Source organism: Scleropages formosus, chromosome 4 (assembly GCF_900964775.1).
Source record: "Scleropages formosus chromosome 4, fSclFor1.1, whole genome shotgun sequence".
In the NCBI taxonomy this organism is placed as follows: Eukaryota; Metazoa; Chordata; class Actinopteri; order Osteoglossiformes; family Osteoglossidae; genus Scleropages; species Scleropages formosus.
The window spans coordinates 32,055,408-32,197,936 of NC_041809.1; the positions used below are offsets into that span (position 1 = coordinate 32,055,408).

The window sequence follows — 142,529 nt, forward strand, 5'->3', positions numbered from 1 at the left end:
AAATTCTGAAGAATATAAGGTGCTACTTTTATTTCATTAGTATTTTTATTCTTGTGTCTTTCACCTTCTGATGCATCTAGATAAACACTATATGCTGTCTTGATATTTTACATACTTGGTTTTTAATATTAAAATACAATGAGAAATATTCATTTTAAAGAGCGAATATCTGGAGATCATACATTTATGAAGAAATGTGAACGAAACTAAAATTTTTTTATTGCATTCTGGCATATTACAGCTGTTCCATGATTTAATGTAACTGTAAAATATATGGATAAATAACATTGCTAAAACAAGTTAAAATATAATATTGCCATCTTTATTGCACAACATTCCCACAAAATTGGGAAAATGAAGGAAAAATGCAAATTAAAAGACCGTATGTACAAAGGGAGAAAAAAAAAAAAAAACAAAACATACAACTGACAAATCGTTACACATCATACTTAATTTAAATGTGACTATAAATATAAATATTACCTTAGTACATACGTAGTAATATATACTTAAGAAAAACAAATCGGACATTTTACAAAAAGGCATAATTCCTGCAATTGTTAAGAATTGTCGAGCTGTATCCTTTCAGCCAGCAATACTCCTTTTTTAGTAATATTCTTTCATGCCTCATGTCAATTAAGACTCAAGACACACGACACTACTTTCAGACAACAGTGAAATTCAAAGAATGTATTTATGCAACAGTAGAAAGAGCTGTAAATATCTGTAAAAATAAATCTCATTTAAAACTGCCCTTTACTGTGTTTCATTGTCATAAACTGAAAAAAAATGTGCTTCAAATTAATGAAAATCACAGATTTTTTTTTTTTTTTTTTAAATTTCCCCTTGAAGCTGGAACAAAGAAATAACAATGTTATTGTTAGCTGGTATATTCAATAGTTTCCTTAAAAGCATGCATCCAAACAGTAAACATAGTGTAAGTGACAATGTAATAAGTTCAGAAATCATCGTCTGAAAAATTTTACAAACATTATCCGTCGTCGACCTGAAATTACGTACCGTTCAGACTCACAACAGGTGAGAGAGAGAAAGTAGCTTTTTCAGCAGAGAACAACACTGCGTTTTATTTGTTCCTTATGAACATGAGTGTGTTTTATGAATGAGAAACAAGTTCCCTTTGAAGCAGGCAAACACAGCTAATAACGAAGGGGACGAACTTCAGCTGGAGGTATGAGGTAGATTGTACCTGTGACAATGGTGCACATGAATGGTGTCAAAGTGATCACTGGCACTACGTTTTCCTTTCTCCCTATTTCATCAGAACTTGTTATATACACAACACTTTCCTGGACTGCGTCATAAGTTTGAATTGAACACAAACAGGATTTCTCAAAGTGGCAAGTATTTCCTTTCTTTCCTATACGTGTGCTCTTTGCGTGGTAAGAAAAGTATGGTTTGCATTTCCTGCCTGGCGTATCAGTCTTAACGAAAAAAGAAGATAGACGAATTTTATATAGGAGAGTAAAAGTATGCTTTGTATGCAAGGTAAAACTGAGAAAAAAGAAACAAAAAACATGGACAACAGTCTCCTCCTTTGGGAAAGTATTTCCACTGATCTCCAGTCTCTGCAGATTTAGACAGCGAGCGACAACCACGGCGTCCTTCTTTCGGGCCACTTCCTCTCCCTTGGCGTGCTTATTCGTCCTGCCTCGCTTTGGCCACCGTCAAGGCTGCCAGTCCGGGGCCGGCCCAGGGGTCCAACAAGTGCGGCGAGGACCGCGGGACTCCCTACGGCCTTACGGCGCCGAGTCGGGCCGGGCCGGACGTGCCTAGTCTGCACCAGCGCTGCGTTCTCGCCAGTCCTCTGGTTCCAGACTCGATTGTGCCGACGGCTCGCGGCCGTCTAGAGCAGGATCTGCGCCACGTACGGCGAGTGGGTGCTCGCGACCGCTGCCAACAGCGGCAGGTCGCTGGATTCGATCCTGGGGAAGTTGAAGAAACACACATCCTCTCAATACGTCTCCTAACAGCAGAGACGAACGTATTTTTCAACGCAACACAAACTAAACATTTACATTAAACCAGGACGGCAAACTGCTGGTTCAAAACACGAGCAGTTTGAGACTTTTAATTGAGTTCAAGTTCGGTTTTTTGGAAAGGAGCAAAAAAAAAAAAAAAAAAAAAAAAAGCTACATTTACTATCCATGCACGTAAGATGCTTTTTGTGCCCACAAATACTTGCTACATCTGTACTGATTAAATTGTGAAAACAACCAATTAATTTTCATTCAAAACTAAAACAGAGGAGCCAGCGGCTTAGCAAAGGAAAGTGTTCCGGACCATTCTTACCCCAAAACCATCCCCAGCTCCTTGACATGAACTCTGGTTTGACCCTTCAAGTACTCTGCCAGCATTTTACTCTTGAAATAGAGCTCTTGCAGCCGGTCCTCAAGGTGCATTATGCACTGCGGAGAGAGAGCACGCACACTTTTTACATTTTTACATTTATTTATTTAGCAGACGCTTTTCTCCAAAGTGACTTCCAATGAACTCTATGTAGTGTTATTAACCCACGGGCTAATAACACTACACAGAGTTCATTGGAAGTGACTTCTTTTGAAGTTGCGCGTTCGAAGCCAACAGGGAGGTCCGACAAACTCCAACTTGAGAACTCCAGCGGCACCTTACAGTTAAACAGTAGGGGGCGACACACACCACGGCTCACTTGAGGGGCGCCCTTGTACCGTATTTTAGTTCAGTGCGTGTGCGTTACATTTTACAGACACCCCTCGACTTACACAAATAGACCGCTCTTCAACCACTTAGGCAAGTCAAAAGTTACGTGTCGGATTCCCCCTCGTCCCCCACCGTTCAACATCACCACATGCTCCTTTATACCTGCAGCATCTTTCTTTCCCCCAAATTCAGCAAAATTTAAACTAATGTGCATATTAATCCGGATTAATAACCCAGGTATTCAAAGTCCTCCCCATCCCGGGTCCGTCGCGGTGAACTTACGAAGTTTGGGGAAACGTTCAGCTTATACAGCTGGTGGGTGGAATGAAGCAGGTTGGACACCAAGTTGGACACGAGGACCTCCTTGCCCAGCTTATTGTCCATGGCGCGCCTCTGGCTGCTGGCCACCTGCACAGTCCACTTGTCTGTGTCCGCTATAATGCAGACCGCCTCGGCGATGGGCTCATCCAGCACTGGATGCTGTGGAAAGGTGGATTTTTTAAAATAAAAAATAAAAATTTAAAACACAGCCTTTGACCTATAAATAAAAAAAGGAAGGAAGAACACAGAGACGTATCTCACGGGTACCTGTACGGCATGAGCCAAGTCTGTCACGAGGCACTGCTTGAGCCTCTCGTCGTTCGGCATCCCGTGCAGAACGAAGTCGGGGACGTACGTCGGACAGTAGCCTCCGAACAGGGACCTCCCAAAGTTGGCGATGCTGGGCTTGGAGAAATTCTCCACCAGCTTTGACCTGAAGGCACAGAGACGCAAGTGAATAAAGTGAGTTTGTGGCTCAAATGGAAATTCTACACGTTGCTCAGTTTTCGCACCAAACTCGCTGGTACTGTCACTTCATAGCTCAGTTTTTGCTTTATCCAACGTGACTTTTTACTCATTTCTATGGTTAAACACGGTATATTTATGGAGTAGCACAGATTCAGTACCTATTAAGGGGGGATGTGAACCAGCAACCTTAAGGTTACAAGTCTGTCTTTGTTCTCCTCATGCCACCGCACATTACAATACATTACTGTACATTATCAACATGCGAGCCGCTCGAACCCACCCTGGGAAGGGCACTTCCACCTCGTCCATCCATTCCTCCTGCTCCTCCCCGTAGTACGCGCCCTCGTGGCGGTGGAGCTCCTGCGCGGCTTCTTCGCTCTCACTGTCCCCCAAGGCGCTATCGGAGCTCTCGTTCCGCGGGATCTCCCACTCGTTCGGGGGGCTCGCTTTCTTCAGGTGCCCCTGGTCCCCTTGGGGGACAGTGACAGAGATCACAATCGCTCTGCCCAGCTCGGCGGAACAGCTCGTGCAGCGGCTCTCGGCGGCCGCGACCCGTCCAGCGTCCTCGCGCCGCGGCGCCGCCTCCGTCGCCTTCTCCTTCGCTCTGTTCGTGCCGCGCGGCCGCTGCGCTTCCGGCACGTCATCGATTGTCCTGGTCTCCACGGGGTTTTCGTCACTAAAGTACTCATCAAACAGGTCCATGCACTCCTCCTGGGAGGATCCCCACTGCAGCGCTTTGCTGGACACATGCAAGAGCGGCATCTTACCCTCGCCGGTGCTGCTTTGGTCCTCTGATGCCTTCTTGGGCTCGCAGTGTTGCACGGTGCAGCCCTGCTGCTGCTGCTGCTGCTGCTTTTCCTTCAGATGCCTCCTGTGCTTCCGTATTTGATCGTCCACCTTTCGCCTCCGGCTCTCGGTGTCCGAGTCCGGCGACATGGAATCCCCGATGAGGAAGGTCACTTTGCCGCCGGCGAGCCCCTCGACCGGGGTCTTGTCGGGGGGCTTCTTCTCCAGGGGTATTCCAGAGGAGCGGAACATTTTCACCGGCAGCTTCTCTGCGCTCAGGTCTTCCTCATCAACGGCATCTTCCATGCCCACGCCGGGCGCCACCACCAGCTCGCGCGGCGACGCAGACCCGACGCCCACCACAGTCTCCAGCCTCGTCTCCGGGCAGAGGCCGACTTTCTCCCTGCAGAGCGGGGCGTCATCTCCGCTGTCCTCATCCTGGCAGCAGGCAGGTGGCGTGGGCTCATCCTCTGGCTCAGCAGGGGGCGGCGGCGGTGGCGGCGGCGGGGGGGGCGGGTAGTCGCCGTGAGGCTGGTGCACGGTGACCAGCACGTACTCGGACTCCTCCACCTCGCCCCGGCGCAGAGAGGTGGTGATGAGCGAGCCCGGCATAACGATGGCCTCGTCCTCGGCGCTCTCCAGCAGGTGCGTCTCCAGCAGCTCCGAGCAGCGAAGGAAGTAGGTGAGGAAGTAGAGCAGACGCTGCACCAGCTCCTGTCGCCGGCCCACCACCACGGTTCTGGAGAGGCGCACGGGGGAGCCGATCGCACCGTACAGATCGCCTGCAACGTTACGCACCACCGTCACCTCACACTGGCGCAAACTGCGACAAGGCTTTTCACCTTTACCATCATCGTCATCATCATCACCACCACATGACAACACAATTTGGGAGGATTTTAACTGTTTTCAAACGCGCCACAATCCGCCAATGTCGCAATACGTAGCCCTACAAACACACACTTCTTCACAGCTGCAGAGTTCAAGCTGCTGCAGTTGTGCTCATCATTCCTATACTTAATCATCACTTCCTAGCATCTAATCTTTGTCATACTATATAACGTGACAATTCTGCTGCACATTGAAATGAATATACATCTTTATGTAGAGATGTAGGGCCTCTCCTTTTCCTGCTCACTCACCACTGTCATGTGGTACTTAGGTGTGGCCACAAAGAGAAGCGCGTTCATCCAGCTGCATCTCGTATTTCTTACACCGAGTGCACGTATTTGAGATTTAAACGGACCGATGGGAAGCGTACTGTTCGAAACACATTAAGAAAAAAAGTGAAAACGGGTTAGGCCGGTTGTCACTTTAATGGACTTCTGAACTTATCATAATCAAGGGGAAAGGTTAAAAAACCTGGTTATCGTCCTGATTTCAGAATAAAAAAAAATTGCAAAAAACTTATGCTACGAATTATAGGGGAGAAAGTCAGGTTGTGATGCTTTGTGTTCCGTAGATGTCAGATGAACTTCAAGATAGGTATTTACTTTACATTTACATTAGGGAATCTAGCTGATGCTTTTCTCCAAAGCAACTTAGTCTTAAGCTACTTACAATTATTTACCTATTTATACAGCTGTTTTTTTCCCCTCTTTTTTTAAACTGGAGCAAATTTTTTAGGCTGAGTACCTTCCTCAATGATACTACAGCTGGAAGCAAGACTCAAACCTGCAACCTTTGAATCCAACGGCAGCAGCTCTAACCACTATGCTACCAGCTGTCCCATTATATCAGCTACTGAAACACTATGGAAAAGGGCTAAGAAGCAGTATCTCCAGTACCAAGTTGTGCCCACAAAGGATTGTAGGGGTGTGTCTTGGCCAACATGTCCACGCTCTTGGATGAGTGCTTCTCCAGGAAGATCTTGATGGGCGGCTGTCCATTGGGCATCACTGTGGGGACCCATGCCAGATGATTGGTGAGGACAGCAGTGAGGAGGGCTGGAAGGAACCTGGACACAGTGAAACCACAGTCTTACACTCTCCGGGGGTAACCTGTAGGCTAGTGCTACTAAGCAACTCAACATAACAGAAAAAAAGAGAAATGACATGTCTAGCCTGTTATGGAAATCTCCACTCAGATGACATTTTCAAACACGAAGAAGCTGATAAAATGATTCCGACCGCAGTCAGACTGTGAAACTGACCCCGCCGAGCATTACAATGAACCCTTTTTCCTCCCTCCCTTAAAGGAGTTTCCTCACTGATTCACTCAACTGGTTCTTTGAGGCCTGCTCTACGAGGAGGAAGAACTCCTTCATGAACCGACAACAGAGCTGGTTCTTCTCCGGCGTCCCGGACATCATGGTCAGCCACACGGGCTCGCTGATGCGTGGCATGGTGTAAAGGTTGCAGATGGTCGTCCTGCAGTCGGAGGGGAACAACACCAGTCTTGTTTCTTGGCGAACAAGAAGGGCAAAGTTCTACAGATGTTCAAAGAGAACGTGGGGGACCGAAAGGGTAACAATGACATTTCAGGGTCTCGCGATCCCTCCCCACTCCTACAGCAGGCACATTTGCAGCTCTTCGCGCCGATGAGGAGCGCAGTAGACGGAAACCTCAGAACCTGCCAACACAAGCTAGGCACAGGGTGGACCGTTCACCGAAATCTCAAGCGACCGTTAAAAGTTGTAGAAATCATGCTTCAGGACTCAAGTCCGAACCCATCAGGTCAGTAATAAGTGAGTTAATGACATTAATCATCTCTGTCATTCAGACACTTCCTTGGAACCCAGGGGATCCTCGTGACGCTACCAAAACAAGAACCCCTGTTGGAAACTTGAGTCACATGCAAAGGGTTTTCCCATTTACATTTATAATTACTGCTAGAAATGTGAACTAGTTGCTTTGACAACAAACACGGGCACTGAAGTTGACCAGGACAATATGCCTCAGCTATCTGCACGATTGAGGTCTCATAAAGAAAGCGGCTGTTTAAAAAAAAAAAAACCCCATGGCGCGAAGATCTAACTCACTCTTGACTGTGTTTGGACCATATTATCACATCCACAAAATGCAGGGTGACATCATTCTGCGATCCGGGAGGATGTGCATACCCAAATGAGTCACGCTGAACCAACGAAGCACCGGCTGCTTAGGGGGGTGCTGCCAAAAGAGACGACGGGGAAGGTGACAAGAGGCAGGGATTCGTACCAGGACTCGATGGTTGTGCCATCGCGTCATGGATATAAAACACACACACACACACACACACACACACACACACACACCGCATCTACTGTCTCGATGTGATGATCAACCGCTGAGGTCACGAGCTTTTCTTTCAAAGCCAACATCTTGTTTGCACGCAAGAACGTAGGTAGCTTATGTACGAAGTAAAATTTGTTGCGCAACTCTGGAGAGGCCTTCATAACAATTGCAAAGTACTTGTACGCTAAACACTGAGACAGAGCTCACCGATGTAACACTTGGATCTCTTTACTGAGATGACACGTTTCTCTAATGCGACCAGCAATTTCATGTTTGTACACTAAGCCACTCAATTTTTTTTTTCTTAACTGCACCAATTCAGGGCGAGGACCTTCATCAAGGGTCCAGCAGTGAGAGTGAGGAGTCGCTCCTGGGCCCCTCAGTGACAAGGCACTGGCTCTAACCGCCACGCCACCTGCTTCAGTTAACATGGTGGTTTCCTGCTTTCTTTACGCACGCAATCTCAGCGCTCCGTTTTGCGTGGCTCCAGGGCCGACTCGGGTAGGGCGACGATCGCATCCTCCGAGCAGCTCTTTACCCCATCTGCTGAGCAGCACGCTCGGCGCGTTCATGTTAAGAACGTTGCTTGAAGCCCCTCCTGGGAGGACTCTACTGACTGACCACCTGGCGATCGAGACACAGGCATCTAAAAGCAAAAATCTCTGGAAATGACTCTCGGAAGACAACCTTTTCACTCGATCGCTGCCCTATAAAAAGCTCCCTGAGCCACGGGCTGCCGGTGTCACGCGAGACGCCCGCAACGGGACGGACGCTGAGGACGAGCCAGAACGCCGTCTAGACTTACACTTTGTGAGCAGCTGTTCAGGTGAACTTTATACTGGAGTCTACGAAATCACCTCCCGAGAAGGAGACTCTTTCTTTCCTTAAGTGCTCGCAAACAAATACATACTCTCTCTCTCTCTCTCTCTCTCACACGTGCACACTTTGGCGGCATCCGACAAAATGATCCTCCTACTCATTCCAGCACATTCCGCCATCCAAAAAGGCTACTGGCTAACAAATTATGTGGCAATTATATTTAGCCAAAGGTAAGATGTAAAAGAATACATGTTTGTCCTATGTAATCACATTCTCGCTGATGGCACTGAAATATTATTTACTATTCTGGTAGGCCTGACACTGTCTGCGAGAGATAGTGTTCCCTTCGGAGGGGAGTCGAGTTGCCGTGGCAGCCAGCCAACGGACACATGACTGCAGCGATGGGAAGCCTCCGCCGCACGCATGTGGCCCGTGGTGCTGGGAAATGCGGCACCCCGCACGCACTCTGCCACAAGGCTCCCAGCATGCGCAGCTCCCAAGGGGCAGATGCCAAGGACAGGTGGCGGCATCTCTACTGTTGTTACAGTGGGCCTGCCCAATGCCGGAACCCCCCTCCAGGCCTTTGATAGCGTGGAAAGAAATGAACTTCCATGCCCGGAACGGCTCACAACAAGGCTGCTGATGACGTGCGATGGGGCTCAACGATGCCCATCCTGTAATCAATTTACCTATTTGCTCAAATGCTTGAATTTGTGAATGGAAACAACTCTCCGATGTTTGACATGAAAGGGCACAACATGGAGGGGAGGATTTGCGTTCCTTAATGAAACAATTATGAGTAAACGAGGAGGTGCACACGAGCTTACCTGAATTCGCTGAGCCCGTCTAAAATTCGGTTGTAAGCCAATGCCCTCTGGCTCGCGTCGGCTGATCTCCGGCTCATTTTCATGGCCTTGCGACCGAACAAAGGCACACGGAGTGAGAGCTTCTCGCACACACAAATCTCATACACCTCACGGACTGACTCGACGTAATTAAGCAGGTAATTCCCGTTTGAGCCGAGAAAGCGCACACACCTGTTCGATGGCGCTCTTCAATTTGTTCATGTGGCTCTCAAAGAGCGGAAAGTGGGAGAAGAAGAAGTCCTGGAACCTGCCGCTTTCCTCCTCGTCCTGCGAGAGCTGGAAGATGACGCCGATGGCAATCTTCTTCTTCCTGGCGACCCCCAGGCCGGGCCCACCGCTGTCGTCGGACATGTTGAAGCTCTCCTCCATCAACCTGCGTGTGGATGAGCGCGAGCGGTGAGCGGCTCGGTCGCGCCGCGGCCGGGCCGTTTCTCAGCCCGCTGACAGAGCCAGCGACTACGCCCTACGTCGCTTCTTCGCTTTCTGAAAAACTAAGCACTCTGCGATTATTGAAATGGTGTCATGAAGGAGAAAACAATGCCAGTCAGGCTCATGGAGCAGCTCAGTCTGGGCTGGAAACATAGAAACCAGCTTCATTGGGACATTTGGATAAACTGAGATATACATAGGTAAGATAGACAAACACTTTATTGATCCCAGGAGGGGGGGGAATTTAGTATTTATTCAGGATAAATTCAATTCTCCAGTTTGCTCCATAACTACAGTATATTCGAATCAGTTAAAGGGGAAAGTAAAAGTTTGAAAGGCAAAAAAAAATGGGGAAAAAAAAAAAAAACCATCCTGGATGGTACAAGACCCTGTGGATGGAAAAGGGGGCGGAGACAGTAACAGGGATGCATTGTTTCAATGCGCACCATCTCGGGAAGACCCCGTTCTCCAGGCTGGTGGTCTGGCTGCGCAGCCAGCGACGCTGGTAACTGCTGGCACAGCTGCTGGTGAGGGAGGAGCCAGGCGACGGGAACGGGGTGATCAGCAGGCTGCTGAGAGACGCTGCCGAGACAGAGGGGGAGAGAGTGCGTCTTAGCACGGAAGAACTGGGAGGGACCGGGAGAAAGGGGTCGGGGGGTGCGGATGATGGCATTAAAGAGCCGCAGATCGGTGAAGCGAACGAATTACACCCAGATGTGTAGAAAGAGAGGAGGCATAAGGAAGTGAGTCAGGGCAGAGAGGGAGACGGAGAAAGAGGAGCGAGGAGGAGGACAGCGGAGGGGTGGGAGACCGCGCACGAATCGGGACCGTTACTCAGTTCAGGGTGACAAACTGACCACGTACACACCCACCAACCGCTAACTCCGCTCTCCGCTCCAAGGATATTTAACAGCAGTCCTTCCGCCCCGCGCTTTTTTATAAGGGGGCCGACCTGCCCATCGAGGCACGCCGTACCATCGGCTTGCTGCGCATAAAGGGAGCCTTTATTAAAGACGTTCGCATGCGCCGCTGAGGACTGATGAAGGGGGAAGAGGCGGAGACCGAATTAGAACTTCGCTTTGGGCTGCCATGGTGGCCAGGGAGCTTCTATATTTAAGCGGCCGCATGTGATGCGTTAGATTGAAAACGAGATTCCTGTCATGCCTCCGATACCAGGAGGGCAGCTTCCATTGCACAACATTTTCCAGGAGGCGGTATAAGTGGCGTACAGTGCGCCTTATCACGTCCTCAAGTAGCTACCGAAATGCCAAATGGTCCAGTTATGATCATTATTATTATTACTACTACTGCAACCCATTTACGTTGCCTCTCGGATGCAGGGACACTTCCTTCGACCCCCCCCCCAAGGAGGACCGTGACCTACGAGGGAAATGTTTCCGTCCTTTTTTCGTTAAGCCGTTTAGCGTCCACAGGTTCACGGCAAATCCAAATCCTTCATGACTTAAGTGGGTTAACTCCTAGGCTTCCTTAATCCAAGCGCTCGTACAGCCACCGTTCCGAATAACCAGCGACATGGAGAAATTTAGGTGAACCTCATGCGAACTGGAAAGCGGCTGCCGGTCACAAAAGTCAAAGGTCGGTTCACAATAACTATGTTAATGACAATTATCATTATTAATTTGTTGCCTTGCTGATGCTCTCGTCCAAACCAGCTTACTGTATTTGACCCGTTTACGGAACAGGGCATTTTTACTGTGGCAAATGTGGATAAGTACCTTGCTCATAGGGACTACAGCAGTAGCAGGGAATGGGGCACAAACCAGCAACGTTCAATTCGTAAATCTATGTCCTTAACCGCTACACCACCTGCTGTCCAACAGAAGGGTTACAACAGGGAAGAGAGCTTAGTGAAAAGACATTTCCCAAAAGGAATGAAGAGAGACAGAAGTCATTACGCTTTTTTTAAAAAAAAAAAAAAAAAAAAAAAAAAAAAGGCCAAGGTTTACCTGATCTGGCGATTCTGCTGTCCCTCTCGTCATAGAGTCCCCTGCCAGGCATGTCCATAGGATTGCTGGGCCCTGAGATGGAGGGAACGCAGCGTCAGAGAAAGACACCGTGCTCCATCGCCACTGGGTGGGTGGGTGCACGCACGCACACACACACACACACACACACCGCAAGCAGAGGTGGCTCACAGGGCTCCCAGCACACCCATCTCTGTGGGGTACACACACCCATGGTCATTTCCTACGGTGCGCTGCAACCCCAGAGACAAAAGCCTAAGCAGAAACAGCTGATTGCAGTGTGGTACAGTGAACTTCCTCTGGACTTCAGAGAGGTCACTTCAGCACTTGCTTACATATTAATTTATGTACTGATTTACATTTATTCACTTATCTGACGCTTCTCTCCAAAGCGACTTGCGATGTTAAGCTACTTGCAATAATTTACCCATTTATACAGCTGGGTAATTTTACTGGAGCAATTTAGGGTAAGTACCTTGCTCAAGGGTACTAAAGCTAGGGGTGGAATTTGAACCTGTAACCTTTGGGTGAAAAAGGCAACAGCTCTAACCCTTCCCCCACCAGCTATACGTAAGTGGGAAATGGGACATGAACAAAAAGTTTTGAAAGAGTTATAACGTTTGATTTATAGAAAGCATGCAAAGCCCATAACCAAGTTTTGAGCCGCAGCGCCGCAATATTACTGCGGCCTGTTGAAATGAGTTACGACCAAATCAACACAAGCTTTGCTGTAATATATCTGTGCTGGCTGGTGGCGGCATGCGAGTTACCGACGTTCCGCTATTACATAACTGGAGAGCTGCATAATCTGCCAGCCCACGGGGGGCGAAGGAGTCTATGCAGGCTATTTTTAAGGAAATCACCACCCGGATCACAAACCGTATCGGAGGGGAAGGTTTCGCTGCCGCTCGGGGTGGGGAGGGAGGTGGGCGAGGGGCGACAACGTGAGAGCAAGGGGAGGGGCCACAGCCGATCATGCGGGGGTTGTGGGTGGGGGGGGTGTTCCAAAAACCGCGCATGCATCGGCACGTCCTCTCTAGCATCACAAAAGACACAGTGGCACACAGAGCACACGGCAAACCTGAAAAGAAAGAGGCGCTCTTGATCATACGGAGAGGGCCCTGCTCAGAGAAAGCCCGCCGGGGGCTGCAGAGCTGAGAGAGACCTGCACAGCGGGACGCAACAAAACAAGGAGAAGAAACAAAAAAAAAAAAAAAAAAAAACAGAACACACGGAGCGGGTTAGTGAAGCGGGACGTCTCTGCGCCCGATGAGCTCCCAACACAGGAGACCGAGGGAACACGGAGACAGAAACGTAACAAATTCACTGGGCTTTACCATGGTCTTCGCTCCACAAACTGCGATCCCTCGAGCGAGACACGGTGCACGAGATTGCCTCCTCGTTTCGCAAAATACCATCCCGGTATGGAAATTTAACAAAAATAAGTAAGTGCTGCACTCGATACATCTTACCGAGGGATATAGTTTCCCCAAAAGAAGTCAAAACGGAGGGGATTTCTTTGCCGAGTCTTTCGTAAGGACAAAAATTTGGTGCACGATTAACAGTTGTGCATTTTGAAGGGGGGGGGGGGGGAAAAAAAAAAAAAAAAAGTGCGCACGTTTGCGTGCAAATTGAAAACACTCGGCAAATAAAATCTGCTGTGTTTTGACACCTCGAAATGGATGTTAGAAGACAAGAGAAACACCACGGATACGCACACGGACTAGGGATATCATTTACACGTACATTCGAGATTTCCACGCAGACACAATGCAAACAGACTAAAAGTGGTAACGGCGACATATGAAAAGATACGCCACTAAAACTGTTGTGCACCTGACAGTAAACAAATATTTAAACGAACAAAGACAATATCGACATCCTCTTGCTCTAGAGACATTTTCGATAATTCGTGGTTAAGACGAAACGATTCGAAGGAAACGGTTTCTTTGCATCTTTGACAAAGTCCGCGCTTCACGGCAGGAGCGGGATTCGGAGGCTACGCGATACTAAAGTACGTGCAGGACGCACGCCAGCCCGCGCTTTCGCACGCGTACGCTCCCGCTTACCGATGTTCTCGAGGAAGCAGTTCACCACAGTGTTTTGATCTGGTTTAAGCGTAGTGTCTTGATTGATGAACTCGAGGCTGTCTTGCAACCTGTGGAAAAAGTCAAAGTTAGAAGATAAAGCAGAGCCGCTAGCGTCCCGTCGAACCCGAGCAGAGCGCTGAATGCGCAGATTAAGGAAAACTGGGTGGGTCTAGTGCCAAAAAAAAAAAAAAAAAAAAAAAAAAAAAAAAAAACTGGGGCGGCAAACAGATTCTGCAAGTGGACAGCTGGTGGCGTAGTGGTTAGACCTGCTGCCTTTGGACCCAAAGGTTGCAGGTTTGAATCCCACCTCCAGCTGTAGTGCCCTTGAGCAAGGTACTTGCCCTAAATTGCTCCAGTAAATGTATACATGGGTAAATAACTGTAAATACCTTAACTTTGTAAGCTGCTTTGGAGAGAGGGGTCAAAAGAATGAATATGAATGCAAATTATGTGAGTCATCTGAAAAACCAAAGTGTGTGACATGCAAACGCTGCCGTCGAATGCCGAAGAATGCCTCGTTTGGGTGCGATGAAGATGAGCGCGAACGGGGGATGACGGAACTCACGTGTTTAGGCTGCCGTAAACGCTGCTTCCTGTGCGGGCCGTGAACACTTTGCTCAGCATCAGCTGGGGCGGAGACCTGCGCACACAGACACAATAAGCAACACGTGCTACTGCTGGCGCGCGCAGCGGCCGTGTCGACGCAGCTCCGGAGCCTTTCAAGGTCGGGGCATCGCAGCGGGAACGCTCGCTTTTACTCGTCATCGTACGCCCTCACCGAATCTGATGGATTTTCAGCGTGGAGCCCTTGTAGCTCATGGCCACCGAGCCAAACATCATCTCCCCCAGCATGTTGGCGTCCGAAGAGCAGCGGGAGCCCTGGGAGAGACGGCGAAGACTGTCAGAGCGGATTTAATACGATGCGTCTGCGTGCAAAAGGAACGGATCAAAAGTTTGGGTACGGAAGCAAAGCGTCTCTCTGCTGCGTCTATGGAACCGCTGCAGAGCTGGGAATGCGGATGTGGCAGCTCTCGTCTTCATCAAACTTGTTAACTTTGACTGTTAATTTCCGGCGTATTTCTCAGACTTGTCACTTGTACTACGTGCACGTGCGTGACATCAGACAAGGGGAAAGAGGGCAGCAAGTCAGGTACAACTGTGTCTTTGGGTCTGTATCCCTGGGAGAAAGGCTGGCGAGACTGGCACTTTGCGTGTGCATGTGTGCGAGACAGAGAGAGCGCCTCCTCACCTGGAAACGCGGCCCCTGTTCCCGTGGCTCCGAGGCGGATGACGACGAACTGTCCAGGGAGCTGGAGCTGCCCCCTGTGGGCTTCAGCCGGCAGCAGCGCCCGAACGCCCTGGCCTGCACCTCGCCGCACTGCTTCTGTACAGAGCACAGCTGTCAGCAGGGCCCCCGTCCCCGACCTCTTCCCTGTGTCACCAAGCTCTCGAACCCCCAGCACGCCACGTCACGCAGCGCACTCCTCCAAGGGACCCTCTCCTCACCTTCAACACCACACTAGACACATTGGGACGTTGCACTAACAGCCCAAGTGTAGTATTTTGTCTGAAAGTAACACAGAGCATGCTGTGTCACACACACACACACACACACACACACACACACACACACACACACAGCACTGCGCAACATCACATTTCCACATCATTACACTACATTAATTTCTCAACCCCATCCAGGGTGCGTTCCCCCCCCCTCCCCCGCGTTGCATCCTGTGTTGCCAGGTTAGGCTCCGGTTCGCTGCAACCCCTCTTGGGACCAGCGGTTTCTGACAGCGTGTGTGTGTGTGTGTGTGTGTGTGTGTGTGTGTGTAATGTCTCAACTTCCTGTTTGCCTTTGCTTAAGGAGGTTCCCCCTGACACAGACCAGTATTTGAATCATTACTCCGTTTTCAATTTTACACACATTGTACACAGCACGTGTACAATGCGCATTTTATACGTATCGATATATTCTTCATCGGCGGCCTGTTATACGTGATGATACTTCGGAGACAAAACGTTCCAAGATGTTACGTTTTGCTTAAACGTTCGGACATGACAGGATTTACTGTGCACTTCGTTTGGGTTATTAAAAAGTGCGTAGGGAAGGACGCTGTGCACGTGTTCCCTAGTGGGCCCTCTCTCTCTCACACACACACACACACACACACACACACACACGAACCCGCCAGTGTCTGCGTGCGTTTCTTCGGTTTGGTAATGGCTCGCATCAGGGAGGGAGGGGGAAAAGTCTAGCCGTACCCTGACAGAGTACACAAAGGCTAAAGCATGTGAACTCTTGTCATATGACTTCCTGAGGAACTCGTGAGCTGGAACTGCGCGAGCGCACACACACACACACACACACACACTCTACCCCTCCCTCCCTCGCTCGCTCCCTCCCTCCCTTTGACGGGACAAACATTATCCGCGGCCAAAACCCGTCATGTGATGCAGCCAGATAGACCCCACGGGCCACAGCCGATCGCGTTATTCTACAGGACGCAACCGAGGGGCTCTTGTGGAGCGTGACGAATAATCGGCTGCGTTTTCTACGTTCCTCCACAAGGAATTTATTTTATGACGAGACCTTCGGGTCGAGTCGCAAACAAACGTCCGATTAACTGAACAGAACCGAAGACTTCGTCATTGTACTGCCGTGCAATAGAGCGAAATGAGAGCGGTGCTCCCCGAGTTTAGACAACAATATAAAACACGACACTTAAGTATAAAAGTAGAAAAATAAACAAACAGTTTAAACAGAACACAGTAAATAAATAGATGATACAGTAAAATACAGTAAAAGCCAGGCAGCATTGAACTGTTTCGCAGCTCTGGGGAAGAAGAGATGGTGTGCAGGGCGAGCGGAGTCCCCGATAACTTTTGAGGTTCCGGATTAAGAACGTGTAACCCATTTTACCGCGTTTTACAGACGGAACGGACGCACTAAGGGCACCTGGCACCGAGACTCTCCGCAGCCCCGCGCACTTGGGTGCGTATTATGACAACGCGGAGATAAGCCCGCAGGAGACGTGAGAAAGCGACTCGTGTCATGTGAGTGTGAAGGAATGCTTACACACCAAGCATCAGCTGATTCTATTATTACAGGAGATAAGGGCCTCCGGCTAAAACCGGTCGGCCCTCCGGCGCGCCGCAATCCCGGGAGCTTCGGGACGCGGGGTCTCTGGTCAGGGGACGCGAGGACCGCTCACCGTGGCCGGACCTTCCTCCGCGCTCCTCCTCTTGTTGCTGGAGTCGAAGAGGACATTCCTCCCTCGCCGCTCGCAGTCTTGGTACACGATGAGCCTGATCTGGCTCGGCTCCAGCTCGGGGGACGGCCAGCTGAAAGAAAAGCAGCCGCACGCACGTACGCGGAGTCAGGAGTGGCCCGGACACGCTCCCATTTACACATTTTCACGTGATTCCGACATCCACGAGCAACAGTCGCGCCGCACGCCAACCAGTATTCGTCCTTCGCCGTGCTGCACTGCGAGATTTTGAAAGTTGGCGTTTGGGGTGCAGGCGGTTTCATTTTCACCGCGCTCACGTTTACTCGCTCAGCTGATGCTTTTCTCCCAAAAAAAAGACAGTAGTGATTACGCTGCTTACCACGATTTACGCATTTGTGGAGCTGAGTAGTTTTTTCTTAAACCAGGGAAATTCACAGCGAGCGCTTTGCCCAAGGACGTTACAGCAGGTGGTGGGATTTGAACCCGTCTCCTGTGGTTCCAAAGGCAGCGGCTCGACCCAATACGCTACCGCTCGGCAATATCAAAGGTGGACTCTCCGGCGAGGACCCGCCGCACAGAGCCGCAGGGCCCCGCGAAGCGCCCTCCCCCGGCCCCTTCCCCGGAATGAGAGCCGTGGTCCGAGAGCAGGAGAGAAGGGGGCTGACGAGCGGCCCGAGAGCCTGGGGTTTCTCTGACACGTGCGGGCCGGAGCCAGGGTGCGTGTGTGTGTGTGTGTGTGTGTGTGTGTGTGTGTGGGGGGGAGGGAGGGAGAGAGGTCTATTTATAGTGATTTATAGCAGCGAGGTCGGGCACCGTGCATCTCTTGGGTCCCCTGTTTACGTGGGGGGGGGGGGATGGAGATTAGGGCACGGGCAGAGAGAGGGAACAGTTAAGTCCCATTCCGTGAGTCACTCCAGCTCTCCGTGTCGCCCGGGTGGGTATTTTGAGCAGACGCTGGGCACCTGGGCTCATGGGGCTGTTGTGAAAATACATGGCACGACAGATGAGGGTCCGGCCCTGCCGCTAAACCCTGAGTCAGCTGTTGAGGCTGGAAGAAGGTTATACCGACCAACAGAGAGCTCAGTTCCCACTGCCATTGCGGATTATTAAAAGCAAATCGCACTTCTTTCCTCCCCGCATGCGTCGCTGCGAATTTTCCTGCTCCGGGTTTCTGCTCATATTCAACATTTACATGTCTGACACTGTCCTCCAAAGTGACTTATAGCATTAAGTTACTTGCGCTCATTTACCCATTTACACAGCCGGGTAATTTTACTGGAGCAATTTAGGATTAAGTACCTTGCTCAAGGGTACTACAGCGGGAGGTGGGATCCGAACCTGCGACCTTCGGGTTCAACGGCAGCGGCTGTAGCCGCTACTCATAAAATCATGGTATTGCTGGGGTGCAGCAGTGTATCCACAATGTAGTATTTTTCACACCAGTTGCATCTCACCAATTCCAACACTGGAAAGGCACCGAGAGAGACGGGAGCGGAGAGATCCGGGCCCGCGCGAGGAGCGCGAGGAGTGCGGCCAGCAGGCAGGAAGGCCACAGAAAGCACTGGCGCTGCTTGGCTTAGCACGGTTTTCACCTCGCTCTCGGGGAGAACCTCTCCAATTACACCTCAGAGGACAAAAAGGCGGAGCGGCGCTTCGGAAGACGAAACGGCGCGGCCATTCTTTTCGACCGCAGGCGACGTGCGACGCGCGTGTCCGCCGGCTGCCCGCCGACGGGTCGCGTACGTACGACACGTCCGTCTGCGCGCTTTGTCCGGACGGCCCGGGAGGAAAAGAAGCGTGAGCAAAGGGGGGAAGAAAAATATCGCAGATTGTATCGCAAAGATAAAGGTCACGTCGCAAAGATCTTACGAGCAGGTATGGCTAAAAGTGTGCGTGTGTGTGTTTGCAAGGAAAGCCAAAGGATGGGCTAATCATTGACCCCGAAGAATGGAAAACTGGAGTAAATGGGGAGTCCTGTTTTCGTGGCACCTCTCTGCGTACAGAACTGTTGCGATGGACCGGATAGCACGTCCACGGTGGGGAGGCAACCAAAAAACAAAAAAGAGAAAAAGGGAACCTAAACGACACGCAGCAAGACTTCAGAGCTTCTCTGCCAAGCTCAGGTTTCCACTTACTGGAAGAGCCCAAACCAGCGCGTTCCTCCAGCGCCGTTAACCGCGCGCTCGCCACGGACGCTGCAGAAACCCGGCTGCTCCGCTTCACGCTCCCGCACGATCTCCATTTCGCTCTACCTACAAACTTACGGTGCCAGTCAAAAGTTTGAGCACGCTCGCTGCTTTTTCGCATGACGTGTACAGCTGATGTCCTCACAACCTTCCGCAGCAGTTCACGTTTATCTGACGCTTTCCTCCAAAGAGCTACTTATTTATTTAACTACCCATTTATACAACTGGGTAATTTTTACTGGAGATATTAAGGGTAAGTACCTTGCACAAGGGTACCGGAGCTGGGATTCGAACCTACGACCTTTGGGTCCAAAGGAAGCCGGTCTAACCGCTACGCTACCAACCGCCCCACAAAAGCAGGACATTTGTGAGATGCTTTGCTTCCACTCTTCCATCCACTTTGTCCCACGCAGGTAGTGCCCAGGTTGCACCCAGGTTGCTCAGCTATATTTACACTTTTCATTGAAACATACATTTGTTTCATCAATCCAAACACACACTTTCCCCCCTCCAAAGCCATTCCTCAACTGCCTGACTTAACGTCCGTGCATCAGAAGCAACACCGTTGACAGTTAACACAGTAACACACCCGAAAGCTGTAACACACATCAGATTCGGTGGAAACACTTTGTACGATGTGCCAAAAAGCCCTTATGGGACGTGACCCTATGGAAGAACACAGGCTTTCCAGTGTGGAAAGCACATGCACTTGCACAGTATGTATATGTGTATATATACATATATACACACACACACACACACACACACACACCAGCTGCGATGGTACAGGTACCTGGGCATCATTGTTCATGTCTCTCCTGGTTCTCCCGTGCCCTCTTCTCCCCGTCACGGGCACTGCCTAAGAATAGCGCTGAACTAAATTCGCACGACATGAGACTGTCAGGTGACCTCCAGGCAGCACCGCGCCGCGCCGGACCCCGCTCGGACGAAGCCGCGTCTCCATGTGGTTGCCGAGCGGGACCCGTTTCCTCTCTTTCTCGACCTCCCGCCCCACCCCTCCCTCCCCGACGGCCGGGAAGCCACGGCCGGGGCAACCGAGGGGAAGCTTTTTGGCGGGGCATATCTACCATCGCGGCCAACCCGCCCGCCCTCGGCCCCCAGCCGCTCTTTGTTCGCTGGCGGACCCGTGACGTCCGCAGGCCGCATCCGAGGGTTTATTTTAAAATGTGACGGCAGGTATTTTTCCAGCCCTGGCATTCCTGGGTCGCGAACTGGCCCCGACGTCTAATTCTTATATGAAAGCTAAACCCCGCTAGGTGGCGGGACACCAGAATAGCCTAATCACGCTTCCTTGCGGGTGAAAGCCGACACCTGCCCGCTCTTCGCGCGCGCTCCATACCCCCTCGGCTCCGCGCGAACGGAGCCGTGAAGACAAACGTCTACGCGGCACGCCGGGACCCCAGAGCTGCGCCATATTCACGTTTCACATTTCACTTTTACTTTTACTCGCTTCACCATCACGCCTGTCCACGCAGGTTTCGTGTGCCAACATACTTGCAGTAAGTTACCCATTTACATAGCCGAGTGTTTCTACTATTGATTCGGGCGTAGTACCTTGCGCGCGGGTACTACAGGAATGTGAATTTGAACCCGGCTTCTTCGCTTACACTTACATTTATTCATTTAGCGAACGCTTTTCTCCGAAGCGACGTACAGTACTGTGCAAGAGTCTTAGGCACTTAGATGTTTCACAATAATATTTGTTTTAGACGGTTACTTAATGTCTTCTACATTAGTGTCAATGGGAAAGAGCATATTTTACATTTCCAAACATTACTTTTGCAGTAAGGGTTTTGCATGTCATTAAAAAGGAAAGCAAACACACACACAGTCCGAAATCACTTATCCCAAGCAGGGTCACGGTGGACTGGAGCCTAACCTGGCAACACAGGGTGCAAGGCTGGAGGGTACGGGACACACCCAGGACGGGGCGCCAGTCCATCGCAAGGCACCCCAAGCAGGACTCGAACCCCAGAATTTTTTATTAAATTACACTAGCAAAGTCAATGCTTCTACCGTTACACTACCTGACATCCCACATTCTTCCAGTAAAATCAAAGGTGAGCTTGAAAGGACTCCCTGCCCATCACGAGGGAAGCAGCAGGGTGTCGATGCAGCTAAAGGGCATACTTGCATGGGGGTAGGGCATGATGACTCTCCCTAACCCTCCCCACACTTCGAAGCATTCGCGTTCGCTCCGACACCACCCGACGTCCTCCGCAAACGCTCCCAAATCTCACACTCCCGCAAACCCAACAGTTCACATCTACTAAGCATTTCTACCGACAAGGTCTGTAGGGCTTCCCATCTTTCCTGACTTAAACTTTAAAAACCACGGTAAATGGCAGCACGGCGCTCCTGATCCGTGGCAGCCGACAGTACCCGCTCTCGCCATAATGTCAACGTATTTAGCAAATCACTTTCCTATTTCTCTTTTTCTCTTATTTGCATAACAATTTGAGAAGGATAACGCTTGACCGCGTCTTAAAGGTCAACACCGAAAAGCTAAGTTTTGTGTGTCCAGTTAGATAATCCATCAAATATTTACAGAGTCCAGCAGCACAGAGTATAACCTGACACGGGAGAGGAGGACACCTCAACCGTCAGGCCATTTAACCGTTTCGCTTCGAAAACGACAGCCCGACGGATTTCCCTAATCCGCCGGGACTGAAACGCCGCCCCTCCGAAGGAATCCTCCGGCCTTAAAGCCACAAGCAGGATGACGTCTTTCCTGAGCACGCCGTTTCCTTGGTTTCGGGCCGCGACTCACGCATTCCGCGCTCACATGATCAACGGCCGCAACGTTCATCACATGTAGGAATGTCCCAAACCCAAAGACGGCGCGTCCCCTCCTTGGAAACGGTTCGAGACTGCGTGTGAAACTCGCGCGTCAGCAAAAGACTCTGTCAAGTCCGCGAGAAGGACGTGAGGCTGAGGGTGGATTTAACAGCCGGGGCGATGAGGAGGAACAGAACCTTGTTGCATTGCGAAGGGGGGGGGAGGCTTAAATAAGAGGCACTAACAGTATCTTCTGTTTCACCAGCAGCAGATGCACAATGGCAGTTCCTAATGATCTTAAAGGCCTGGCAGGTTTTAACCTGCCCCGTGGAAGCCATTCGGGTCCATAAACAAATCTGAGCCTTTCACTCTCCCGAGGCTCAGCGGAGGAGAGCACGGCCGACTCGCAACACATGCAACACCAGCAGCCCAAGCTCTTTGGCAGGAAAACAGCACATAGCTCTCCCTGATGTTCTCCCAACTCAAATAACTGGTGCCTGGTCACGGCAGCAGCAAAGAGACCCTCCTTAACCACTGCGTGTACCACAAATATTACCAAGGCGCATTGAAATAAAAGACCTACGAGACTCTGCCTTTCCGTGCTCGTAGCGGAGGCGTTTAAAATGCTGTCAAACCTCCAGAAGCTAATGGGAATCGTTAACAAATTACATAAAGGAATGTAAAGTTCAGATTGTTAGATACCACAAAAAAGATTTAAAGGATCTGCTTAGGAAAAGTAAAGGCCACTTTGTCACAGGGCTCAGATGATCAAACTGAAACACAGGCAACATTGACTCCTTTTTTTTTTTTTTTTTTCCCCTCTTTATTTAAAAAGAAGTCCATCTTCATTAAGATTCATTTTGAGGTCATGAGGCAAAGAAGCACCTTCCTCTAACGTTAAGCTGCAGAACATTTGCGCCACAGCAGCTCCACCAAAACCAAGCTCTTTGTCTTACCAACCCTGGCCTCGCTCAAGAATCGCAGCTCGGGCTTCGGTAGGCCTTCGCGTGAAGCCCTTCCCCGGAGTACTCAGCCTACGGTGCACTTCCTTCCGTTTCCATCAGCAGGCTTTACCACAAGCGTACTATCGGGACGTGAACGTGAGTTGTAGATGCTGCACACCTCTGTGATGCCACTATCAGGAATGAAGAAGAGGAAACCAGACTCTGCCTTCAGCATACAAGACTGTTAATGGCTCACCACCCTGATACCTAAACGACATGATCACACCCTTTTAACCCCAAACAGACTGCTACGCTCCTCTACCTCTGGCCGCTCGGAGAGCCCGCTCACGAGGGATCCAAACTCAAAACCGCACAGGTTCTCAGTTTTGACCCCAATGTGGTGGAATGAGCTCCCCCTCTCCTCAAAACTGCTGAATCCCTTATAGAATTGAAGAAGTGTCATCGCATGTCTTTGTGACTCACATTCTCCCTGATCTCATAACAGTTACATAGCTTTGCATAAATTTGCACACCATCTGCTGTGATAATCTGTATTTGCCATCTGACTATCATCTCTATAGGTAACTACTTTGAGAACAGGGGTACTAGAGAAAGTCTTTTGATGCCTCTCTCCGTATCTGACACTCTACATCTGTTGCGAAACGCACTTCTCTTGACCTGGAATTTGTACGATAGAGAAAAATTCCTGCTGCCTGAATATGCTGAGTGCATAAATTACAAGAAGTCTGTTTATAAGTCAATAAATCCAATTACCACATCACTATCAATATAAACTTCATAAGATATGGCCCTCAATTTATTCACAAGCTAGGCTCTAAAAGTTTCAGATAAAGCTGCGATGAATTAAAAATTCACCGTAAACAATTTCTTTGTTCCATTTCTCTCAACCCCCCCCCCCCATCCTATGCAAGGTTAATATATTCTAGAACTTTCCCAAAAGCACAATGTGGGGGGGGGGAGAGTACACTGTGGGTGGGACGCAGGACAAATTTATCATCGTCATGTTAATTAGTAATAATTAAACCGAGTCTCCTTTAATAGTAATAAAGATAATTAGAAATCATCTCCACAAAATCCGATCCGATGGCAACCAATACATCAGATAAGGATGTAAAATGTTCCGTCAGCATCTGGCTACTTTCAGTTTACCTTTTCATCAAAATCAAAAGTATAATAGAGGAACACCTCGATTTAACTGTTGGCTAGGTTATGTCAAAGTGTTGGATAGAGCTAAAATAAACAAAAATATGCTGCAAGACTTAATATTTGTACTAATTTCCAGCTATATTACAGTTTACATTTGTCTTAACACTTTTCTCCAAAGTGACTTACAATGTTACTACTAAAAACTACTTACATTTATCTACCCTTTCATAGAGCTGGGTAATTTCACTGGAATAATTGAGGGTAAGTACCTTTCTCAAGGGTATTACGGCCAGTGGTGGGATTTGAACCTATGGCCTTTTGGGTCCAAAGGCAGCAGTTCTAATCACTACGCTACAAGCTGCCCAGTTAAAACTAGGAATACGACGTCCCCGAAAATTTCAACACAGCGCCGAACGCTGCCCATAAATACGCGCAGCATTCAACATGTCGTTACTGATCCGACATCTAACAACGCGAGACACAAACTGCCTTGCAGTGGAAATGGATCCAGTCCCATATTTCAGTTGTTTGGTTGCACTGCTTGCTAACCTGTGTTTGCAGAAACAGACAAATTTTAAAAAGCAGATACATGAAGAAAAGGGGAACAAGTCAAAATCGTTCAGATCTTTGAGAATTTGTCATCCACACACTCCTAACACAAAGACCCTGTGCAAAAGCACACGTAGAGAAATTGGTGACTGGAACACAGGCCGCGTAACATTTGTTACAAGTCACAGAAACACGTCAGACTGTTGATTCGGGTGGCACGGAGGCGCAGCGAGTAGCGCTGCTCACTCACAGTACCTGGGTGGTGCGAGAGGATGTGGGTTCAATCCCTGCTCAGTCTGCGTGGAGTTTGCATGTTCTGCCTGTGTGGGTTTCCTCCAAGTGCTCTGGTTTCCTCCCACAGTCCAAAGATAAGCTGTTCAGCTTCACCCATAGTGTATGAGTGACAGAGAGAGTGTGTGCGTGTTCCACTGATGTATGGATGAGGGACCCATTGTAAGTAGTGTATCTAGCAGTGTAAGTCACCGCGGTGAATAAGGTGTGTGGGTTGACAACGCCACGTAGAATTCACTGGAAGTCGATTTGGAGAAAAGTGTCCGCTAAATAAATAAATGTAAATTTCACATACCGTAGAGCCAGGCTTTATGTGACGGGAAAATCTGGTAAATGTAAATGAAGTGCACGACAGCATAGAAAAAGAAAAAAAAGTACACACCCAGAGGCGTCCAAGAACATCGCACAAAGTGGAACTTGTAGCCTCTCCCAAAGTCAAACCACACGCTAGCAGAGGCCAAGCCTGGCACCACGTCAGATGGGACGCTGCTAAAGTTCATTTAGGGATATCTAATTTAGTCCCGTGTACAGGCATGGATGAAATCCAACGTCACTGATACCACAACCTACATTCCAGACAGTGGAAAGTACCAATCCAAGACGCTACGACTACATAATCTTGCAAACGCTTCGCGTGTCCGTGATGCAATTTCAGAAGAACCCGTACTGTACCGTTTTCGGGCGACCCCAGATGTCGGAGCCCGACTGAGGCCGCAGACCTAGAACGCGTTCGACGGCCGAGGCTATCGGAGAGAACCCCACGGACGTTTTCTCAATGATACCAAAGTATAAGGCGACAAGGACCGTCGTGTCCTACGTCACCATGATATCGATAGCTGGCGGTTCAATTTACACCGTTTGCTGGCGAGCAGGAAACCCAGGAAGAAGACGGGGCAGCCTGCAAAGCCCACCTTCGCACAAATATACCTTTACCATGACCCTGCACTTCTGAGAAGCCTACAAGACACTCAAAATAGCAATGGTAGAAACTTGATGACGAGCTGCCTTAGGGGACTGCGAAGCCACACCGTTTCGCCTGCGTCTGAAGCCAGAAGGGACCGATGCGGCACCCCCGCCCCCCGAACCCCCGTCAACGCACCCTAGCGCACCCTTACCTTCAAGGCAGGCCAGGGAACGGTTCGCATTATCAGTTCTCTCCCTGAAACGTGCTCCGGGTGATCCTCGACTCGCGACAACGGCCGTCCCAAACAACCTTCCTGCATTCTTTTCCCGATCCAAAGTATGACGTTTGCTCACAACGTCCAACAACACCCGCCGCATCCGAGTACGGCAACAGGGGTATCAGCTGGGCGAGCTTCCGCCGGGGACCCGTATTTCCTACCGTTCGGCTCCGTCGGCATCCGTCTAGGCGTGTAGCAGCCCACTTGTGCTTACAAAAATTTTCTAAACGATTCCCTTCTATTTACTTTTTTTTTAAAAAAATGCGTAGCGAGCGAAAAAGCGAGCATTCGCTATTTATTCATGAGCAATTCAACTGGAATTGCTATTTTGTCCAACATCCCCAGCAAAAACCTATCTACATTTCTATTTATTGAAAATAACGTAGCGCTGAACTTTCTCCCAGAGTGTTTTTAGTTTTCCACCTTATTACTGCAAAATTTCGCAGTATTGATAGCATATGTTGTTCACATGATGGTCCAGAAGAAATGCTATTTCACTCCTATGTCTATCCTAAACATGTTGTGGGAATGACAACGTTAACTTTGATTTATTTAGGAATACTGTACAGTCTTAACTACAGTATTCATAAATCATCTGTACTGTACTTCACTGATTAATTACTGTAATGTGCTCATAGTTTTATTCTCCCAGTGTTGATGAACCAATTTCTTTCTTAAAAACCCAAAGGAGAAACAGCCAAACTGATACATTTACGTAGGCCTATAAAAGTAATCGCGTGTGGTAAATTACTCCCATCGAACACATTATACCTGGTGTATGAAATTAATCAAGCGGAACAAGATAACAGGAGGGGACTGATCTCCCGACTCCCGGAAACAGGGTGTTATGCGCAACAGGGCACCATGGGTAACCTGCCGCCGTACAAATGAGTGCTACTACAATTCAGATCATTAGTTCTTTCCTTGTCTTATGACAGGAAGGTCAAGCAGTATCACTCTGGACACGAGCATTTTGCGCTTACAACTTCGGTTCGTATCTCCGGAATTGTTATGCTTCTAGAAGTTTCCTTAGCATTTGTCCATCTGCATCGACTGTCCTCGGCCGCAGGTTACACCTACGAAACGTACCGTCAGAACACTATTCAATCGCGAGGCTTAGAAAGAAGACGTTTCACAAGACGAAAAACCACATTATACTACAGAAAACTACAGTCCCCGCAATAACGTCTTCTAAATAGAGGAACTTCTTTTCAAGTCATCCATCTAATTTACAGAATAAGAGAACAGCAGAAATCCCTATTACAGAAAAGGAAATGAGTTGCGTATCCAAAATAACGGCCTGACTGCAAAAAGAAGCAACTTTTCCGATAAAATGACAGTTTTAAAATATGGGACTGCCCCTTTTCGCAAACCTCCCATTCATAGTTTACCGTTCCAGTCAGTTCTGCCAGCTAACAAAAAAAAAAAAAAAAAAAAAAAAAAAAAAAAAAAAAAAACTTGACGTTACAGAAAGAAATAATGACGGAACACCACTTTTTTTTTTTTTTTTGTACTGAAGATTTTCCAAGTCGCAACTTTAAGAAACGGTCTACAGAGCACAACCCCTAAAAATACTGAGGCCGAAAGATTTGCACGGTCATAATCAATCAGTTACCTCGAAGCAAAACTGCACTTATAACGTCAAGAAACTAAACCGTACTTACAACATAAAGAAGGCGACAGAGTTAATTACTGAACGGAGATGCCGAACGGAAACTTCTTCCTACAACGTGCTGAAACAACGCGACCATCCTGCCGAGGAAACGTGCCGACACGGTAGCCGGGAAAGTGACGAAGCCATCCAACGTGGAACTCGTCGCGTATATTTAGCATCGAGAGGTCTCCATCGCAAAGAATCGGCGGTCGACGGCATCCGAAAGGCGAGCGACGCCGATGATGTCCGAGCTCCGCGCGGACCGGAGAACGAAACCGTCGAACCGAGAGGTCACTTTTCTCGGTGAACGATGAGGAAGCGCCCCCGCCGGAGCAGGTCTTTCGTACCGTGCGTCTGCGGACCAGCAAAGTTCTGAAAGTACAGCAATGAGCGACCACCTCAACAGCAAGGAACTGCAAAGAAGCATGGGGAGTGGCATCTCAAGACCGGGAACTATAACCACAAATTTAAAGGACCAAAAAAAAAAAAAAAAAAAGACGAGAGCACACAGCAGCATAACCGGGAAGATTCCGGAAGATCAAAACACCTTCGCCAAATCCCAAATCAACGTAACGGTCGACTTCCAGCTCCAAACGGGACGGATCTCTCTCGATCCCTGACGGATACAAAAGGAACGATCAACGGAACGGTGGGCTGCATGGGTTCTTCTTTAATCGTAGTGTATAAACGGGTGGCACGGTGAGGCAACCGACACAAACTACCATCAATAAAGTCTGCAAACATCAAGCAACATCATTGATTCATCAGCAACCAAAAAGCCATCATCAAACAACATCAAGAAATTAACCTCCAATGGATGGCAAGTCTTTCAGAGAAGCACTTCAGAACCTCTCTCGTGTATCTAAGATATCCTAATATAATTTTAAACAAAATGGGGCAAAGGCTGAAAACAGAATTAATTCGAAATTGTTTCTAAATCGGACAAAACTAAGAAAAATGACGAATCGCTTTACTGGGTCCATTAGAACAAACTAAAACTGGGTGTTTGGGGTCTTGTTCCAACCGCTATCTGAAATATTCATTTTTACACATTTAATCCATTCTTTTAGACACTATGATTTACCCATACATTTTACACCGCATTTTTACCACATCAAGGTAATGAATAACGCTAAATACTCTGATTCAGGGAGCCTACAGCAGGAACGGCCACTCGAACTCAGGCTGTAACCACTGCGGCCCATTTGTGTGTGTGGTGTAGATGAGCGCGCGCGCGCAATTACAAACGCGCTTCAAATTGTTTCATTTATTTATTAATTTTACAACCACTGACTAATCGCCTATCCGGCCAAGCGGGCGTTCGAAACCGTCTCTCACAGTTGTATCCACCACAGTGTAAAAATGCGACGTACACGAACGCACATGATGATGAAAACAAGAAAATGACACAGCAGCAGAGCAGCGAAAACGACAGAACCGCATCCTCCTCGGCCGCTCGTCGCCGCGAGCCCGTCACGTGCCGGCGAACCGTCCGACAGCACACGGCGTCCTCGACCAGCGCGTGAACGGTGCGCGAAGCACGCAGACAGACGCGCGGCGTTCGCCGTGCTCACGCACCGTATAGAACCCAAATGAAAAGAGTGTTCGCGGGCGCAGTTTACCCCGGGTACTATGTCACGTCACATGTGGGGCACGCGCCGCATGTACTGTACTTAGCTCGCTAGCAACGCAGCCATCTGCCGTTTTTTTTTTTTTTTTTAAAACTGAACACTCGATCTCGAGCTCACACGCCGCCACATAACCTTACTAATACACGTGAACTTGCAACTACATCTTTAGCGACAGCGCAGCAAGATATGCTGCCTCCATTTTTACAAAGCGGCAAACATAAAGCTGGAGGAATAACAAAGTTAAATTTGAACTCTTTTTTTTTTTTTTTTTTTTTCTTTTTTTTTCCACGCAGCCGCGAGGCGAGGAAAATGCTGAACCGGAGCCACATACATACATACCTGAACGAGTGCTCTTCTTTTATGCACTTCGGTGTTGATGGAAAAGCATGTTTTTTATTGAAAAGTTTCTGGAAGAGCGTCGGAGGCATTTTGTGCCACGCACTCAGGTACAAAAAAATTCTCTTTCTTATCAATCCACAAGCACACCTAGTTCCTTGAAACTAACTCCATTTGTGTCAGAGTCATATGACAGGCATTAGTCACACAACTGCATAGAAACACGCGTCCTTTTTCTGATTGGACGGCCACCCCGTTCCCGTCGCCTCTTCCGAATTCTTTCATTGGCTGTTATTTTCGGCGAAGTCCCACGTGTTCAAAAGAATTGGTGTGTTGATGTTTTGAGGAGCCGCGTACGCACGACACGCACGTTTCACTCCAAGAAAAACGTAGGTATTTTAGTGAAACCGTGGATAATCAAAATTTGGCAATTCAGTGTGTGCTTCAGCCAAGCTGTTGGATTCTTCATAGTAAAACGCCCCCCGGGACTCGAACTGATTCATTAATATTCCTCCATTGGCACAGTGTGTGCAATCAGCGTGTATATTAGATGGATTTTAATAAATTACACCACTTCGTTTTTTTTTTTTTCCTTTTTAAATATGGCCCCCCCCTCTTCTGGATATTTCCTCTAGTTGCAAAGGTCTGGTGTATTAGACTATACATTCCAGAAATGCCAAGGAATAAAGCAGAGTACAAATTGCAGTGTAAGATGTGTTTTGTTCCACCTATTGCGAAATATTAGCACACATTTCAACATAAAGGCAACTGATTTAAAACTATCATACAGTTTTTAATATTTAATATTAATTTTTTAGTAAGTTTAATATTGTTTGAACTTCCCATAGTCTTCATAGAAGGCACCTGAAAAAGTAATGAAGACAGATTTTACAAGTATTAAATGAGTACCCCTAAATTACCATTGCTTATTTTCTATCTTTGCTCATCTTAATGCAGCCCTGACCCAGAAAGTAGTAAGCATTGTGTACCGGAGACAAAAAGTTTTTGCTATTCTGCAAGATGACTTATGCGACAAACATTCACGAGACACACACTTCAGCTATTCACTGTTGTAGCATGTGACATTGGTCTCACCCTCATCTGTGACAATCCTTTTAAACCGCGAGCTGCTGAAGAATGCCTTTCCGACGTGGAGTAGCTGCATCCAGCACACCTCATATAGCTTCTCGGGATCATGCATTTCTGAGCCCTTGAACTGCCACAAATGAAATTTATCAAGAACAAACATTCAGGAGAACGATTAACACTACCCACAGCCAGTATAAATTCAAACAGACATTAAAATACTGTATATTGAGAACATAAGCATCTTTTCATGGCCCTCTACTGGACAGTGGTCACAATGACTAGTACTTTGATTAGGGTTAAGAGGATTTCAATCCATTTTGAAAGCATTTTTGTAGAAAGGGTGACAGGTCATACATGTTGATACTTTCATTTCTAACCTTTAGAAACACTGGGGTAATTTCCTCTGATGGCATATTCTTCAAACTGAGCTGTAAAAGGAAGCAAAATTAAAGTTTGAACCCATTTTTCTTCTATACAATGATCCCCCTATTATTACACATCTTATGCAACTGGTATTTTTATAAAAAAAAAATCAGAGTCAAGATAATTTTTTAGATATGTACAACTTCAGCCTACTCCTCCCCCTTTAACCAGTTTGGTCACAACCAATAAATGTTGTTGAGCAGCTTTCTTACTGGTTGAGATGGGAACAAAGAGGGGTGTTTTCCTTCCTTTCTCTGAAGGACAGACTTCTTCTCTACTTCATCTGCAAAAATGAAGAGCCTAGCCTTGTTTTGGGGTTCATGTCTCTTTAGGGACTTGGGGTCCCCTGCAGGTATGTTTTCACTTTCATTCTTCTCCAGCTGTACTTTACAAAGTTTGTTCTTCAGGTCTTCCTTGGACTGAACCTCAGAGTTCAACTCTTCAAGAGTGCTCAGAGGTTCACACACAGGCTGTGTAGTCAGCTCTGTTTCACAAGATGCCTTCACTCCCTCCCCTTGTGCTGCCGTAACTACTGGCTGTAACAATTTTTTTTGGCATTTCACAGGTCTAAATTTCTGTGAGGAAGAAAGGTTTTTTTTTTTTTTTTTTAAATAACATTTTGCCCACTCGGGATACGCTCCTGATATTTGGCTGAAGATGAGGAAAGTAAGATACTTACCTTTGGAAGCTGACTTAATGGGATGAAATCTTTTCCAGTCTGACACTTTCTTTCTGAAAAACTTCTTAAAGTTGTTTTTTCTATAATATCACATTTTACTTGTTTTGTAAATGCAACAAAAGTGTTCCTTACATACAAACACTGCATAGTGATCAGAAAACATGGCAAATACCTGATTTTGGGGTTTTACACACAGTGAAGGAATTGCTTACATTTCCCATGCTGCAACAAATCAAAAGGAGAAATGTTCTGGGTCAACACTGGCTACGCTTCTCCATTATATTCATACATGTCATCACCCGATATGCAGCACAATTTGTTAAAAACGCACACCTTTTCACCATTTGTATCATTAACAGAAAATATACTGGTACACAGGACTAAATACACTTGAACAAAGTGATTTTAAAGCAGTTTTGTGCAAGTATAAAAGGAAAGCTCCCAAGTGTTTTAAAGAAGCAAAATTAATCTACATTTTTTCAGGGTCCTTCTCCACAGGCTTTCTTGAAGTCCCTGCAGGGAGATTATACAGCATTTATTCACAATTTAAATACAAAGTAAGCACAGATTCCCATTAATCTAAATTACACATGCTTTATGTGCACCAGCATCTCTTCAAGTATTCCCCAATATTGACAATTATTTAAAATCAACTATGGCTGATCTACAGAAGTAAAAAGTCTGAAGATGTTATGTATTAGACAGACAAATATAACTTCATGATATACATAATAAAAACATGGTTTCTTTTGTCATTGTACATGAGTTATGAAAGATGGTAATGTTGAAATTACCCAGGATTGCAGAGAGATTGGGTGGCTGTCTCATATTGATGTCAACTGCATGACTAACATCAAGGAGAGTTGAGTTTTTCACTTGCAAATCTTCTTCGAAAGAAAAATCCATTGCTTCCTCTTCGTCAAGACAAGAAAAATGTCAATTGACAGTTTTTAAAATTTGGCCATATTAAGTTATTATGGTATGAAATACTACTTTTACACACACCTACTGTAAGCATGAAAAACCTTGAAGGGAAAACAAACAAAAGTAGGTCAATGTGACATTAAATATAGCCTCTTGTAGGCTAAATCTGATTTTTGATCATTCTGACCTGAATTTGTTCATTTTCATTTCTTCATCATTCATTCTTTTTTGTCAAAATTTCTAAGCAAGTACCCTTAATCATTCCATACATCCTACACACCATCCACACACTGCAACAGATACAACTGAATGCGTGTCGGAAACGCTGTACACTTCTTTGATGTGAGGAACGGAAAAGAGAAAATTCGATTGATGTGCAGAACTCCACGTTCAAGATCAGGAACTTCAAAAGAAAAAAAGATTCTGGTTTTATCATAAAAGACTGAAGGAAGACCTGTGAGCTGTCTGAAAGGTCTGATCACACACATACTTAACCCCAGCGAGACAGCTACCATCCTCTGTCCACTTGGTTGTTGCACTCACGAGAGGTACAAAATCAGGAATCCACAGGTTTCAGTTTTTGCTCCAATGTGGTTGAATAAGCTCCCCCAGGACAACTGAATCCCTTTCAATAGTCAAGAAGGGTCAGAAACCCAATCTCTTTTGCACAAACTTCTCTGTTGACCTCCAAGCAACCTTATGAATTTCCATCATACCATCTATCAATCACTTGCATATTTCTTTTGCAACTCAACTCTGTGGGCAGCTACTGGAGCACTATGCACCAGTTTTTAATAAAAAAAAAAAAAAAAAAAAAGGTATGAGACAACCTGAACACCTCTGCAGCCAGCAAATAAGCCCATATTAAAAATGCTGTCACCATACAGCAGCCTAGCTGCTCATGTCAAACTTCCATACCCATGCCCAGTGCACATTGGGACTATAGTCCTTTACTTGCTGTATTAAAATTGGAGTTTTTTTTAATCCCTTTAACACGTAAAAGGTCAGTGTGCATTAGACACCGTTCCACTGTAACATTTAATCATTGTGAAGTACACACACCATATGCATCTGCAGTTCGAAACACTTCCGGTGAGGGGTAGTTACTGCTTGGGGCCTCGCAAGAATCAGTCTGTGAACTGGAATCCATGCAGTCAATGAGGAAGGAAGAAACACCAGATGGCATAATGTCATCTGCAGTGGAGAGAAAGGGTAGCTCATTAAAAATTAAAATTTAAGATAAATGGCAAATTATATGAAGCATAAGCTGTCCTGGTAATACCTGATGCACTTTCATTACTTGCAGAGTCTCTGGCAAGGCTACTGGGTTCCTAAAATATATTCAAAACATTTGTTAGAACTGCCCATTTAAAATGTTGGTTATTCTTAGTTTATTTTAAAAAATAAAAAAAATAAAAAGTGATGTGAAGGGAACATACTTCTTGATGAGGATGGGGTGTCAGATCAGGTAATCTCTCCTTCGTGACAATTCTGTGTGGTAATAAGGCTTAATCAGGTAATATCACATTTCTCTGAAACAGCTTGTATCTAATGACATGGAAAATATTGTGCAGTCAGTCTTTGGTGGGCACATTTTAAGAAAAACCCAACACATGAAAAGTTTAATTTTCCTCCTCTTTACAGGATTTGAGTTAAAACTGCATCTTAACTTTGTGTGAAAACTTGCAATCAAAACAATCGTATATCCCAGACACCAAATCCAGTACATTTACCCATACGCAGTATTTAGTATGGAACTGTGTCGCCGGGTGAGGCTCTGGCTTGCCGCGACCTTGTTGACAATGGATGAATGGACAGACGAACAATGGTAACCACCATGGGTAAGAGAGGGCAAGGACAGCTGGTTTTCCCCACACAAAATCTTTTATTAAGGAAATAATCAATTATGGACACAGCAACACAAAAGACACACCCAACAAAGTATAAATCACCAACAGAAACTGGGCAAAAGAAACGAAAATCACCAAGAACAAAGACCCTTCCTACTCTTTCCAGCACTCACACACAAGTCTCCAAGAATCTTCCCATAAGTCACTATTACTCTGGTAGGGCGGGGCTCGGAAGTGGGGAGCTGTCAGTCACCTTTAACCCCGCCCCACGATATGGCGGCACCGCCCACCAGCTCATTACAGATCTATCCCATGTCTTTAACGCATAATTATCGATACTTCCGTATCGTACACGGAATACAACACAAAGCAGGCCGTTATCATACCCTAAAGATGTTTTAAAGAACTTAGACCAGAACTAGTGTGCTGTGTGTCGAGTGTAAAGGGTACAGGACTCACAGGCAGCGCTCGGCAGTCGGAGACTCCTTTATGGGAGAGAGATGAGGGCCTCCGCGGCGCTCGTTCACATGGGCCGTCTGGAAAATCCTCCTCCGACCTGTAGGTGGCAGCAGCCACCGCCGGACAAACACTCGTCTTCAAAAGTTCGTGTGAGAACCGCAAAATGTCTATCATTTTCAGCAGCAAAATATTTATTATAACTGGCTACTAAGCATTTCTAAGATGTGGGTTTGTCAGGGCCTATTTCAGTTTAAAAAAAAAAAAAAAAAAAAAAAAAAAAAAAAAAAGTGTTTAACTGTATATCCAATTCAGATGGCGTGAACAATTCTAATTAAAGAGCAATATTCTTACTGTTTCTCGAACGGGCCGGCGTGGCCTGACGGACATTACGTGAGGAAATTCTCCCGAAAAGAGTTCTTTTTCGCTTTTGCATACAGCTCCGCTTAATCACCCTTGTACCATTAAGAGCCATTATAATTAAGAGCAACACACCACACACTCGAATGTGCGCTTCTACTCCCAGATTCTCTCACGAACTGAACATGGTTTCACTGGTAAATTTAGATAGTCAAGCGAGTCCTGCTTTTTTGGCCTAGGTGTAACGTGTGTATCAACAGGATTTAAGCTATTTCTCGGTTAAGTCAGTTATAAACTCTTGTGGGGGGTTTCTTCTTAGCTTTTTATTCCATTAAACGTGGACGTCTGAGGGAGGGAAAACTCCTTTTCCCGCCTACGCACCAACGCTCGAGCTCTCGCGCGGCATGACGTGGCGCTCGCGACGACTCAAAAGGGCTCCGCCTCGCTTCACTAATTGGCTACGATCTCATCTCGTTTAGTAATTAAAAACATTAAATTTACCGTTGCAGTCTAAAAATATGAGCTGATTTGGGTCTAACGGAACCTCGATAAGGACACATAAGAGGCAAACCTTTTACTTTACATCAGTGAATAATTTAAGAAAATGACGTACAAAAAATAAATAACACAGAAATGTGAACGTAAGTAGTTTTATTCCCCTCATGCAATTTGCCTCGTTAAACTATATAAAACATATTTACTCTGTATGATAGCACGTCGTCTTTGTTAACATTTTCGCATATTATATAAAATATATCATTTAACTCTTCATGGCATGCTTGCGTTCTTTCCGCGTACACATTCATCGTTTATTTTTGTTCAAATATGTTTATTCCCAAACCACGCTTTGTCATCCCGTAGCAGCTGTTTAAGGCTATGTTTTAAGTTATTTTAACATGCAAAAAGTGTATCTGTCAGATCCCTCCCGTCAATATTCGGCCACAGAGAGAGAGAGCAATACAGAAGTGCTGGCAACGTCCAAGTACAGTACAATAATAGACACGGACACGCGCACGCACAGGCGCTCGCGCGCGCGCACAAGCACGCAAGGGGCTCACTGTGTCCGGCGCCAGCTGCTGCCTCTCTGTGCACGTGCAGTAGTACCTCACACGACATCATGGAGGACAGTTGAGGCAATTTCTCCCGCAACCGCGGCGATGTTCGCAGAGTCATTTTTTGCATCACGTCATACCGGGTCTCAGAAACAAAACTCACAACCTACTAGGAGCCCCGTTGTCTTTCAGAATATTGAGCAAAAAAGTCCCCATATTTCCTTGTACAGAAGATATCCGTAGAGTAACCGTATTGATTGAAGTGACTCATAGCTATGTATTAAAATTAAATCCTAAACTGCATCGTTACTGAAATATATACACATACATCACACACATCTAGTCTCAGTCATATTATTAAAAACTGTACACGTTTTACCTTCAAGTGAACACACTGAATGTTTTAGTCTACATAGCAAAAATCAAGATTATGGGATTAAAACCCGTCAGGTGTAGAACTGGTACTATTTAAAAGTACTTTACACGCTGTTAGCAAAAAAAAACCTGCTTCTTTAAAGGTGTTTAAAGGTTCAATATTCACACAAGTCAAGACTTTAGAAGAATATACACGAGCTCAGTGTCTGAAACAGGGTATTACCTCCTAGCTCTGCAGCACAATACTGTATACTGTACAGGTCATGTTGATCTCTTAACAAAATATGACTGTAAAACAGTGGTCCTTCCAAGTAAACACATTTGATAAATGGCATGAATTTTAGGAGCATCTTACAGTGGTTACACCTCATTTCAGTACAGTACTTGACATAGGAAAAGGTGGAAAAACATGCAAAGAATAAATTAAAATGTTATTTCAGGATTTCTTTTTATTTGTGTGTCCCATTTCCACCAACCCTGATTCTGTAAAACTATGCTAGACTAAGGTATTCTCACTATATCTTTTCACTCCAACGTTAACACACACACACACATACGTACACACACACTCACGCGGACGTATTTACATCTATTCTCCCTCGATAAGTACAGTTAAAGTGTAATACTTTGGGTTGAAATGAACTCAAAAGCCGTCACAATGGTCTACCCTAATCCAGTTTTTTGTTTTTTTTATTTTTATTTTTAAAAATGGATGCTGGCTTCGTTTCAGTTATTGTAGCTCATCGGAGCTTGTACAGAGCTGGAGTGCAGGAGAACACCTTCATACATTTCTGTCCACTCTGTGGGGTTTGTGTGTATGCATGTGTACGGATGTGTGTTGATGCGTGTGGATGCATCTGAAAACTCAAGACAATAAAATCCCAGCTCTGCTGAGGTCACAGCATGCATTGCTCGTAGTCAAAAAGCTTTTTTTTTTTTCTGAGTCTACATTTAGGACAAAAGGAAAAAAAAAAAAAAAAAACATGTATCTGAGAATAAATATTTTCATCGTTTGGTGACGTCTTTGTTTAGTTTCAGGTCTTCACCTGAAAAGGAGACGTAAACAGGCTGGTTTCACCTGCTGCTCTCTGTGTAGACATGTAATTTGGTTTAAATCTCTCCTCTCCTGACATACGCAACCGAAGCTGTACCATACCTAAAAACACATTTCAACAGGACTCCATGCATTTTTTGTGATCCCTTTTGTGATTCTCCTTCTTTCATCTGTTTGAGCTTCGAAGAGGAGTTAAGGGCAAATGGTTCATGTCGAGCAATATTGCTAAAGGTCCGAGAAACCAAGGTGTTTGTTTGATGGGATTACATGGAGATGTTGCTGTACAGCTCCTCGATCTTCTCCTTGAAAAACTCCTTCAGCTCTGGTCTCTTTGCTTTTAATGTGGGCGTCAACAGACCGTTGGCTATGGAAAACATCTCAGAATGAAGGTATATCTCTTTGACCTAATGAAAATAGGTATTACATTAGCCCAGAAAATATTCATGATCAATGTATCAGTTCTCAGTCATGCTAAGTCCATCTGCATTGCTATAAATACTGACTAATAACCAGTACATACAATGACATTATGACCCAATTTGTATAAGTATGATCCCATATTGTTTCTAGGGACTTACAATATGTTGAAATATATGTGAAGTAAGTCTAATAGAGGTGCATATTATAAATAATAACTTTTGTAAACTGTAAACTGATTCACATGTAAACTGATATGTGCATGAGAAAGACATATTTCACCTGCTCAAATGAGTGGAGTCCACTGGCTTTGCCAAGCTGCACCATGTCATCCATGATGGCTTTCTTCAGCTCCTTCAAAAAAAATCTTTGTTAAGGCCACCGTGTTTTTCACTTAAAGCCTAAGTGGCTGGCAGCAGTCACCATTAAAAATAGCTTTTTGCCAATTTTTACAAAATATCACACAATGCAGATGCAATAAAAACTAAAGAAGGTGAGTGAATCTGATGAAATATACATACCACATTTTTACATAAATCTCCAAAGCATCCTTCAAAGCCCCTTTTCTTTGCCCAGGCAGGCAAAACCTCCGCATCTGGAACCACGATCCCTACCAGACAGGACTGCAGGAGGACACAGAAACCAACTGTAAATCATAAAGATAAACTCATCTTCCATTAGGGTTGAAAAATACTGTAAGTGGATGACTCAAGTAAAACAACTTTTCTAAGACATTCATTTTTTTGGTAACACTTGAGAAGTGAGAAACGACACCGATGCACCAGTCATTGCAAGGTTTCTTTTGTATTGAGAATCTTCATTTGTCATGGGAGGGTTCCAGAAAAGTATAACAGACAAGAAACTATCAGATCTTGAGGATGAGAGAACAAAAACTTGACCTCTGAGCCAAACTTTCATTGTTACTAGTGAGAACCTATAAATGAAGTAGAATGAAAAGTAATGCCTTAGGATCAGAATGATCAGGTCAAAATGTCTAGCATCTAAACTGTGGTATTGATGATGTCAGGAAATGCAATCACAACTATGACAGGTTTGAAGTGCTTCTACTATGCATGAATTAAGAATTGTGCACGAATCCTCCCTTGATATTTATGATATGGCACTTTGGCACAGCAAGAGCATGTGAAGGACGTCACCTGTAGGCTGTCACCGTGGACATACAGCTGAGCTATGGGCTCACTGCGGATGTATATGTTCTCTATCTTCTCTGGAGAGATATATTCTCCCTGGGCCAACTTGAAAATGTGCTTCTTCCTATCGATGATCTTCAATGTGCCATTCTGTTTGGGCGATGAGTAAGAGTGAAGCAAACTTTTTAAGGAAAAAAACAACTGTTGTATAATTAATGCAAATGCTCTGGATTTACTCATCCAGTTACAAATAGCACAAAGAGAAAAGAGCACGCACAGGCAGCCATTTCCCAATGTCTCCTGTATGGAGCCATCCATCTGGATCCAATGCTTCAGCTGTCTTCTCAGGATCTTTGAGGTAGCCCTTAAACACGTTGGGTCCTTTCACACACACCTGCGTGGTAAAAAGCATAAGATTTCTGAAACAAAGCTCAGGGGTGTCCTAGTGATCTACTGTGTTTCAGTTCCTCTTTGTATGGTAAAGCACACAGCTCTTCAAGGTGTAACTTCTCCATTGAGTTTTCACATGTGGTGTCAGGAATCAGGTTTGAGACAAGGTGCTACACTGCAAAGGGAACCTGAGCTCTAGGTGGAGTTATGGGTTTATTGACTGCTTTGTCAATTTTTCCATTTAATTCACTACTGGTCCTACAGTTCTGATATTTGTGCTAAAAAGTGCGACACTGATCTGGCCAAACACACGTTGCACATTCGCAAGCTTTTTAAGCAGAACAAGTTGATTCAGACTCAAACGAATGCTTCTTACCTCTCCCTCTCCCTTTGAGGCGAAATAGTTCTTCTCTGGCACATCCACCAGCTTGATTAAGTTACAGGGAATGGGAGCACCAACGTGGCCTGCAAAGAAGTGTCACATCAAAGAAACATATAAAATATGTCTTTGACCTCATGTTACAGGGTATTTGTCAAAAACATTAACATTTTGCTATGTGTGTTTGGTTTGTAATTTATTTAATCTCTAAGCAGTAAAAGTGTTGTATAACTGCTATATAAGAATACGAGGTTACGTGAAATTCCACTTATAGTGACTTCTGTGCTCAGAGCTTCATCTTCCCAGAAGAGGGGTTGCAGTTTAACCACTATCTGTGGTACAGAGGTTTTCCCAAAACAATGTTTGAGAAGCACCTGACTGGCATTTTATTAGTATTTACACAACGCATGTAAATGTACATTGTACTGCAAGACATGACAACAGCTAAAATGATCTAAAGTGGTATCACGAAACCTTGAGATATTCACATTTTGATCACGAATTTGCTCCATTGGATGGGAGTGGCAAACGGTTCTTTAAACAAAGACTAGAGATCTGTAGGTGTCTGTGAAATTCAGATCATGTATTTTATGGTCATGTAATCCAAGTGGGCATTGTGCACAAACTGACCATAAAACAGTAAACATTCTATTGTATGTCAGACAGTTTTATGAAGATGATGGAAGGAAATCTTATGATGGAAGATCGGAAGTACACATTAATGTGTGTAACATATGGGGTGTGAGGCTTACTTGCGATTTTACGAGTAAAGCAATTTATTGAAACCAATACAAAAATCATCAGTTTCAGTGTCTATTTTCTTAATGCTTTGTTTATAATATCTAACATCCTCCAAGGTGGTCGGGTATAAATAGCCATTGCGTTTTGTCTGTTTCCTGTCTACATGTTTAGCGTGTGTGCCACGCATGTGTTAACGCCTCGACGCAGTTCCTGCTTAGCAACCGCACAAGCGAACCGTATCCCCCAAGCGATGCGGCATCACCTTCCACAGTGACTGACTAAGTAAAACCAGGCTTTCTACCACATGGATTAAAGTGTCTGAAATTGAAGCAAACTGAAATGGCGTTGTGTTCAGCGGTCCGGGTCAGCTCAATTTACAGCGGCCGGGGATAGCGCTGCTCTCGCTGGGTCTCCCACGCTGCATGCAGAATGTGGTTCAATAAGAAGGATGAGGTAGAGGGCGGCTGACTTGCTAAATTTGTAACTGCAGCATGTAGAAAAGGTGAGAAACTTCTCTAGCATATGTAGACAAGTCTCTTTATATGACTGAAAACAAGATCTTCAGTTTGTGCCACTACACAGAGATGCCACTGGCGAGAGCTGTCACCTAAAATTATAATTATCTGAAAGAATAAGAAACTTAAAACCTTTCATTCTTAAATACAGATTAGTCCTGAATTTCAAATTTTTCTTGAGCCTTATCATTCTGTAGAAAAATCTTTAACGTACATAGAGCATCCTACAACTAGCAGTTAAAGATGCTTTTTTATTTGTAATTAAATATTAACAAGAGAATGTCACGAGGCCATAGCTCAGCTATTGGAACATACCCACCCCATACTATATTCACCTGTATTATAATTATAGCCAACATGAACTGCTTATAGGTTTTGAGGCCTGTTTTTGTGCAAATATTTCTGACGTATTACATGTTACCACAATGACATCACACACGCATTGACTGAAGCCGCTTGTCCCGAACAGGGTCGCGGTGAGCTGGAGCCTAACTCAGCAATGCAGGGCGCAGGGCTGGAGGGGGAGGGGACACACCCAGGACGGGACGCCAGTCTGCCTCAAGGCACCCCAAGCGGGACTCGAACCCCAGGCCCACCAGAGAGCAGGCACAGGCCAAACCCGCCGCAACACCGCACCCCTGTCACAAGTACAACTTATTGCCAATACTACACTTGCAACATTTCCTTACTATAGCACAGAAGCTGAAAGATGCTTTGTGTAAAGTCAGATGGCTACAGAAATGATGACGATGTGGCCGATCTACTCAGTGCGTACTCTGCTGTGCACCCCAGGCTTCCCAGAACTGGCTCTGAGTCACTGGTATTAATAGAATTTATTTGCAATGCATAGAAAGGATTAATGACAGGCAAGTGGCAGGACAACACACCTGATGTCCAGTCACCAGGTGTGGTGAAAGTACATCCTGCTGTGCACTCTGTCTGACCGTAGGCCTCATACACCTGGTATAACAAAAAAGGGGCAGAGTGTGAAATCGGGAGCATTGCTATTTAGTCCTAAGACAGAATGGAGTTCCCGCACGGGCCAGACTCACCTGACAGCCAAGAGCAGCCCTGAGGAACCCCAGCACAGCTGGGGAGGTGGGGGCGGCGCCCGTCACGATCATCCGCAGCCGCCCACCCAGACTGGCCTGTCATGGGAATGGTAAAAGAATCTCTTACAAAACATCACTCGGCTGGCGGTCCTATTTCTCTCAGATCACGCTGTAGCTGAGGCCCACCTGTATCTTGCTGAAGAAGATCTTGTCCCACACGCTGTCGCTGCGGATGACCCCGCTCTGAACTTCTGCAGCTTTTCGCTTGGCTGCAAAGTTCAGCAGCCAGCGCTTGACGGGATTTTTGGCCTGGCTGAAGATCTGTGAGATACGAGACTCGAGACAATGGCGTGAGACGTCCTGCTTACGTCGAGTAACCTAACTGAGAATTTAAAATAGAGTTGCTTTCCGAAAAAAAAAAACGTATTAATTAGATATTTACCTAAATTCCGGTAAAGTACGTCCCAAGATCATAGTACCTGGACTGGCAGCCTTCTGGCCACAAGTCCTGCTCCTGAACTGCAACTCTACCTTCTCTCTCAGTCCTGCGGTGGGCTTAGGGCATCCTCACCTTGTCATACATGCGATTAAGGAGCCGGGGCACCACAGGGAAGATGGTAGGCCGCAGGGCTTTCATGTCTTCAGCGAGAAGCCGGATGTCTCCTTGGAAAAAGCCAATCCTCCCGCCATGGCAGTAGACGACTGACTAAACATAAACCCAGCCAGGTGGCTTGATCAAGTAAATATACATAACCAAAGTGAAAATTCTAAATTGCAACATTCTCCTTACACCGAGACGACATCCCTGAGTCTAAACTTTAAACCAAAAAGTCATTCGCTCTATCCAAAAACACAGCACAGAAATCACTTCTGTATTTTCTTGAGTCCACAAAAGTATTAACTTGATTTTTACTAGAAACACATATAGTACATGTACTTCCAGATTGTCTTGCATAACTTTCATATATTATAATGTAAACAACTTCTTTCAAAATAGAAAAATATGCAAGCACAGGCCAGTTCATTATGTTTTGCATACATACACATATATATATATACCTATATACATACATGAAAGTCAACGCATCGTGATACATACTCAAGAGGATGCACTTGATTCCTCATCTCTTAGACTTGCTCAAAGGCAAAGACAGCAGGTTTTACCACAGCCAACAGAAATGACTGAGTATCCTGCCCTTAGGAAATGGTTGCTGTTAACGCCCTAAGTCTGGTGTTGCTTTGACTACGCTATGTTTAGAAATTGCTCTATTACTCTGGGGGAAAAGATGACTTCCTGCAAGTAAAGTAGATTTTAGATCGAACGACTGATTGGCTTTAAATGAGAGACATCTGATCTGTCCAGAAAGAGATGCATGTAAACCTAAAGCAAAGGACACTGCTGTTCACACGATGTGAAAACACAAACAGATTGACACCTGACGAAAGAGCTTTCCTCTGATGGTTTGTTGAAGGCAGAAGAGAGAGGAGACACATCAGCGGCGTGCCCCCATGGTGACAGTTAAATATGGGACACCTCCGCCCACGGTCCCACCCATAGGACCGACGTTTGACTTGTGACAGTATTACTCACGCAGTCCGCAATAAAGCCCCCGACTTCCTGTCGCCACACAGACGGCCCTCCCACCACCTTTTGTTTTATTCACTTTTCCGTATAGACTTTTTCATATTGGTGCTGCTCTTGCTCACTGCACATTTTCTGCGACACCAACAGATTTGTGACTCATGCCATTCCCTTATTGCTGTTGCGATTAAGTAGGCGCCGTCACCGCAACCGGCGGGGACCTTTGCCTCTTCCACAGGGCGGAAAACTGATACAGCTGTCATGGTGGTGGATGGGGTGGCTTTTATTGCCTATCATTGGCATTTCATATATTTATGAAAAACAAGCTCTCAGCAGGGGGGCACGGTGGTGGAGCGGGCTTGGCCAGGTCCTGTACTCTGGCGGGTCTGGGGTTTTGAGTCCCACTTGGGGTGCCTTGCAATGGATTGGCGTCCTGTCCTGGGTGTGTCCCCTTGTTGCCGTGACCCCGCTTGGGACAAGAGGCTTCAGCCAATGTGTGTGAGCTCTCATTACAGAACTGTTGCAAAGCTAACACTCTCCATAACAGCATTTTATAAGTAGCCGTATTCACGCTGCTGTACATTTTATCAGAGACACGTTGGCTAAACAGCTGAGGCCCCCCTGGGACATGAGTCCACAACATTTAGATTTCAAGGGGTGCCCTTAACCACTGTTCAGCAAGCTACCCCCCATGGTGTGTTGTCCTGACCTTTTACCTGACCATATTAGAAGGGAAATATTAGAAATTATACCGTAAGTTAGTTAAAATCTGCTAGAGTGCTGTTCTACTTCTGAGATTTTATACACACTATAATAAGTGCACACACACACACACACACATGTGTGTGTGTGTGTATAATAAGTGTTACTATTCACTCATTCATCTGGATGCTAAGATCATTAGTTAGCTAAGCATCTGAGGAATTTTCTGTTATATCCAGTCAAGGTTCTGCAGGGGAAACCAGGTCTTCTGGCTCCTAAGTGATAGCTCAAACTATGACATTGCCTCCGGTCCATGATATAACGGCCACAAAGCACAGATTCCTTGCATAACAGAGGTCTTACTTAGCCTGGAGGGTCAGTTTGTGCACTGAAGCACAGAAGTCTAACTTGGCACACAGCTCTCACCTGTATGAGCCTCTCAAACATATGGGCAAGAGGCAGGAAGGAGATGAGGACATCATCTTGGCATGGAAAGATGACCTTCTGCAGGGCAGCCAAAAAGAGCAAGGCCAAGCAAGAGGGGAGACCCAAGGAAAGGAGAGAGAAAATGGCAAGGAAATAGAACAAGAACAAAAAAAAAAAAAACATATGGCAAAAAATTTGATCAGGTACAGTTTCAGGAATCAAGACAAAATGATAAATTAATGGACACAGTCCTGAACAGTGAATAAAAAAATAACGTGAGATATCCGGCTTATGTTTATGAATGAGCCGAATGGTTAGTTTCAATAACTCGATGTATTTCTTTTTTCGCAGACATTAATGGCTTTATAATCATAACGCACCGATACTGCGGCTGACTAATGAAGTTTATTCAATTTCGAAAGAAAGAATGCGTTTTTACTAACATCAGTCACTTTCAGGAAGCCGGAGAAGTCCGCTACGACGTTCCCGTGGGTCAGCATTACTCCTTTCGGGTTCCCTGAGGAGCACAAACATTCCAGCACTTAGAGAAAAATTGAGGACTGCACACTGATGGCTGTATACTCGTATCGTTGTGTTAACAGCTGTTTCATATCATAGCAAAGAAGATCCTTACGGCATGTTTAAACATCATTGTCAGCAGCCTCAGAGCAGTCTTTAGTGCAATATGTTCAGGATTAACAGATGAACACACTCAACCAGCTCTCTTGAAGGTAAAACAGTGCCAGGCGATGGCAGTCCTACACACACACACATCAGCCACTGGGGCGGCCTCGCTCCGAATCTACCCTGAAACGTAGTACTTCGGCAGTACAGAGTATTGATAGCAACAATGATTCTTCTTTAGTGCTTTTAAAGGAAATGGCTGCAAGAGCTCCACTTTGTTTACTGATGGCCAACATCAACAATTACCGTGGGACAATGGAGTACGGAGAGGCATATTTTTAGTTCTTAAGAATGACTAATGAGAAGTTTCCTGACCCTGCCTGTGCTGTAACACAAGTGCACTGGTAAAGGATTATTGAAGAAGGAAAGGTCTGTTGAGGAAACAATTTTACACTTAGCAGACATGTTTCTTTAAATTTTAATATTTCAAATTAAAAAAATTGTTAAAATGATCAGTTTAGAGCAATACAAACAGAATGAAGAAATTTGAGATTGTGATACACACACACACACACACACACATTTTCAGAACCGCTTGTCCCTTACGGGGTCACGGGGAACCGGAGCCTACCCGGCAACACAGGGCGTAAGGCTGGAGGGGGAGGGGACAAACCCAGGACGGGACGCCAGTCCATCACAAGGCACCCCAAGCAGGATTCGAACCCCAGACCCACCGGAGAGCAGGACTGCGGTCCAACCCACTGCGCCACCGCACCCCCAGATTGTGATGCATTTACATGATATTTATTCATTTAGCTGATGCTTTTCTCTGAAATGACTTACAGTGCTGAGGTTATAATTATTCATCCATTTATATAGCTGGGTAATTTTACTGGAGCAATTTAGGGTAGGTACCTTGCTCAAGGGTACTACAGCTAGAGGTGAGGCTCAACCTGCAACCTTTGGGACCAAAGGCAGTAGCTCTAACCACTACGCTACCAGCTGTCTGGCTAATAAAGACACAAAAGAGCATTAAAAAAAGAAATAAAAGCTGCCATTTGTCATTCAAAATATGTTTACGCCAGAATTAATGTCTCTACAAGTGTAACAATTTGGATGATTCATTACACTGGCAAGGTTTCTTCTCTCTCTTGCTCTCTCTCTCTCTCTAATTTTCTTCAGGAGGTATATTTTAGCATATCATAAAACTTCAGCAGAGCACAGGAGGACCTTTCACATGTATCGCGTACTACGTTTACACCATCAGTTGAAATTCAGGGCAGCTACAGTCAACTCTACTGTAAAAGCTGCCCAGAGCGGCTCTTGTTTTCATATATTCATTGTAATTGGCCTTCATAAAATCATAAAACTTTTATTGACACCGTATTCCTACGAAACTGCTTTCACTGTTTAAGGTTTTCATGAGGTACGACACGTAGGAACACACACCTGTGGTGCCACTGGTGAAGCAGACAATGGACAGGTCATCTGGCTGAGGAGGCTGCAGGAGGAACAAACTCAGCTGTGGTAAAACTATCTTCTCCAAAGCTGGACATACTTGTTGGAAAAACATTAACTTTATTGGACAATAAACTACCAAAGGCCTTGTACTTCATTGTGTGAACTCCTTAGTAGGAAAACGTTATCATATGATAAACAACCCTGTGATATAGTACACAGTATGAAATGTTCCTGCAATATGACGAACTTGAAGACCTCAGTAAAAATGTAAACAATTAATCCAAATATAATATAATATAAAATAATATAATGTAATATAATACACACACATACACACTGTCTGAAACTGCTTGTCCCAATAATATAATATAATATAATATAATATAATTACTTGCTTAGCTTATCTACTATTATTTTACCCACCATAAATTGCACATTTAAAACAATGTGTAACTTAGGAAATATATTGAATTTTTATATATTGTTAATTTTCTCACGTTAAGGTGAAGCATTGCTGCCAGGTTTTTATAATGCATTGGGAAAAATGTTCATGCTTTAATAAGCATAAGTCACAGAAAGAAACTTTTTTAAAGAAAACATTCATAATTTAATAGTACAACAGTCTAAAATGAATGTAATGTAAAATGGAACCAAATCAGCACAAATTGGGATTATATTTACATGCACTGATATTCAATAATATGAATTCACATAAGACAAGAAAATAATATTTTGCACTTAAATTTACATTTATTTATTTAGCTTTTCTCCAAAGCAACATCCAATGAACTCTATGTAGTGTGGGGGAACCATACTACTAAAGGTTTTCAATGCTGGCTAGTTAAATAAACTTTTATCATCCTTTCTGTAGTCAATTCCAAATGCATAAACTCTTGAAATCAGTTAAAAACATTTCAAAATACCGCTTCGGATCATGCAAATCATAAAAAGCTATTTAAATATCATCACCAGCTGTGCTTTTTTTTCTTTCAGATATCCAGGGACCTGCTCTGAGAGTGTGAAATATGTGACCAGACAAAAAAAAAAAAAAACATTAATTACATCACTGTTTGCCTTTAAGCTCATTTTTTATGGAATGTACCATTAGTCGAGGTGGGGGTACACGATTCCTGGCTTTAACTATTTACTGGGTTTTTGGGATTCCTTCATACCACGGTTCACAACCATTTGACTTCTGTAAACATGGTGTCATCACAGCTGTCACTGCTGGGCCAAAGTGACTGGCACCACACTTTTAAACTGTTAAAGTGTGCAGGAAACCAGTCTTTGAGGAATGAGCGGAATGGTGCAGCCCTTGTCGAACCCGCACAGTACTTACCATGGCCTTTCTGTGGTGTTCCCTGCCCAGGGCCTGCAGGAGAGAAACACATGCCAAAAGGATATCCTGTGTTACATTATGCTTCAACAACATAAATCACAAGCTCTGTTAAACCAAATAAAAACATTCAAGCGGTAAAATGTGAACGTGTAATTTTTCATTGCTCTGTGCTGTGCTTTTGTTTTTTTTTTTTTGATGCGATGGTGCAGCGGGTTCAGCTGGTGCCTGCTGTGTAGTGGGTCTCGGGTTCGAGTCCTGCTTGGGCTGCCCTGCAGTGGACTGGCGTCCCGCCCAGGGTTTGTCCCCTTGGGCCCTGCGTTGCCGGGTAGGCTCCGGCTTGCCGCGACCCCGCTCGGCACAAGCGGTTGTGGATGTTGGTTGGTTATTTTTCATCAGTAACAGGTTTTTCCCATTCCAGGACTGCGGTGGTCAGGAGCCTATCCTTGAAGTACGTTCACTGATCTTGTTCACAAGTGTGGATAAGTTATCTACGGTAGTAAGTACCACATAAATCTGCGCACAGACTATCTCGCTCTGTCTGTCTTTCACACACACACACACACACACACACACACACACACACACACACACACTGTTGTAGTATAATGTTACTAATGCACACACTGATAAACTATGCTGACATTGACCAGATATATGAAATCTGAGAAGAAAAAACACATAAAATATAAATAGTTATGGTGTGTTCCTACTATATTGCTACACATAGGTTTTGACACACTTAGATGTCAGTGAAGCAATATTTTCATACAGTTTATATTTCACTTGGCTGAAAAGCTGCCACTTATGCAAGAGGACTCTATATGTGGTCTTTGGAAGTAGCACTGATGCCTCATAGCTTCTGAGCTCTGGGTTCGTATGTGGGATTGAACCCAGCCCAGCCTGTGCGGAGCTTGCACGGTCTCTACATGTGTTGCGTTCGTCCGGTGTTTCCCCCCACAGTCCAAAGACATATGTTTTGGGTGAACTGGTGAATCTAAACAGCCCAAAGTGTGAATGTGTGTACGACTGCGATGAACTGGTGTCCTTTCCCTGCCTTGTGCCTTATGCTTAAGGGTTAGGCTCAAGAGCACCACGATCCTGCATCACACAAATGGTTACTGAGAATAGATGGATTAATTAACAAACGTATTTCCTTTTTCACACTATCACAAAATGTACAAAAGGCTGAAACACCCATACCGGGCTTTTCCTTGCCTTACTGAGAAACACAACATCCCCAATAAATTCCTGTTGTTACCACTGCCGTAACAAAAGGGCTGTTAGGCATACTTCGCATTCAAAAATATACCTGAGAAACTCAACAAACTGATAACAATATTCCAAAGTTTTGTTTGAAAAACAAAGGGATATGTTAGAGTCTCGGGGCAGGAAATCTACAAGGCTATGGGCAATGCCTGTCTCTAAGATCATGTACTGTATTTCATTATCGTCCTGTTAATTTGCACCCAATAGTAGAGTACAGGTCATTTGAAGGACCTTGCTAAAATGAGCCGCAACAACCCCCTCATACCCGAGCTACTAATTTTCAATTTTAAAACATTTGTGTTTAACTGCAAAATACATGATTGCTTGCAAAAAGGGTTTCTTCGCATCTTACATTTACATTTACATTTATTTACTTAGATGTTTTTCTCCAAAGCGGCTTCCAATGAACTCTATGTAGTGTTATCAGCCCACACACCTTATTCACCGCGGTGACTTACACTGCTAGATACACTACTTATACTGGGTCACTCATCCATACGTCAGTGGAACACACTCTCTCCGTCACTCACACAATCTTAAACCAAGAAAAGTGCTTCCCATGTCAAACCACTTAAAAACAGTATGTGTTGCAGACAAGAAGGTTTCACAATTCGTAGCTTCTGTTTTTACGCTGAACCCCTCAGGTTTGTGTCACAAAGCTCTCGGACTTCATGCATGTCCCACACACAAATTTTCGAGTCTAAATTCATGAACAAATGAGCGCCTGGTCATTTTGCTCCCTTGTGACCATTGATGTAACAGGCTTCAAATCTTGTTTCCGCTTTCATTGCTGTGTAGGGGAAGGAAGTTCATAAAGATGTCTTTGTAATAACTGTACACCGGCTGTTATCCAAAAGGAGTACTTTTGGTTCACCTCTGGGTTTCACCTCTTTTATCACCCAGTTTAGTCGTAGCCAACTATCCTACCCAGGTTCATTCCAAAGCATGAAACCCAAACCACCTCAGAAGGGGTAAACAGATGAGGCGCACACCCCCTGCAACGCACATGCTGGGAGCTCGCTTTACTGACTGCACTTTTCATCCCTGCAGGCACCTGACTGACCACAGGTTTCACCGTGGTCAACGGGGTGAGAGGATCTATGCTCTCGCACACCCAGGAAAACTAAGGCCAGTTTGTGTTCCTTGGACCTTCTCTCCGTGGACAGGTAGCGTGGAGCAGCAGGAACTGAAAGGCAGATCTCTAACATGGGGCAAAGTTCAGTTTATGTATGTAGGCAGTCTTTTGTTTTCACTCAGTAAGTACATGAAACATTTGGGTCTTGGTGAGTACATCATATGAAATAATAAGCCATGCTGAAGATTCATCTTTCACATATACAATTATAAATGGAAATTTCAGCAATAAGCCGGCTAGAAAGGGCAACAGATTGAAATAATGGTTTCATCCATCCATCCATCCATCCATCCATCCATCATCTGAACCGCTTGTCCCAGATGGGGTCGCGGGGAGCCGGAGCCTAACCCGGCAACACAGGGCGCAAGGCTGGAGGGGGAGGGGACACACCCAGGACGGGATGCCAGTCCATCACAAGGCACCCCAAGCAGGACTCGAACACCAGACCCACCAGAGAGCAGGACCCGTACAAACCAGCTGCGCCACTGTGCCCCCTCTTTAATCCCTCTTTGACAGTGGAAAATTACCTCAACCTCTTTCATCGACTGGATATGGACCCCGCACTTGGCCCCTCGCTCCAAAAGAAGGGGCTCAAATGGATCCATGAGAATGACCTTCTTCAATCCTGGGGTCTCCTGTCTCTCCACATTACCCAGCAGCACCTGGGCTTTTTCTGGTTTGTCACATATTACTATGGAGATCTCAGCTGAGGAACAACACACAACAGCAGGAAATGTCTGTAAATGGTTAACGATTCCGTTTTCAACCACACGTTGAAGCAAGAAAACGTTTTGACAATTTATCGTGTTGTTACAAATTCGGCGAGATAAAATACTGCAAAGTCTACGACAGACAAAACATAGTGAAAAGCAAAGTAAACTCTAGCACTCAAGGCTGCCCAACATCCCTGAAAAAGTGACTTACTGGCCAAAGCATGTGCGCATATGCGCATTGTTCTCTCTGCAGCTATTATACAGGAATTATATCGAGCTGCAGCTATTATGTTCACATCTGCCATGCAGTCCAAGAGAAGATGCGTCAAAATATCACTTCTTACCAGTGTTGATGATGTAGCGAATGGCATCTTGTCCCAGGGTGTCGTAAAGTGGCACCACCACCATGGAGTAGGTGTAACAGGCTAACTCTGCAATTATCCACTACCGAGGCAAGAAGGGAAAGGTCAGAGCCTCACCAGAGCAAGACTGTGAAGGGAAGGCACTGTCAGCTGTACAATGGCCACGACCACAATGTGTTTTGTTACACCGGCTGCCCTCACCTCCGGCCTGTTCTGTGCAAACACGCCGATGAACTGGTCCGGGGCTGGCCTGCAGCCCAGATGCAGTAGTCCTGATCCGAGGTGTTCGGCACGGAGAGTAACCTGACAGTGAAGAACGGAGAATGAACCACGGGCATCTCTCACTATGGGAAGCCTGCCACCGTGAGAGGAGAAACTGCACAGGAAAATGCATATACCTGTTTAGAAGCGGAGCTCACTGGTGCCACCTAATCTAGATTGTTGCTCATAGCAACCATCAGCATGGCAACAATGAACTCATATAAAGGATCCTTACATGTAACACAACTGGCACTGGAATTAAATTCGCCTGCATCAATTAAGCGATGTTCTCAATCAACACCTTCGGAAGACGTCACAAGGAATTTTATAAACAGTAGACAATTATAAAAATGCATTTTTGAGGGAACTAGGCTGAAGTGCAGTAAAATTGTGCATAGGTGGCAGTACATAGGGTCAAGTGAGAGTGCAGTTAAAAATCTGAAGCGTTACAAAGCAGAAGTTCCAGTACTGTGTACCAGTGTACTGTGCCGACCCAATTCGAAGGCCTTACCGTTACAGTCTTTGCTATATAGTTCACACCTGGGTGCCACCAGGGCACCTATTTTATGCCAGTGTGCCCACTGTGCCATCAGCATTTTGGCTCGCTACCTATACAGTTTATATAAGGGAAAAGTCTAGCAGTGTTAGGGATGTTTAGGTCAGTGCAACTACTTTTCATGAGCATACAAAAAAATTTCATAATATTGGACTAAACAGAGTAAGCAAGGTGGTGCAACAAGTAGCGCTGTTGCTCCACAGTGCCTGAGCTGTTAGGGCACAGATTTGAATCTGACTGAGTCCGTGCGGCATTTGCATGTTCTACCTCTGTCTGCCTTTGTTTCCTGCGGGTGTTCCTGTCTCTTCCCACCTTCCGAAGACTTGCAGTTCAGGTGGGTTGGTAATGCTACGTTACCTGTACCGTGTGGACGGGTTAGTGAGTGTGGGTGTGTGGCAACCCTGCGATGGACTGGCGTCCCATCCAGGGTGTACCCCATCTCAGCCCCAACCCAGTACTTCTGGGATAGGCTCCAAACCTCTGCAACTCTGACCAGGACACGGAGTGAATGAAAATGGATGGACTACATGGGTTTGAATGGGTTCAACCCCAAGCTTAATCGGGTCTGATCAAAATGTGTGCATAACTTCCTTTAGCTCTACTGCTAATTATTTTTGGACTCCTCAGTACGCAATAAGATGTTATGTCCCAGGTTGGAACTGAAGAGTAAAACTGACTTTTCATGTGAGCCCTTAGGTTTACCTCTTTGTAGGACAACCATTTGTAGGGCTGATTGGGCTCTCGGGAACCTAAGCAAGGACCATCACCTGCGTAATACAAAAAATTTGTTAGCGTCGTATGATGCACATATGCTTAAATCTGAAGTGAAATCGTTTTATAGTTAGCATAATAAATGTAGATGATAGTATGATTTTACTTTTGTTCTTTTTTCGTTAATTTCTTTTTTGATTTGACTCACAAGTTTAAGTGCGGGAGCCCTTGCCGTAGTTCAAAGGGGTTGTCTGACTGTTTCACCCAGCATTCAGTGCTCGCCGCACTCACCGGTTATGTGGAGGCCTCTTCGAAAAACCTCATACATGGTCTTGGCATCCTCGTGATAGTGAGTCAGCAATTTGGGACCGTCCCCCAGCATGGAGCGCCGGGCCCCGTCCTCGTGCTGGAAGAGAAACCAAGCGCGCACACAAGGCAAGTGGAAGCGGGTTCGAGTGAAAAAAACACGCATTGGCAAACAAATGAACGCTCAACCAATCCCTTTGAGAACACCTGGCGAGTCTGTAACCATGAGGCCATGGCCAAGACACCAAGGTCAAACAAGGGCACATGACTGCTCTCTGAAGGAAGCTTGTGAAAACCAGCTGGGTGGATTCAGCAGTTAAAGAAGAAAGAAGTGAAAGCGCTACACCTCTTCACATATGGCGCCAACAAAATAATGACCTTACTGACCTGGCCTCCGATGTTTTTGTGATGATTCTCATTTATTGCTGCCCATGTTCTAAACACATGATTTATGAAAAGGGCCAACCATAGTCAAAGAGGTTAGCTGTGATGCAGTACAGTTTTTCTAAACTTTCTTGAATGATCTTGTGCTAACCGTAAATCATACACAATGAATTCACCCTGATGAAGGGAGTTTAATTGAATTTAACAGTCCCCTAATAAAGAAAATCATCTAAATACACAAGAAGAACTCGCTGAAATTTAATGCAAGCCTCCAGATGTTTAGTTTTATGTTACTGTAACTATTACATTCTGCTCGACGTTTCACCTGTGAGACTCCTGTGCTTTAAAATGTAAGCTTAAAGACAGTGCAAAGCAGATTCTGAAAGGGACACGATAAAAGGATCTTTTTGCAGTACCGAAGGCCACATAGCGACCGAGGAATCAGCTACATGATGAAAAAATGCTGGTGCAAGTCTCAGAAGGGGAACATCAGTGGTAAAATACACTTCTTAGGCAACTTTACACTAAGACAAGTGCCATTTAAATAAACAGTGTTAACTGTTCTGTGGGTCAATGTTTGATGAGCATGGAATCACAGTAAAACAATCATTACTTCTCTATTAATCTGTCCTGGACAACTGTAGATGTGCTGCACACTTTAACAGTGGATTTATTTACATTACTGAAAGACAGTACAAAGGTAGTAGTTTTTTTTTTTTACTTAAAGTAAAGCAAATTGAAATACTTGAAACATCTGAATATGATGCTTGCTGCTTCTTTTTTATGCAAACAGGGGATGTTTGGGGGACATGCTGGCATTCGGCACTTTGAAACTAATGAGGGACAATGAACTTCTGAAATCAAACCTAGTGATTTAACAAAAAAACATTTTAGACAGACATTGCAAGAGTCTGCCAAAACAGTACAGGGAATTGTTTCAAACGAACCATCGCAAAACAGAGTATCTATAATTTTACAGCGCAAACAAATTTTGACAACTCCCTACTCCTCATAAGAATATTATGTACAACTTGACAGAAATCTTAAGAGAATGGCCATAAAAAATATAACTGCTCCATACATTCATAGGAGGAGCAGACATAATGGAAGCCAATATGGAAAATCGGTAATCCTATTAATCGACGCTATATTCATACTGCAAAAAGATAACTGCGGAAGGACAGACATAAACAAGTGCAAATTCAGGATAAGGTAATGCTGGAGGTGACATGGAGCTTGGGAAGTGTGTTATACCAGCAGTGGAAGCGTCTTGGGACCCACCTCCACTTGCTCTGACTGGTGTTGGAGGTCACAGGGAGGAATGATGGGCCGCGGCCGCGTTGCCAACCAGTAACCCAGAACAGCAGCAAGGGCCCCGATGCCCACCAGGGTGGAGGTGGGCAATGAGTGGAAGAACTGGCTCAAATCATCCAGCTCTGGCAGTCGGAGGCTGCGTAGCAACTCCTGGGCCTGAACCTTCTCCATGAGGGTGGTGCTGAGCTCTGAGCAGGACGTGCCAGCGGTGGAGCGGAGGGGAGGCCAGAAACATCAGTGTGAGTATGCAGAAGCTCACAAGCCACTGTAAAAAGCCACTGGGAAAAAGGTGAGAAGCCTGCGGTCGGAAGTCGGAGACAAAACATTAATGCTTGCGAGAAAGACAACCTGTGACACCAACACAACTCCATGACTGAAACCAAATGACCGCAACGGCTACTCGATTTGATGATCCGTCAAGAAGGAACTTCCCTAAGGCTCACGCATTTTTCAGTTCATTTATTTTTAATTGCATTAATTGTTTCACTTGAGGTGGGGGGTGCGGTGGCGCAGTGGGTTGGACCACAGTCCTGCTCTCCAGTGGGTCTGGGGTTCAAGTCCCGCTTGGGGTGCCTTGCGACGGACTGGCGTCCCGTCCTGGGTGTGTCCCCTCCCCCTCCAGCCTTATGCCCTGTGTTGCCGGGTAGGCTCCGGTTCCCCGTGACCCCATATGGGACAAGCGGTTCTGAAAATGTGTGTGTGTGTTTCGCCTGATAATTTTCCAAAATTTCTGCCCTTTGCGATGCAAACTCTACAAAACTTACCCAAGCAGAATAGGAGTGTCAGACAAACAATTCAACTCACTTCCACAGTTTTCACAACTCGCGTTGCGTGTCTTACTGAATGTTTTTTATGTGTCATACCTACGTTCAGGATCTTTACTGAACATAACCTGTAGAAAACTGAGAGGTGTCTGGATTACTAAGCCTTTATTTATTCATTGTGACTTAGTAGCAAAATTTACTTTGGAATACGTACAAAAAAAGAAACGAACGCACTTCTTGTCCCAATTGCGTTCGTAACCTGAGGGACGGGTGTATTTACTTCATTAGTGGAAAAGCACTTCAGTTCACCTGATGAATGGATTTATGGCCTAAGCAGTACATAGTCAGACAAACTTGTTATATGAGTAAAGTCCAGAACAAGGAACTGAAATTCATCATCCCACCCATGCTACAAAAAAGGAAGGGGTTGCCAAGGCTGCATACCTCCTTAGCTCACACTCTCGCAAAACTGCTGAGTTTCTTTTTCTTTTGCCCGCCTCCATCTAGTGAAGACTGACTCACACTCTGTTATGAGGGCTGATTATTCAGACATTGACCTCCGCACAGTTCTCCACATATGGCATTGACACCGGCAAGTAGCTCCCACATATATGACATCCTCTACCTTCATTCATTGGGAGGCGGCTATTTGCTCAAAATACAAGACGCTTATTAATTATGCGATATGTTAGATCCTCTATTATGGCAAGGAAAGGTTTGCCTAGCAATACCTGCAGCTACACTCAGGCGTACTTAGAGGTTTATTGCTTTGTCATTCGTGGTTTTGGGTCTGATGGGTCCAGGTACTGGCCTCCCCCTAGTAAACCTCTTTTAGACATTCTTGATTTTCGCCTCTCCAAATCATCATTGCTGCCTTCTGTGATAGGGTGCATTTTGTGTTTATTTACAGTAGCTGCAAAAAAGCTAATGAAAAGGGTCTTTAGCCGCTCTTGAAACTTACTGAAAAAGGAACTGGTCTCACATTAAAAAAAAGAAAAAAATCATTCAGAATTATGTGGGATATTATAAGTAACAAAAGTCCAATTTGTGAGTTTAATTAAAAATTCTGAAAAAATAGACAAGTTACTTGAAACACACTTGTAATTCCCAGTAATTTACATTTAAATGCGTAATTTACATACACATTGTAAGTACGAACAAGTACATTTATAACATTGTATTTATTCATTCATTATCAAAAACTGTTTGTCTAATGCAGGGCTGAAGCAGTCTGAAGTCTGTTCAAATAAACTTTGGGTATAAGGCAGGGCACCCCTTGGACAGGATGCTGGTTCTCCATCTAACGGTAGTCACACACACACAAAAGGTATATTAAATTCACCACACACACACAATATATACAACCACTTGACCCACATGAGGTCACAGCAAGCCATAGCCTAACCCAGCAACAGAGGGTGTAAGGCTGAACAAACACACTCCGGAGAATCCACCGCAAGGCACCTCAAGCGGGACTCAAACCTAGACCCGCCACAGAGGAGGCCCCGGCCAAACCCACTGCACCACTGCACCCCCCACTTAGACTCACCAATTCAGTTAAAACCATGGTCTTTGGGAGGAGACTAAAGATCCCAGCGGACACCTGTGTAGATATAGGAAGAACATGCAAACTCCATATGGACTGAACTGGATTCAGTTCTAAACCCAAAAGCACAGCCCAGAGTTGTGTTGCACCAGTTCTGCCCTGCTGCATCACTCTGCGGCCCAATTTGTGTATTTAGGGTCGCATAAATAGTGACCTAAAAGCACATTCTGTATATTTATTAGGCAACATTTCCTGAAAAACACATAACATGTTTACCATATGCAACTGTAAATTATGAACATATTAGATTAGGACCTGTTTGTCTAGCATCTGTTGAAATACAACAGACTATACAGAATATCTGATGAACTTTACAAATTACTCTTGAGCCGAAGTGAACACAATGGCATAAAGCTCTTCTCGGAGCACACCTTGAGAACATCAGTGAATATCTCCTTCTACGAAGATCTCCCAGGCATATGTTTAGACGTGAACCGGAAAATGTTGAAACTCCCAGCCCTATTTCCTGATCATTTCTCAAGGCTTTTAATAAACCCGGTGAATTCCACCTGCTGTAAGCTCTGACAGAGAGGCTCTGCTCACATCACTGACATGATGTCTCTTTCAACAGCCCTGAAGCATGTCTGCAGAAGCCACATCCTCATATTTCTGGATCTCTAGCGATCAGCAAACACCGGTCACAATAACCAGAAGTGAAAGTCACAGCTGGCTGAGTGTTCTCCAATGAGCTTTCCATAAAAGGTGTTTTCTTTTTCAGCCTGATGCTAAAATTATGTAAAAAAAAAAAACGGTTATTAATCTACCAACCTATCAACCACTGCCTATTTTATTGTTTAATGACAATAAATTCTTTAAAAGGTACGTAGATTTGTTGTACAGTATGAATAAAACCGGAGCAGTTGACAGTGGCTGACTGGCACTGGCATTAAAATGATGAATTATAGGGTTAAGCCTTTTAACTCCAGAGATAAAAATACTATTGAGACACTTTCGCCCTAAAGAGCAATGGAATTGTTTCTGCGCCGGATAAAAATAGCCTAATAACCTGCTCATACTGCTGCTCGAACTAAAGAAGAACAAAAAAGATGAATGCATTATGCAAACTGATCTGATTCCTAGGTTGCATTTGCTATTAAAATCTATAAAAAAGACCACTCAGCCGTGTAACAGTTATAACTCCTGCTGTGGTGATTGTGCTTGTTTTCAAGACTGTGTCTCTCTATGTTAAAATCTATTCCAAATTATGTTTTTTTGCTGAAAATGGTTCAAAATAAGGGGGGCTTGGGGGGTTTAGCTGGTGCTCGCTGTGTGGCGGGTCTGGGGTTCGAGTCCTGCTTGGGGTGCCTTGTGACGGACTGGCGTCCCATCCTGGGTGTGTCCCCTCTCCTCCAGACTTGCGCCCTGTGTTGCCGGGTTAGGCTCCGGTTCACCACGACCCCACTCTGGACAAACGGTTGTTGACATTGGTTGGTTGGTTCAAAATAAAAGATAAAGGTATGGTCTTCCAAGCTGCTGTTAAATTAAAGATTTTCACATATGCAGCAAATCTGTATCATAAATTTTTTTTTCAAGCACCGTGTCTTGTTCCTGTTGATAAATAATGCATTGTAATGACACGAGACCTGCTGACTCCATAAATTCTCAGTATTGATTTTATAGAATGGACAACCGGAGCGCCAACTTGAAAAGCCTTCAAAGTCTCCTGACCTCAGTCTTGAACGCGCTTAGTAAATTGCTTAAAAGGTCTTCTTCGCAAAGATGCTTATTATACAGCTCTGCAGACGAACACTGATTTTATTCTTCGAACCCCAACCAAAAGGTAAGTGACTAAATGGAGGAGCACAGTTCCCAATACCAGGTAATAAATACTAGAAGCTGGGGTTTCACAAACCCATGCAAAACCTGACCTGTTGCAAAGATCCAGTCCCATATGTTTCTTCTCATGAGACTCAGCAGTGTGTTTTGGTCCGAGGCCACGGTACCAATTCAATAATATGAATTCACATAAGACAAGAAAATAATATTTTACATTTAAATTTATTAATTTAGCAGATGCTTTTCTCCAAAGCGACTTCCAATTAACTCTATGTAGTGTTATCAGCCCACACACCTTATCCATCATGGTGACTTACCCTGCTAGATACACTACTTACACTGGGTCACTCATCCGTACATCAGTGGAACACACACACTCTCTCTGTCACTCACGCACAATGGGTGAAACTAAACAGCATGTCTGTGGAGTGTGGGAGGCAACCAGAGTACCCAGACAGACATGAGGAAAACATGTAAACTCCACACAGACTGAGCGGGGATCGAACCCATGTCCTCTCACACCACCCAGGCGCTGTGAGACAGCAGTGCCACTCGCTGTGCCACCGTGCTGCCCACCTACTCATAAAACCAACAGCATTCAGCTGGTTTGTTATGCATAAGACAGAGGCATTGTGGACATACATGGGAAGGTTATTAATCATACAGAAATAGTGCAAACATGAAATGATCGCAAAAGTCCTTTCGAGATGCTGGCCAGTGTGCCTCCAGTATGGAGCACATGTCCATATCAAGGTGCGTGTGCTGATGACACTACATAGAGTTTAGCCATTTAACCGTGGTACTCATGCACGCTGGTACCTGAGGTAGCATGACTGACGGCAGCCACCTCCATGAGCTCGCTGAGGATGCTCACACGTGGCGACCTAACCGGTTCACCCCGGGAGAGGTTTATCCTGACCGAGCGGTGCATGGGGGGGGGGGGCTGCCTGCCTCAGACATTAATGGCTGCAATCTGGTGTGACAGCATGAATTCAGGCTGAATTCCTAGGCCACCAAATTAGTGCCCAGTTATGTTATAAAGCCATACTTGCAAAGGGGAAACCGTGTGCTCTGCTTTGTCTCAGGGTTATCGATATTTGAACAACTTTGCAAGAACTTTCATCAGAAGCATCTACCTTTAGGAAATCATCACTGGCTGTGAAAAATGACACAAGCGAGTCTCTGCCTTTGCGGTAGCGGACTTGCGTGATTCCGCAAGCTGATACGCGTGATCTGACGAACACCGAGGCCGAAAAACGAACCAGCAGTTAACATCCCCCTGGCAATGTCACAAATTGGCGCTATGAATCCTCCTGACCTATCGGTTACCCATTGTTACCAGGCTTGTCATGGAAACTAAGCAGGCCTCACGTCCTAAGATGTGCTTAGGACATTAGTGAATGGGAGGGACCGGCTGCCCGCGACCTCTGGAGCTTAAGAGTGTCAAGGAAAAGGTGGCACCTGGCTCTGTGCCCATCTCCTCCGCCCATCTGCAAAACGTCACTAGCAATTAGGCTTCACTGCCGTGGGATTACCGCCTATTAGCACAAAAAAAAACGGATGTACGAAAGTAACCCCGAAGCGCCTTTCCCGTGTTAAAGTCGCCACGTCCTGCCGTCTCCTACACAAAACCCGAAACCCCAGCGGAGAGATTTCCTTTGCGAAGCGCGTGAAGAAGCCTGAGGAAACACCACTTCACATTTCACGCTCGCATCCTACACAAGCAGCTCATCGGCTTATGGGATCGAGGCTGAAATGAAACGCGTCTGGACGAAAACAATCTCGTCGCACCGACAGAAGCGGTGCCATTTGCGCGCATGAACACGATCGCTAGCCTCCTCACTGTGCCAGCTCAGCACGCAGCAGCCTCTCTCCTGCGCAGACAACCGCAATGAACGAAATGCCTCGCTGCACCACGCCCTCCTCCCCCCCCGCAGGCCTTCCCATCGCCCTCTGTGGAATCATGATTTCCCCCCTTCTTCTGGGTTGTGGGGGATTACGGCGATGCGCGTCGAGCGGCGAGGAAGAGAGCGCTGACCTAGTTTGTTCACAGCCGGCCTCCGTATCACACCACCCTCGGCAGACGCCCGCACCCCCCCCCCCATTCTCCCTCCTCCACCCCTAACCCCACTTCCCTCCACCCCCTCCTTGCCCTTAACCCAGAGTGCTTCTTTCCCTGGAGCATTTGACACACAGAAGCAACCTTCTGCTGGCTCATGCAGCGAATGCAAGTTCTCAGATTACACACACACACACACACACACACACACACACACACACTCATACACACACAGCAAACAAATACAAACACATACAGTACGTACAGAGGTTATCAAACAATCGTGTCAACGCATTCATTCGACACTTACCTGGGAAAAGATGATGCTAAAAACTGCAATGTTTAAAAAAAATTCTTGCAATCCACCATCCAAGCCAGTCCTCGTGTTCCAAACCAAACACACACATTCTGCTAAAGTACGGCGAGCGTGCACGAGTGTAGCTGCTGCACCAGTTTCGGCCGGTGAATGTAAACGAGGGGAATTTGAATCGGCAAATAGCAGAGGAACCCATCTGCGCTCGTTCCTCCAGGTTTGCATGTTGCTCCTGGGGCACCTGGCCTATTGTTAGAACACACCCAGCGCCACTGGCACCACCTGGACAGGTTGCGGCCTCAGCTGCCACAACGTCTTTGTCTCTTTCACCCATACAAAGAGCTCATTCCAAACGCTAGCCCTAACCCTAACCATCCATGATATCCTGGCTTTTCTTTAGTCTACTGTATAGCATCTAGTTTTCACACACACACACACATTTTCGGAACCGCTCGTCCCATACGGGGTTGCGGGGAACCGGAGCCTACCCGGCAACACAGGGCGTAGGGCCGGAGGGGGAGGGGACACACCCAGGACGGGACGCCAGTCCATCACAAGGCACCCCAAGCGGGACTCGAACCCCAGACCCACCGGAGAGCAGGACCCGGTCCAATCCACTGCGCCACCACGCCCCCTCATCTAGTTTTCACTCTAGTTCAATTGTGCTCCACCTGTCCAGTCTAGTTCAACTGTGCCCCATCTGTCCAGTCTAGTTCAACTGTGCACTACCCATACAGTCTAGTTCAACTATGCCCCACTTGTCCAGTCTAGTTTAACTGTGCCCCATCTGTCCAGTCTAGTTCAACTGTGCCCCACCTGTCCAGTCTAGTTCAACTGTGCACTACCCATACAGTCAAGTTCAACTATGCCCCACCTGTCCAGTCTAGTTCAACTGTGCCCCACCTGTCCAGTCTAGTTTAACTGTGCCCCATCTGTCCAGTCTAGTTCAACTGTGCACTACCCATACAGTCTAGTCCAACTATGCCCCACCTGTCCAGTCTAGTTCAACTGTGCGCCACCCGTACAGTCTACTTCAACTGTGGCCCACCTGTCCAGTCTAGTTCAACTGTGCCCCACCTGTCCAGTCTAGTTCAACTGTGCACTACCCATACAGTCAAGTTCAACTATGCCCCACCTGTCCAGTCTAGTTCAACTGTGCCCCACCTGTCCAGTCTAGTTTAACTGTGCCCCATCTGTCCAGTCTAGTTCAACTGTGCACTACCCATACAGTCTAGTCCAACTATGCCCCACCTGTCCAGTCTAGTTCAACTGTGCGCCACCCGTACAGTCTACTTCAACTGTGGCCCACCTGTCCAGTCTAGTTCAACTGTGCCCCACCTGTCCAGTCTAGTTCAACTGTGCACTACCCATACAGTCAAGTTCAACTGTGCCCCACCTGTCCAGTCTAGTTTAACTGTGCCCCATCTGTCCAGTCTAGTTCAACTGTGCACTACCCATACAGTCTAGTCCAACTATGCCCCACCTGTCCAGTCTAGTTCAACTGTGCGCCACCCGTACAGTCTACTTCAACTGTGGCCCACCTGTCCAGTCTAGTTCAACTGTGCCCCACCTGTCCAGTCTAGTTCAACTGTGTATCATCTGTCCAGTATAGTTCAACTGTGCCCCATCTGTCCAGTCTAGTTCAACTGTGCCCTACCTGTCCAGTCTAGTTCAACTATGCCCCACCTGTCCAGTCTAGTTCAACTGTGCATCATCTGTCCAGTCTAGTTCAACTGTGCCCCACCTGTCCAGTGTAGTTCAACTGTGCGCCACCCGTACAGTCTACTTCAACTGTGCCCCACCTATCCAGTGACAACTCGTATCTGATCACCTGCTTTTACTCCTCCATGTATTTAAAGGGGTCTCCTTCACAGGAACACCGTTACACCGCCATCACCGCACTACCTCGGCGGGTCCAAGCAGCTTAATTATTCACACGGAGAGAAGAATACATTTACCTCGCTGACTCGTTAAGTAATTTACACGCTGAATTATAGATGCCCTTGAGTGACTTTGCGTGAGGGGCACACGAGGTGGTGGCAAACGCCACGAAGCGAAATAAAGGCAGACGAGCCAGTACATCTCCCGTCACTCGTTTTAATAACTTTAATACCTTTAAATGTCCCCCCTTTGGCGGACGTCTTAATGTAAGAGGCACCGTCGTCGCCCTTGTTAATCGGGCCGCGCTGATACCTGAGAGGAAGCGAGTCGCATCGCGCCGAATCGAATTTCCTCGTCGCCTGTTCCCGTCTCGAGGTTTCAGAACCTCTTTCCCGTGGACAGCGCCCTCCAATCAGGGAGCGAGGCCGCCCGCGCGTGCGGGGCGCACGTCACGCGAGCCGCCGCGACGCGGGCTCGCGGCCGCTGTGGGGGGCTACCCGCTCCTCCAGGTACACGACATATCGTCATGTGTAAGAGTAGTATAAACGCAAAATGAACAGAAATATCGTTACAACATCGTTTGAATTAAAGCTTCGGCCACCGCCGGTACCGTACAGTACTTGCTGCTCCCCACGTTACATTTCTAGGGGAATAAATATAAATAAAAATAAAATTATGCATATGATCGAGCCACATTCTGACTCGGGCAAAAGTCGCGGGCTGAACTCATAAATTCATCGCTCTCCTTCAGTTATATTACACTCATGTAACTTCCAGTCCCTTAGAAAAGAGCCGATGTGTAAATGCAGTGCACACAAAATGCGGTCTTTAGAATCTAGCTAAAATCGTCCGCATAATCACACTAATATCAACTGCATACAACATATTATAGCGACGGAGCACACTGTAGAAGCACAGCAAAAAAATAAAATCCGACAAGGCGTAATTAATTTCTGATGAAATGGGATAATTACAGCAATACGTCAACGCATGCCAAATACTGAAAATAAATGCAGGTGTAAAACGTATAGCTGGATGAAAGGATAGGTACAGATGTATGATGTATGTATGTAAATATAATATATATATGTATATATGTGTATATTATTATGTGTATATCTGTGTACTGTGTATATACATCATCATGCAGCTCTGGACCCGTGCTGATCATAAAGGAGAGTCACAGTCAGCGCAGAGCCGGCGACCGTGTGGGCATTTTAAAAAGTAATATGTCTCCCCGGCTAAAGGTGACGGTGAATTTGGAGTATGAGCTGTGTCCGACACGCGCGCGTTCTCAAGGATGGAAATGACACGAAACTCACCTAAAAGGATCCAAAGAGAGCCAGAAACGAGGAGGAAGGCGAGCATGTCTCTCTCATTGAGTCTGCTGTCGCAGCACACGGCGCGCTGGAGTGAGGAGCTTAAAACTGCAGCGTGGACGGAGTGCCGCAGCTCGGCGGCTCGGCGACAATCTGAGGGATTAGGGGGGAATCACTGAGCGCTACTACACACACAGCGCGCACAGGGCAGCGCGCACACGCAGCGGACGCACGGAACGGCACGGCACAGCGCAGAGGCAACACGCAGGCAGACGCGGTGCTGCCGGAATCGCCGCGACCGGCTGCTGCTGCCCGACGTGCGGGCGACGACGTGATGCGAGACCGCGGTCGCGTTCCGCCTGCATGCTGGGCTGCGGGACACGAGTCAATCAATCAATGTCCTGCAATCTAACGTGGTTAACCACATGTGAATATTCAGAGGGGAGCCATTCTTGTGTTTTTTTTTATTTTTAATTATTTTTTATTCCATGCATACCGTGCGGTCCATGGCATGTTAGACGTCATGTCGCCTTTATTTAATTATATAATATATTTAGTTACGCATTAATTGCAGCCGTCTTGGGTACTAAGCTTCACACATCGGTGGTAGAATTAAATTTTTTTAATTAATTCTTTTGGTGGTCTGGAAGCCATAAGCGTTTATACTTTAAAATTAATTATTTTACGGTGGTTGTCAGACTCTGTTCGTGTGGCTGGGGAGGGGGGAGGGGGGGGGTTGAGTAGATGCTGGAGCGCGCACGCGCTAGGATGTTTAAAGGGGCCCGGATCCTGCTGATTCACAATTCCCCGCGGAAAAAAGAGGGGGGGCGGGGTGGTGTTACGTTGGATCACGTGGTGCAGGACGTCCACCACTCCCCGAATCTGCTTAACCTTGAATATCCCCCTGCCAGAGCCAAGTGTCGTGGGTTTCAACCCCCAACGCGCCCCTGTACGGAACGTAGCTGCGATTAAAAGCATCTTCTCCTGTGTATTATATGTGTATCCGGTAACACAGCAACAGAGAAAAACGAACAAAGAAAAAAAAAAAAAAACAGCAAAGCACCGGCGTTTCATTCGCTGGAAGAAGCGACCATTTCCTATTTATCATTTGACTTTCAATAAGCTTTACTTGGCATGAACATGAAACGATGAAAATACACAGGGCGTCTTCTCTTCGGCTTTACTTTATAGAGCTGCTCTGCAGGCACGCGACTGACCTCGAGCCGGTCATGACGAGGAACCTCCGTCTGCCACTTCCGGTCGTGGCACCAGCGCGCGCGCGTCGCGGAGGAGGCGCAGGCCCGTTGTGCGAGGTGGCGCTGGGTGACATCCCAGTGTCCCTCTGCGGAGCAGGACGGGAGACGCGCTGGGGTCCCTGTATTGTGTCCCGAATTGTTCCGATGGGGGTCGGGGTGAGAGAAGAGCACAACTACGTGGGTCTTTTACAACTCGTAATTAAGTTATGAGCGCTGCCTTTGGACCCGGAGGTTGTGGGTTCGAATCCCACCCCCGGCTGTTGCACCCTTGAGCAAGGTACTTAACCTGCATTGCTCTAGTAAAATTACCCAGCTGTATAAATGGGTAAATAATTGCAAGTGGCTCTGGAAAAAAGCATCAAATAAATGAGTGAATTGTAGTAATTTTCTGTGATCCACTCGCAGGGATCACTTAGCCACTTCACTTAGCCTCGAACCCTGTGCTTCTGGGATAGGCTCCAGGCTAACACAACCCAGGCTTGAACAAGTGCTTATGGAAAGTGAATGAGAGTGATTGAATAAATTAACATTCTGCCATTATTCCAACACAAAACACTAATGGGCTTCCTGTTTCAGAGCTAATATCTTTTATTAGGGCACTGAAATAAAACTAAGTGAAATGTGATACACGTGTGAACGCATTAAAAACACCTCAGCACAATCCAGTTCATTAAATTCAGAGTTGAAGTTTATTATTTTTTCACAGTATATTTTTTTGCCATAATAAAAGTGAATTAAAAGGCATTTCTTCCTCCTTTATTTTAAGAGCCGTCAGAAACTGGGTTTTCATGGACCTGTCATTGTAATCTGAATATGGATGGACACACTGATTTTGTCCTGTGCTATCGGGGCCCTGTGTCTCGTAGACCTGGACAACCCCGTGCCATCAGCGAACCTGGGCTCAGCTTTGCTGGTGTGTGTCGTCACAGATGGATGACTCATGGCGCCAAACAGAACGAGGAAGCAGGGGACGGGGGGAGGAACTGAAAGGAAAGCAAAAGCTGTGTGCAGCAGAGGTGTCCAAGAGTCCTCGTGGAAGCGTAACAGCAGCTTTGACTTGTTCCAATGTCACCGGACTGTAAAGACAGATGGCCCAGCAGAGATTTGGTTTGTACTTCTTGCATGCGTGCGGGCACACACACACACACACACACACACACACACACACACACACACACCCGGGTTTTGTCCTCCCAGGAGGCAAGATTTACGTTCAGAAAGGAACTTTCTCCATAGCCAGTCCTCGTTGGTTATTTTAGATTCTTTTCCGTCACGGGTCCAGATATTTTTTTGCGCCAGAGGTATCCTGTAATGCAGAACTAAAAAGAAAGATGTTTTGAGCGAGATGCAGCTGCTTGTAAATCTAGATGTGAATGTTTCTATTTCCAGTGACAAACTCTGCATGTTCAGCTCATCGTCAAAATGCACTCGTATGGTTTTACAGCTGACATTGCATCGCTGGCAACTGGGAGATTTAAGTACAGTTTCAACGATCTGAATTACTGTGTTTCCAACTAATGACACTAATTTCTTGGGACTTACTTGACAAGTAAATGTAAATAGATGCTAAACATTTAAATATAAAACACAAAATGAGCAATATTCATATGACAGTGTAATGCACAAATGTATTGATATAACACACACACACACACCATCTGAAACTGCTTGTCCCATACAGGGTTACGGGGAGCCGGAGCCTAATCTGGCAACACAGGGCATAAGGCTGGGGACACACACACACACACACACACACGCGCGCACACACATTTTCTGAACCGCTTGTCCCATACGGGGTCGCAGGGAACCGGAGCCTAACCCGGCAACACGGCATAAGGCCGGAGGGGGAGGGGACACACCCAGGACGGGACGCCAGTCCGTCGCAAGGCACCCCAAGCGGGACTCGAACCCTGGACCCACTGGAGAGCAGGACCCGGCCCAACCCACTACGCCACCGCGCCCTCCTACACCCTGTTGATATAATACATAAATTGTATTTCTATGAGATGTACATCGCTCTGAAGAAAAGCATCTGCTAAATTAATAAATGTAAATATAAAATGTCATCATCATATTTTCGAATATTGTGTCCGCTTGCATTTTACAATGAGTACGATGCATTATACACTATGAGTTTCTGGATTCGTTATCCTAATATATGATTCTTTGGAGCATTAACTTATTATAACAGCAAACAAAGCTTTTGGATTTTGCATGTTGAGTAACAACTTTACAGTGGCTCTGTGTTTAAACGCTTTAAACTCTGCTGTATTGAGGAAGACTGAGTCAGATTTTCTTTTAGCAAGATGTACTCTTTCATTTGACCGAATCAGTGTGAGCTGAGTCAGGGACGGAAATTATTTCTTTTCTTTCCACGACACACATCATCCCAATGAACTTTTTTAGTACCGGACTCGAGCGCAGTAAAAGGGCATCGAAACAAACGTGACAGCTGAACCATGAAGGGTCTTTTTTACGTTATTTCATTTTACAGATCAGTTTTTAAGTCAATGAAAAATGCAAATCCCATTTCTGCTTTTAAAGTTTGCATTGTATCTATACGGTAGATTACCTGATGCACTGTGAAATACGCAGTCAAACTGCTCTTGTGCTGCTGAGGTACGTGGTCGTTTCCACAAGTGGCGAGGAGGACACGATATGAATGTCTTGTGAGGTCCAAAGGCGAGTGATGCTCTCGAATTTATTCGCTAGTCCTTTCTCTCAAAATACGAGTAACTGGAAGTACTCATCCGTGATCCATCACAAGGGTGTCTTTAATTTTTCAGATGGGTGATAATATACAGGAACATTTTACAAGGGCTTTGTTTTTAAATTACTGCTCACCTGGCCGATTCATCCGAAGCAACTCGCATGTCTGTATGGTTGTGTTTCGCTAGCGGAATCAGATTCTATAGGTTATATGTTTGTTTCCTTAACCGTCCTGTTACTTGCTTTCCAGTGATGCAATTTATATAATTTGCCTAGATATGAATTAATGAAATACATAGATATATTCTTCTATATATATCTATAAATATATATATATGTCTTCCTTTTGATTATTTTTTCCACATGATGCTGATGACATCATAGTTCCAATTCAGCACTGGGGCAACAAAAGCACTGATACCAGTCCTGTCTGTCTGCACTGTAACTGTACCATCGCTGTACCGTTTTGCTAAATTTGGCCTCTCAGGTATTTTTGCTAGACATTTTTGGTGCATCCCATGGTTGAAAGCATTGAAGTTTTTTTGTTTGTGTCACATACATGGATGTTTCTCAAATAAATGCACTGAAATCCTTTGTTTTAGAAAAAGATTTTCACACTCCAGTGACTTCGTCAGCTGTAACTGGCCTCTAATTACACTACCGCTCTTCACTGCGGTATTTCCACCTACCGTCTATAAAGATTTAAACATTTTACTTCGAACAACCAAGCATAACAGCTGACAGAAATAATGCTTGTAGTTGTGTGGTGCTTAAAGACCTAGTCTTTTTGGCTTTTAAAAAATTTTCAATGTTCACTTGTATGCACTAAATGACCCCCCCAAGCATTCCTGTGCAATAGCCAATAAAAGTAGAATTATATGAACAAGAATGACACTCATTCAGTAAAGGATCCTTCACGCTCCCTATCCCATCTTTTCATATTTGAACGGAGCTGCATTGTTAAACCTTGCTGAGGAGGGTGCAGGAAAGAGGATGTCCATTGAATGCAGCCAATGTTTTAATGATAAATTATGAGGAGGTGTCCAACGTTGAACAATGACCTTTTTGGCAAACCTGCCAGCAAGATTTTTTTCAGGTCCATTCCTTAATGGGAATTTGGAAAATTCCTTAAGCAGATGCAGTTTCAAAGTTCTGGTCTTGAAACCAAAATATTACATTAAATTAAATAAATTCACTTCAATACAATTCAACAAAGATCTTAATTTCTACAATTGACAAAGGCTTTTATTATTGTTGAGTCGGGGGTGCGGTGGCGCAGTGGGTTGGACAGGGTCCTGCTCTTCAGTGGGTCTGGGGTTCGAGTCCCGCTTGGGGTGCCTTGCGACGGACTGGCATCCTGTCCCGGGTGTGTCCCCTCCCCCTCCGGCCTTACGCCCTGTGTTACCGGGTAGGCTCCGTGACCCCGTATGGGACAAGCGGTTCTGAAAGTGTGTGTGTGTGTGTGTGTGTGTGTGTGTTGTTGAGTCAGTTCTTTTTACTGCATAAAGACATAAAACACTTTGAAAGCAACTGATAAATAAAAATTACAATACAAGGACTTTTATCTGTTATACTACGGGCTTAGAGGGGGGTGCGGTAGCGCAGTGGGTTGGACCACAGTCCTGCTCTCCAGTGGGTCTGGGGTTCGAGTCCTGCTTGGGGTGCCTTGCGACGGACTGGCGTCCCGTCCTGGGTGTGTCCCCTCCCCCTCCGGCCTTACGCCCTGTGTTGCCGGGTAGGCTCCAGTTCCCCGCGACCCCGTATGGGACAAGTGGTTCTGAAAATGTGTGTGTGTGTGTGTGTGTGTGTGTGTGTGTGTGTGTGTACTACTGGCTTACACTGAAAGGTGTACCATAGTAAAAGCTTTGGTGCCATTTAGGATGGACTTTCCTTCACCTCAACTGGTACAGTTCCTTAGCAAGTGATATGATTAGGCTGTGGAGCTAACAACCCCGGTCTACAGCTAAGTAATTCGTCTCCTTCCTTGCACACAGGGAGTAACATCGCTGTCGTCACTGAACGGCTCAAACAGGGTCGGTGACCTCTAGTGCACCCTCCTGCTCTGTATCCGTGCAGTAATCTCAGAGAACCACTGGAGGTAAATCTCAAGTACCCATTTCACAGCCACCAATTTACCTGCTTTTGATCTGTCTAAGATTGAGTCTGACCCCTCAACACCCAGAACCTGGACTATTAGCGAGCAACAGAATACAATTAGCTCAAGACCTTAATCCTGAGCTCGGAGTAGCAGGCGAACCCTCTGCTTTGCTCTTAATTGGTTCCTGCTGTAAATGTTATTAACTATCACTGCAGCAATTCAGATTGGTAGAATAAGTGGAATAAATAATTGTCTCGCGCGGATAAAAATAGGTCCACCTCAAGGGCTGGACTGGGCGTCCTGCAGGTTGCATGATCCAGTCCTTATGCACTACAGTACCTGCCACCTTTAAGAGTTGATAACCTGTCTTGCTCAGAAAGGACTCACATAGAGCCACACATCAGAATAACACCGAGACCCCAGCATTTGGAACAGAAGGTGAAAGCTGAAAAACGAGTCTTTCCTCAATCACTTCAGTGCATTTAATACTGTGCATGTAAGTTTTTCGAATATATGGATTTTTTTTCCAATATTTGAACATTTTTTGATCCACACATGGCTTTATTTTAGGGATTACACACTACTTACTGATTTCATCTTGTGACACTTGAATTGGATTCACTAAAAAAAATCAAAGACTGAGGCCTGTCATCATTGTTTTCTGTGTTTTGAAAAAACAAAATTCAAGCAGAATTCATACACAGTAATGTAGCCACTCAAAAAATGGTCAGAACAATGACAGTTTATTGAGACAATTCAAAATCATACAGTACTGTGCAAGAGTTTTAGGCACTTGGTTGGGGAAAAAAGCTGTAAAGTGAGAAGGCTTCTAAAAATAATGCTCTTTATTAATAAACTTCCTACAAAGCTTAGTAACCGTCCATTGTCAACAACCATTTGTCCCAAGCGGGGTCATGGGAGGGCTTGTCCAGGTCCCGCCCTTTGGTGGGTCTGGGGTTCGAGTCCTGTTTGGGGTGCCTTGTGATGGACTGGCGTCCCGTCCTGGGTGTGTCCCCTCCCCCTCCAGCCTTGTGCCCTGTGTTGCCGGGTTAGACTCGGGTTCGCCGCGACCCTGCTTGGGACAAGCGGTCTCAGACAGTGTGTGTGTGTGTGTGTGTGTGTGTGTGTGTGTGTGTGTGCGTACTTTCTTTCTTTAACAACATACAAAACCCTTGCTGTAATACTGTAACTTTTTGCAAAAGTAATGTTTGGAAATCTAAAATATGCTCTTTCCCACTGACACTAATGCAGAAGACATTAAATAACCGTCTAAAACAAATATTATTGGGAAACATCTAAGTGCCTAAGACTTTTGCACAGTACCGTAAACAAAACAGCAACGCAACAAAACACACACACACACACACACACACACTCTCTGAAATCACTCGTCCCAAATGGGGTCGCAGCGAACAAGAGCCTAACCCAAGGAACACAGAGCGCAAGGCTGAAGGCGACACACTCCGGCCGGGATGCCAGTCCGTTGCAAGGCACCCCAAGCAGGACTTGAACCTCAGACCCACCAGAGAGCAGGATCCGGCCAAACCCGCTGCGCCACCGCGCCCCCCACCCAAGTAATAAAATTCAAACTGAAAAAGTAAACATATTTTCTCAAGAGCATTGATAAAGTATTCAGATAAGGTTTCAGCCACAGATATTCAAGTATATATTCACTTTAAAGTCACCTTACTATTCAAAGTGAATTACTTGGATTACGTTACATTACGTGAATTACTCTTAAAACACAGGCAGCGCTCATCAGCAATTCCACGTTCATTCCTCGTGTGGTTTTTTTGCAGGCGGCATGATCTTACAACATCTGGGTGGCGTGAGAGGACACGGTTCAATCCCGGCTCAGTCTGCGTGGAGTTTGTATGTTTTCCCCGTGTCTGGGTGTGTCTCCTCCAGGTGCTCTGGTTTCCTGCCACAATTCAAAGACATGCTGTTCAGGTGAATTGATGACTCTAAATTACAACCAGAAAAATGTGTTTCATTGGTGTATGGATGAGTGACCCATTGTAAGCAGTGAATTTAGCAGTGTAAATCACCTTAGGTGGGCTGATAACACTACATAGAGTTCACTGCAAGTCGCTTTGAGAAATAGCATCTAGGCATCTGCTAATGAGTAAACGAGGGGGTGTGTGAGCATGGCAGCAGAACCCAGACTCACCTAACCACGGTTTGTCTTTTAAGACCAACATGAATTTGGCTCAGAGTCATTTACATAATTTGTCTTTTTGATGCAAGCAAGGTCTATGTTTCTCTCCAGGCAAAGCCAATACTTAGGCAATACTTGCGGGTTTAGCCCAGTCTGTAATCAACCAAGGACACACCAGAGAGAGAGATTGCAGGACAGTTGAAACATTCAAAGAGATTGCTTATTACCTAGTTCTTTTCTGTATTTTTACATTAAAGTATTATATATTAAAAAAAAATTTAATGTCAACAATATATATTTTTGTATATATTTTTACATTTTATAAATATATATTTAAATATTCTCTAAAAAAATATAGAATAATATAATATTAATATTTTAAATTCATTTAAATATTTAAACAACAAATATATAATAGTATAGAAATTAAATATTTAAATTAAACTTAATTTAAATATTAAATTAATATAACATATAAATTATATTATATTTTACTTATACACTTGCTTTGCCCAAGCATTGCTTTGAACTGAAAAATATATACCAGACGCTTATCCCCACACATTCATCCGAGACACGAGTGTGAGTAACTGATAAGAGGGGAACTAGTCCGCGTACGCATGCGCATCTCAGCTTCCTGCTTCAAACGGCACGTGAAAGCGCGCGAAGGGAAGCGTTAGTCACGTATCACTGCAAGGGGGGGGGGTCACCCCACTACTACACGTCCTGGGAGCCGCCTCGCGGGGCGAGACCTCGCGGGGAACCACGGGATTTTCCCGGCAGGCTCTCCGTCTGGCAGTGGGAGGAGGCGCGCTCGTGGAAGAGCAGCCGCGCCCTCTGTCGGTACTTGGAAGCTCCTGTATCGTTTCCGAGAAACGCCAGGAATGCGGGGCGCGCGCAGTAGGCGCGTTGTAACGCCCAAGTGGGGTTTCACCTTCAAACCGTAACCCTCGGCCGGCCTCAGGGACTAACAGGGTGGCCCAAACTTTTGAAAACAACTGCCAGCCCGATCATAATGCAAATGGAGGAACATCATTATATCTTCAACAGGGGGAAAGTACATTGAAAATAGCAATGCTACTCAAAAAACTTGAAATGTTTGGACGTGGCCCAGTTCCCACGCTCACGTACACTAAATTTGGTCATGGCTGCGCGCTGCTGCGTTGTTTTTAATGCGCTACTTCCTCTTCGACGGCGGCGCGTTGCAAACAAAGGCATGATTTCTCGGAAATCAGGCGGCCTGCGCCTGCAGTCCGGCTGTGCTCTAGCGACGGCTGCGCATGCGCAGAGGCAGCGCGTGGAGCCGCTTATTTGTCAACGGAGAGAATTCGCGAGCAGTCAGTTGACAGCCGCGGGGACGCGCTTTGGACTGAGCGCATCGCCGGAGGCGGACGGGGTCGTCCGCGTTGTACACGGTTCCGATTCAGTGCTGGAGATCCTGCAGCCGAAATTGGACACCCAATGTAAGCGTGCAGGACTCATTGTTTAACTTAAAAAATATGCATCTAATACATGCCGCAGCTTTTGGGACTGAAGTCGCGCTTTCTTGTTGTTGCAATGAATGTGAATCATGTTTCTCAAAGTTTTTTTTTTTTTAACAGAGTAGAATCGTAATGTGTTGAGTTTAGTGGTGTAGTGATTAACCTTATTTCAGTTTTTTTCTTAATATCCAATTGAATGCATGCCAAGAAATAAGCATATTTTTATGCATATCATCATGTGTTTAACTTGGGAGCGGAGCGCGTTCGCAGTCACACGTTCAATTGCGGAAATATTTATTATTTGTATGTAGAAATGCGCTTAGCTCTATTGAGAGATATACAAATGCAAACATGAAACATTTTAATTTCTATACTGTGTGTATGACGCTTCTGTCGCTTTTTTTATTGCCATTTTATTTCTAGTTCTACTGCTTTTGCTCATCATGATGATCATCATTCACGGCGGCGCGTGTCGTGTGTGTTTTTCGGAACCCCAACGTCGCCAAATGCGAGTTGTTTATGCGCGATCGTGTGTTTTTTTTTTTTTTTTTTTTCTCTCTTTTGGGAATTCTGTGCTGTGAAATTAAGAGAGAATTTGGCGAACTTGAGATTATGTAACAACCGACATCATCAATCAAACATCTTCTGTACTCCCCTGTACTGTACTGCGCTGCGAGGCAGGAGAATTAAGGGGAAAAACTGCATTATTTTCTAGAAGTTTTCCCCCTATTCAAATATTTACAGTGTCAATCATCTTGATCTTCCCTTACTCACCCATTGTTATTTTAAACGTGCATTGCTTTGGGTAGGTAGTTTGTGTGTGAGGGGGCTTAGAAGATCTACAGAGAAACCACAAAGTGTAAAGGCATATAAACACACTAATACTGAATTTCTGCTGTCCTCTTATCTATTGCTATGTTTGAACTGCTCCTTTTTTAAAAAAAAAAACGAAAAAAAAGGTGGTCCTAGGAAATAAAAGTTAACGACTGTAACATCCTTTGTTACTGCATAAACATCTGCATTTTACTTTTCTTCTTTTTTAAAAACATTTAACTTTTTATTTGACTTTGTCCACAGAAGCCATGCCGTCCTCCAGAACACGATTGCGGCCTTGGCTGGAGCAGAAGATTGAGTCCAAGTCAATCCCTGGACTGACATGGGTGGATAAGGTATGGCTCACCTGCACTACTGTCTCACTGTGCACAAACACCATTGTAGGTCAGCGCAAAACTTTTCGTTGAGCAATGCAGTGGCACGTGTGTCTAACCGTCCTCGTTTTCGGTTGTTTTAAGGGAAATAAAATGTTTGCCATTCCCTGGAAGCATGCCGCTCGCCATGGCTGGGAGATGGATACAGATGCACGCATCTTCATGCAGTGGGCTGTCCATACAGGTGGGCAAGTGAAGCAGACATTAGGGCAGATTCGTCACTTTTTAAAATATACCGTATTATGACTAAGCTAAACGTCCTACTTTGGATGAGATGTTATCGTCTTTTCGGTGGAACTTTTGTCAAAGTTTCCTTACCTGTACTCTCTTTCATAATCCCACAATCCTGAAATCTCAGCCTTTCACTCTGTAGAACTCCTTAACCATGAAGCCTCTAAGTTGCTCAAAGCACGTTTTGAAATGGATCTTGTTCTCCAGGAAAATTCAAACCGGGAGTGACTGAACCAGACCCTAAAACATGGAAGGCCAATTTCCGCAGCGCCCTTAATTCCCTTCCGGACATTAAACAAGTGAAAGACAAAAGTATCAACAAGGGCTCTCAGGCGATACGCGTCTACAGAATGCTGGAAGAAGTTCCTAAGAAAAAAGGTACGCAACCGTGTCTGTGTAGCTCATTCTAAAAGTAGTTTGCCTTAGAACACTACATGTGGCTAAAAACATGGTACCACTGTATTGCGTTGTGGTCAGAACCCCTTCCTCTGAACTCACACGTTCCAGGTTCAAATTGTCCCTTGTGCTGTAATGCCCTTGAGCAAGGTCCCTACCCTATGCTGCCCACCTGTGCAAATGGGGATCTTAAAGCTGTAAGTTGCTTTGGAGAAAATCACCTAAATGAATAAATGTAGAAATATATCAAATGTGTTTACGCCAATCTTGTTATGAAATGTGTTACATTTAGCTGGTGCTTTTCTCCCAAGCAACTTACTCTGTTAAGGTTGCAATTATTTACCTGTTTGTATAACTGGAGCAATTGAGGGTAAATACCTTGCTCAAGGGGACTACAGCTGGAGGTGAGATTCAGACCTGCAGCCTTTTTGGATCCAAAGGCAGGAGCTGTAACCACTTACCTACCAGCTGCCCCCTGTGTTAAAACCACAACTTGTCCATCCGCAGATAAGAAGCCCAAGACAACTCACAAGCGAAAGATAAAGGCACGTATTGCTTTGTGTATTTTATTTTTCCCCTTTAAATTAACTTTTATCATGGACTTAACCTGTTCCACTGCACCTGTCAGTTGAAGATATCTTTCAAAATGTATGTTAGCAATACTTGGTTAATATATTTAAAATGTTATTTTTTTTTAAGTATACCTCAGTGACGCAACATTTATTATTTTAAGAATGCTGAATGGGACACAAACCCAGAGCAGGATTGCAAAGATCAATTAAATCATTCTGGAGCTCAAAGTACAGACACGAGTAACGAATCCACGCAAGAGACGACAGTGGACAGCACAGGTGGACTTGGTAGGAGCATTATCTCTTTTTTTTTTTTTTAAAAACCTCTTCTTGCCAGTAATTTAGTTGTATATTATTGGCTTTAAAAAAATTCAGCAATGAAGTTTAAACACAGAATATTTCAGATACTGTGAAATAGCTTCAGCTTCCATAGTCGAGATTTTGTCAGTTGGACCCGTGGATCCCAGAGTGACAGAGAGAGATTTATTTTCTGTGCAAGTACAATAAAACTGACGTTCTCATCTTTCCTCTTTCTTCAGGTCTTTCAGTCCACCACTTTGGGGATGAAGGAGAGGCTGTAGAGTGCTCTACCACCGTGGAGGTCATTGCTGACAGCACAAATGAATTCTATGGATTATTCCAGGTGTCACCCATTCACACAACAGGTGCGGATCTCTTCGGCGCCGGATGTTAAATACACTTCATTAAGCTCTAGTTCGGCAGATCATAACATTGTTTTACAGCGACCGTCTTTGTAGACTTTTATATTTATCTAGATTACAAAGAAAGTTTACACATGACCTGCACCACGTTTAACAGGGATGTTAATATGTTAAGACATGTTTTGCGTCAGAGTGCAGTGGTTCGGAGCCGATGGAACAAGTCACACAAATACGATTTACATTTAAGGCAAAGTCAGTGAATGTGCTCTTTTCATAATTTGCCGTAAAACTTTTTTCAACTCATGTTTCAGATTTTGAAGATGATGAGGCAGCCATCATTGAGGTGGGTTTGGTGCATCGTCTCTGTCTCATTCACTATCTTCTAACTGCAGTGCTGAAAGTGTGTTAACCCTATCAGGATGGTCATTCTTGTATAAAGTATTAAAATAAACATAAAATCGAAATCTTAACATTAACTTATCAATGGATAAAAAAGTACGATTTACACAACTGATCCTACTTTTACCTACTTGCTTTAATCAATGCAACTTGAGGTTCACTTATTTTTGCACCTGCACTACTTCAGTGTTTCTACTACACACATGATCTCCTCTAAACCAGCATGTGAAATTGGTCATTACATACCTATCATGACTGATTCTTTTTAAATAACCAGTTTGTGGTATAACTCAGGGACACAGGGGGTCCACATACTTTCAAGCGGCATTGTATATATTTGCCTTTTGATGTCAAAATGATAACGTCTGTGATTTGGTGATTAAAAAATATGTACGTATTTGCATTTCTTTAGTTTAAAAGGGGGGGGGGGGGGCGCGTAGTGGCGCAGTGGGCTTGGCCGGGTCCTGCTCTCTGGCGGGTCTGGGGTTGGAGTCCCATTTGGGGTGCCCTGCGATGGACTGGCATCCTGTCCTGGGTGTGTCCCCTCCCCCTTTGGCCTTGCGCCCTGTGTTGCCGGGTTACGCGCCGGTGTGTGTGTGCGCGCGCGTGCGCTTTAAAAAGAAAAAAAACCCAGAAAGAAGCTGAAGTTTGGTTGAGTCCCATTTTGTCTTATCGTACCATTTCAGATGGCACAAGCTTTGGAGGTGGAGCAGTTGCAGTGGCAGCAAACAAATGCAAACGGTAAGAAGCTGACGGATTGGATCGATTCGTATCGTCACAAAGTGTACCGGCAATGCTACTGTTGCATGACAAAAAAATGTAACGCCCCTAAGTCCCCCTTCAAATATCCTAGAAGCGATACTGCAGAGTAGAGTAAAATAATGTAGAAATGTACAAATAAGAAATATTAGCACTGAATGTGAGACAAGACCTCCCTTACTGTTTGCCCCAGTCGGGGTCGTGGCAATCCAGAGCCTAGCCCAGAAGACAGGGCACTAGGCAAGTTAAGGCTACACCCTGGAAGGGATGCCTCACTCACTCACTCACTCTCACTCATCCTTGGACTCTGGAAGGAAAACACATGCAAACCTGGGAAAAATCCTGAAAATGCCACACAAGCAGAGCAGGATTCAAACCTGCACCTGAACAGCTCAGGCACTTGGGAGCTGCACTAACCTCTGCACCACCCCACACAACCCTCTATTTTTCTCAACTAATTGTCTCTGGAATGAAATGCAATGAAATCAAGTATGTAGAATATATTACAAGATGTGTACATTTTTCAATTAGAATTCTAAATTTCAGGCAGAGGGATCAGAAAGTTTTTCAAAACTGCACAGATGGGTTACAATTTATGTTTACTGACACTCATTAAAAAAAAAATTGGATAAATGAAAATGTGGGGCTGGATAATGTAGATTCTTCTTGTGTGTCCACAAATAGGTAAATGTTAGCAATCATTTTTGTATTAGTGTTTTTACAATGTTTACCCTTTCTCTTTTTAGCGCCAGAAATGGACATGAAATATTGCAAAGAACTGAAAGGACTTTCTGGAAACATGGAAGACAGTAGCAATTGTGAAAACAGTGAAACGCAGATAATTCTTTTTTCTGCCCAACTGCCGCTGTGCAGTTCTACCTGAGTCTTGGCAGTACTGTTCTTGCAACCAAAATGTATATTTTCCATATACTCCATTGGGGATTTTATGTAGTCTGTGCACCACTTTATTCCCTCCGTCGTTGATGAATGTGTTGGTGTCTCTTTTGCACTTTATACTAAGACATTTAAACATTATCCTTTAAAACATTGCCATTAGGTCATATAGCCTTAAAGTGAATTTTACCATAAAGCTGTTTAATACCAGGCAAAGGAAACTCACAATTATAGGGCTAAATGAATTTATTATATGTGATTTGGTGTAGCATTTAAAAAGCAAATGGTCTTAGAGGAATGGAGTAGTGTATTGGTCTGGTTTGGAAATGTACTGATCTAGTTAAATAAAGGGAATCATGTTGCTCTGGGAAGAAAAACTTTAAACTGGCTAAATTTTACCAAAATTTTCCCACAGAGAAACTCAAAAATGCTTTGTACTCCATGCATTTAACAAAACAGTGTTTTATCTGTGTGACTTTTGCAGCATCACTTGTTCTTTATTATTAACAGTGCCTGTCTTAACACTGAAAGAGACTCAGTTGTTTAGGTTTTGACTAATTACCGGGTATTTCCAGGGTTGTCAGATTGTGGATCATTCATGGCAACGTTTGGGTTGGACGATTGTGTGAGAAAGTTGTTTGTCATAATGTACATATTGTAGATTGTATATCTGTAAATCTATTTTTCAAATAAATACAATAATGCTCTTTGGTATGTTTGATTTGAAAAGTTTTTTTTTTTGAGGTTGGAGATTGCTTATATATTATACTGTATATTTGTATTTGGAAACAGGGACATGTACTACAGCATGATATAATGCATCATACATACATGGGTACGAACAGGCTCTGTTAAGTAGCTGCTGAAAACATCAATGGAAAGACAATAGATTTCGGAATAAAACATGGGGGGGGGAAATATTAATATTGCAATGACACAACTCATAAGAAAACAACCCTGAAGGATATAAATCTCTGATAAATACCTTTATAGCTTAGAGAGGGGTTTTTCTAATGTAAGACAAATACTGCTGATGAGAAAATGGTCACAAGGGGAGTTGGAGTGTAAAAAGTGAGCTTTGACTAATGCTCGTGTTCAGTCTGAGAACATAAACAAACTGGGAAAATGATCTCACAGGAGGTAAGACGAGTATGTTAACAGCGCCACAACTCACTGCTCCTGTGCACATGAGAATCTGAGCGAATGACCCAAAGCTTGGAGCACTGCTAGGATGTACAACACAACCTTGACCGTAAATCACTGCTTATGAAATCACTATCTGGAAAAAGCCTGAAGCTGATATGGGTATGCGGTAAAAACAAAAGCTGTTTCGGAAACTTTTAAACATAATTAATAACTTAAGCGTGAAAAAAAATTGAGCTCAATCAATTGAACAGATCAAATCTGCAACAATGTCTTGGAAACACCTACAAATATAATGAGAGGCTGTTTTAATTTAGTTAAACGCATGTATTACAGCGAGGAAAAATACAACGCGAGTGATACGTTCATTATTTTCTCCAAAAGCAAGAGTAGCTACTCGATCTGTTGTGAGAATATTTTGGTAGACCAGTCAAAACGTTTACATTAGTTCAATCCTCTTAATTTAAAAATGATATATGAAAACATAGACATGTAAAAACATCTGTATACTAATTTGCATTAACAACATTCATGAGTAGCTATTAGATTATAAATTAGCTATAAGTTTGACTATATGACATCACAAACTGATGTATTTTTGCTGAATTTTATGTTTGCAATCAATGATCAAACCAAGCTGGTTATTTTGTCTTTGATGCATGATTTGGAGCGGCAGATTAAATTCTCTGAGAGCAAGGAACGGATACTGATATGCTTTTCTTTCCTTACTATGACAACAAAACAATTTTCTGTTTCGAAGATTTGGACAGAGGTCACTCTGACAGCGGATGAATTGTTGTCCAAGCAGCTGAAAGGTTTCAAAGGAACAAATACTCTCACATTCGTAACACAAGAACATTTTTCAAACTTCTTAGTTATGTCGATTTTTGTGTTGATTATGACTAGTTAAAGTTTACTTGATGACAAAAATAAGTCGCTCTTCTAGAGTGTCAGCTTTAGTTTTGTACTTTATGGCCACTGGAAGGTTCTAGAAGACACCAGAACATTCTAGAAAGCACAAAAACATTCCAGCAAGCATCAGATCCTAAAAGATACTGGAATATCTGGTGTTTGGACCCCGGGGCCAAAATTCCCTAGTTTGCTTATTTCAAGAATGCAGAATATTTTTATAAAAACGGTCATATAGTACAAACTAATGCCAAAGGTATGTTTAATCCAACAGAACTAAATGGAACACTGAGGTATACTTGCTCTTAGTTCAGCCTGCAACAGCACATGTAAAGACACACATTTAGTAAAATAGGTACGTTAGTAAAATATTATGTGTCAAAGGGTTAGTAGAGCATTAAAGTGAAGGGCGCAGGGTTTTCATTCACCGTTGCTCTCGTCACTTAGCCTGCAATAGTGTCATTTACCCCCCCCAAAAAAAACACAACTAAATGTCAACAGAGCATACAAAGAAATCTGAAAGAAACGTACTTATAGAAAATGTATAAACTATGTATTTAATGTTTCAAGCAAGAGTTTGGCTTTTGAGACACAATGTTTCTACAATTAATTCATTTAATGTATTCAGTGTATGGTGTATTAGGTATAATGTACTGGGTGTATTAAGTAATACTTAATGATAATTTACTTATGTATTACTTAATCTATTAATTTACTTCATGTTTATCTCACACACACACACACACACACACACACACACACACACACACACACACACACACACCTTAAAAAAATACTAGGAAGGTGATCAGGAATCGTTGCTATTCTGGTAAAGTTTTATGCAGCTACTCGTGTGATGAACGTTGGTTCATATGGTGGAAAGAAAAACTGCACTTTAGAATCACACATCTGCATCTAAGTCTCTCTTTCTCCTAATGTAATGAACACATTGAATTTTCTACAAGATATACGTCGCTTTGGAGAAAAGCGTCCGCTAAATGAATAAATGTAAACGTATTATATCTATAGTTTGAAGGATGCCCTGTGTACATTGCACATGTGACTGGAGTACACTGGGGGGCTCACACCTGCAGCTGATCTAGGTTGTTGAACCCTTGTTTGGGGACCATATGGGGAAGTGATGGGTTTGTAGAAAGCAGCACATGCAGGGTGTGGAAGTGAACTGGAGTTTTTATGTGTTGTGCATGACTGACAGCTTCCTGTGACCGGTGGTTTGGACTGTCTCTCACACACACACACACACACACACACACACACACACACCATCTGAACCACTTGTCCCATATGTGGGTCACAGGGAGCCAGAGCTTAACCCAGCAACACAGGGCACCAGGGGGAGGGGACACACCCAGGACAGGACGCCAGTCCATCACAAGGCACTCCAAGCAGGACTCGAACCCCAGACCCATTGGAGAGCAGGACCTGGTCCAGCCTACTGCACCACCGCACCACCCTGTCTTTAAACCAAGTCCAGATTCCTTTTAATAATGATAGTACACCTTCAGTTGTAAGAATTGTTTGAAGCGTTTGGAATGAACTATGAATTGACCTTAAATATGAGGCAAAAAACCAAATCAAAAATTGAGGTGTGAAGAATTTTTTTTTAAAATTTATTTTGCTAAAAAAGCTCTTTAAATTAGTTAAATAAATGCTTAAATCTGAATTAAATTTGCCAACATCTGAGCGTGTCTGCCTTGCAGTCACCTCACTGCAGGGAAACGTCCACTTTTCTGGGAAAACTGGGATGACAGTTTTATGTAATCAGAATTTCCCCATTTGCAAGTAACTTGGAAATTCAAAACAAAAAGATACCAAAGGTTTTTCCAGGTTACACAATGGGGAGGGGGGGGGGAAGCAGTTATTTGTGCGAGAGTTTTTCCACAGGTGGGAAAGGCTTGGCGTGTAGGGTCTTGTAGGAGAGTTTGTGTCATTGCTGTTATCCTCAGCATTCATGTGTGCAAATCCCACCGACCTGCACCTTCAGGCGCTTTCGCTCTCTGTAAATTGCTCACACGATGGCTGTCTTGCATTATTTTTTTATATGACACATAGAAAAAGAGCAGCAGGAACCTTAAACACGGGCAACTAGATGTCTCAAAAGACAAGTAGTTATGAGTGATCCAATTTCTCTGTGTAATTTTTGCGCATTTTTGTGTCCCCCGCTAAACACGGCATGTATGACAAATTTTAGTTGTGGAAGTTGTTACCGTGACGACAGCAATCGGATCCCAAATTCAGCTGCCAGCTTAATATGAAGAAAATTGAACGTACTCAAACGAACAGAACGACACCAGCATCATCAAATTTGCCGATGACACAACAGTCATCGGACCGATAACGGGAGGCGGCGAGTCGGCATACAGGAGGGAGGTGGCCGACCTAGCGAAGTGGTGCCACGACAACAATCTCTCGCTCAATGTCGACAAAACAAAGGAGTTGATGGTGGATCCACGGAGAAGGAGGGAGCAACACTCATCACTGCATATTGGTGAGACGGTGGTGGAGAAGGTGAGCAGCTTCAGATTCCTGGGTGTTCACATTACCGAAGATTTCACCTGGTCTCACAACACTATGCATCTGGTCAAGAAATCACGTCAGCGTCTGCACTTCTTGAGAAGGCTGAGGAAATTTGGCACGCCAAGCCGAATCCTCGGAAATGTCTACGGGTGTGCGATCGAGAGCGTCCTCACCAGCTCCGTCACGGTGTGGTTCGGAGGCTGCGCAGTACAGGATCGTGAGGCGCTACAGCGAGTGGCGAAAGCCGCTCGAACCATCACTGGAACGTCCTTACCATCACTGGAGAGCCTGTGCCAGGCCAGAACCATCTGGAGAGCCACCAGCATCATTAAGGACAACAGTCATCCCCAGCACAGCCTTTTCACACTCCTACCATCAGGCAGACGCTACAGGAGTGTTAGAGCCAGAACCTCAAGATTGAAAAACAGTTTTTACCCAGAGGCCATCAGGCTTGTGAATGACATCCATCCACCGCCTCTCCACCCATCACAGCAGACACAGATTACCCTGAGCCTGAGAGGTGTCAACTACCCCCCATCCCTCCTACACACCCACAACGCCAGTAACATCAGAGACCACAGACTACCTCCGCATAACGTGCGCACAAATACACACCCATTTCAACTGCGAATTGACCCAATCTACCTCTGCAGGACTTTGCACATGTATGTCTTTCATGTTTACATTGCGCACTGCACACTTTATACAGGCACATAACTTCGTTTCTTGGATTTTTTTGCACTAATAATAATTTTGTAAATTTGTGATTTACACCTTGTGTTTTTCCTTCCTTACGTCCTCATAATTTATGTCATAGGCTGCTAAGAGGATTCACAGAGTAAGAATTTCACTGTATGGTGTAACAAACTGGGGGGTGTGGTGGCGCAGCGGGTTGGACAACGGTCCTGCTCTCCGGTGGGTCTGGGGTTCGAGTCCTGCTTGGGGTGCCTTGCGACAGACTGGTGTCCCGTCCTGGGTGTGTCCCCTCCCCCTCTGGCCTTACGCCCTGTGTTGCCGGGTAGGCTCTGGTTCCCCGCGACCCCGTCTGGGACAAGCAGTTCAGACAGTGTGTGTGTAACAAACTGTTTACATATGACAATAAACTCTTGAATCTTGAATAAAGAGTTGGCAACATCTGCTGTAGTAATACTGAAGGAGTTATGGATTCAAATCTGCCATACTTGGAGCACAACGTAGGGTAAGTACCTTGGCTCAAGGGTACTACAGAAGTACATGAGATATGAACTGGTAACCTTCGGACCCAAAGGCTGCAGTTCAGACCACGACACATCAGCTGCCTCGAGTCTACGGTACTTCGGTGCCGTCTTCCGTGAATTCCCTGACCATTACACTCTAACAAAGTCTTAAAAGAAATGCCTTCTACTGTTCAATACTCCGCTGAAGGTCTACAAGGGCATCAATGGCTCTGCTCCCCAACACCTACAAGACTCGACTGCTGGCAAGACCTCACCCAGACCTCTTCTCTGCTCCACCTCTGGCCACTTGGTGGGCCCCACACACAATCGGTCCAAAATCCAAAGTCCAACGGTTCTTAGATCTGTCTCCAATGTGGTGGAACAATCTCCCTCTCTCACTCAGAACTGCTGAATTCCTCTCAACATTTAAGAACAGCATCGAAACACATAGATCTCCAGAGAAGTGAGTCTGAAAGCTATCTGCTCCATAAATTTACATATCATTTGTCACAAATACCCATTTACTTCCTATTGACGCTATATGCGCCTACCCACGTAATGTATGCCCGTTGAAACGATGACATCAGACAGACTTACTGGGCTTTAAGAATGGTGTGTCTGCATCTATGTCTCTCCATCTGTTGGTGAAACTTTTGTTTCAGCAGAGTTGTATGTCGCTTCGGAGAAAAGTGTCTGCTAAATGAATAAATGGAAATGTTACACGTCAAACGAGTCAGATCCTCCGTTAGTGTGAAGGGGTTGTTATTATTGCTATTGTTCTTCTTTCCATAGTTGATGTTTAAAGGCAACAGCTGGGCTGCAGCTAAGTTTTATCTCCATGCCATGAGAAGTTGTAATGGCTTTCGCACCTGTTGCAGTGCCCACTCACAACCTGGTTCGCAGCGTTTCTGGTTCTGTCACATACCTTCGTTTTTGCTTCGTATTGCTTTACCGATCTTGCTTTGTTCCATTGTGTCTCGTAACTGACATTATCCAAAGCTGCTTCGTTCTCACCTTTTTTGCATGACCTGCTTGCATGACATTATCTCTTCATAACTGCCTGTGCAAGGTTTTCGCTGCTTTCATTTTTACATTTAAATATTGTGATCATATAAAAAGGAACATTTTGTCGATATTAGCATTAATATTAATATTCATTCAATTCCTATTCTTCTGTAACTTTCATAATGATTCCAAGCAATTACAAAATATCAAATGGAACATAAATAAAATTAATAAATACTATAACAGGGTAGAGGGGGCGCGGTGGCGCAGTGGGTTGGACCAGGTCCTACTCTCCAGTGGGTCTGGGGTTCGAGTCCCGCTTGGGGTGCCTTGCGGCGGACTGGCGTCCCGTCCTGGGTGTGTCCCCTCCCCCTCCGGCCTTACGCCCTGTGTTGCCGGGTAGGCTCCGGTTCCCCGTGACCCCGTAAGGGACAAGCGGTTCTGAAAATGTGTGTGTGTGTGTGTGTGTGTATAACAGGGTAAATTACTTTATAACCATCTCAGTGGTATTCAGAGCAGGGGACAGGTTGCTACTAAATGCCATTTGGGAAACAGGACTGGAGTCATAGACATCTTTATTGTCATGTGCATGGATATGATTCTCAAACTGCATCAGCGGAATCTGGATTTTTCTCACCAGATCACTCAGGGGTCTTAATGCATACAAAATACAGCTGTATACAGTACTTGACCGCTGAAATATTTAACAGATCAAATTAGACACCGGCATGCAAAGGCTCATGGGAACACAGCATTTCAGCCTCCCAGAAGGAGTCTTGAAGTAAACCACATCAATGGCGGAAAGTTCTTTATGCAAAAGAACCAAAACTTTGAAGGGAACAAATACGAGGCTATTGAGCACAGTGAATTTGCAACTTATTCAAATAAATCCAAGCTGCTTCCTTTGCTTCCTTGGAATTACCAACTGCCAGTTGTTGCTATGGAAATACCAGCTGTTGTGCATCATGACTGCATCTAAACACAGCCATTCCAGCACATTTTAAGTAGCCACATGTGGCCAGTCACTTCGACAGACTTATTGATGCTCAGAAGCAGCAGACCTCATGAGTGCAATAGATATCAATAGAACCACCTCTGAGCAAAGCATGTATCCTGTGACCTAAAAATAAGAAGAAAACGTAAAAATAGTCATATACACTTGAAGCCGCTTGTCCAGAGCGGGGTCGTGGCAAGCCGGAGCCTAACCCGGCAACAGAGGGCGCAGAGCTGGAGGGGGAGGGGGATACACCCAGGACGGGACGCCAGTCCATCACAGGGCACCCCAAGCAGGACTCGAACCCCAGACCCACCAGAGAGCAGGACCCAGCCAAGCCCGCTGCATCACCTCAATCCCTTATTTGAAGAAAAAAAAAAAAAAAAGTCATCCCTTCCAAAACAGATACCAGTTAACATTCTAGCCGTACCAATAAGACCTTCAACAAAAGCACAGTGTTTAGAGGAGGAACCACCTTGACGTTATGTTGACGTGAAGCAAGATAACCAAGCAATAAATACTGTAAATAAAGAGATGCCGGAAACATGACTCGATGTAACGGAAAAGCGACTTGGTCGAACGACGCATAGAGGAATGCAGCAGAACGTCTGGTACCTCCCGAAAAATTATCTTCGGCCAACACACAGCCTGGCATTTCCCCAACTATGAGTCAGCAAGACGCCGTGTCATGTCTCACATTTACGAAGGGTGAATAATTAAGGTTATGTACACAAACTGAAAATACGACGTGGAAATTTGTCGATGTCGAATGCAAAACCACAATTTTTCCCACAAAAAGTTCCAAAGTTATTCGGGCGTGTTATTTCTTTTATGCAACACTAAGACGACCGAGCGTGAACAGGAAACCTTTAGACCCAATGACAGGTTCATCGAACGTGGAGAAGGCACCGAAGGTGAGGTAATATAAGACTGAAGTGGGATAGGAACACAGAAACTTCGGGGGTGGGAACACCGTTGAAGTTTTGTTCTCAAGCCCAGATACGGAAAGCTGGGGGAGGGAGCTGAGCGGATGACTAAACCTGGGCCTCTCCTCTCGGGCTGCTGTTGATGGATGGATGCTGCGGCGATAAACTGACATTCAAAACACGTAGGCAGAAACAGCAGTTTAGTATTCTCACCATATGACTGTCTAGACGCTTGGTTACAACATCTACTGTAATTACTGTAGAAGTTACACTGCTCAGCTCACCTCTTCTGATCTACAGATGTTCCATTCAACCCACCAACGTCAACAACCGCTTGTCCCAAGCAGGGTCGCGGCAAGCCAGAGCCTATTCCGGAAACACAGGGCTGAAGGGAGGAGGGTACACACCCAGGGTGGGATGCCAGTCCATTGCAAGGCACCCCAAGCAGAACTCGAACCCCAGACCCACCACACAGCAGGAACCGGTCAAACCCGCCCTGCCACCACACGCCCCTACATTCCATTCATTACAATTCAAATGATGTTTATATACATTTTAAAATATTTTGTGTTTATTTTATAAACTGTTATATATTTTAAAATTTGATATATTTTTATATAATTTCCTGAGTGGAGTGGCACAGAGCTCTAAACCAAGTTCCAGAAAATACAGCCCAAAGATCAGTAAAGGTATAATAAAATATAATTAGCCATTACGTAAGCCAACTGGAAACTGAAGAAAGGAAAACAAAAAAACTCCCAAAAAAAAAACGGGGGGGGGGGGAGGGGGGGAAAAAAAAAAAAAAAAAAAAAAAAAAAAAAAAAAAAAACCTCTGGGGGTCCAAGTACCAGTGACTGCCCACACCTCCTGGCCATTATATGTGGTGATAGAAGACCAGTCTGTGTATGTGTGTGTATATACCAACACACACACACACACACACACACACGTTACCTCCCTTCCAGAGTTACAGGGTTATTTGGGGTACAGGACCTCTTTGGTCAAGGGCAAAAGGTTGTTTATATTATTTATACAACAGCAGGTTCTTGAGGTTTGAAATTGCAAGCATTTGGTCCGAAGTGATTTCATTTAAAGATTATCCCACTTACTGCTTTGATACCGGTGTATTAAAATAGGGGCAAACATCTATTACATGAAGAATAGTTGTTTAAGGTATGGATGGATAAATGACTTTAGTCTGCAGAGTAAATTGTACCCCATACATAGAAGAATGGCTAATTTTTTTTTTTATCATTTACATTTATTTAACAGACGCTTTTCCCCAAAGCAACTTCCAATGAACTCTACATAGTGTTATAGCCCACATACATTCTTCACTGCAGTGGCTTACACTGCTAGATACACTACTTACAATGGGTCACTCATCCATATGTAAGTGGAACACTCTCTCTCTCTGTCACTCACATGCTGTGGGCGAACCTGAACAGCATGTCTTTGGACTGTGGGAGGAAACCAGAGCACCCTGAGAGAACATGCGAACTCCACACCGACTGAGTGGGGATCAAACCCACATACTCTCACACCTCCCAGGCGCTGTGACACAACAGCGCTACTCACTGTGCCACCGTGCCACCCAAACACGCGAGTGGGACAGAAATTTCGGTCCATGTAATACACCAACTCGACAAGCCTACAGCCACTGTCACCTTGGAACGTGACCTTTGTAAATGCATCTAATGGGCCATACATCTCTAATAACACTTCACCAGAACAGCCCACATGCTCATGTTTCACCAGTTTACAGCACGTTATGTAAGGTACAGCATGCTTTGACACTACCGTAGTCCCTCATACACATCCTTGAATGTAAAGCAGAACATTTCTGCAAAAGGTACAGAATAAACAGACATTACCGAATAAAGGGACATTGCTATTGAGGAGATGCTGCGGTCAACGGACCATAACGTAAGCGATCGACATGCGAGTTTTATCTCTGCTGTTATGGCCTATAAATATTTTATTCTATTATCATCTAAAATGATCCCTGTATAACAAACAAATATCGAACCCATCGAGACACATTCAGATAGATTTTGGTCACAGGACCATGGTATTTACAAAAGAGACACATTTGTGCAAAAGACAAAGATCTCACGACACGGATCAAAGACAAGTCCTTCTCGTGCAGGAGACAAAGGGATTGTGTCCCCCCAGGTGCCCTGTGCCCCTATCTCAGATCACATCTCAGGCAACATCCCACCTGGCCAGGTGTATTCAAAAGAGACGTGGTGCGGGATGCAGTTGTAACGGCGGAACGAGTGAACAGGCTCATTACTACTGCCAGGAACCTTGGAACAATCTGTCATGACTCACATTGACAAAGTGTAAACTTAAATTTTTTTTGTCATTTAATTTACAGAAAAATTGAAGACACGATACAGAAATTTGTCGAACGCAAAATGGTCACCAATGAAATCTGTCACGTTCGCGCTTTGGATGCCATGCAGTTTCAAAAAGTAATTCACAACCACCAGAACCATGGTGGAAGTTTTATTTTTATTTTAAACATTCAGTGCTTGCCTTTCCATCCAGTGACTTTAAAGCACACATGGCTCATTGTCCATGGAGACTTTGAGAACGACAGTGGACGAACTCAGGTTTGGTATTAAAAGAATAATACTTTAAAATAAATAAATAAAATAAAAAATATTCAGAAATTTTAACAGATAACTAATTTTAACTACTTGTCCCAAGCGGGGGGGTTGTGGTGGTGCAGTGGGTTGGACTGGGTCCTGCTCTCTGGTGGGTCTGGGATTCAAGTCCTGCTTGGGGTACCTTGTGACGGACTGGCGTCCCGTCCTGGGTGCGTCCCCTTCCCCTCCGTCCTTACGCCCTGTGTTGCCGGGTAGGCTCCGGTTCCCTGCGACCCCCTATGGGACAAGCGGTTCGGAAAATGTGTGTGTGTGTCCCGAGCAGGGTCACGGTGAGCCAGAGCCTCTCCCGGAGACATCGGGCGCTGGGCTGACGGGGTGGGAGGGACACACCCTGGACAGGATACCAGTCCATCGTAGGGCCACAACTCGGTTATCCAGGCAGAAAGGCAAAATACTGGAGCAAATGCAGGATAAACAACTTGCTCAAAGGCACCATAGTGAGAGGTGGGATTGAACCTGCAACCCTCAGAGCTGAAGGCAGCTGCTCCAACCACCCCTTAAACTTGAACGCACGCACGCACACACACTTTCTGAAACCGCTTGTCCCATATGGGGTTGCAGGGAGCCAGAGCCTAACCTGGCAACACAGGGCATAAGGCTGGAGGGGGAGGGGAAACACCCAGGACAGGATGCCAGTCCATTGCAAGGCACCCCAAACAGGACTCGAACCCCAGACCCACTGGAGAGCAGGACCCGGTCTAACCCAGTGCACCACCACACCCCCTTTTGGAAGAACACTGGAATTTAAATAGTATAATATACACACACACACACACACACACACACACACACTACTGTGGTCTTATATACCCTTAAACATCTATAAAAACGGACTTCTTTCGAACCGTGTATTTATTTAAGTAACTTTTCTCAGACTAAAGTGGCTCTGAAAGCAGCCAATCCAAGATGAAGGAACGGTCCTGTAGCAGTGTCCCTGAGAAAGAGTTTTGCTTGAATCACATGAATCCTTACAGTTTCACAGTTTTTTAAATAAAAAAAAAAAAAAAGATTTAGTAAAATCAGTAGTAAAATGTAGTAAAACCCTAAAGTCCATATGCCTAGGGTTTTAGAGTAACTACGTATAGCATAAATGCAACAAAACATTCCGACTGCAAAAAACTAAAATTTGCATCTGCTCTTAATGCTGAATCTGTTGCGATTTATTATTAACCTCCCACACAGCCATAAGTTGTGGAATGCAAGGAATAAAAAACAACACTTCCTGTCAACAGAGAGGCCGTGCGAAGTACTAGTGTATGAATGGCGGCCAAGAAAGGAAAACAAGGTGAAATCAATGGATCTAACAGAGCACTGGAGCATTTTTAATGCAATGCAGGCTTATGTCGGTATACATTTACATTTATTCACTTAGCAGACACTTTTCTCCAAAGCGACTTACAATGGATACTATGTAGTGTTACCAGCCCACACACCTTATTCACCGTGGTGACTTACACTGCTAGATACCCTACTTACACTGGGTCACTCATCCATACATCAGTGGAACACACACTCTCTGTCACTCGCACACTATGGGGGAACCTGAACAGCATGTCTGGAGTGTGGGAGGAAACCAGAGCACCTGAGGAAACTCATCCACACACCTACATAAACAGATAACATTTACGCTCTTTTTTCGGATCCCGCGCAGTAAAATTAGCATCACACTCGACTTGTTATTTCGGAGCAGATGAGTTCCTCTGAGCAGATAAAGCACCGAGCTCTCAGACTGCGAAGGACTGACAACGTTCTGCAGATTTTACAGTGCGGCGACATGGTAAATGCTGCAGTTTCCACCTCCGGGTGATTTTCACGTGATTTCACATGCGCACACAAACCACCTCGGCCTCGGGTCGTAGTCGGGTCCTCGCAACAGCGCAGCGGAGGAGGGATGGACGGCGAACGTGGCGAGATAACTCTCAGTGTTTCCAAGAAGAATCTTTATTCTCATTTATTATTTACTGACCACTAAGCGCTCTGTCCATGGACTATAGTATAGTTCAAGTTCAAGGTTTATCGCCATAAGTACAAGTACTATGAAATTCTTGCCTGAGTGCTTCTCCACAGACTGAGTATGAACAAAAAAAAAAAAAAAAAAAAACCCAAGATAATACTGCACAAAAACAAAACAATAAAAAAATGCCAAGAACAATACATAAGAGTAACAATGTATATCGATAATATCGGGAATAATTGCCGGGTGCAGCATAGAGTGAGGTTTTTAGCAACTCTTATTTTGCAAGTACGCTCAGTGACAGATTATTTATTTAAGCGAAAACACTCTTAGTTGACGCAGCCTCACGTGTGGCCTACCGGTGTGTACTCTGTGTGTGTGTGTGTGTGTGTATGTACAGTGGCATGGAAACGGTCACGTACACACACACACACACACACACACACACACCCAGGTACCATCTGAGTTTTCACATCGACTTATCTGAAGCTCGTCCTCAGGAAATGGCGCGAAACCGGAACCTCATTCCGGGACACACAGCCGCTCGCTCACTGGCGCGCACGCACCCCCCCCAACACGCCGAAGGCAAAAACAGCAATTAAACACGATAATTCCGCTCAAAACGGTCTCTTTTCCCTGCCATTACATAAAGTCCTCATTATTGTTTTCCCATTTATGCAGGCGGCCACCTGCATGCCGTCACAAGGAAACGCGGAGTATTTATTCAAAGCAAATAATAGACACGAGGATTGTTTGTGGAGCTCACTGGCACTGTGTGTGTGTCATATATATATATATATATATATATATATATATATATATATATATACACACACACACACACACACGTACTGCGGATGTGTCATTTCACTGGAACAGCCCTCAGAACGTCACTACAGTGGCACCGCACTATTTTAACATGATATTATGTTTAAATAAGAGGAATGACCCCCCCCCCCCCCCCCCCGAGGTTGTTACAGTGTTTTGGGTAAAAGTCTCAAATGCAAAGTACTTCCGTCCCCTGAAATTTCTAACATTTTCTTTACACCGTTTACCTTATACTTTGATGTCGTCATTAGTCGTACAAAAATTATCTGCCAACGTGTGCGCTGTATGATGCGCTGGAATATTTCCAGAAATTCAGCCTGGAAATTAAAACACCTTGGAAAATCTAATGGACTAATCACCAAGTACAGCTTTGATCCAGGAGACGTAATAATTACTGGTAATATTAAAGCGGATGCCGTACAGGAAGAATCATAACAGCAAAGGTCATAATCAAAATTATGCGATCAAACAATCCAAAATGCTGTCACTTTTGCGGTTATACTGCATTCTGGGTTGTTACTGCATGACAGAAAGCAAGACTCCTCCACCTCTGGCTGCTTGGTGGTCCTACGCACAAGAGGTAGCAAAGCCCAGAGGTTCTTAGTGTTGGTTCCAGTGCGGTGGAATGATCTCCCTCCGTCCCTCAGAACTGCTGAATCCCTCTCAACATTTAAGAAGTCTCAAAACATGATGCACGGACCCATAGTAAGTAGTGTATCTAGCAGTGTAAGTCACCACGGTGACTAAGGTGTGTGGCCTGGTAACACTACATAGAGTTCACTGGAAGTCGCTTTGGAGAAAAGCGTCTAATAAATAAATTTAAATGTAAACATCTTTCAGACTGACTTCTCAGCTCCCGTGTGCGCTCCATAAACTTTCACTAGATCATTTATTCAGTAAAAAAAAGCCAAATTGTACACGCAGCTGTATGATGTGCGACGCTGAAATGGTGGTATTGGACTAATTGGCTCTATTTTGTGAATTGCGTATCTGCATCCAAGTCTCTCTCTGTCCGTTGGCGAGATGCATTTTTATTTACTCTCAGCTCGTTATCGCTTTGGAGAAAAGGATCTGAAAGGACTACATGTAGATGTAGAAAGGAATAAAGAACAATCTGCTCGCTGATGTTCATGAAGGAAAGACCTGGCTGACTAGTCCATCTGTAGTATTCAGTCTCTCACACACTTGTCTGACAGCAGCATTTAATGACAGATAGAAGATAAGAGGGAGTGTACGTCTACCAAGCTGGGCACCAGGCCACTCCTGCAAGGGATGGCAGCACTGAGAAAGCCCAAGAATGTCTCGACTCGCTTCTCGTAAACCACGTGACAGCCTCACGTCCTATGGAAATGCGTGCGGGGGGGCTGCAAAGGTCCAGCTTGCCGTACAGCGCAAACAAAATTAATTCCTTGCGTTACCGACAGCCCCGAGTGTCTCCTTCACCCCATCGGATGTTTGAGTTACAGTTCAAAAGACCCATTCTACATTCTTGACCAAATTATTAAAATGATTGTGTAACAAGATAAATAAAAACCGAGATCAATCTGTATTTACATTTATACACTTAGACACTTTTCTCCAAAGTGACTTCCAGTGAACTCTATGAAGTGTTATCAGCCCACACACCTTATTCACCTCGGTGACTTACACTGCTAGATAGACTATTCACAGTGGGTCACTCATCCATACATCAGTGGAACACACTCTTCCACTCACATACTGAGTGCTCTGGTTTCCTCCCACAATCCAAAGACATGCCGATCAGGGCCCTGAACGGCATGTCTTTGGACTGTGGGAGGAAACCAGAGCACTCAGAAAACCCGCACAGACACAGCGAGAACATGCAAACTCCACGCAGACTGAGCGGGGATCAAACCCACATCCTCTTGCACCACCCAGGCGCTGTGAGATAAGATTGCCAGCCAAATACCCTAATTTTCTGTATTGCAATAAGAAATGTCAACATCTTTCTTCAGAAAGATTATCCTTTAGTATCAAATATACATTATCCTGCATGCAGCACATAATTGTGTCTCAGATTAGCATGTACTGTATATGTCTTGAAAACCACAATAATGCCAAGGGAGCTTAATTCTAAACAACCTGTTACTTCAGCCATATTTTCAATTAATTACATTAAAAAAATACTTGAAATAGATGTAATTGCATGGTAAATGAAACCTGTAGTTACAGTTGCAACATAAGATTTTCCTTTCAACAAAACATTATCAGCACCCAGCAAAACAATGAAAGGAATGAAAACTGATGACAAACGGTGAGGGGGGGGAGAAGAAAAAAAAAAAAAAAAAAAAACCCACACGGGTAGCTATCCAGACTTCCTCTTGGACTTGTGATACAGAAGTTAACACAAATATTTTGATTGCTTTTTTCCTGTCAGTTGTTCTGTTTGGAGAAACAATGTTGGCCATCACTGAGAAGCTACCAAGTATCAGATACTGATTCATTTACATTTATTTATTTAGCGGACACTTTTCTCTAAAGCAACATGCAATGAACTCTGTGTAGTGTTATCAGCACACACACCTTATTCACTGCGGTGACTTACACTACACTGGATCACTCATCCATACATCAGTGGAACACACTCTTTCACTCACATACTGAGTGCTCTGGTTTCCTCCCACAGTCCAAAGACATACCGTAACGGCATGTCTTTGGACTGTGGGAGGAAACCAGAGCACTCACAGGAAACCTGCACAGACACGGCGAGAACATGCAAACTCCACACAGACTGAGCGGGGATCGAACCACCGTCCTCTTGCACCATCCAGGCGATTCAATTATAACATATGTACAGATGCAAAATAATGTATTTATAATGTGTTATATACAGTAAACTAATTTTGTTCCTGTACATAAAATGAAGGCTTCATATATTTGCTTTCTCAAAAAAAAGTCAATATCTTTGGTTTAATAATCTCTGGAATGTATTACTTGAAATATTCTGTCCATATAATATGTAATGGAACTGATCAAATCAACGCATGCTGAAAAAAAGTTATTAAAATGTAGCTATTTCATATATAACAATTCAGCAAGTAACTAAAGATTCACTGGAGAATATAAAGCAGATTTACTTTTATGCAGCTTTGTAGATGCTGCCTAGTCGCCTTCTGAGCTTCTTCAGAAATAATTCCGATGCTCTACAATTTTCTGCGCATGAAATATCGATGAAACTACCAATGACTGTTCCTACATCAGTGCTCTTTTCTTCTCCGCTGTGTCTGTCGTAATACTTAAGCTACAGTAACATGTTTCTAAAGGAACATCACATTTCTTCGGTATTGTAAAATAAAATTGTCACAGTCATCTTTATTTTATTTCATTTTAGTCCCAGTTTTCCCTGCTTCCGCGAAGCTCCGAGATTGAACGCTAATGCCACGACCCTACCGCCGTAACCTGAGTCTACGCAACAATGAGACGAATCCCAAACTCTTAAGCCGCCAAGTGACGACAAAGCTCCGGCTTTTACCCCCGCGTGTTTATACTTGAACTTACAGGCTCGCAAGCTTCTGATCAGGTTCCAAAATTTCACTGAGCTCTGGTAGCAACATGGTGAAAGAAGTGCGCCAAGAGCTACAGCTAAAAGTTTGCACTGCTGTGAACAATCGAGATTTAGATTTAAAATATTAATTGACCATCTCAGATGGTGGAATAAAATGGTCTATAACACTTAATTCGTGTTTCAACAGTATTGTGCTTTGAAAAACTGTCGTTCTTAACAGTTGATAGACGGTAGTCCCCGTGGTCCACTCGACATGCGATGCGGCCGAGGCAATTCCACAGAGACGGACGCCCGAAGGACGTGCTCAAGGCCTCGTCGGAATTTTTTGGAAACCGTTTGTACGCAGAGTATTTAGGGACATCAAGAATAACAACATAAATATAGATTTGGCATTTTGTTTTTACATTGAAGTGCACCTCAATACTTTCTTCAAAGCCCAAAACTGATAATTGTATCCATCCAATCGATCGATCGATCGATCGATCCATCCATTCCTTCACTCATTCATCTAGTCATTGAAACATCAATCAACCAATTTTAATAACCTCTCATCCCAAGCAGGGTCGCGGTGAGCCAGAGCCTATCCTGGAGACACTGGGCGCAAGACTGAAGGGGGCGGGGAACCCTGGACTGGATGCCAGTCTATCGCAGGGCCCATTGAAACACCTATTCTCTTACATGTTGTGATGATCTAGACAATGTTCTGGAAAGTACTGCAAAACATTATGTAACACATAAATTACAACATCTAATTTTCGCAGATGCTCGTCTTAAAACTAGTGTTTCCGCGGTTTTCTTTGTCATTTATTAACAACTGCAACTGTAGTTTCAACTGATTATGTGCATTTATCTGTCATTTATTAGAATGCTGGTGGGGGGTGTGGCGGCACAGCGGATTTGGCTGGGTCCCGCTCTCTGGTGGGTCTGGGGTTCGAGTCCCGCTTGGGATGCCTTGCGATGGACTGGCATCCCGTCCTGGGTGTGTCCCCTCCCCCTCCAGCCTTGGGCCCTGAGACGCCAGGTTAGGCTCCTGTTCGCTGTGACCATGCTAGAGACAAGCGGTTTCAGACTCTGTGTGTGTGCGCATAATGCTGTTGAGCCCACCATCAGGGGCTCCACATGCATAACAGGCATCTCAAACAGCAGTCAACTGCCAGATGTGACCCCGTGCGATCCTCTCGTCACCCAACCTTCTAATTCACAGGTACTGGTTGCCGATGACCGAGGTCACTCCTCGTCTTATAAGTTAACTACATTTATTTCTTCCTTAATACACACACACACAAAATCTGAAATCGCTTGTCCCAAGCGGGGTTGCGGCAAATCGGAGCCTAACCCCAAAACACAGGGCGCAAGGCCGGAGGGGGAGGGGACGCACCTAGAACGGGATACCAGTCCATCACAAGGAGTCCCAAACAGGACTCAAACCCCAGACCCACCGGAGAGCAGGACTCGGCCAAACCCACCGCGCTTTACAAAATATAAGGCTTTATAAAACTTAAATGATGGCACACCGTTCCAGATATACTATGAATCCCGAAAGGCTCTTTCTCCCACAAACTGGCAGCTCTTTGTCAGGGAAAGCACGTTGTTTTTACAGACAAAATCGCCGGTCGCTCCACCCTGCTACTCGGCGGAAAAACAAAGGGCGAATTAGCAGAAGAGGAAGCGAATCGGAAATCGAAGCTGTCCACGTGAAGCGAGCTACACCTAGTGGAGAAACGCCAGATGACTATTTCAGAAGAGGGTTCGAGGCCTTCAAGCTCATGTGTGTATCGCACATGAGGACCAGGGAGCGTCCAGAGACACATGTGGGACAAGTCAGCAGGTTAAGGTCATTTTCCAGCAAAAAATCTTTCGCAGTCACTCAAGACTGATGACAATGATCAAAAATATTACATTAGCAAAATCCACATATCAAATTTGCTCTCCAGCTTTTTACTAATGTAGCGATGACCAGAGATAAGTCCCGTCTCGAACCCTGCCGGTAAAATGAACACCCTGCCTGTCAGCACTATAGAGGAAAACGAGCTCCGTACATTAGGGAGCATAAAGCTATTTATCTAATGGCTTCTAACAAGTCTTTCCTGCTCTAACAAAGTTACCGTAAGGCATCGGTCTTGAAATTCACGATCGTAGCTTGGTCAAAGATTCAATCGGATCTGCAAGGCTTTGAGCAGCGTAAGAAATGGAGCCCACGGGAAGGGAAGGGGGGAAAAAAAAAAAAAAAAAAAACGCGCGGTTCACAACCCTCTCGACCGACCCGAACAAATCGCCACCAGACCTTCCTCGAACATGCGCTCATAACTTGAGATGCCATTCTGTCCCCAGATCCATTCATCCATTTTCAATAACTCTGCAGTTATGCATGTTTGAAAGTACATCCTAATTATATGTACATTCATATCATGAAGCTTAGTGTTATAAATAGTAGCAATAAGCTCCTTAAGTCTACAAAAGACAACGAAGTGATGATCTTGCATTTACTTGACTTTCAATTTCACTTTCAGATTTCGTTAACGGAACCTTCCCGGTACAAAAACACATGAAGACAAGTTTCTTCGGCCCTCTAGGAAGTGAACTGTATTGTTTCTTTTTTTGGAAAGACTAATCGTATTCAGTTACAAACTCAACAAAGGACTCGGTAAATTGCAGGCATCACGACAAAACTCCAGCTCCCTGGTCCTAGAAATGATTGATTGCATGTACATTTCAGGTATATATCCACTCACCTTCAAAGCAAAAAGAGCATTCAGTATCATTGGTCACTGATGTATATATCCATTATGTGATATTGGGAAAAAGATGAAAAATGATGAAACAGAGCAGCACAAATCCACACACGGTCAGTAGACATTGCTACAATCCTTTCCTTTCACTTTTGATTTTTGGGGGGGGTGTTACATACTGTAATGGGTGAGCCTTTCAGTTCCAGTAAATTTCTGCGACTCAGTCTGTTTATTTAACCGCATGTACGACCGAGTTCGTTTCGATACCATTAGATCATAAGAACTGTGTTCCAGAATACACTGCGCTCACCGTAATTTCTCATGGCATACTTTCACTATGTTGAAAGATTAGCATAGGTTACAATAAAACTTCTTTGTTCTTGGACAGCAGATGCTCAAAGAATTTTATTCATAAAGTCAACGAAACAAAGGTCACTTAAGGTAGAATGTAACATACAAAGGGAAAAAAAAAAAAAAAAAACATCAGGAAGTAAAAGCCGAACAAAGACCCAAACTTCGGCAAAGCAGAACAGAAGCCAACAGTCGTTTAGAAAGAGCCCTCCTCCTTCCTCTCACCAAGTTGCTCTGGAAGCCGCAGTCCATTATATTTGACATTTTTGTAAGCTGCTGTACAGGTTTTGCAGTGTAGGGGACCGTTATATACGCACTGAGTGTACTTTACCATTTTCTTCCTCTTTAGTCACTTTGAGCATCTGACCTCAGGTGCTTCCTGCTTTTTAACAGTGTTATGTTTATAGCAATTCCAGGATTTTCACAAAGTATTCAAAATTTACATTCATTCATTTAGCAGATGCTTTCCTGCAAAGCGCCGTACATTTCAGAGAAAAATACAGAGAGTGCATTACATCAACAGAAGGAGAGATTGGGATGCAGACATGTGACTGAACAGTCAATTTGTCGCACCACACCTATGAACCAGTGTGCATCACACGAGTAGCTGCGTAAAGGGTTACCCATTGTTCTACAACTTCTAACCTAAAAATTACATATAAACATTTACATGTGTATCGTGCACTGAAGTGAGTGCAAATGAGGTGAGTTTTGAGACCCTTCTTTAATATAGAGAGGGATTCAGCAGTTGTGAGTGACATGGGGAGGATATTCCACCACATCTGAGCCAGAGCCAAAAATCTTTGTGCTTTTGGACTCTTTTGCATGTGGGACTTCTGACATGATTATACTGGCATTACAACTGAACAAAACTTCACATAGGCTTTTTACATTTTAAACACTGGGAGTGTAAAGTTTTTTTTTTAAAAAACCCCACACTGCTTTAGAAGCTAAGAAACACCTTTTTTCCCCAATCAGGTCAGATTAAAGGAAGTTCATTCTGATATGTCTCATTAAAGCACAGGACAAAGTGGAGATTCTTATATTAGATTAGAAGAAAACTGAAGATGTGCAAGTCCTAGCAGATCAGAAGTGGGTCGATATAAAGGCAATCGCCTCGATTCTTTCCAGCTACCTTCTTGGCCGACTTCCATGTGATGAACTTGTGCTCCACTGCCCAGACCAGATAACACTGTTAGTGACAGGTACAAACACACACGCTGAAGCTGCTTGTCCCAAGTGGAGTTACTGCAAGCTGAAGCCTAACCCAGCAACACAGGGCTGGAAGTTGGAGGGACACACTCAGGATGGGATGCCAGTCCATCACAAGGACTCAAACCCCAGGCCCACCAGGGGGCAGGACACAGCCAAGCCCACTACACTATGTACAAATACTCTTCTGCAAATTAAGTCTCTTTCTGAACATTTTATAAAGGTGACAAGTGTTTTTTGGGAATCTCTTTCCCCATTAAGCAATAAGTAACCTTTTGTGTTTATGTGCAGAATAATTGTTTGCATAATTTTAGTCTAACATTCCTTATACTCTCCATAAGTACATACAGTACAATATGCAGCTTGCAAATATCAATTAAATGGCAGGGCAAAATGTTGCAGGTAAATCTGTCATGACATTGGAACAGCATTCATTCCATCTGTTGAAAAGAATACAACAGTTGGTAGAGGCAAAGTCATAAGACCAGTAGAAAACTACAGCTGACCTCTAGTTGACTCTGGCACTTGTTCTCATCACATTTATTCATTTCTTCTGACACTTTTCCCCAAAGCAACTTATGATTACTTATCCATTTATACAGCTGGGTAATTTCACTGGACCAATTCAGGGTAATTACCTTACTCAAGAGTACTACAGTCAGAGGTGGGATTCAAACCTGTGATCTTGAGCCTGAAGGCAGCAGCTCCAACTACTACACTACCCCCTAAGTCCCTCTCATTTCAGTAAAACAACCTGCAGAGCCACATTCTTAATTTATAACACTTAATTACTTAATTATAGTAATTGTCCACACCCACTTAATTATATAATTACTAAATTGTTGATACCCACTTTGGTCACCACTTTCAAAATCACATTTCTCTGAGAATTAGTGATGTCAATTATGCAGGAATCCATAATTGCAGAAACTCAACTAATCCTAACAAAACAAAGTAGGATTACAAACGCTCTCTGAGAAACACATTCCCAGCAAAAAAATGTAACCTGGTAGCTATTATTAATGCACACTGAAATAATTTGAACAGAGCGGACGGTACAATAAATGAGAAAAGGACTTATAATTAATGCTTCAGAACAGAGGTGCTAAATTCAGATTGGAGGCATGATGGACAAGTCAGAGAGCTGATAAATACAGGTCCAAAACTAAATACCATCTGATAATCATTTTAAAATTCATATCAGCATGTGCAAATGAAAAATGTAAAAACTATTTAAATTTTCATTCCTTCTCTTGGGTAAATACAGAGTAATAATGGTCATTACTGCATTATGATCTGAATTAAAATCTTTCTTCTTTTACAGTAACAGGGCTGCTGTCCTCAGGTCCGTTGACTTTATCTAACGTTGCCTTTTTTCTTAACCTGAGGAAATGAAAAGCGTGTATTAAAAACACAGAATTCCACACACATTGGGCACTTTGCAATATACAAATCAGGCTGCATTTTGTACATTTTTTTTTAACATCTTTCCATGCATTAATGGCCTGTAGGAATTGTGTGTGTTTTAGGTGTTGGTGAAAGTTGCAAACAACACTTTGAGTGGTCAAAAAGAATACTTCACAGAAGGGCATATGCTAAACTTGGAAAATTAGAAACATGCAAAATAATTTCAAATATATGTACAAATATACCAAAAAAGAAAAACGCATAAAAAAGTCGAAACATTAAAAACACAAAATAAAATGTTTTGCCTCTGCCATCGGTTACAGGTCAGGAATGGCTTGGCGGTACATTAAAGCCGCATCATTTGAGTTACCCGAAAACGTTTGCCATTCCTTGCTGGCTATTATTGAAATGTGGAAAGCGTGAAAGTGAACACCTGGGAATCTCTCACCCTTTGACTGTCTGCATCTGTCCGATTTCTTCCGGCAGAGTCTTTCCGAAGCTTTCTGGCAGCAACAGGCAGAGCAGACCCGCGATCACAGTGACGCTTCCAATGAGGATGTAGGGCAGGTACTTGTAGTAGTTTCCTGTGCGGTTCAAGTTTGTGGCAGGTCAGTCGCACTCACTGCTGCGCGAGTTCACAGCTGCTGGACGTCGGTTATCAAGACAGCAGGAGAACTTTCGGATTTGGACCGATTCAGGTCTGAGTATAAATTGAGAGCAACTTAAAGGGTAACAGTCTGTAATCAATACCGGGGCAGCTGGTAGCGTAATGCTTAGAGTTGCTGTCTTTGGCTTAATGATCATGGGTTTGATTCCCCACCTCGGGCTGTAGTACCCTTCAGCAAGGTACTTACCCAAAAATTGCTCCAGTAAAAGTACCCAGCTGTATAAATGGGTAAATAATTGTAACCTTAATACTGTAAGTTGCTTTGGAGAAAAGCGTCAGCTAAATGAACAAATGTAATAGCCGAAGGTGTTTTAAATGCAAAGTATTTATAGAAGGTATGGGAGTTTGGAGAGGATACAATTTCAGTTTTATGTGTTTCGCACATTTTTTTTTACTGTTACAAACACCATCTGGCACTATTGCCATGAGGTTGTCGCTAGAATTCTCATTCTCACGCTCTTTTCAAAGTTAATAGGTAGCATGCAAAGTATTTTACGCAGCACCATCAGTTTCTAGAGTCATATGTTTCCCACGGCAGGTCCCTTCTTGTGGTTCAGTGGCTACAGTAATTTCCTTGCAGACTGAAGATCCCAGGTTCAGTTTTAACTCCTACTGTGGTTCCCTTACCCTGAATTGCTCCAGCAAATTAAGAACAAATTTAGCTCCATCCTAAAAAACGGTTACATTGATGTCATCATTGTCTGTTTTTCATTTCTGGGTTGTTTATTTTAACCAAAAGTCTGGAAAAATTCATAGTGGTAAACAGTCAGTGTCTGCTCAATTAACCTTAGAATCCTTGTCTTTCCTGAGGCCTAAGCCAGAACTTACCGGACCTATGAATTTTCACCGAAATCGGATGATACTGCATCCTTCGTATATAAAGACAAATATGAGAACAGCCCAAAACTGCAGCATGCTATTCATTAAAAAAAAAAAAAAAAATTAAATAAACTAGTTTAAAAAACTGATACCGGACTTTGCATGATTTCAGAGGAATTATGAACGGACTGATTTTTAGTTTATACAAAATTCGAGCCCATTAAAATCCTCCAACCTTCAATTATATTAACAATCCAAGTGATCATTTTAACTGGAAACTCAGTTTTACTGCAACCGTGAGCCCAGAAAAAGCCCTATTGTCCTATTGTCAGATAACTGGAACATGGGACCCTGTGAGGTAGAGGACAGAGAAAAAGAAAAGAGATGGAAAAAAAGGAGAGTGAGAAGTGTGTCTTTTCAGATTCAGGGAGTTTATGACTGACCAGCATGCCATGCTCTTGTTTTTTTACACCTTGTTGGACCATTTGTTTCTGTCCTAAACTTGACTGGCGAAAAAGCCCTTATGAAGCAGTGGAGAAATTGTTTTTTTTTTTTTGGCAAAAACACCTGTCTTAGTGGAGGGGGTTTGGGGGGGAGGGGTGTTCCCCAAAGCGCTTATTGATTTACTATTATTGCTGTGTGCTGTGCTTTGGCGGAACCTTCACTGAATCAGTAAAGTATTTCAAGGGTTAATACGTCCCAAAACACCTCTCAGTAACAAGAGTTATTGTTTTCTTCCACAATTTCTTATCAACTAATATTTACATTACATTTAAATTTATTCATTTAGGAGAGGGGGTGCGGTGATGCAGTGGCGCAGTGGGTTGAACCGGGTCCTGCTCTGTGGTGGGTCTGGGGTTCGAGTCCCGCTTGGGGTGCCCTGCGATGGACTGGCGTCCTGTCCTGGGTGTGTCCTCTTCTGCTGCTGGGCTAGGCTCCGGCTCCCCGCAACCCCATATGGGAGAAGCGGTTTCAGATGACATGTTTATTCAGTTAGCAGACACTTTTCCCAAAGCAACATAGAAAATACAATGTGTTCATTACGTTAGCAGGAAGAGACACTTAGATGCAGACGTGTGATTCTTAAGTGCAGTTAGTTTGTTTCTTTCCACCATATGAACCAACGTTCATCACACGAGTAGCTGCATAAAATTTTATCAGAATATCGACAATTCCTAATCACCTTCCTAGTAATATTTTTTTTTGAGATACATATAAACATTTACGTTACGTTACAGGAGTAGCTGTGTAAAGGTTGATCCGGACATGATCTCAAAATTCCAATGAATGAACATTTATACCTTACATGAACTTAAGAGATCATGGGCGAAGTGAGTCTGGAACAGGTGACTTTTAAGATCCCTTTTAAATGTGGACAGAGAATATAATATCTGAAGTTAAAAATGAAGAGTTCATTGATTTCCTCACCAAGGTATATGATGAAGGGGGATATGATACTGCCAATGCGGGCTGTCATAGAGCAGGTGCCCATGGCCACATTCCTCACCACGGTGGGGAAGAGCTCAGACGTGAATGCGTAGACGATACAGAATGCCGCCGTCATCCCAAATTTGCCCACCATCTCCAAGAAGATTGCCACCCCGGGTAAATCTGGGAAGAATACCAGCGGAGAGGCAACAGGAGCACATTTTTACCGTAAGAAAAGGAATTTCAACTTGAATGGCTTCACAGCTGGAGAAAGGTGATATTACACAGAAAAACAGACACTCACCCACCCTCTCACATCCACACACACCTACACACACACACTGAGCCGGAGTCGTGGTGCAGTCCTATACAATGAACCATTTGAACCGTCTCCCACAAAAGAGCGTTAACCACTTGCTGTTATATCTCTACAAGAAAACTTACAAAAATATAAAATACCACATTTGCAGCAATACTGGAGCAAAGCACAAATGTACGAATAGAGTTTCAAACATAAAACTGTTTACTTTTAAATTTTACCATAAAGCACAAAGGTTAAAGAGGTTTTGACAGATGAGCTGCAGAAATAAGTCATCATCTGAGCAATGTTTAAACCATCCTGAAAAGATATCCTGGAACTGGGCTAGCCTGCTGCCATAAACTTTATTACCATAATTTACCATAATGTCCTCCGTCACCTCAGATACGTGTGAAACAATGTTTTTGGGTTGAAGCTCTTGCCATAATATTTGAACGTGAGCTTTAAATAAGAGCTGCCATTTCAATGAACTTGGTGTCCCTCAGATAGTTGTTTTCCAGCAGCAGAATCAATGCAGTCAAATCAATATGATCAGTTGCAACATTGGCTTCCAGGTCTGGATATGCGTTACCTGTTGGGACAAGGTGCACAAGGAGGATGACAGCACCGCCCAGCAGGAGAGTGGAGGACTGGCAAAAGTGTCTGGAGCAGAATTTGAGCAAGAGCATTGCGATCAGGTAGGCAGGCACTTCCACCACGGCTGACAGGAAGCAGTTGAAGTAGGGGTTCCCGTGCAGGTTGGAGGTGTTGAGAACCAGGGCGTAGTAACCCAGAGTGATCACCATCCTTCAGACAGAGTACATTCACAACGGTGACAGGATTCCTAGGGCACTGTCTTCCACACTCACACACAGCGGTGGAGGTGACGATAGGAGAGCTGGTAGAGTAGTGGTTAGACTGACTGCCGTTAGACCCCAAGGTCACAATTTTGATTCCCACTTCTGGCTCTAGCAGCCATGAGCATGGCATTTACCCTAAATTGCTCTAGTTAAATGACCTGGGTAAATAATTATAAGTTGCTTTGGAGAAAAGTGTCAGATAAAGGTGTATTTTACTCCCCAGTTCGCAATAAAATTGTTGTATGAAGTCCACACCAAGAATGCAATCCTCTGCTATGAATGTTCAGACAACCCCCACTAGAGCTCATTTTAAAACACATATTTAACTGTGTTGTAACAAGTCACGCTTTATCATGCAAAACTGGGTTTGGTTAGAAATATCACGTTTAGAAAGAACATCGACTTTTTCAAAGTGGAAAAAAAAACAAGAAAATGCAAGTTTGGCTGAACAAAGACAAAACGCAAAGACAAACATTACAACTTGTTATGAAGGCTGAGCAGCCGTGCAGATTGCAAACAGGAATTCTGAAATCGCCGCCACGCACCACATGGGATGCAGTGGTTAAAATCCGCTCTGTAAGTGTTACTCACCAAATTAAGCAACATATAGCTATGACAATGAAACTGTTACAGTTCTTCAGAACATCCAGAACGTTGTACTTCTCCGTTTTCTTCGCGAGAGCATGTTCTATCTGTTCAGGGCAACACAGAGCGATGAAACAGTGTTTTGAATTCTCTCATGACAGTAGCCACAAATATCTCAGAAAAACGTGGCAGCTGGTAGCGTACTGGTTAGTGCTGCTCCCTTCAGACCCAAAGGTTCCAGGTTTGCATCTTACCTCCAGCTGTAGGATTTTGTATTTGTATTGTACTGTATTCAAAGAGCATTTCACTGCACGTCGTACTACGTATTGTTGTGTATGTGACAAATACAATTTGAATTTAGTACTCTTAAATAAGGTACTTACCCTGAATCGCTCCACTAAGATAACTCAGCTGTTTGAATTGGTAAATAATTTTAAGTTGCTTTGGGGAAAAGTTTCAGTGAAATATGAAGTGAATGAAGTTCATTGTAGACCAATAACTTTTGAAACTGGCTTGGGTCTTATTATGAAAACATAGCAAAAATCTGGTTGGCAATGGGATTTGGCTTGAAAATCACTGTTAAATGAGTTAATAATGAAGGTAAATGAAGTTCCATATAACATACATGCAAATTACATCAATAAGAGTGTGAGAGTATAATACAGCACACTTGAAGGACCTAATCAATTCCCGATGCTTTATTATGTGACACATCACAAGCCATCTGCTCAGCGTAGCAGGTTGTGCAGTGGTTAAAGTTACTGCCTTTGGACCCAAATGTTGCAGGTTTAAATCCTACTTACAGCTATAGTACCCTTGAGCAAGGTACTTACCCTAAAGTGCTGCAGTAAAATTACCCAGCTGAATAAATGGGTAAATAATTGTAAGCTGCTTTGGGGGAGAAACATGTCACTTAAATGAATAAATGTAAATGTAGCCAAAGTGAAATCCCAAATGAGTGTGTGCAGAACCTCCGTGTTGACTGGAAAAATAGCTTCTTCATATTGAAACTGTGAGCAGCACCTGGTTCAGCTATGTACTGGTATAAAGTTAACACGGTAAGAATGGTCACTGTGAGCCCAAAGCTGGGCGGTTACCTCTGCGGGGGTGAAGATGACCTCTGGTGCTGTGACCCGGTTTCTCTTGGCAGCCTTCCTCAGGATGGCCTCGGCCTCCTCCACCCTGCCCTGGGAGAGGAGCCAGCGGGGCGACTCTGGCACAATCCTAAATGATGTGCAGGGACAGCACCACATCAAGGAAATTGTGGAGCAAAACTAAATTACCCTTACTTTTTATTTTTTGGCCTGTATCTGGCCAAAAATTAATTCAAGACAAAAGTGAATTAATAATATTTTATCTAGAACGATGCTTTTTATTTCTGCAAGTTCAAAGTTTTATTCAATTCATTTTTTTTCACCCAATGTTAGGTGGACAGCTGGTAGCATAGTAGTTTGCTCTGCAGGTTATGGGTTTGAATCTCATCTCTGGCTGTAGTACCCTCGAGCAAGGTACTCACCTTAAATTGCTCCAGTAAAATTACCCAGCTGCATAAATAGTTAAGTACGTGTAGGTAGATAAACACTGTAAGTAGCTTTGGATGAAAGTGTCAGCTAAATAATAAATGTAAATAGTGAAAAATAACTTACATATAAGTTTCTTTTCTGCCCCTCGATAAAGAAGGCACAATTCGATAAACAAACACATCAACACGAGCTTCCCTGCTTTCCACGGCCTTTTTAAAACAGTATGTTGGAAGATCACAGTGAAGTGTGGGAGACATGGAGGTGTAGCTGACCTTCATACTTACCACCACAGAGGGATGTAGATCAGTCCAGAAGCTGCCATGGGCACCAAGAACCACCGCCAGCTGCGGATGAAGTACCCCGCCAGGGGCATTGCCATGTATCCCAGGCCAGAGCTCAGAAAGACCCCCAGGGAGCAGAACAGCACTCGTGTTTGTGGGCTTAGGATCTCCGAACCTGGGTCATCATTAAAATTTTACGTGCCAAAAGATAGGAAACATAAAGAAATGTTATTATATCTTTTCGTAGTGCACCGTAAAACAACTCCATTCTCAGCTCATCATAATTGTTTTCCTTTACCACATATATTAACACTTACGTTTGCTTCTTATATAGCTTTAAGCTCTACATAGTGCACTAAGTCACTACCAAAGTTCTGTGTCCGCTTTGCGCAAAATGCTTTGTATAGAAATGCGGTGAAATACATGGACCTTTTCATCAGCGACGATTTGCCACGGACCTAGCACATAAGCTATCACGTAGTTCGAAAATCCGCCAAAGCCCACGAAGAAGAAAACGAGAGTGAACACCTCCCAGCTGGGTGAGAAGATCTGGATGAAGATCGCAATGGTCTGCATGGCCATCATGGCAAAAAGCAGAGGTCTCCTGCCGTACCTGCATGGAGGAAGATGGCAGAACACGAGAATCCGAGCCGAAATTCAAATATGTATATTACATACGACATGAAACGTACATTTACTTATTCAAATTGCTAAAAATATTTTGTGTGAGTCAGTGTACATGATGGCGCTGCGCCCAGTATGTGTATATTTACTGGGTGGCACAGCGAGTAGCGTTGCTGTTTTATAGTGTCTGCGTGGTGTGAGAAGACATGGGTTCAATCCCTGCTTATTCTGCATGGAGTTTGCATGTTCTCTCTGGGTGCTCTGGTTTCCTCCCACACTCCAAAGACATGCTGTTCAGGTTCCCCCACAGTGTGTGAGTAACAGAGAGAGAGTGTGTGTGTTTCACTGATGTATGGATAAGTGACCCATTCTAAGCAGTGTAAGCCACTGCAGTGAACAAGGTGTGTGAGCTTATAACACTACATAGAGTTCATTGGAAGTTGCTTTTGAAAAAAGTGTCTACTGAATAAATGCAAACTCTAACAAAGAGCATTAAATTTATATGTGTAGAGCTCCAGTCATACCATCAAATGATATCAGCAGGTAGCACTACTGTCTTCCATTTAGTCCTGTTTTTCTCCAAGGCAACTTACAGTATCAAGGTGCTTGAAACAATTCACCCATTTCTACCACTGGGTAATTCTACTGGAGCAATTCAGGATAAGTACCTTGCTCAAGGGTACTATAGCTGGAGGTGGGAATCAATCCTGCAACCTTTGGGTTCAACAGTAGTAGCCCTAACCACTACACTATCCACTTTTTCTACCTGGCGCCACCCTCCCCGGTCTCACATTCTGTGCTAAAGCAGTGCAGTACAATACCGTGGTGTGGTTCTAGCTCTGCCATCAGTGACGTGAGGTGCAGTGAAGGACACCTGTCAGACAGCTGTCCGGAAATGAAGGTTCCCACCAGAACACCCAGGAAGTATATTGAAGAAGTCAGGGGTCTTTTGTACTCATCATCACACACCAGGTCCCACTGTAAGGGAAACGACACTTCTTTTAGCGACCGTTATTTGCATATCCTTTTGCTAAGTATAGGAATCTTAAATATGACTATGAGACTTAATTTAAATGACTTTTTTGGTCTCCTCATTCCTCTCTGATAACAATTAAACTTTGGTTAACAGTTTGTTTTCTCAAGGTCAAGGAGGTCAAGGCAACATCCCAATATAAGAGGCAAATGCAATAGAAGAAAGAAAATGATTACTGTTATTAAACTTTCCCCACTGAATGAAATGGGTGGGGCGTTATTTATTCATTTATCTGACACTTTTCTCCAGGGCGACTTACAATGTTAATTTACCTGTAATTATTTACTCATTTAGGGGGTGCGTGGTGGTGCAGCGGGTTGGACCGGGTCCTGCTCTCCGGTGTGGGGTTCGAGTCCTGCTTGGGGTGCCTTGCGGTGGACTGGCGTCCCGTCCTGGGTGTGTCCCCTCCGGCCTTACACCCTGTGTTGCCAGGTTAGGCTCTGGTTCCCCGCGACCCCGTATGGGACAAGCGGTTCAGAAAGTGTGTGTGTGTGTGTGTGTGTGTGTGTATTTACTCATTTATACAGCTGGGTAAGAAATTGAACGGGCAACATGGTGGCACAGTGAGTAGCGCTGCTGTCTCACAGTGCCTAGGTGGTGCGAGAGGACATGGGTTTGATCCCCGCTCAGTCTGTGTGGCGTTTGCATCTTCTCCCTGTGTCTGTGTGGGTTTCCTCAGGGTGCTCTGGTTTCCTCCCACAGTCCCAAGACATGCTGTTCAGGTTCCCCATAGTGTGTGACTGACAGAGAGAATGTGTGTCACTGATGGATGAGTGACCTGTTCTAAGTAGTGTTTCTAGCAGTGTAAGTCACCTTGGTGAATAAGGTGTGCGGGCTGATAACACTGCGTAGAGTTCATTGGAAGTTGCTTTGGAGAAAAGAGTCTGCTAAATCAATAAATGTAATAAATGTTACAGATCACATTCAATGTGTGTTACATGGTGGTTATGGAGCGGTTGACTGTGATTCCTCCCTGTTGGGGGGTAGAGCAGTAAACCGCACTGTGCTCTGTGTCCAAGTTCTCTCTGCCACAAAGAGTGGTGCTGCCCCATGAGGATCCAGCAGGGAATGTGTACAGGCTCTACTTGCCTCCGTGACAATGGTGGAGCTGTAGGTCTCCTGGCTGTAGATCCAGCCCTGGCTGCAGCTCTCCTGCTCAATGTCGGACATATTGACGTCCACGTTGGGGAGCTGGTGCTGGTCTGACAACTTCTGGACCACGTCCAACTGGTACCTAGAGCAGGAGCTGCGCTGCATGTTGCCGTCCCCCTGCACCTCGGGGATGATGGCGACCCTCCAGGCCTCGCTCAGGTTGGAGCCTTCGGGAATGAGACACTCGTGGGCCGGGGTGTCACCCACGAAAACGATGTATATGCCCACAAATCCATTGGGAAGGATGCTGATGGCCAGAGAGACGAGGATGAGGAGCTGGAACGGCCCCAGTGTGCCAAGGAAAGCAGTGATTTCATCGTAGTCCCTGCATTTAAACACCTCCTTCATCTCCCTCATCTTCCGTCTTGCTCTGTGACTTCACTTAGCACTGCGGCACACTTTTACAACCTTTTTTACGCACTTTCGTGACTTGCCGCGACTCCTGTGGTGACACGGAGGTCTCGGGTGGCGCGTCTCCTTCGGGGGGACGGTGACTTCGTGTTTGCGATTTATAGGGCCCGAGGGAGGGGTGACGGTTAACGACCCTCGAAGCGTTCCTGCGTGCAGCAGTCCCGGCCCTACGTCAAGTTAAGACAGAAGAAGAGTGATGAAGGCACCACATAATATGTTAGGTTACTGCACATAACGTATGAAGGAAGTTTTCCAGGGTTGGACATGTGGACGTCTCTGCTGTCCCTCGTTTTCTGTCTTTATTATGAGAAATTAGCAAACGCAAATTTGTATAATCACTAGATAGAGCCGCTGCTCAGTTTTTAAATAAAAACAGGAATTTGAGCGAGGATAAAAAGAATAAAAGGTAAAAGGAACACCACACACACTGACGCACACACACACACATACACACGGCAGCTGTCATATGTGCTTCATATGAACTTGATGGTCTCTTAATTCTTCTCCCGCCCAAAGCTTCTCTCGCTCAACATGTTCGGTGCTCTGGATCTGTATATTATGCTGTTTAGCTGTATTACAATATATCATTTAGAACTTAATTTACTTTAGTTTTCCAGTTCCCTTCTGAAGTTCTATTGCTGCAGGTTGTAGCCAATCCAGTGACGGAAGACTGTAAAAAATTAATTCTTCAGTGATTATCTACAAGACCTGATCATTTGTTACACCCCAACCAAACTGCTGCACTCCTCCACGTCTGCCCGCTTGGTGGTCCAACACATGAAAAGCCCAAAATCAAAAGCACAAAGTTTCTTGGTTCTGGCTCCCATGTGGTGAAATGACCTCCCCCTCCCACTCAGAACTGCTGAATCTCTGTCGGCATTTAAAACTCACCTCTTCCGGACTCATGTCTCCCATGATCTCTTAGGTTCATGTAATGTGTAAATGTTCATGCTCTGTAACTTTGGGATCATACCTGTTTAACAACAGATAAACCTTCATCCAGGTACTTGTGTAACGTAATGTAAATGTAAAAAAAAATAAGAATGCGATTAGAAATTTACATGGCATTGCTCCAGCTTGCCTTTGTGAGATTATTGATTCTTATATCCCAGGGCAATATCTTCCTTCACTGGATGCAGGTTACCTTAAAGTACTTGTGATCAATAAGACTTCAGTAGGAGGTCGAGGCTTTAACTATAGAGCACCTAAACTGTGGAATAGTGTACCAGTTACTGTCAGAAATACCCTGTCTGTCTCAGACTTACGTGTTCACTCATGCATTCCACCTTGAAATGCAATTCCACTTGCCTGTGTTTGTTTCTCCCACCCCTACACCAAAACATATTAAACTTATTTCTTTAAGTTCTAAATTACTAACACTTTCTTCTTCTTGAGCATTGCTTCCCTACAACAAGACCTGGGGAGGCCGGCCGGCCGTTACAGAAGCAACCCATGCTGACTGAAGATGATGGCCAGCTGCCGTGATGGATGAGACGTACCTTGCTGAACTGGGAAATCAAGCTACCATACAGCAACGATGCCATTATTACCTGTAATCTCACTTAGAAGTCTTATTTAATCTAGAATGGCCAGGAGGGGAGGTTGGCAGCCACTGGCACTTGGACCAACAGAGGTTTTTTTTTTTTCCTTCAACTTTCAGTTGGGAGGCTTTGTTCCTTTCCTCCGTGGCCAGTAGGCATAATTATAGCTTTATAAAAGCATTGATAATGTATTACATTAGTTCTGTAGTTTCTTTGTTTTCTTGTCTGATGTATGTTTCTTTGCCTTATGTCTGCGTTCAAAGGCTGTGTTTCACTGTGTGAAAATAAATTGAATTGAACTGTATTGTCGATAATTTGGATAAACCTTTATGCAGCTACTCGTGTGATGAACATTGGTTCATATGGTGGAAAGTAACAAACTAACTGTACTTCAGAATCACACGTCTGCAGCTAATTTTCCCTTCTTGCTAATGTAATGAATACATTGTATTTTCTATGAGATGTACGTCGCTTTGGAGAAAAGCACCTGCTAAATGAATACATGTGAAATGTGATGTAAATTTGACACACTTAGTGACTCGGGTTCCTGCAAAGGAGAGAACTGCAGTGATTAACATGTCCACAGTGATCTCAGGGTGTCAGATGTGACACCACATTTAAAAGGTTTCATTGGAAACACACACAAGTTTGTCAGGGATTAGTTTTTACTGCTGTGATATCAAAATGGGCAGCCAAGAAGTTAAATACGTAATATATTTTAGCTGGAAAGATTGACATTAAAGGTTGTGTGTTTTAAAAATCATTAAACCTGAGGTGTAAGTAACCAATAAATCCAATAAGCGGTTTTTAGTTTTCGTTCGTTTTTTCAAGTCACGTATTTCTGTCCAATTAAACTCAACACTGAAAGTTTGAAAAAAATTATGCTTTGAGATTTTTGAACTGATATTCCATGTTTTATACAAAAAGTTCAAAGTAAGCATTTTACTATTCATAAGCTTTTTTTCCAGCAGTAAGTAAATGAGTGCAATGTAGCAGGACACTTTTGCACCAATTTTCAATTACACATTAACAACATGTTGTACCTGTGTACTCTGGGATTACCACATTATGCAAACATGCATTCTTTTTCAGATGAAATTTTAAAAAACATTTTTATAAATATTTATATTCACATTACATTTATTCATTTAACCGACGCTTTTCTCCAAAGTCACTTACAATGTTAATCTATTTTACAATTATTTACCCATTTATATCCCATTTATTTAGGCCCCAGATAAATATATGTATATATTTATATATTTTTGTGTATTTTAATGTACATTTTTCTTTCTTATTAGAAAGAAAAGTCTTATTAGAAAGTACTATGCTAAATAATAACTACAAATAAGAAAAGTAGGTAATGCTTGGGTGCATGGCAATTTTCACAGCTTTTGATTTGGAGGTGAAACGTGGATGGATTTATTGATCAGCCTTGTGATTGACAACAGGTCATGGTGAAAATACATCCCTAGGTGTTTTCTAACTCTGCCACCTTCTGAGTTTGTATAAAGTCCATGTTGGACTCAGGTCTCCTTTGGCTTGCAGTCAACTGGCAGGAGCGTGAATATGTGGGAAAAGTGCCCCACCACTAGAGGGCAGCACATACACAGGTGGTTGGGGAAGGCTTCTAATCTTTATTCATTTAGCTGACACTATTCTCCAAAGTGACTTATAATTACTTATACATTCATACAGATGGGTTATTTTACAGGGGCAATTTAGAGGGAGTACCTTGCTGACGGGTACAACAGCTGGAGTGGGGATTGGAACTTGTGACCGTTGGGTCCAAAGGCAGCAGCTCTAACCACTATGTTGCCATCTGTCCCCCACAGCTTCTTCTCTTCTGCAGTACAGTATGGACCTAGGGGGAATCATGAGAGGGCAAAGACCACCATGAACCCACGCTCGGATATTTCCTGCAAAGCTGTCAGATGCCTAATTACTACATATTTCATAATGTTCTCGCTTCTTGATAGGTGACTGAACTGAGCTGGGGCGAATCCTCCCAGTTCTTTCCTTTCCGGCTCATTTTGATGCCAGGTGCACCAGGGTGCTATGAGAAGGAAAACAACTGACCATGAATGAACACTGATAAAACACTTTCTATGCTATTTTTACTTGGATGGAAGTAATTTTTCATTTTATATTCAGCCGTATTCAGTTTTACAATAAGTAAAAGCAGTTTAATGGTTCACCAGATGAAAACCTCAAGTACATTAATTCATACTTGTGAACTCGCTCTCTCTATATATATTTTTTAATTTATATCTATCTATGATTACTATGTTGTATAAATATACATATTAAATATATTTATATATTAACTACAAATTTCACTGTAGATACACATACACACATCACACACACACATACTCACTGTAGATACGTGTGGTGCCAATGCAGGCTATGTATTTTATGATAAAGTCCCGAATGAGTAACTGGACAAATGACTGAATACTCAGACTGCAGTTACTGCGCTGTCTTGCCATTCGCGTCACAGTCTGAAGTCTAGTATATCCTAAGAAAACCAGCAAACACCTACATGAAGTATCTCACTTTTATGGTGCAGTTCTCATAAAATGTTTGAACGTTGAACATCCTGTACCATTTACTGTCCAGATCAACTGTAAGGAAGTGGAACTTGTCGAGGTACAGGTCTGCCAGTTACGCTGTTGCCAAAGCATAATTTTTAACATATTAATTTTTGTACCGCATTTTTATAGCCAATTAATGTTGGCCTATTTCTTATAATTAGATGCGAAATATTGTGTGCTTCCTATAGCTGTCCGGATCAAATTTAAAACCTTAGTTATGGCCTAGAAATGCATCAAGAGAACTGTTACCACATACTTACAAGACTACACGCCAACCAGACCACTATGCTCTTCCACATTTGCCCACTTGGTGGTCCCCTGCACGAAAGGTAAAGCATGGAGGTACTTAGTTCTACCTCTGTTGTAGTGGAACAACCTCCCTCTCTCACTCAAAACTGCTGATTCTTTGTCCACATTTAAAAAGGGTCTGAAAACTCACCTCTTCCAGACTTACTCTGCCCATAATCTCTTAAATTCATGTAAGGTGTAAAGGTTCATGCACCATAACTTTAATATCATGCCCAGATAAAACTTTAGGCAGCTACTCCTGCAATGTAACGTAAATGTTTATACAAATCTCAAAAAAAAAAAAAAAAAAATTAGTAGGAAGGTGATCAGGAATAGTCGATATTGAGTTTTATGAAACTACTCACGTGAGGAACACTGGTTCATATGGTGGAAAGAAGAGTGAGAAGGAAAGAGGTCAGGTACGGTAGAATTTAAATGAGTCAGCAAAAAGAAGATAAATATGTCTCTTCAAAGTGGACCCGTTCAGATATGACTAATTTATTGTCCAGTTTGTGGACACCCTTAAGATGAGAAAAAAAAAAAACACCGATTGCACGTGGAAGCGTGTTATAAAACGTAAACCTGGTTTATTTTCATCAGAAGGTAATACACATATTTTCAGTTACATTTCTGTATGTTTCTCTCCACAAGGATTCAGCTCCATAGTTTACATTTTGGCTTGAGCAGCAAAAGTACTACAGATTACTTTTGGTAATTTACACTAAAATGTTAAGACAGGATCTACAGCTATCTCAGTTTGGGTTCGTATGTGGTGAAGGGAACCAAAATCATAATTTAAAGGTTTACATTCAGCTGATGCTTTTCTCCAAAACAGCTTCCAATCCCTGACTTGTTTATACAGTTGGATAATTTTACTGAAGCAGTTCAGTAAAATACTACATTTGGAGGTAAGATCCAAACCTGCGACCCAGGGGTTCAAAGGTAGCAGCTTTAACTATTACAGTTGCCTCCAGGTTTATGGAGCTTGTTTCACGGACAGATACATACAATATTAACCATATTTCAAGGTAAAGCTGACAGAGTCAGACTTGGAGCACTGTCAAGTTGATCAGTAACTCAGGGAAATGTGTGATCCTATTTACTTGTTAACACACACACACTTCGACCTTCATTACCACTGCTGTACAAGCACCCCACGTTCCAGTCTAAGTCCTGCTCTGGAAACGGTGACATGATCACTCGAGATCATCGACAACCCCACTGCAGTCCTCCTGTTCTCAGACTCGCCCCGCAGGCTAACTTCCCATCGGCTTCACACCCTACATGGGCTCCAGTCCCATCCTCAATTCGTCCAAAGACTCTCACCTTCATCTTCTCCACCTCTCCATCTTTAGCTCTCCTGTCCTACAAGTTCCATCTCCCCACGATCCTCCCAGCACCCTTTGCTTCTCTTCCTGTTTGTTGTCTTCTGCTGCCTCTGCTCACGCTTCTGAACATCAAAACTGCACCATCATCACAGTGCTTTAGGCACAAATTGAAGAGAAACTCTTCAAACTTTTCTAGAACTAGACAGAATGAGATGAGGGATGTGGGAGTTGTGTCCTCCAATGCTCACATCAGCCTATTTTGACTCCCCCCATTACATCCATCCTTTAAAGGGATTAACCAATCCAGTAAAATCAGCCCATTTGGTAAATTCCCATAGTAAAGAGACTGAATTAACATTATTTCTTATGGAACAATATATGGTTGCCAGGTGAAAAATGTGTCACTTAAAATTAATTAGAAAACCAGAATAAAATGTACTTTTATGCATGACAATGAGAATATCACCAAATACTATTTGTAACAGAAAGTATTACTTCTAGGCTATCTTTCAATGTATACTTTCATTAATTTATCTAAACAGATGTGATTTGGAGAAAAGCATCTACTAAATGAATACATGTAAATGTAATTATTAATAACTGCTTGCCCTGTGCAGGGTTGCAAGGGTCCATAGTCCACCTAGCAAGCACAAGGTGTGAGACACAGTGCACTAGACAGAGACTTTTTTATGATTTGGCTCACAAAAGTTCATGATATAAAGAAATAAAATTCAAGCAAACAATTCCTATGTAACTCTACAAAACGTGGATATTATGCTGTCAGTGGCACTGCGTAGCTTTACTAATGAATGTTTACGTTACATTTATTCCTTTAGTTGATGTTAAATTGAAGATAAAATGTAATGCAAATAAAAGACATTAAGGCACAAAAGTACAGAGGCAACAAGACAGTTGGGGAAACCTTAATACCTATCATCCATCTGATAATCGTAGAAGAAACTTTGTCATTTAAATGTGTAGTTCAACTCAATAAGAAAATAAAATAGAATAAAAGTTATAAAGAAGTACATGGATGTTATAAATAATAAGATCTCCGTCCAATTACACTTACATTTATTATTTATCCGACACTTTTCTCCAAGGCGACTTACAACGTTAAGCTACTTACAGTTATTTACCCATTTATATAACTGGGCAACTTTACTGGAGCAATTTTGGGTAAGTACTTTGCTCAAGAGTACTGCAGCTGGAGGTAGCACGTTTCATCATACAGTACCTGGATCACGGTGTAACGCATATTAAACATTAGCACATTTTAACACACATTCATATATTTAATAACCCGCCTAATAAGAAATCATTACGTTCAACTGAAGAAATCCTCCAATTAAAAATGATTAAAACCAATAAAACTGATTGAACTGACCTTTAAAATTTGATTAAAGCAAGCAAAGATGCTTATGCTGGATTTAAAAGGGAAAAAAAAAAAACATCTTTAGACATAGACACACACACACACACACACACACACACACACACATTTCCTGAACCACTTGTCCCATACGGGGTGGCGGGGAACCAGAGCCTACCCGGCAACACAGGGCGTAAGGCCGGAGGGGGAGGGGACACACCCAGGACGGGACGCCAGTCCGTCGCAAGGCACCCCAAGCAGGACTCAAACCCCAGACCCACTGGAGAACAGGACCTGGTCCAACCCACTGAGCCACCACACCCCCTACCAGCTTTACATTTTAGAGTAATTTACATACATCTATTTGCTGTACCTTACACATTATTGGATTTAATCTGAGTTCTAAATCTACATTATTTCTAGTTCTGACTGATTATGCCATACTTGCATTTGCAGTATGTATAAATTACTTTGAGGAATGAGCACTTAGTAGTTAATCCCTGGTTCCTGAAAAGAGGTGTCTGGATGGCCTATCAAATATGTCTCTTATTCCTCTTTTGTTTACAGAACAGGGTGAAATACCTATCTGTACCATATCGAGTCCACGTGCAAGAGAGCACAGGCGTGACCATTGTGGTAAAGCATATGTGCTGATTCTATGAAGACCACAAACTACAAGCTCAGTCATGGATGAAAATTCGTGACCTGGTCAGTGACTAATTCTAAACAATCTATATTGATTAACCATTGAGCACAGACACCAAAAAATGCCAGTGGAGTTCTTCTGTGGGATATAAAATAAGATCTATCATACTGAGCGTATGAAATTCTGCTCTCCGGCAATCAGGAGGGTCTGCCCAACAAATGTGAAATAAGATACTGAAAAATCATCTTACCTGTAGCTCTGAATTTAAAATAAAATCTTCACTCCTCTACTTCCTTGGTGGCTGTAATGATAGTTACCCAAGCGACTCAACTATGTGCAGACTGTCATAGTCCACATCTGGTGACAAGCTGTTGGGGAAATTGGATAACAAATTAACAGCAGTGTTTCCGTGACTTTTCAGGGAGTTTTTAACAAAGTAGAATCTTTTGGAGAAAAGATACTGGTGGAGGTACAGGTGACCCAGTCACCTGACACACAGAAAAAGAAAACTGTGTAGGGCACATATGTTAAACACACACACACACACACACACACACACACACACACACACACACATCAGCTGAAATCACTTGTCCCATACGGGGTCACAGGGAGCCAAAGCCTAACCTGGCAACACAGGACGAAGGGCTGGGGGACACACACCCAGGATGGGACACCAGCCCGTCGCAAGGCACCCCAAGCAGGAATTGAACCCCAGACCCACCAGAGAGCAGGACCCGGGCCAACCCACTGCCACTGCCCCCCCATATGTTAAACAGTATCTACCAAATAAATTTCACTATCGTTAATAGCAAGTGTAAACTTGCACAGGGCACAGAATGGCGTTTTGCTCATGGTCTGTGTTCTTGTGTCAACAGCTAGGATGCAACACATGGATTTGTTACTTAGTAACACATCTGACCATTTCCCTCAAATTGTTGCTTTGCTTGCATAAATTCTTTTAAAAAAGACAAGGAATATTTAATTCTGAAATAGCGCTTCTGCAAAAGATGCAAAATGTTTGTGCTTTCAGAAACATTGTGTCCACTATATTTTTCATCAAAGTCAAATTCCACGAAATTCTGTTACAGGGAAAAAAACACATCCCTTTTCAATAAGAAATAAATTACTCACTCAGACATGTGTGAAAACTCCTCCTCCTGATAGGGGGGTCGAAGTTTCAGACACTGCTTTTCCTGCTCCACTGCTTTCTCTTCTTCATAACAGCTGACTCCAGAAGTGAATGAAAGTCTCACTTCCGAATGTAATTTTCTCAGTGTGTGGCAGCCAAGATCTCGAAAAAGTAACAATGGGAAGTCTGCTTTTTTTGCAGTTTCCAACACAAAGACAAGTCCTTAATGGTAGAAATGTGTACAGCGTAAGATCATTTCCAATATTTTGCTAACGTTTCTTTGGTGAAGGAGGGATAAAACTGTTCCTGAGCCTTACAAGTGTGCGTCTTCTGCAGCAAAGCCACCACTATTCGCGCAGCACACTTCCCACAGCAACGTATCGAGCAGTGATACGTGCCTGTACTTTCAACACTGTCCAGTGTTCCTCAGACTCCTGGAACACACCGAAGGTTTCTAAGGCTCATTAATGGTATCCAGGGCCTGAGAGATCTGCCTTTGGGGAGCGCGTCCAGCTTTCCTCCAGGATGGTGCGCGAGCTCTGTGAAGAACTTTGTCTTTAATTCATTCAGGTGGCACAGCAAATAGCATTGCTGTATCACAGCATCTAGGTGGTGTGAGAGGATGGAGGTTCGATGCCCACTTAGTCTGCGTGGAGTTTGAATGTTCTCCATGCGTCTGCGTGGGTTTCTTGTGAGTGCTCTGGTTTCCTCCCATGGTCCAAAGACATGGTGTTCAGGTTCACACATAGTGTGTGAGTGACAGAGAGAGCGTGCGCTGATAACACTACATAGCTTGTTGGAAGTCACTTTGGAGAAAAGCACCTGCTAAATGAATAAATGTAACGTTAGTAATGAGTGTCAGTGGATACTAGACTAGTTTGTTTCGTTGTTACCAATGGAGCAAATTCATTAATATAGTTTCATCGTACCTGGATCACGGCGAAACACATATTGAATACTGACACATTTCAATACACATATTTTATAACTCACATAATAAGAAATCATCACTGTCGCGCAGATAGAGATGGTCCAAATCGAAAAAGGAGAACTCCCGCGTGGCAGGTGTTCACGAGCAGTACTGACTGTGTTAATAAACAGCGTGGGTGTCTGGCGTGTCGCTTCCACAACGTGGGGATTAAGACGTGGGACAGTGAACAAAAGATTATTTCCTTCGTGGACACTATGGGGTCCAAACGGGGGCAGTGCTGCACTGCATCGTACTATACTGCACTCATACTGTACTCCACCGTACTGTACTGAATGCCACCATACTGAACTCCACTATCCTGTACTGCACTCTGCCATACTGTACTGTGCTGCACCGTACTGTACAGCACTCAAACTGTACTGTGCTGCATTGTACTGTACTGAACTACACCGTACTGTACTGCACTCGTACTGAACTTCACCATACTATACTGTGCTGCACCATACTGTACTTTACTGTACTCCACCATACTGTACTGAACTACACCATAATGTATTGTGCTGCACTGGCACTCAAACTGTACTGTGCTGCATTGTACTGTACTGCACTCCACCATACTGTACTGCACTCCACTATACTGCACTTATACTGTACTGAGCTCCACCGTATTGTACTGCACTGCACTGCCCTTCTGAGTCCCCTTAAGTTCACCGGGGTCACGACAGCCCGCCGAGCGCTGCCCTGCTGCTATTAAAGAGCACGTTCAGGACAGCGGCTCCGCGCACTCCCCGCCGGCGACAGCGGCACGACGATGGACGCGCCGAACTACGAGGAGCTCAGCGCCTTCCTCGGGGAATGGGGGCCTTTCCAGCGGATCGTCTTCTTCCTTCTCAGCCTGAGCATCGTCCCCAACGGCTTCACGGGCATTTCCATCGTGTTCGTGGGCGACACGCCGCCGCACCGCTGCCTCATACCGGCCAGCGCGAACCTGAGCGCGGCGTGGCGGAACAGCGCGGTGCCCCTGGAGGCGGCGAACGGCGTCACCCGCCACAGCCAGTGCACCAGGTACAGGCTGGACGTGATCAAGGCTTTCTCGGACAAAGGGTACCTGCCCGGCGTGGACGTGAACGTCAGCGATGTGCAGCAGGAGGGCTGCGCGGACGGGTGGGAGTACGAGCGAGGGACGTACGCGTCCACCATCGTGACGGAGGTAGAGGGGCGCGCGCGCGCTCAGTCGCGGGATGCTCCGGCGTTCCGCAAACCCCCTAAACGCACACGCTCACACTCACTGGTCTTACGTTTTTTAAAAAAACCTCCAAAGATTTGAACGTATTACAACACGCGCTGAAGTACACTTTGCGTTCACTGTTTTTTTTTTTTTCCCCCGAAACTAGGTAGCGGTGTGCAGTTATTCTAGCTCTGTCATCCCTTTTCTTGTGGTTCACTGACGGAAACAGTGACAGAGTAAGTACAGCGTAAACAAGCCAAATGAGTGAACATCTGATCTGAAAGATTTTAAAAACTAATTTGGCAAGAACAGTTAAATTAAGTAATACTTTCCCTGATACCTCAATAATCTATGTCCAGAAAAGGGGTGGACAGCCACTGGTACATGGGACTCCGGAGTTTTTTTCCCTCCATTTTTGGGACCGTTTTTCCTTTCCCGCCTCTCTTCCGCGACCAGCTGGCTTACTCTGCGCTCAGTGTTACTCTATCGAAAAGAGTTAAAAAAAATAATTGAACTTATATATGACAGGGGAATACCGTAGATAAATCGTATTTAAGTCTAAGACGCATGCAAATTACCGCGCGATGTATCCACGCGCAGCACGTACGTACGGTGAACCGCCATCTTTAAACGCGAAGTTTCCTCGCGCTCGTGTCGTTGGCGGGATTTTTACTTTGTTTGCCGCAGCTGCGTAACTAGGAAAAGTGGCAAATAAGTTGGAAATTTGTACAGAAATATTACTCAGACCACGTGCGTTATGCTCAACAAGGAAGAGCATTGTCCCCTAGTGTCCGGTCAGGCCCAGTGTATCACTTCAATTGAGCCTATGGCTCATATTAGCGTTACACTAATTCTCACGTTACACAAGTAATACACAAACTTAAAAAAAAAAAAAAAACAGCTCTTCGACTGGGGGAGGTTCTCCACATGCTGCTTCTTTAACCCTGCCAGCTTCACATTCTTTCACGCATCGGGCTGCATCTCCAAGGCGCCTACGTACAGTAGGGTTCTGTTCACCTGCCGTTGTACGAGCTGTGATTAAAAGTAGTCAAAGTACCCCTCACCCAGAATGGACAAGTGGTGGACTTTATGGCTACTACCTGTGCAAAGCAGTGAGTTAAACATAAACTTGATCTGTTTACTGGGTTAGTAGTGAGCAAGGTTTCTGTGAGTGTGTTTTGCATCTTTGCAGTAACACAAATCCAGTTCATTTTGTCCATTTTCAGAGCCTTTTTCAAATCACATTTCATTAACTACCCCATTTTTAGCTGAGCAGATAATTTATGCTAATTCATTCAGTTGATACATTTCTCCAAAGCCACTTCATCATTTACTCATTTCTACAACTCAGTAATTTTACTGGACCAATTTAGAGTAAGTACCTTGCTCAAGGGTACTACAACCAGAGGGGTGGTTGAACCTATAACTTTTGGGTCTAAAGGCAGCAGCTCTAACCACTATGCTACCAACTGTTCCAGAACATTACTAAGAACTTTATGGATTACTGTATGCCATAATTTGGCACCCTGTGGCTTCTGACTATTCCTGGGCATTCAAGAGACACAGGAAAAGATATTATACCCCCTGCATATTTTTCAATGACTCTATAGAAGGACCCAGTCAAACCACCAACATGAAGCCACAGAGAACAACACCCAGCATACATCTCCATGACCTGAGATTGACTACTCACACACACAATTTCAGAACCACTTGTCCCATACAGGGTCACAGAGCCTACCCGGCCACACAGGGCATAAGGCCGGAGGGGGAGGGGACACACCCAAGACAGAACACCAGCCCGTCGCAAGGCACCCCAAGCAGGATTCGAACCCCAGACTCACCGGAGAGCAGGACCATGGTCCAGCCCACTGCACCACCGCACCACTGCACCACCACACCCTCTCCCAACAAAAACCAAACCAGGCCTAAACCCACTAACAAAAACCAACCATCAAACTAAGCCCACCAACTCCAAACCAACAAACCAAGTATAACCCACCAACAAAACCAAACCAACAAAAACCAAACCAGGCCTAACCCACTAACAAAAACCAACCATCAAACTAAGCCCACCAACTCCAGACCAACAAACCAAGTATAACCCACCAATATAAACCAAACCAAGCCTAACCCAACAAAAAACCAGCTGCCAAACCAACCTACAATCAAAAACCATCCATTAGACTAAACCCACCAACGGCAAACCAATAGACCAAGCCTAACCCACCAACACAAAAACCAATTATGACACCAAACCATCAAACTAACCCCAACAACAAAAAAAAAAACAAATCAGTGAGGAAAGGAACCTATTCTGAGTCAATGCTAGAGATGCTGAAAGCTACAACAGATTGTTTGAAAGCGCTAACAACAGATGACTTTCAGAGCTGCTTCCAAAAATGGCGGGACTGTTGGAACATGTACGGCGAGCCAAGGGGAGCACTTTGAAGCTGACCGTCTCAGATTTGTATTATGTCTCGTACATTTTTAATAGGTACAGTGGTTTTATTTTATTTTTCGTCAGACCTCATATGTCAGCCCAAGCTGATCATTTTTTTCCCTTCCCCAGTAACAGGATTCTTAAAGATGTTTTTAGAGACCCTGTTCAAGTGAGAGGCCACTTCCTTCACTCCCAGGCCTAGACAGGCCTGTATCACTGAATGGTCATTCTGAATGCTGGCATCATCCTTGCTATTCAAAACACTTTTTTGTAGATGGGGACATTCCATGCTTACTATGGCCATATCTCTTTGCAGTGGGACCTGGTGTGTGAGGATGAATGGAAAACCCCTCTGACATCATCGATCTTCTTTGGTGGAGTATTGACTGGTTCCTTTCTATCTGGACAACTGTCAGATAGGTGATGGTTACCATCAACTGTACTTTCATCCATCCCATTAGACCAGTTAAATTTTGCAGCTAGAAGACTAGAGTCCTCCCTCCAGTGCTCATTAATCTATATTCAGTGATGATATACTACTATTGTCCAAATTAAAACAAAAAATTCTGATCTTTTAAATAAGTCACTGCAACATACATTCTTTCACCCTTTGCTAGTATATTCTACATTCATTATGTTTGTAGTACTGTAATGTCATGTTTTGTGTTCTCCAGGTTTGGGAGGAAACTTGTCCTCTTTGCAACAATGGGTGTTCAGACCATATTCATACTACTGCAAGTTTTCTCCACATCTTGGGTCATGTTCTGTGTGTTTTTCTTTATCGTTGGCATGGGACACATTTCAAACTATGTGGCAGCATTTGTGCTAGGTATTAGTGTGCCTGAAACTATTTACATTTATTCATTTAGCTGACGCTTTTCTCCACAGCAACTTACAATGTTAAGGTCACAATTATTACATGCTTACAATCATTTACCCATTTATACAGCTGGGTAATTTTACTGGAGCGATTTAGGGTAGGTACTTTGCTCAGGGGTACTGCAGGCGGAGGTGGGGATCAAACCTGCGATCTTTGGGTCCAAGGGCAGTAGCTCTAACAAAAGTCTCACTGAATTATGACAATGTTTAAAGTTTGAAATAAGAATTTCAAAAAGTAGCCTAGTATTTTGAATTAGAAATTAGTTTTTAAAATATCTGTATTGGCCCTGGCTTGATGTGTGTATGTGTCTGAGAATTGCTTGCTAAAGTGCTCTCTTGGTTTTTCCTTACCTACTAAAAGGAACGGAGATTTTAAGCCAGTCTGTTAGGATCATCTTCTCCACTCTGGGAGTGTGCATTTTCTTTGCCATGGGCTACATGACTCTTCCATTGGTGGCCTATTTTATAAGAGACTGGAGGACACTGGTGCTTGCACTGACTGTTCCAGGTTTCCTCTGCATCCCGCTGTGGTGGTAGGTGTGACACATGGGGTTTAATAAACCCAGTTATCATCATTCTACCCCTTAAGCAATGTTTTCATTCATTACTCATATTTGCACACTGTAACCATTTGCATTTATTCATTTAGCTGATGCTTTTCTCCTTACTGTTATTTACCCATTTATGCAGCTTGGTAATATAACTGGAGCAATTGAAGGTAAATGCCTTGCTCAAGGCTGCTGCTAGAGGTGAGGCTCAAACCTCTGAGTCCAAAGGCAGCAGCACTAACCACTGCACTACCAATTGTCCCTGCTTTTTTAAAAAAAAATTACAAGAAAAATTAAATCCTTAAATTTCTCCAGGGAAATATATTATATGGATGTAACATGTCAAAGTGTGTTGGGTTCATGCAGTGATCAGGAGGGGAGCAGCTGTATTTACTCTAAGTTTTATTCCTTCTCCCCAATATGGTAACCAAACAGTGAATCTCAGACTCACACTGGCTGAAACCACTTGTCCCAAGTGGGGTCATGGTGAACCAGAGCCTAACCTGGCAACACGGGGTGCAGGGAGGGGGAGGGGTTGAGGGGACACACCCTGGATGGGACACCAGTCCACTGCAAGGCACCCTAAGCAGGACTCAAACCCCAGAGTTGCTAGAGAGCAGGACCTGGCCAAGCCCTCTCCACCACCACACCCCCCTGAATCTCAGACTCACACACACACACGCTTTCTGAACCGCTTGTCCCATACGGGGTTGCAGGGAACCAGAGCCAACCCGGCAACTCAGGGCATAAGGCTAGAGGGGGAGGGGACACACCCAGGACAGGACGCCAGTCCGTCACAAGGCACCCCAAGTGGGACTCAAACCCCAGACCCACCGGAGAGCAGGACCTGGTCCAACCCACTGTGCCACCACACCCCCAAATCTCAGACTCTTCCTTGATAAACAAGCAACTACTTAGATTCAAGTAGAAGTTAAGACCAAAGGCCATAAGCCACTTAAGTCAAAGCTTTAACATAAAGGTCTGAAATTCTCTAATACACTTTAATTCCATCATTTAAACACAACCCCAGAAGTTCAAACTTCTGCTCCCATATGGTGTTCTCTCAAGCCTCTCTCACTCCAGGACACAAGTGAGGGGGATAAATAAAAAAAACAAACATAAAGCACAACCCAACTTCAGTCTTTTTAATGTTTTCGTTCTTTAGAATTCGCCACACCTAGTGCTCGTTTCCTCCAAAAATGACTATCCGATGTATGGCAGGAAGTGAGAGATATTGATGCAATATACTATTAAAACAGCAAGAGAAATTGCTTCACTTTGCAGGATGCTCTTCAGCATCCATCCATCTCACTATCTAAACAAACACTCCTGTTTGTCATATGGCAGGTTCATCCCAGAGTCGCCCCGTTGGCTCCTTTCCCAGGGCAGGGTGGAGGAAGCTGAGGCCATCCTCAGAAATGCTGCCAGGATGAACAGGGTCATGGCTCCAGAGGTCATCTTCCAATCTGTCCAGGTTCTGGTCACATTTTTACTCACAGTGTGCTTTGAAAATCCATCAGAACATTCTTGAATTATTGAAGCACAATGCATTTAGAGACAAGTTTTCTTCCGATACTGCAGATGGAATTCAAATCCAGAAGTCTGGTGGTAGTTTTTTTTAACTTTTTTTTCAAAGACTATAGTGCAATTACCACTAATAAAGATGAAAATTTGACAAACTGATCTTTCCGCTTCATATCACTTGGCTGAGAATAATTGATTTGTTTCAGGCATCTCGTGAAATGAAGTTAAGTCGGCTTAGCCGGTGTAGGCAAACTTGTTGAGGCGTAAGACTTTGTTATGTAATTCGAATTGTTCACATATTTTAGTGTTCATCTCTGAACTGGTGAAATCAATGTTTATTAGAGCACAATTGTGGTACTACATTTTCAAATATATCTGAATATAGTCAAAGTTGATTTATTTACTAATGAACTAAACTTATTTTTAGGTTGTAATGAAGTTGACATTTGTTGACTTGGATTCATGCAACAGTTGTATATTCCTGTTAACTAATATTATAAAATGATTCTGGGAGATATTAATACAGTAAAATCATTCAGACAAATATTTTGCAAGATCAGAGCACTTGACAGAGTGTTTACAGAAATCTTGGCTCTGGCCTGGGTCAGTCCCGTTGCAGGGAACTGTTGTCTAATGAGGTGTCTCACGGAAAAGTACCAGCAAGTTTTATTGAAGGACTTTGACCATCAGCCAGTTACTACAGCTGGGGATGGGATTTAAACCTGTGACCTTTGGGTCCAAAGGCAGCAGCTCTAACTACTACATTACCAGCTGCCCCCACTGGTAAATAACAAAAAGAGCCAATCAGTCCAGAAGCATATAAAGAGAAGCTGGAAAGAAATAAAACTGTCAAGCAGAAATCAGGAAATAAACCATGACAGCAACACATCTTAAATAACAGCTATCTATGTTCTGAGATCCTCCGACTCAGCATTCTGTTGATTTTCCTAATCATAATTAAATCTTGTTTATTATGAGTCATTAATTAAGTCCTCAGACCACACCTTGTCCTTGTTTCTCGATGAAGAACACTACACAGCTACCTGTGAGGGAGACATACTTTTACTTAGTTTCACAAAGCAGGATTTATAGTGTAAGTGAAGGCTGTTGGTACTTCTCAGATGGACCACATTGTGTGACATTCCCTGTGAATACCCTCAGCAGGTTGCCCTTGATGCAATTCTCAGTGACCAACATGTTTGAAAATTCATGGTCAAAATCAGTAATACAGATATGAGACTGGTGTGGATATCTTTTTGACTGTGTCATAATATTTTCAGTCTAGATTAATTATTTTGGTGGTGCCAAGCAAGATTTTTTAGCAGTCACGTAAGATCGATTGAATCACATTATGCTACTCCACCCTCCCCATCCAGACCGGCCTGCTCGCAGGGGGGGGTCGGACTGTTGACATTCTTTGTGCCGGTTCGGTTTACAGGCAACAGCTGAAGCAGCTTTTTGACCAAACGCTTCTGTTGTAACATGTGCGCCGTAGGCCGAGTCCAAGACGGAGAAAGTCAAGCCCCACAACATCTGTGACCTGGTGCGCTCCAGTAACATCCGCTTTATCTCCATCACGCTGGGCCTGGTATGGTGAGTGTCCCAAAATGTGTGCTGTTGATGGAAATCACGCTGAGGTTGGAAAGGTTCAAATCCAGTGTTTCCTATAACTTCAAAGTTGACTGGTAAGCAGCTACCTTTATTAGTGTGGCAGAAGTAATTCAACCAGACACGCTCCCAGTTTTAACGAGGTAATCGCTCGTGACTGGATGTACCTGGTTTTACGCTCTATGCGTTTCATTTTTGCGGTCAGTTGGAAAGACTCTCCATTGCAAAGGCTGTGGGGCTTGTCGGACGGATTTACAGAAGCGCGTCTCCACGTTTTCTAGGACAATACTGTCCATTGGATACTTTGCCTTGTCACTGAACACCTCCAATCTGCATGGGCACATCTACCTGAACTGTTTCATCTCTGCGGCCATCGAGGTCCCCGCCTACATCTCAGCTTGGCTCCTGCTGCGTTACTGCGCCCGACGCTACTGCCTCTTCTCCACGCTCTTCCTGGGTGGAGTCGTGCTGCTTTTCATTCAGCTCCTGCCCCAAGGTACGACCCACCTGAACTGGGAGGGTGGAGGAGCAGGTGCAGTGTGTAGTTGGGGGGGGGGGGCTGGGGTGCGTTTGCACTGTCCAAATTCCATGTGATTCGAAACACTGATGCTGAGGTGGCCCTGAACTAAAAAAGTAATAGTATCCCCACGTATGCTGCAACCAGGTACTTAAAATCTGAAAGCTCTGGGTAAAATCATTTTTGTGCTTTCAAAGTAAAACAAAGAGGATTTTAAATAAGCTGTAAACTTATTTTTAAGCTTAGTAAGACCTAATTACCTTGTGATAAAGTCTAAAACCAGTAAGTGTCTACTGGAAAACAGTTCCATGAGGAAATTCGCTTTCCTGGACAGATTTATCATAGTGGAACTTCTGTTACAGTTTTGTTGTTGTGTCCTGTGCACAGACCTGAATTTATTGTCCATCGCCCTGGAGATGCTGGGGAAGTTTGGCGTCACGGCGGCCTTCTCCATTGTCTACGCCTATACGGCAGAGTTATACCCCACCGTGCTGCGGAACACGGCTCTGGGCGCCTGCTCGATGGCCTCCAGAGTGGGCAGCATTTCGGCCCCTTACTTCATCTATCTGGGTGGGTGGCCGCCCCTCACGCTGCACGACGTCCATGCGTTTCGCTCCATCGGTTACGGCTTTTGGTGAAATCGCCGCAATGCATTCTGCACGCAATTGTTAGCGTATAAGGTTTCTCTGACCAGGGGCCTCATCTAGAGATTTGCCTAGATTACTTCCAACTCTAACATCTGAACACATGTGAATGTTGAGTGGGTAGTTGAGCAGCACAAGCATAAGGAGTAGTTTACCTGAATGATTAGCAGTACTAGGAAAGCTGGTAGTCTACTTGTTAGAGCTGCTGCTGTTGAATTTGAAGGTTGCAGGTTCAAATCTCACCTCTGGTTGTAGTACCCATAAACAAGGTACCTATCCTAAATTGCTCTAGTAAAATTACTCATCTCTGTAAAGGGGTAAATAATTAGAAGTAAATTAATATTGTATGTTGCTTTGGAGAGAAGTGTTGGCTAAATGAATAGAAAAATGTGTTTGCATGCAAATAAGTGATTTTTCAGGTTTCTAAATCTCAGTGCTGGTTTACAGTTATGCGTAAAGTGAAGAGAAACCATCCGCAGATATGGGCATGTAATAAAGAAGGGGCTAGAACTAGGGCGAAAACTTATTTGTTCAGCGTAGGCTCCCTCCTTCAGTAGAAACCACTTAAGTCGGAAAGATTTTGGTAAAATGCTACACGTGTACAATATGTGTAATAACCTTTTCCAGCATTTGGAGGCCTTTTTTACAACGGTCTAACAAAATTTGCATATTTTCCTGTCCTCTGCTGTGTCACACAGGCAAGTATAGCAAGTTTCTGCCTTACATCATAATGGGGAGCCTCACCGTCGTCTCCGGGCTGCTCAGCCTGCTGCTTCCTGAGAGTCACCAGCAGCCCCTTCCTGAGACCCTCGACCACATGCAGAGGATTCAGGGGTAAGGGTTGCTGTGTGACCCTGTTCTTCTACAGCTGTCCCATATTACACCACCTTCTGTAGTCTGTGTATCCTAGCAGTTTGGTCTTGGCGCCTAATCGCCATTGACCTAGTGTGTATATCAAACCTGTGCGTTACGTGCAAGTTTCTCACTTCATGTTCATCTCCTCAGGTGCAAAAAGAAACGAGGATCCAGAAATGTGTCCATCGGTGCAGAGGAGGAAGTGAAGATCTCAGAAACATTATGATATCTGCCACTATGTACCTGTAATTTGCTTAGACGGTTTTGTAAAAAATACACTTTATATGAAAACGAATACATTAAAAAGAAACCCTAATGTTGATTACCTTTCAATAATAGCATTTGAAATACATCATTTATTTGGATTTGTCATGTACAGTAACTTTTTAAAAAAATGTTTGTTAGACACAGGTTGCGCAATTCCTGTCCGGTTTAGCTAGTAACTACAGTACATCTTAAATTTAAACAAGAAAAATCTGTCATACTATTAAATCAGATTTCTCCAGTTCATTTGTACAGTGTCTATGAATGTTGTGCTAGTAATAGTTTACATTTAATAGAAACAAACTGGTCGTACTACATCCCCCTTTACATAAATGGAGTGCGTTATATTGCTAGTAAAGTTAGTACTGAACGACCAAGGAAAAGCTTACTTTTTCAAAAAAAAAAAAAAAAAAAAAAAAAAAAAAAAAAGACTTTATAAAACTTTCCCACCAGTTACACCAACAAATTAGTCTGTGTGCTTGTACAGTGTGTGTGTGCGTGTGTGTGCGTGTGTATATATAAAAAATGTTGGAAGTGTAGAGAACTGCTCATGCTGTAATTACAGCTGAATGCCGGGGGTGATTTTGTTTCTGTGTTGTTCCCTTGTTGAAGGTTTCTTGGACAGCCACCCACACTGCATCCTAATGGTACATTTGATAAAGACAAAGAATTATTTTTTTTCCATAATCCTCCCATAGGAATTGAAACCTACACAAAATTACTAAATTTATAATGCTTCTAGCAATCATTGTATTCTTGCCTCTTACATCTTTGAGATATGCAAAATCTGCACTGGATGCACACACTTTGTGAATATGGGAAAAACACGAGGTCATAAGCCATTTACAATACATCTTAGTCTTCAGTGTGACCTATATGTCAAAGTCCATACAAAAAAATGTCAGAAAAATGGAGTGTAACAGCTTTCAGTAGTTAGGTGCATTTTATCAAAGGTTGAGTGCTGCTTTCCAGTCTATGCTGTAAACGGTCACTTACTGGGTACATGTGTGCATCTGCTCAATGGTCTCCGGCAACGGCCGTCTGAAACTCTCCGGAAGAAAGATGGTGGTTGCCGCTGACACAACAGCAAGACTTCCCAAAAGAATATAGGGTAGGTACTTGTAGTATGTGCCTGCCATGAAAGGAGAAAGGAATTTGCACTTTGCGTGTAGGCGTGTGTTTTGATCTGCATGCCAAATCAGCCTTTTCATATTCCACAGCGGAGTGTGATTTTTTTTTTTTTTTTTAAATTTAAGAGGCTCCGTATACGATGTGCTTGGTGATCGCAACATCCGATCAATCACTTCGAGCCAACTGATTTTTCCTGTAATGTACAGGTTACAGATCCAGCCCCTTAACCACGAACTGCGCCGATTCATTATTGTCCTGTGGCTAGGAAATGCCTGTGTTCCCCATTCTACATTACAACCTAATCCATCTAATCTCTTTGTTACATCCCAGAATAAGCCAATCAAGCCCCAATAGTGCAGATAGACAGACGCACATTACATATACTATAGTACTACAGCCTGACCATGTGTATTCAGTCACAAGGAGCTTAGCATAAGGGCTCTTACCTAAGTGGATGAAGTAGGGAGCGATGGCGCTGCCCACCCGAGACACTGTGGCGCAGGAGCCCACTGCCGTGTTCCTCAAAACGGTAGGGTACACCTCGCCCGTGTAGGCAAACATCAGGGCTGTCCCCGTGGCCATGCCGAACTTCCCTAACATCTCCAGGCCAATGGCGAGGGAAGGGATGTCTGGAAACGGCAGAGACGCACAAACTTTAGGCTTTTAGGGCAACGTATAATTAGAGGCTTGAACCGGACAGAAGGGAACACCATCGCTAACCAGGTGGTACAAGCTGGATGAAGAAAAGCACGCCTCCACCAAGCAGCATACTGAGGGCGGAGCACAGCCTTCTGGGTAAGTGCTGAAGAGACAGCCAGCTGAGAATGTAGGCTGGCACCTCGATAGCAGCTGAGATGAAACAGTTGAGGTATGGGTCTCCATGGAGATGGGATGTGTTTAAGGACAAGCCAAAGTACCCCATGCTGAGAGTCCACCTGAAGATAAAGAGCCACACAGTCAGTTAAAAATATTGAACACCTATAACTCTCAATCATCCCATGAATTTAAGAGATTTGTAAGGGATAACTTTTCTTGATGCATTGGCTAGAAATACACTGCATACCAAATCAAACTCTTTAAGTAAAAAACTAAGTAATAATGAAGTGCACCCCAACCCCCACCCAACAAATGACATTGTTTAATATGCAGCTCTTGCTGTTGCATTAATTTCAGGATCAACAGTAGATGTTATATGAAGTGCATGCAACTGATATGTCTGTTTTAATGTTGCTGGTCTTTTTTCAACATGTTGCATAAGGGTTTTGCATGGGTAATAACAGAGGGCATGCAGTCATGGAATATTTGATCTTACATTTATTCATTTAGGTAATGCTTTTCTCCATAATTACTAATAATGTTAAACTTCCAACACTTATTTATACAGCTGGCTGATTTTACTGCAGCAATTTTGTAGTAAGTACCTTGTTTGCAGGTACTACAGCTAGGGAGGGGATTTGAACCCACAACCTCTGGGTCCAATAGCAGCAGTTGTAACCACCATACTACCAACTCCTCTATGTCCTTTACCAGAACAGTTAATTCATCTGTTTAACGTTTAAACTCTTGCTGTTAAGTGTCTTCGAATGGACCTTATACAGTATATGTACTACTTTACACCATGCAGTTTAGGAATTTATTCCTGAATCACGTTGCCATTAACCGCAGTGCTGCTGTGAGGAGAATAAGAAAAGGAGGTGAACAAACAGTGATTTCCTGCACAAAATAAAGCGCAAGGAGCAGATGTGCTCTGCTGCTCAGCAGGGTCAGAGGTTGAGGGGGCGAACGCACGACAGATGTTAGCCCTCTGAGGGGGGTCTACAGCCTTTGGATGCTCACCACACAAGAAACAATATAAGTGTGGTGTTGCGGATGTTGCTGGTCCTCAGAAGGTCCAGAAAGCTATAGGTTTCCCCTTGTGTAGATTTCTGTTTTTCTTCCCCCTACAAAACACAGCATTAGTGTCACATTCAAGACACTCCGACCCTGGAGTGTCCATCCACACTGAGGTCCCGCCAGAAAGTTTCCTGCAAACTGCTTTAGATCTCAGCAGAAATAACAGTTCGGTCATGACAGTTAAGCAATGGGGATATCAAACACTGGCGGTTGGCGACGTACATCCCGGTTGTTCGGCACGTGCTTCGGGAAGAGCCTTTTAATTTACCATACAATTTGCGCTGTAGAATCAGTCTCTTTATTTACTTCACTTCTTCGAGGCTATAACAACTATAACAGCACACTCATGTGCAATGCATCAATGTGCTTCTGTCAGAAACTGGGTGGAATAAACTCATCAAAAACTAATTTCATCTGACTTCCGTTAGCTTAAAACCAAAAGCGTTTTCAGGAATCTTTCCCAGAAAAAGTTCAGTTCAAGCCGCACAGTAAACTGTCGGCATCGCATCTTTATTCCCAGCTGGTTACCTCCACGGTGGTGAAGATGATCTCCGGTGCTGGGACCCGGTTCCTCTTGGCAGCCATCCTTAAGATGGCCTCGGCTTCCTCCACCCTTCCCTGGGAGAGGAGCCACCGGGGTGACTCTGGGATGAACCTGCCCCAGAGACCAGCCTCACAGCAGTCAATCTTTCATGGATGAGTCAAATACTTCAAACTGACTGTACTGACATTTATTCATTGGCTCACACTTTTCTCCAGAGCAGCTTGCAACATTAAGGTATTTATTATTTATCCATTTATACAGTTGGGTCATTTTACCAGAGCAATCCAGGGTTAGTACCTTGCTCAAGGGTACCAGGTTAGAGATGGGATTCAATCCCGCAACCTTTGGGTCTAAAGGCAGCAACTCTAAACTCCACGCTACCAGCTTACTTGCTTTATTTAGAGAACAGAAGAAAAGCTTTTCAAAGGAAATGGATGCGAGTAGATTTTTGCTGCCGATGATCACCGATGATGATCTGAAGTCGTCTTTCAGTCCTACCAGTGATGCTATATGAAAACAAAGCAACGCTCAACTAATCGTGCGTCGCAAATGGCCACGGATGGAATATTTCGCTAAATATCAGTCCTCCGTACCACCAGAGGGGGATGTAGGCCAGGCCAGGAAGAGACAGTGCGACCAGGAGCATCCTCCAGTCTCTGATGAAGAACGCGATGAGGGGGAGCATCATGTAGCCGAAGGCGAAGAACAGGCACACTCCTAGAGAGGAGTAGAGGACGCGCGCGGATCCCGTTAGGATTTCCGAGCCTGCGTAAGAAGAGAGCGCAACCGTCATGCCAGTCAATCGCGCTCCATTGTGAGCAGCTGCAGTGTCTAACGATCGCTGATGTGCTCTGAGGAATGTGTTTGGTAGAATCCGTGTCTGCTTATGAAGATCTGAGCGAGCGATGAGTGCGCTGTGCGTAACGCCGAGCCCAGTTCACGGATGGCTGAAAACAATCGAAGCGGTGAGATAGGAGACGGCCAAGCGTACCGAGCACGAAGGCCGCGACATAGTTCGATATCTGTCCCAGGCCCACGATGAAGAAGATTACGGAGAACACCTCCCAGGAAGGGGAGAAGACCTGGATCGCCGTGAAGAGCGTTTGCACCGCCATGGTCACAAAAAAGACCGGCTTCCTTCCAAACCTGCGCACAGCCCAGGGGAGAGAGAGTCACGCCCACATCCCTCGCGTTAACATGAACGTGTGCCCCCATGCGGAGCGCGCGCCAAGCCGGCGGAGAGCCGTGCAGCCGGACGCACGAGAGAAGACACGCAGTCCAAGCAGAAATTTACCGCTAGTGTCGCGGGCAGCACCCAGTTACTCAGCGCACCAGACCGGAAGGCGCCGCAGTGCGTTTGTCTGGTCGAGCCCCGTATCTTAACGGGGCAACAAGACCTTGGTGCTCATTAGGAAAGGTCCGGGGGAGTCCGCTCCAGTTTACCGGTCTGAGATCTGCCCGGAGAAGAAGGACCCGCACAGCACGCCCATGAAGTAGATGGATGACGTGAAGGGCTGCTTCCAGTTGTCTCCGCAGACGAGGTCAAACTACAAGGGGAGGAGGAGGGCTCACGGTGAGGTGGGCAAGCTGACGCGAGAGATCCGAGAAGAGTTAAAATCATGGAGACCTATGACAAGCTGTGAAAAGTGGTTTAAACCCGCTCCGGATGTTCCGTCTTTCGTTACATACATTCAGACCCATTTCATATTCCTCCCTCTCCCCTCTCTCTCAGTGCGTTTCCACAAAGCACTGGCACAATAACCACGCGTGCGATGACTGGGCCAGTCGCCTTTTCACAGCAATGGGAGTAGCTGCGAATTATATAATACATGGGTGGACAGAAGATAAAGTGTTAAAACTGAACAAATGAAGCCCAAGGCAAACAACGTTACTAATCCCGTCACGGCACCAAGTTCACTGGTGACGCTGATCCTGCTGTACAAAGGTGCTGGACGACCTCAATGAACGAATGCGATAACACGACACGCGAAGGCTAATCGGATGGGAAACTCGAGAGAGTCTCCCGTCCAGGAGGACCCTCGTTTAGATTTGCACAAAAAAAGATGTTCTACATCATTTGCGCATGGATCGAAGCTCTGTACTGAGGACTTTAAGCTGTACCATGTTAATCAATAACCCAGAGGTTAATGTGCAACTTTAAAAAAATTATTCGGTGAAGACGAAAGTACGGACAAGTCGATGGACTCTCAAACTTTCCCGCAACTTCTTCTTGTAATGCGAGACTAGCATACGCCAGAGGCTCTACATGCTAGGAATAAATGCCCAGCTGATGCTTTTATTTCCCAATGTCTATGGAGGGGGTGTGTCCGGTGCCCTGGGCGGTCAGTTCACGGGGGCGCCTACCTCAGTGACCAGGGTGGACTGGTATATCTCGCCGCTGTACACCCAGCCGTCGACGCAGCCCTCCAGTTCCACATCGGTGACGTTCACCTCCACCCCGGGGGTATAGCGAAGCGCCGAGTAGTTCGCGATCGCATCCAGACGGTACCTCCTGCAGGGAACCGCCTCCTCGCGGCCGTCCGCCGGCCGAGTGGGGATCGCCGCTCTCCGCCACGCCTCGCTCAGGTTGGCGCCCTCGGGGATCCGGCAGCGGTGCGGCACCGCGTCCCCCAGGAATATGATGGAGAAGGCGCTGAAGCCGTTGGGCACCGTGCTGGCGCAGAGCAGGAAGAACACGATCCGCTGGAAGGGCCCCCAGGTGCCCAGGAAGGCGGTCTCCTTCTCGTAGTCCCTCATGCCGACTTTGGCTCCTCGCAGGGGGAGGGGGCCTGTTTCGGTGCGAGTCCTCAGATTAGAAAGGGCCGAAGAAGAGAGATGCCATCGGCTGCTGAACTGTCCTGCCTAGCAGCGGGCGCTCCGCGATTACACATTAACTCTGCCGATAGCAACAACCGACACCGGCTCGGGGAAAGGCCGGCGAGCGCACTGGCTGCGTTTCTCTCTCGGCGCGTTTTTAAACAGCCCCTCGCTGCTCGAGTGCCAAGGCGCGCTCTTCCAGATCCGCCCCAGGCGCTCGCCGCTCAGCCGCGGCCGCAGACGGAAAGGGGGGGGGGGGGTTCGGCCAAGCAAAACCTCTGTGAGACTCAAAGCCGCGCTTTAATTTGGAGAGGTTTAATTCAAAATTACTTTCCTCGCTTATGCAAGCTCAGCATTGGCGAGCAGTTACAGTGTGTACTAGTAGAGCAAAACAGTTGCAGGCGCTGAGGTTTCAGTGAATGGCAGCTTCTACATCGCGGAACGTGAACAAGATCCCTTCTGGTTGTGGGGTTAACGCACCAGTACTGACGTGCCCTCACCGCACCATTTGTTCTCTCACTTTATGGCAACGGCCCTTGTGCGTTTTTCCTTATTCTAGTGTGAAAGATGCACTTGAAAACATTGCAAAAATATTGTTGTTCGTCCCTCTGTGTCACGGAGAAAAAGTTCCGAAACACAATACCAAATATTCAATTGTAAATACACACACACACGCACTTTCAGAACCGCTTGTCCCATACAGGGTCACGGGGAGTCAGAGCCTAACCCGGCAGCACAGGGCCTAAGGGGGAGGGGATACACCCAGGATGGGATGCCAGTCCATTGCAAGGCACCCCAAGCGGGACTCGAACCCCAGACCCACCGGAGAGCAGGACTGTGGTCCAACCCACTGCGCCACCACACCCCCCATTGTAAACATTAATGCATAAATTGTACTTTTGCTGAGATGTACGTCGCTTTGGACAAAAGTGTCTGCTAAATGAATAAATATAAGATATAAAGCTGCCTGGCCTCCAGTTTACCAGTTTTATATTTGTTCAGTTAGCAGAAGCTTTTCTCCAAAGCAACTTCCAGTGAACTCTATGTAGTGTTATCAGCTCACACACCTTATTCACCACGGTGACTTACACTACTTACAATGGGTCACTCATCCATACATCAGCAGAACACACACACTCCCTCTTTCACTAACACACTATGGGGGGACCCGAACAGCATGTCTTTGGACTGTGGGAGGAAACCAGAGCACCCAGAGGAAACCCACCACAGACACAGGGAGAACATGCAAACTCCACACAGACTGAGCAGGGATCAAACCCACGTTCTCTCGCACCACCCACGTGCTGTTAGACAGCAGTGCTACTCACTGTGCCCCCATGCCATACCCTCTGCCCACCTACTGTCGGGCACAACAACTGAAGGTTGTATAGGACAACTGAAAAAGCCAGAAGTCAGAGACATGTGCTCAGTTCCAGGAAAAAATCTCTCTCTCTCTCTCTCTCTCTCTCTCTCCTCTTTTTTTTTTAGAGAGAGAGAGAGAGAGTAAAGAGCAGTGACACACTCACCTGACTGACAATTTCAGAGCCTTTATTATACTGTGTCAGATAAAGAAAATGAAAGCTTTTTTTTTTTCCCCCCCTCTAAAGCAGGTCAGCAGTCACCCGTCATCCTTTGCTTTTGACACACACCAGAGTGGAAGTGTGAGTCCACTAGATGGCAAAAGAATCCCACTGCAAAACACATCAGGAACGAGGAACGCCTTTATTCTCGAGTTTCCCTCCGTCTCGAAAGGACTTAACGAAATCAAACTCTTCAGCCGTGAGAGCGCATAATGAGGAGCGAGATCACGTGACCTCGAAAGGCTTCTCGCGACGGACTGGCGTGACGGCGGATCTCTCCGAAGCCCACGGATTTTTAGGAGGCTGCGGTTCGGAAGAGGGGAGTAGCGAGGAGGATGCCCCGGTTCGTGGGAACGCAGGGGTAGGAGGGCACCCACGGATTCCATTAGCACGGTTTATCAGACATACGTTGTGGCCTTCCTGGGAAATTAATGGGACTGGGAGACTGAGCCCGCGAAAGATTATGGATGGCGTGGATGGGGAGGGCGCCACGAGATCCTCAGAAAAGTCAAATGAATAAACGTTTGTAATTAATCCAGTGTTCAAGGCTCCTCGCAGCCCGTCCGCAGCCCCCAAGGCTCTTTCCGAAGGAGGGGGTGTATTGGCGTAATCTCTTTTACGGAAATCCTCCTTTTATCCATGCGAGAGGGCAAATTAGTCTCAAATCCGGCACACACTGACCAAACGTTTTTGCGAGGTCACACACACCGAAGGCCACAAGAAATGAAGCGCGACCTGTGTTTACGGGAAGCTTTAATTGGTGACCTTTTTGTAATCGCATTTAAAAGTTGGGGGGGGGGGGGTCACTTACCCTATGAAAGAACCACCACTTCTCCTCTGGTTCTTCTGCTCCTCGAACTTACGATTCGTCTCATCCACGTCGACTCCTAGCAACCGCATCAATCGAG

At 44.6% G+C, this 142,529-nt stretch overlaps 7 protein-coding genes across 20 annotated transcripts; 2 read left to right on the forward strand and 5 right to left on the reverse strand.

The window, feature by feature from the left end:
• Nucleotides 1-847: 847 nt before the first annotated feature.
• Nucleotides 848-30,285, reverse strand: fnip1 (folliculin interacting protein 1). 7 transcript variants are annotated; one of them, XM_029250912.1, is made up of 19 exons: nucleotides 19,045-19,319; nucleotides 16,892-17,021; nucleotides 14,926-15,060; nucleotides 14,455-14,555; nucleotides 14,242-14,316; nucleotides 13,656-13,744; nucleotides 12,668-12,751; nucleotides 11,569-11,640; nucleotides 10,048-10,183; nucleotides 9,344-9,545; nucleotides 9,134-9,219; nucleotides 6,495-6,641; nucleotides 6,060-6,229; nucleotides 4,254-5,054; nucleotides 3,767-3,956; nucleotides 3,286-3,451; nucleotides 2,980-3,177; nucleotides 2,311-2,426; nucleotides 848-1,943 (listed from the first exon to the last, which is right to left on the reverse strand). In XM_029250912.1, exons 1-19 carry the CDS (start codon nucleotides 19,149-19,151, stop codon nucleotides 1,865-1,867), a joined length of 3,084 nt encoding a protein of 1,027 aa, XP_029106745.1. In that variant the 5' UTR covers nucleotides 19,152-19,319; the 3' UTR covers nucleotides 848-1,864. The 7 variants fall into 7 exon arrangements, with proteins under 7 accessions (XP_029106745.1, XP_029106741.1, XP_029106744.1 ...); XM_029250908.1 differs by lacking the exon at nucleotides 19,045-19,319 and adding an exon at nucleotides 29,651-30,285 and having other exon boundaries at nucleotides 3,767-5,054; XM_029250911.1 differs by lacking the exon at nucleotides 19,045-19,319 and adding an exon at nucleotides 19,889-20,777 and having other exon boundaries at nucleotides 3,767-5,054.
• A 398-nt stretch (nucleotides 30,286-30,683) lies between these two features.
• Nucleotides 30,684-32,396, reverse strand: LOC108934167 (uncharacterized). The gene is made up of 6 exons (XM_029250951.1): nucleotides 32,312-32,396; nucleotides 32,011-32,060; nucleotides 31,839-31,918; nucleotides 31,372-31,734; nucleotides 31,114-31,164; nucleotides 30,684-30,863 (listed from the first exon to the last, which is right to left on the reverse strand). Exons 1-6 carry the CDS (start codon nucleotides 32,371-32,373, stop codon nucleotides 30,708-30,710), a joined length of 762 nt encoding a protein of 253 aa, XP_029106784.1. The 5' UTR covers nucleotides 32,374-32,396; the 3' UTR covers nucleotides 30,684-30,707.
• A 235-nt stretch (nucleotides 32,397-32,631) lies between these two features.
• On the reverse strand, nucleotides 32,632-100,798 carry acsl6 (acyl-CoA synthetase long chain family member 6). Of its 5 annotated transcripts, XM_029250950.1 has the most exons (26): nucleotides 65,418-65,850; nucleotides 55,664-55,884; nucleotides 53,984-54,098; nucleotides 53,684-53,748; nucleotides 52,366-52,467; nucleotides 52,147-52,246; nucleotides 51,617-51,795; nucleotides 48,689-48,721; nucleotides 47,338-47,389; nucleotides 45,708-45,781; nucleotides 45,265-45,342; nucleotides 43,126-43,260; nucleotides 42,741-42,875; nucleotides 42,555-42,650; nucleotides 42,390-42,462; nucleotides 40,244-40,332; nucleotides 39,755-39,871; nucleotides 39,484-39,627; nucleotides 38,848-38,949; nucleotides 38,609-38,680; nucleotides 38,177-38,313; nucleotides 35,072-35,168; nucleotides 34,202-34,253; nucleotides 34,045-34,093; nucleotides 33,825-33,956; nucleotides 32,632-32,752 (listed from the first exon to the last, which is right to left on the reverse strand). In XM_029250950.1, exons 1-23 carry the CDS (start codon nucleotides 65,461-65,463, stop codon nucleotides 34,227-34,229), a joined length of 2,289 nt encoding a protein of 762 aa, XP_029106783.1. In that variant the 5' UTR covers nucleotides 65,464-65,850; the 3' UTR covers nucleotides 32,632-32,752; nucleotides 33,825-33,956; nucleotides 34,045-34,093; nucleotides 34,202-34,226. The 5 variants fall into 5 exon arrangements, with proteins under 5 accessions (XP_029106783.1, XP_018607553.2, XP_029106782.1 ...); XM_018752037.2 differs by lacking the exons at nucleotides 32,632-32,752; nucleotides 33,825-33,956; nucleotides 34,045-34,093; nucleotides 34,202-34,253; nucleotides 65,418-65,850 and adding an exon at nucleotides 100,664-100,798 and having other exon boundaries at nucleotides 34,992-35,168; XM_029250949.1 differs by lacking the exons at nucleotides 32,632-32,752; nucleotides 33,825-33,956; nucleotides 34,045-34,093; nucleotides 34,202-34,253 and having other exon boundaries at nucleotides 34,992-35,168; nucleotides 65,418-65,851.
• On the forward strand, nucleotides 74,979-80,936 carry LOC108934363 (interferon regulatory factor 1-like). The gene is made up of 10 exons (XM_018752038.2): nucleotides 74,979-75,098; nucleotides 76,194-76,285; nucleotides 76,409-76,508; nucleotides 76,763-76,933; nucleotides 77,459-77,496; nucleotides 77,685-77,811; nucleotides 78,063-78,188; nucleotides 78,497-78,528; nucleotides 79,271-79,325; nucleotides 80,090-80,936. Exons 2-10 carry the CDS (start codon nucleotides 76,199-76,201, stop codon nucleotides 80,224-80,226), a joined length of 873 nt encoding a protein of 290 aa, XP_018607554.1. The 5' UTR covers nucleotides 74,979-75,098; nucleotides 76,194-76,198; the 3' UTR covers nucleotides 80,227-80,936.
• A 2,678-nt stretch (nucleotides 100,799-103,476) lies between the features above and the next one.
• On the reverse strand, nucleotides 103,477-113,375 carry slc22a4 (solute carrier family 22 member 4). Its single transcript, XM_018751790.2, has 10 exons — nucleotides 112,838-113,375; nucleotides 111,590-111,693; nucleotides 110,550-110,704; nucleotides 110,095-110,266; nucleotides 109,385-109,511; nucleotides 108,294-108,394; nucleotides 107,435-107,649; nucleotides 106,545-106,727; nucleotides 104,079-104,214; nucleotides 103,477-103,606 (listed from the first exon to the last, which is right to left on the reverse strand). The coding sequence occupies exons 1-10, from the start codon at nucleotides 113,255-113,257 to the stop codon at nucleotides 103,525-103,527; spliced, it is 1,695 nt and encodes a 564-aa protein (XP_018607306.1). The 5' UTR covers nucleotides 113,258-113,375; the 3' UTR covers nucleotides 103,477-103,524.
• A 10,487-nt stretch (nucleotides 113,376-123,862) lies between these two features.
• LOC108934444 (solute carrier family 22 member 5-like) lies at nucleotides 123,863-134,035 on the forward strand. Of its 3 annotated transcripts, none has more exons than XM_018752287.2 (10): nucleotides 123,863-124,356; nucleotides 127,134-127,237; nucleotides 127,492-127,646; nucleotides 128,058-128,229; nucleotides 129,592-129,718; nucleotides 131,264-131,361; nucleotides 131,658-131,872; nucleotides 132,281-132,463; nucleotides 133,236-133,371; nucleotides 133,543-134,035. In XM_018752287.2, the coding sequence occupies exons 1-10, from the start codon at nucleotides 123,958-123,960 to the stop codon at nucleotides 133,616-133,618; spliced, it is 1,665 nt and encodes a 554-aa protein (XP_018607803.2). In that variant the 5' UTR covers nucleotides 123,863-123,957; the 3' UTR covers nucleotides 133,619-134,035. The 3 variants fall into 3 exon arrangements, with proteins under 3 accessions (XP_018607803.2, XP_029107158.1, XP_018607804.2); XM_029251325.1 differs by having other exon boundaries at nucleotides 123,863-124,211; XM_018752288.2 differs by lacking the exons at nucleotides 127,492-127,646; nucleotides 128,058-128,229.
• Nucleotides 134,036-134,164: 129 nt separating this feature from the next.
• On the reverse strand, nucleotides 134,165-140,187 carry LOC108934445 (solute carrier family 22 member 5-like). Of its 2 annotated transcripts, XM_029251323.1 has the most exons (10): nucleotides 139,589-140,187; nucleotides 138,668-138,771; nucleotides 138,216-138,370; nucleotides 137,818-137,989; nucleotides 137,209-137,335; nucleotides 136,624-136,727; nucleotides 135,508-135,722; nucleotides 135,234-135,416; nucleotides 134,653-134,788; nucleotides 134,165-134,297 (listed from the first exon to the last, which is right to left on the reverse strand). In XM_029251323.1, the coding sequence occupies exons 1-10, from the start codon at nucleotides 139,979-139,981 to the stop codon at nucleotides 134,216-134,218; spliced, it is 1,671 nt and encodes a 556-aa protein (XP_029107156.1). In that variant the 5' UTR covers nucleotides 139,982-140,187; the 3' UTR covers nucleotides 134,165-134,215. The 2 variants fall into 2 exon arrangements, with proteins under 2 accessions (XP_029107156.1, XP_029107157.1); XM_029251324.1 differs by lacking the exons at nucleotides 134,165-134,297; nucleotides 134,653-134,788 and having other exon boundaries at nucleotides 135,326-135,416; nucleotides 135,626-135,722.
• Nucleotides 140,188-142,529: the final 2,342 nt, after the last annotated feature.

Bases quoted from the DNA above. Each gene is read 5' to 3' on its own strand.
- LOC108934444 (XM_018752287.2), top strand. From the start codon at position 123,958: ATGGACGCGCCGAACTACGAGGAGCTCAGCGCCTTCCTCGGGGAATGG. The intron at 128,230-129,591 runs GTAGGTGTGACA...GTCATATGGCAG, and splicing joins CTCTGCATCCCGCTGTGGTG to GTTCATCCCAGAGTCGCCCC. The intron at 131,873-132,280 runs GTACGACCCACC...TCCTGTGCACAG, and splicing joins CATTCAGCTCCTGCCCCAAG to ACCTGAATTTATTGTCCATC.
- LOC108934445 (XM_029251323.1), bottom strand. From the start codon at position 139,981: ATGAGGGACTACGAGAAGGAGACCGCCTTCCTGGGCACCTGGGGGCCC. The intron at 136,728-137,208 runs GTAACCAGCTGG...TGTGTTTTGTAG, and splicing joins TCATCTTCACCACCGTGGAG to GGGGAAGAAAAACAGAAATC. The intron at 135,417-135,507 runs GTTAGCGATGGT...TGCCGTTTCCAG, and splicing joins CATCCAGCTTGTACCACCTG to ACATCCCTTCCCTCGCCATT.
- slc22a4 (XM_018751790.2), bottom strand. From the start codon at position 113,257: ATGAGGGAGATGAAGGAGGTGTTTAAATGCAGGGACTACGATGAAATC. The intron at 109,512-110,094 runs GTAAGTATGAAG...CACATCATTTAG, and splicing joins ATCTACATCCCTCTGTGGTG to GATTGTGCCAGAGTCGCCCC. The intron at 107,650-108,293 runs GTGAGTAACACT...CTCTGTCTGAAG, and splicing joins GCTATATGTTGCTTAATTTG to GATGGTGATCACTCTGGGTT.
- LOC108934167 (XM_029250951.1), bottom strand. From the start codon at position 32,373: ATGCTGTATAATCTCCCTGCAGGGACTTCAAGAAAGCCTGTGGAGAAG. The intron at 32,061-32,311 runs GTAGATTAATTT...GATTTGTTGCAG, and splicing joins GAGAAGGACCCTGAAAAAAT to CATGGGAAATGTAAGCAATT. The intron at 31,735-31,838 runs GTAAGTATCTTA...TCTTCCTCACAG, and splicing joins CATTAAGTCAGCTTCCAAAG to AAATTTAGACCTGTGAAATG.
- fnip1 (XM_029250906.1), bottom strand. From the start codon at position 19,151: ATGGAGATCGTGCGGGAGCGTGAAGCGGAGCAGCCGGGTTTCTGCAGC. The intron at 12,752-13,655 runs GTAAGCGGGAGC...CCCGCTGTGCAG, and splicing joins CTGCTTCCTCGAGAACATCG to GTCTCTCTCAGCTCTGCAGC. The intron at 2,427-2,979 runs GTAAGTTCACCG...CTCTCTCCGCAG, and splicing joins TGAACGTTTCCCCAAACTTC to TGCATAATGCACCTTGAGGA.
- LOC108934363 (XM_018752038.2), top strand. From the start codon at position 76,199: ATGCCGTCCTCCAGAACACGATTGCGGCCTTGGCTGGAGCAGAAGATT. The intron at 76,934-77,458 runs GTACGCAACCGT...GTCCATCCGCAG, and splicing joins AGAAGTTCCTAAGAAAAAAG to ATAAGAAGCCCAAGACAACT. The intron at 79,326-80,089 runs GTAAGAAGCTGA...TTCTCTTTTTAG, and splicing joins GCAGCAAACAAATGCAAACG to CGCCAGAAATGGACATGAAA.
- acsl6 (XM_029250949.1), bottom strand. From the start codon at position 65,463: ATGCTCGCCTTCCTCCTCGTTTCTGGCTCTCTTTGGATCCTTTTAG. The intron at 53,749-53,983 runs GTGAGTGCGGCG...TGTATTACGCAG, and splicing joins AAGAGGCCTCCACATAACCG to GTGATGGTCCTTGCTTAGGT. The intron at 45,343-45,707 runs GTTAGTAAAAAC...GCTGCCCTGCAG, and splicing joins GCTTCCTGAAAGTGACTGAT to AAGGTCATCTTTCCATGCCA.